Here is a 137,225-nt window from a genome sequence, read left to right on the forward strand (position 1 = left end):
CCAACGAAATGTTGGCTGTGCCTGAAATAACAGAAAAAGCCCTCTATGAAGTCACTGGCTGTCTTGGCAGTAAGACAGCTGCCTTTGGTTTCAGACAGAGCCATCATGAGTTCATAGCTGAGCTCCAAGCTTCCAGCCCACAGAAGCCTCTGCTGCACTCATGGGATCCAGGATCAGAGCTTCTCCACCACGTTACACATCACTGACCTTAAACAGCAGCGCTTTATGAATGGTCGCCATCAGATCCATATTTGCGGGGCGCATGATGCAGGTTTTGTGGAAACTGGGTCACAGGTGTTCATTGCATCCAGGGGAATTTATGAAGCCATTCCTCCAGCACGCTAATTTCTGTCTGTCCCGCGCTCGTGCTTCCAGCTTTAACAGCTAACCTATTTGTCAAAGATATTCATGTTGGGCTTATGCTGGTCCACATTTTTCTTTTTAACCGCATTAAAAATATGAGAATTGTTGTCAGCCCCATTCCAAATCAGGCTTGGTTAACTTTTTGGAGCTGCATGCATGTTCAAGCTGTCTTTTTCTTTAAGCATCTCCTGCACAGAAAAGGTCTTTTGTAATTATTATGGCTAAAACCGTTATTGAAGAAAGTTTTTCAGAAAGTCACACACTTTTTTTTTTAATTACTAGTTACGTTCAGCAAAGATGCATTGAATTAATCAAAAGTGACAGTAAAAATATTTACAATGTTACAACAGATTTCAGTTTTTCAGATTTCCAGCTGTTCTTTTGAACTTTCTATTGACTATAATGATGATAATCTTTATTTTCTATAGCGCCTTTCAATTTTAGGGTTATATCTTAAAGTGCTTTACATAAGTAAAACAAATTAAAAGGATATCCTTAAAAACAGATCACTAGTTTTCACAAAAATATTAAGCATTGCAACTCTTTTCAACATTGACGATGATTCTTGAGCACAAAACAGCAAATTAGAATGATTTCTGGAGTATTGATGCTGTAAAAAATTAAACCGGAATAAATTCCATTCTACATTAAAACAGAAAGTGGTTATTTTAAATTGTAAAAATATTTTACAATATTACTGTTTTTACTTTATTTTTAATCCAACAAATGCAGCTTTGGTGAGCATAAGAAATTTCATTCCAAAACACACACACAAAAAAAGTTTATATTGACCCCCCAAACTTGCTAGTGTATTAGTACATTTATGAATTCTTCGCATATTTCATTCTACAGCTATAAGTTTTTGCACAAAATCTGTTTATGTAAATTGAAAACACTCTTAATACATTAAAAACCAAACAAAAAAAAAAGCAAACCACGCATCCTCTAATCCAGTTTTATTCTTTTTCAGCAAAAGAGGAAAGGGAAAAAAAGGAAAACAAGAAAACAAAAAAAAGAAAGGCTACAAGACTTTATCTTATCCATATCTTCATTTTTTGTATGTTTTTTTTTTTTTTGTTAACCTAAAAAGGGCAAAGTAATGCAGCTCTATGCTTAGAGTGAGAGTTAACCAGAAACACAAAGGAGGTTAAATAAGGATTTTTCTTAAGATACACAATATTCATCTCTTTTCTTCAGTTCTGTCCATGTCGATATCTCAACAGAAAACCAGTCAAAGTAATAATAATAAAAAAACTAATTAAAACAAACAGAAAAGCGCGGGTAAATTGAGACTCTGCCTTCCTCATTCCCACCAGAGCTGAACACATCCCCCTCCCATAATGCAAATGATGAAGGGAAGAAAGAAAGAAAGAAAGAAAGAAAGAAAGAAAGAAACAAAGAAAGAAAGAAAGAAAGAAAGAAAGAAAGAAAGAAAGAAAGAAAGAAAGAAAGAAGAAAACGAATCAAGAGAATATTGAAGGAAGGTTAGCATGAGCAGGCAGGAGAAAGAACAGGAACTAGTGAGAATGAAGGAGAGGAAGCAAGAAAAAAGGGCAAAAAAAGCCACCGAGATCTTCAGCTGCTTTAAAAGAGGCAGAGTGTATAATGCAAGGGCTGATGGGAGTCGTACGAGGTTACAGAGTGTGTTTATTCAGACCTGAAGGAACTAGTTCTCAGATGAGCTGTGGGTGGCCCTTTCCCAACCGAACCCAAACCAAAGGGTACCGTCTGGCTTGTCCTCGGCCCTCGTGCTGAGCGGCGTTTGAAAACACGGCTGTAAGTGCATCTGTGAGTGTGAGTGTACGCCAGTGAACGGCACGGCTCTGACTCGGCTCGAGCTCGAGCCTACGGGCCGTGGCAGGGCCGGCCTTTTTTGGCGTTGTCCAGAGACGGGGTGACTCGTGTGATCCAAGTCACCCTCCCTTCCCTCGGTTGCTGTCTGTCATCAGAACATCCGGAGTAGAGGATCCCAGAGGTCTCGATCGATCGATGTGTTTCCCCTGGAGTCGATCGCAGCCTCTGAGATTCCTGAGTACAGACCGCCAAATTAGTCTGACCTGCGTTTGGGTGTGTGGATGGACAGATAACAGAAATTAAGGCTGTGCGGGTCGCCTGTGTGTGATGAGCACGAGGCTACAAAGAGGGGTCAGAGGTCAAGCAGGGGTGTAGGTCCTCTGAGATGTGTTGGGAGGGAAAAAAGATGCCACTAACAGGTGAGTGAGTCGTGTGGTGTGTGTGTGTTTGCGAGTGAAAGAGAGTATGTGTGTGTGTGTGTGTGTGTGTGCAGGGGGGCGTTCAAGAGCACTCCTCTCCGATGCGCTGGCAGGTTCGGCCCACCTTACGGTCCAGTTTCACCATCTTCAGCACAGCTTCCTCTCGGCCGCGGCCCAGATGGTCAAACATACAGTTGTGTTGCTCCGGCAACCGGTGCAACATGCAGAACACATAACCTGAGAACGAGAGAGAGGGATCAGGATGAGATGAAAGAGTTGTATAATCTGCTCAAGGTTGATTTTAATAGCACGAGCACGTCTTGTTCCTCACACGTGCCGACTCTTTGAGACCTCCGGAACGGCTCTGAAAAGTCACTAATTACGTCAGCGTTAACCCTGCTGAAGTCTGGGCTTTTTTAAATGAATGCCAGAGAGCTGGCACAGAGATTACAATGATCTCAGATCTTTTAGCAGTAAAAGGAAATGGATTTGAGTGGTGCTTTCCTATGCAGTGCTACACTGGCGTGATGGTAGAGTTTTTAGAAAAAAAGTAAAAAGAGCCTACTTCCAAGTCTCTATATCCAAAAGTAAGAGAGTGATCGGGCGGCCTTTCATTGCAGTTCTGTTTAGAGCTTTTTAGCCATTTTTCCCCTCTACAAATCTAATTTTAGTTTTCATTTTAGTGTTAATTTGGTCTGAAAATAATTGTGCATTAAGCTTAGCTGTGTTATAAGCTAAATAATATGGAACACATTTTAAAAATATATACAGAAAAACTTAAATATTTATACATTTTGCAAACAAAAAAAAAGTTAAATAAAGATCTCTGTGTGGCGGTCGGTCGTGTGAAATGAATGCTTGTTATATTGTTACATTATATACTTTTATATTCGACCACTACAAATTATTAAATGCTAATGAGATATTAAAAACTAACACAATACAGAAATTGCAAAGTTAAGGCATAACCTTTTATTTATGAAAACTAAAATATTTATAAATAAATATCAAAAAAATGAAATCTGAAATTAACAGTAAAAGCATTATCTATGTAAGCAAACACCACTAATTACAGTTAGGCCAAATGTAGTCTGAATTCTTATGTAAAAACTGTGATCTGAGCTCATTTCCATGTAAATAAAAATCAGCTCTGCACACAGAGGAGGATCCATTCCATCTTAAGAGCCTCATTAAGAAGAAAGTCTCGTTAAGCAGTTTAATATATTCATTAATACACATGGTGTTTTTAATGAGTCCGAGATGATTAAAAGCTTACAATGTTTCAATTACTGCAGCCACAGAAGAGCTGCATGGCACTGCACACATCAGTGCATCACGTAGCGTTATTCAAGAGCGACATCGCTGAAGCTGCATCCACACGGTAAAAATGGGCATATATATTGTCTTTTGAATTGACTGATGAGAAAGAAAAACATAATGTGGCGTTGTTAACGGCATGCTACCATGACCAAAGCTTAATATGCTACCCGATTCATGAAAGATTCGCTCAAATGAGGCAGTTCATATGAATACATTAGTTGAATCGACTAACAGAGGTCTAAATCAGTCAAACACTTGGAGTACTTCAGCCAAAAATTAAAACTAGCTAAATTTTGACTGATGGCTAAATTAACCCTCATTAATTTGTTTTTTCATTGGAACAGATTTGGAAAATTTTAGCATTACATCACGTACTCACAAATGAAAAACATCAAAATAATCCACACCACTCCAGTTCATCAATTAACATCTTGTGAAGCGTAAACTTTAAAACATTATTTCTGTCCTCTAACCATAATATTGCTTTCTGAATTAGGAGAAAAATATGCACAGTTCAAATTTATTTCTATTTATAAATTAGCCAAAACAGTCCAAAACAGTTCTGAACAAACATGCTTGTGGGTCTTAAACGTGGATTTTTTTCACTGAGAAATTACTATGGATTATGGTCTTGTATTTTGGCTGGAAGCAATGGGTTAAAGTAATCTGATGGACTGGAGTGGTGTGGATTATCGTGGTGTTTTTATCAGCTGTTTGGACTCTCATTCTGACGGCACCCATTCACTGCAGAGGATCCATTGGTGAGCAAGTGATGGAATGATAAATGTTCTAATGATATAAAAACATACTCACCTAAATCTCGGATGGCCTGAGGGTGAGTATATATTTTTGACAAATTTAAATTATTTGGCTAAACAATTCCTTTAAATCTACTCAAGATTACTCACTCACTGGACTGCAGGGTATTTTACATTATTGTACATCCAAACAGATTTTCCTAACCCTTGGAGGAAAATGCTGCAGAGTTTTTGGCATCAAATAACGGCAGGAATCCTATCTGAGATAAATCCCGACGGCATAATGACTCCGATGCGAGCTGTCACGGGAACAGTCAGATCCATAAGTGTATTAGCAGAGCTGTGGGAATTGTCATTAGACTGATGACTTACAATAGCACCTTCAGTTTAACAAACAAGACAAAAAATAACAAGCACAGCCAGGAGGGACTGATGTTAACGGCGCAATTATGTTTACATGCTCCCTTTATTTCATCACCTACAGAAAGTGTCTAAAATTTGGGGGGGTAATGTACTCCTTTAGTTCTGTAGGGATCTAAAAGTTCTCGCTGAAATTGCAAACAGTCAGGTGAGGAATGAACAAGCCCGTATGGAATCGACAGAATCAGAAAGCCCATCATTTACATCATTCTGCACGTCTCGGAACTAGTGATGTGATGCGGCAAAACAAAAAACTTTCGTTGTCATCAACAAAGCTGTCCAGACTTCACGCATGCGAATCGGGAAGCATTACAGCTTTGTCACATCATCTCGCAGATGACGGCCATACTAACCACAGCGACAGGACCCCAGCTCCTGTTGTACGAGCTCCAGTTTGGTTTGGCAGCGATGGCACCGCCGACGGTTCTTCTGCTTGGGAACTCGTGGAGAATCTTCAGAACATGAGGCCTCTCCCACACGAACACGCTTCTCGGGAGACGACTCGCTCTCCGAACCTGAGGCTGGAAACACAAATACGCACTTTTCAATGCTTTTGCAGTTGCAAGTGCATCTCCGTTTGAGGTTTGAAGGATGTAGGTCAATCTAGATGCATGCCAAGTTGGATTGCCACTCAGTAAGCAAGACCTTATACAAGTTTACGAATACGAATTTAAGTAAATATGAGTTTTTCAGGTCTATTTAACAGTAACATTTAAAGGGATAGTTCACACACAAATTTAAATTCTGCCATGATTTACTCATCCTCCTCTTGTTCCAAACCTGTATGAGTTTCTTTCTTCTGTTGAACACAAAAGACGACAATGTGGAAAATATTCAGAGCCAAACCGTTGCTGGTAGCCACTGACTTCCGTGGTATTTTTTTCCATACTATAAAAGTAAATGGCTACCGTCAACTGTTTGGTTACCGTTTCCATTGAACATGTTTTAAATTTTTCAGAAACTGACAGAGGTTTGGAAGATTTTCAAGAGAACTATTACTAAGTAATAAATGATGCACAAATTAATTAAAAGCTACATAATCTTCACTGTATGAATTAAATACATGATTCCGGTTAAAGCTACAGGAGCAATTCAGTCAAGAGCAGTGAGCCATTCTCTCTTTTTCATTTGTTGACTGATTAGCATTATTCAACACAGACAGCAGAAAGTAAATCAGGCTGCTGTCCCTTTAAGATGTAATGCACAGATGTAATATACTGACACACATTCAATTTTGAAATAACCAACCATGTTGCAAATACACTAGACAGCAGCATGGTTTGACCAGAGCTTCAACTCCATTGATTTAGCTCCCTCTGACCTTGGTAAGTCAGTGTAAACCAAAGCTTGCAGTGGTTTCACAACTTTAAAACGTTTTTTTTCTTGAGGGTGGAGAAGTGATAAGGAATGTGTAAAGCATGGATCTTCAAATCTGGCCCTTCCTGTAGAGTTTAGCTCTAACCCTAATCTAACACACCGCATTCTAATCAATGTCTTCAGGATCATAAGAAAATCACAGGTAGGTGAGTCTGATAAGGGTTACAGCTAAACTCTGCACCACAATGGCCCTCCAGGGAAAGATTTAAGGAACCCTGGTGTAACGTAATGATGAATCACATTTCTACACTGACTCAAAAATATATATTTTGACAACTGGATTTGTAAACTAACTGAATTATGTTCTCAAAAAAAAAAATGATAAATGGTACAACATAACATTCCAGATGAAGATAACTGTGCAGTTTGTAACACCTGATTACCTTCAAAAAGCTGCTTGGAGTCTTTATAAGCACATTTGTATGCTGCTGTACATTTACAACTCATTTCCTCAGTGGTGTGATGTGCTAGACTATTAAAAGCTGTCTCAGACACACATACACAAGAGCGGTGGTGAGGTGTACCTGAGTCGCAGGGTCGTTTTGTAGGAGTGGATAGCGTGCCTCGAGCTGTGTCTGTACTGGAGACTTCTGGGAGAGAGAGAGAATGACAGAAGATTTAAATTTATGCATTTGGCAAATGCATTTATCTGAAGCGATGTACACTGCATTTATCAACTCATGCACTCCCTGGAAATCAAACCCATGACCTTGGCATTGCTATTTAGAAGCGTTTTACCCACCGTTTGAGAACCCACTAGTCTACATCTCTAAGGTTTCAGACTTTCTGGTTGTCCTCAACTCATATTTTGGGATTTGACATTCCCAAAAGTTCATAAACACGATATAATAAGCCTGTGGTTCTTTTTCATCTGCAGTATCTCTATGACTGCTGTGTGATATTAAAACAATTAGAGTCCATCCGAGACTAGATGCAATGAGCGCTGAAATATCATCTCCTTTATTAGAAGACAGAATTTGTGTGTCCTCACCGTCCTGTGCAGGAAGAGGTGTGGCTTCTGTCGAGGGCTCATCAGAGCTGGCTGGCTTGGAGGACAGGGTTTGGCTACTGCTGCTGCTCGTCTCGTTACAGAAGACTGCTGATTGGCTATTGCTTGAGCTGGGGGCGGGCTCTGGAGTGCAGTCTTCATCTGGTGGTTTCTTCTGTATGTCTGAAGGAGAGAACAGAGGGCGTGAAAGTCTCTCAGACAAATTGATTCAAGTATAATCATAATCATATAGACCATGTGATAACAGTATCTTACCAGCAAAACATTTGGAGCAAAGGTTCATGGTTTTGCTGGACCTGGAAAAAGAAAAGACAAAGCAAATATTCTTTTTAATATCTGTATGGGGAAAAGTACATCTCTTTATGAAATAATTATCATAACACCAAAATATTAGCAGTTGAATCCAATAGTAAGGATATTTCATGATTCCTGATACACACTTAATGTGCTGGGGAATTCCTTTATTTAGAAAACGTACATATTAATTTATTAAAAATTAAATATTGACTATTTTAGATTTAAATAAAAATAATAACATTTTAAATAAAAAATTACTTGGGTAAATACGCTATAAAAACAACAAATTAAAAGTATCCCATTCTTTTATTCAATGAATTTCCTGCATAACCCCGATCTGTTTGTGATTACTGGATAAATATGTGTAAAAGTGAATTGGATTCAGAAATTTTGATTCTGAAAAGATTCATTTGACTCACACAAAAGAACAATAAGCTAACACAACCAACAACACTATGGCTTTGTGATTAAGTTTTACTCTACACAAGAGCAATCCCTATTTAATGAGATCTTTTAGTGGGGACAGTTGAAACACAAATCTGAATTGTTTGCTGACTGAACAAAGCCTCAGATGCCTCTTCAGTGGCGAGCTCTTCACTGTTCTTTACCTGCAGGCTGAGGGTGGTGACATATCAAACACTTTATGCACACACACACACACACACACAAACAGTTATTGCACTTCCTTCATGCGCCTCAAAAGTCTCTCTCAGAGTGACACAGGTTAGCAATGAAAACACCATCAACAGCACAAGAGCAATCATAATCAGTGCCCAATCAATGAGGCGGAAGGAAGCATGGGGAGAGAGCAGGCATTGTGGGTAGGAATAATGCATATTAAGAAGAGGAGCATGAAGAGCACATCACTACATGAAAACACTGAAGGGGCAGCCATGTGTGAATGAGCAATAAAAATGTGTCATCGACAGTGCTGATTGAGTAACATATGATGATTGTCCTTAAAATAAGCTAAAATGGTTCAATACGTTGATATGTTTAGATTAAATCCAAAATATAACGACTATAAGAATCAGTGAAAGAGTTCATTTTGAGCAGCCATTTGGATCAATTAAATAAAGCAACACTCCATCCTTGCGACTTTCATTACCCTTGCAATGTTTACCAAGGATTTGCTGGCTAATGATCTAAAAAGGCAGCGATTGTATCAGTAATTAAAGCTATATAATGACACCTAGTAGTAACAAAAACGATACTTGCTACTATATTACGTAGCTACTGAGTAAATGATTGCATAAAAAGCAAGTAAAAAAGTCTTTTAAAACAGATACAAATATTTCATGTCAGCTAAATTAATTGTAAAATCTGTAAATGATTGCATAAAAGTAAAAAAAGTTTGATAAAACATAAGTTAATGAATTAAATTGTAAATGATTACATGAAAAACAGAACAATGGCAAGTAGGCTCAAAAATAACAATTTAAAAATTACATAATTACATTAGCAAAACATTCAACTTCTGTCGAATAAAACAAATCACACAAAAAATTGGGCAGCCAAACTTATATTAAATACAAAAAAAAATTCTGGAAATGCGACGGTGTGCGTGTATGTGTGCGCACGGTTTTCCTCGGTCACATGACTCCAAGCCAATCAAGCTGGCCTCTCTCTGGATTAATCTGACATCTCCTGTTAAATGTCATCTGCAATTATGGCTTATGAAAAGAGGCAACAGCCCAATCAAGACTCCAGCACACACACACCTCAGCCCACCTTCTGAAGAGTTACTGTGTGTGCGGCATATTCAACAAATCACATCACACCATTAATCAAGCCATTTTACTAAATAACCACAATAACACTGAATCTAATTTAGAGACGTGATTGATGCCATGCTTCCTACAGAAGGAACCCACCTGCCAATAACTGGCTCGAACTACATACTAAACAAAACAACACTAACATTTTCAATACTAACATTTCTACCAGCAACTGTTTGGTTGCTAACATACTTCAAAATATCATCTTGAAACTCATACAGGTTTGGAAGAACATCAGTGTGAGTAAATAATTTTTATTTTTGAATTAACTACTACTTTAAAATAACAGCTTTATTTATTTGTGTTATTTCATTGTCTTTTCTTGCCACATTCAGCATACGTTTGATAAGGCAAGCATCAGTTTTATTGGTCATTTTGTGTTAGGAAATTATAATCCCAAATATTAAAATGATTAATATGTGTAGTCTCTATGTGTATGAGATCAACATCTACAGCGCCTCAGCAAGCAACAGGAAGGCTGCACGTTTTAAAAAGTAGCTGCTGTTCAAGGCCTGATATTAATGCACTTACCTTGAACATAAAATTAAAGCAACGATGAAATGGTGAAGGCTTTCTTTAGGAATAATGAGAGTATTCTGTGGGAATCACAGGGGACGGCGCATCCAAACACAACAGATGATCTCACTCTCTACACTCATTCCCTGGCCGCACCAGCTCCCAAAAGATAACGCATGCTTGAAAATGAGAAGACCGATGTGCTAACAGGTGTTAAAATGGAAGATGCCAGATGGAAGTTCGGAAATGGGATGAAAAATGAAACACCACTCCTGCCCTTCACACTTCAGCCCCTCTTAACTGCAGCGCCCTCTATCTACACACAGAGAAATGTCTATGGAACAGTACAGATATTACTCCAAATTTAATACCAGACATTTGTGTTGTGAATCATTTGATTATCTGGTTTGCAGCCATATAGTTCTAAAAAAATAACTTAAATATGATCAAATGAGTTACATATTTTATTTACTAGAACATACATAAACTTTTTTTTATCAATTTTCCAGCAAAATAGTTTTAATTTGGCATATAATGTTGCAATGACTTAAAATTACATTAAAGGGATAGTTAACCAAAAAATTAAAATTCTGTCATCACAAACCAAAGAAAATAAAAATGTAACCAAATAGTTAATGGTCCCCATTGACTTTCATTGGTTAAACATTTTTCTAAATATCATCTATGTTCAAAAGAAGAAAGAAACTCAAATAGGGTTTGGAACAACTTGAGGCGGAGTAAATTATTTTTGTCATTTTGTGTGTGAACTACTCTTTTATTAAAATCAACGCAGCTATAACTATTGTATTTGCTTTAGTGCATTTCAGATAACATGCACTAAGGATGGGCTGAGTTTACTCACGTGACTTATCATCAGATAATTCATAGGCGTCAGGTTAATCTTGACATGTTAGTGAGGATGTGTTTTAGAATTCAAGTATTGTGCAAAATTTTTCTTGACACTGGTTATCAAAACAGAGCCGCATTTGCTTGTGTCATTCAACACCAGTTGGGCAAGTCTACACAAGGTTGAGGGAAGAACCAGTCACGTTTTGAGACTGCTTTTACACATGCAACAGGTTAGCTGAAACCTTTCCCTCAAGTATCGGTTTACTAGGTTTTATGTTCTGCCCAATCAAATAACTACTTTACAAAAGCTGCTCGGTTTAATGCATGCAAGGGATAACAAATATTAGGCCTATACTTCAGATTTTGATGAAAAATGTGATTACTGACAATAGTGGCATCAGATGTCATCAGTATTTTAAGTAAACTATAATTTAGTCCACATTAGACCATTCAAACTACAGCTAAAACCAGATATAAACAAGAAAATGTCCACATTGGTGCTCTAAAGAACTAAGAGCAATATATCATGGAGGAAATGTATAAGATAATGATTAATATAACAGAGACTGTGGGTCTTCATTTGACCATACGAGTAAAATTATCCATCTGGAAATTTAGAAAACAGAGACAAACCCCTTCACGGTTTATAAGGTGGATGATTAACTTTAAAATTTCAACATAATATAAAATAATTTTTAACAACAATTTCGACCCAACAGGTTTTATTACCATTTGTACTAGTAATAATGCTGAAATACAGTTTTAAAAGTTGCAGAGTTTTATATTAAACAATCACAAGTATGCCATTTAATTATTGTCATTTATATGCACCAATACACCAAAAACCGTAAAACAACAAACTACCAGCAGATAGTTTTTGCATAGCAAACAAAGCAGGAAGCAATGACAAACAAATGTGCAGCTTTAACTGAATGACAAATGAGTCAAACTTTACAAATCATTATTTACTCACCCTCTTGCCATTCCCAAAATGTATGATTTCTTTTTCATTGAACACAAAAGGAGAACTGCCATGACATATTGACATCTTGGTCTCTTTATCTAAAACTACTGTATGTCTTCAGTGAAGTGGACTTTTTACCTAAAATTGTGTTTTCTTTGGAGCTTGCAGTTATTAAAATAAAAACCACAGTAAAGGGAAAACTGCATCTTTTGTGTTCGGCAAAAATACTGTTTGTGTGTAAATTTCAGACTAACTTGCAACATATAAATCATATGCAACTAATTATTATACACCAAACAATCCACCATGACAAATTGTCCATAGTTAAACTTAAAAAATCTGATATACAAGCAAACAGAACCATGCATTGTCAATTCTTACAAGGCTGATTCAACATACTCCCTTTTTAGGACATTTACTGTATCGTTTCATATATCTCTGCACAAAGCAAACCAGACAGTTTATTAAAGTCTGAGTCTGAATGGGAAAAACAGTCAAGAATTCAGAATAGAGATGGGCTGTGGTTTAAATCTGCCAATATAAAGCCAGATATGATGTGCCATGTTAACATCCGGTTTCAAATGTCATGTGCATCTTCAATGACAGTAACTGTGCCACTTGAATAAAGAGTCCAAAATAAACCACTGCTACAATCTATTTGAGTCATTCAGTCACACAAACATGAAACATTTAAAGAACAGAGATGAAAATGAATACAGTGATCATAATGATGATGAAGAGACCAATCTGTATATTATTCATCCTGTGTCATCATAAAGTGCACACACCTCTGTACACTCACACATACACACCTTGAAGTAAACCTTGACTTCAGTCCAGAAAATGCTTCTGAACAAATGACAATGACAGCACTCGCCTGGGTCATTAATACAGTATTGCTATTACTTATTTGCACTCAAATATCATCTTAACATAAATGCATTTTAGATTTCTGTGAAAAGTAAGATTTCCCGTAAAACCAGTTGCAATGGTAAACACTGCATTCATTTTATTGTCACATGAGCTGGACTGAAATATCACATTGCATTTTACTATTTTTCGGCACTAGTAGCACCTAAGAAAATCACACACACACACAAAATATGACCATCTTCAAACAGGTAGTCCCACCCCAAATTCCCAACATTGGTTCAGTGAAGCTTGCCCTGTTGGACTGGATGAACATCAATGGTCTTCTAATTGGTTTTTGAATGACAAGTTGATAAATGTGTACGATTTACCATTGATTAGTCTATTTCGAAAATATATATGTAGAATTAGTAGGCATCACTATCACATTTCCATCACATTCAGTTCCCTAAATGCCTATTTGTGAAACCCTGACCTAACAAATCAGGGACACCATCCACAGATTCACAATCTAATTTACACAAAACAGAAGGTTGAGCCTGTTTTATAATAGCTTAGTCACTGGTAAAGTGAGAGGGGTTTTATGTGATTAAATTACCTGATACTTGAGCCATAAAACATGTAATTACTGGTGTACCATCAGCATTCAATCCAACCATTACTATGTCATCTTTTTTTTTATGAAAGCAAATGGACAAATGGCTAATGAAAGCCTGCTAAACGATCACTTGTCATGGGTCTGTCTTCGTCTTGCCCAAATCTGATGCATTTGTTTCCAGCACAGACAGCAAGGAGTGTCAAATGACTGCACCTGTGAGACTGTAACACGTGCTCGAAGAAGAGCATGATTAATGTGTCACTCAAGAAAAAGTCATTCTGTCATTGGCTTTTCCTGGCTGTGTTTCAAAACCCAGGGAGGTGTCTACCTAGACAGCATTTCAAGTCACTGGAGGCATGTATAAAATGTTCAATATGCTGTCTAGATAGGCCATCAAATAGGTTTTGACATACAGCACTTAATGCTTATCTCAATGATGCCAAAACCTGATGCTGTCTATGTAGGAAACATGCACATAAAAAAAAAAGAAAAGTAAAATCCCTAATTTTGGATAGGACAAGAGTTCCCAAACTGGGGCAAAAGGACCCCAGGGAGGCTCTAACGTAGTGTTAGGGATCCATGGAAAAGCTAACAGGAAAGAGTTTAAATAAATAGCAAATTTTAAATTAATATATGATTTAATAACTAATGATTTAATTTATACCCCCCGACGACGTCAAATTTGATGCCAAAAAAAATCCTGCAAACGCCTATGATACTTAAAACGTCAAGTTCACTACGTTTTTTCGATATAAAACAAACATTTCACAATCTGTAATGCCAAAACAGCTGTCTAGATAGTTTTTTCAAACACAGCCAGTGGTTGAGATAGAGGGCAGTGAGAAATGAGTCCATCTCACAAGGCTCGTTAAAAACCACTAAATCGCTCAAAATCTGCTTTTGATAAGCCTACAATTTAAAATGTAATGTGTGTTTGTTGGGTGTATGTGTTTTAAGTGTGTGTTCAAGGGGAAACAGCAGCTGTGGATGTAAAAAACAGGAGTGGTTGTTCCCCACCCCCATCCATCGGCCTACAACAATGAACAACAAACAGACCACATTTCATTCACATTTAACGCCTTTTCCGCATCAAATTCGGCGTAAATGTACACTCACGTGTAAAATGAATCGTCTTACCCCCAAAATCCACAAGGGCAGCGGGGAGGAATGCTAGGCGGCTTGCTGCGCTCGCTTCCTGTGTCCCCCATGGTGGCGATGTGAAGGCGGTAGGTCTCTCCAGTAAACACCGGGGATCCGCTCGCGGCCTAGTGCTTGTGCGGGAATTCCTCGACTCGACGTTTGATCAAAAATCCTTTACAACGAAATCCCCGAGCTGAAAACGCAGCGTAATAAGTAAAGGACCAGGACACGAGCGGCCGTTACTATGAATTCGATGTAATTTAGACAAAAATCAAGAAATTAACGGCCGCGTACAGTCCGACGGACCGCACCGGGAGTCGAGGCCGATCAGCTGGCGAGTGGAAGATACCAACTTCCGAGTAGGGTTTTGTTAATCAGGAGTAAAATCAATTTAAATCTAGATATTCCAGTTTTAATCATATTTACACAAGATCATGTTGTTAGAAGGTGAAATACATAATACGATGCTTAACTATTGGTCTACATACATTAACATCACGTGTTAATAACGCTTTAACGAACCACTGTTCCCCCAAAAGAAAGTGGAACGTCCCAAGCTGTATTCCTTGTTTGTAAAAGGGGATTTGTGCTTTAAAGCTGTTTAAGTACAAGACCTGCTACAGACCCCTACATAAGATGAACCGCTCGCGATGGCTTTGACTACAACAGATATTGAAACAAGACACAAAAATTACATTAAAAGTATTAAATAACAATACAAATACATGACACTGACTTGCACATTGACAACACACTGGCTCAAGGCCATACAGTAATGTCTTCTTTCTCTCCTTCTGTACTGGAAGGGGGATTCCAGTGATTGAACTGTATACAAAGAATTGTTAACTGATATTATATTTGGACCTTTTCAAAAGTTGTGTTGAAAATATTCTGGGTAAAACTATTATTGTCTACACACTTGAAGGAAAGTGCATTAATCTGTTGTTGGTTCACCTGAATGTCTCGAATACGTTTTGACTTTGAATGTTGTATATGCTTAATGTACCTTATACTTACAGATTTATTTACTTACAGTTGTAAGTGACATACAGATAAATATATATTATAATAATAATACTCTGTAAAAAATGTACACCTTATACAGATAAACACTATATTATAGCAGAATCTGGAGATAGTTGATAGCGGTTACACAGGAAATAAAAAAAGTACATGTTCATTTCAAATTATATTTTCTTGTGACAACATTTCCCAATAGCAAAAGTAATAAGGGCAGAATTCATAAAACAGCAAATATGTATGTATTTAAAATGATGTAATAATATGCTCTTCATATATATATATATATATATATATATATATATATATATATATATATATATATATATATATATATATATATATATATAAAGAGCATATTATTACATTATTGTGGAAAATAGAGTTTTTTTATCAGTAATTTTAATAGTACAATTAGATATATAAACAGACTTTTTCCCCAATTGTAGTAAGAGCATAATTAATAAAACGGCAAATAACATAAAAAGTATGCACTCATGTGTCTACTAGAAATTGTAATTCATAACTACAATAACAAAATTACAACATATAAAGCCTGTTACTGGATTAGTATACAGTATTACACTGATTTGCTGCAAATATTCAGGGTATGAATCTGAATTTTGTTTACAGAATGTGTAGATCAAATGCAGCCAATGTATCATGACCTACCAAACATTAGAGCAAATGATTCTTTCATTATCATGTGATAGCTGTACATGAGCGGAGGGTGGATGACTCCCTTTCAAAACAACATCTCCTCCCTCATCACTGGCTAAATCCAGCCTGAGGCCTCCAGGTCTCCTGAGATGCTCCACACAACTTCAAAGACAATTTTCCCCTCATTTCTACACAAAAAACTTTAGGAATTAATGAGAAAATGTTTCAAACATGACAGAGCTATAATGTAGCTTGAGCGCATCAAGAGTGTCATGGATTTGCTTTCTTTCACAACGTTGCATTCACAAACAGTCACTCAGGAAAATAACCATTAGACTGATATTCATATTCATGATGGTTTACAAGAGTTCACGTCAACTTTTCAACTTTTTGCAGAGTTAGAAATCCCTCTTTACTCTCTGTGTTGTTTCCTGCCTGAAGAGAGACTACAAAGAAGACGCTCTCAGAGGAGGTTTGATTATTTAATGGGGAAAATCAGAAGGTACGGAGCAGCGGGACATTGTAGATGCATTGATGTGAAAAAAAAGGAGAGACAGAGGCTCAAGGTGCCTGGAAAAGGGAGGAAAAACAACTGTGATGATTTTGCAGTAAATCGGTGAACACGGGTGAACTTTCATGCTTTTCAAAAACACTGCAACAAGACATTTCAGTAAAATATTCTCAGATTTAACTTTCATATCAAGGTAGGTACATTCAAAAGCATCTTTAAAGCACTACATTGAACGATGATGATCCTTTCAGAGTTTTACACAGTGGATCCAAAGCAATTCAACAGAGCTCCTGCAGTTTTAAACACACTTGAAGCAAACTGATATGAAGGGTTTTACTTTAGGACACAGTGGAAAGTTCCTGGTTCACATATACGCTCTTAAAAATGAAAGGTTTCAAAAGGGGGTTTTCACAGCAATGCCATAAATGAACCACTTTTAGTTCCCCAAAGAACCTTTCAGTAAACAGTTCTTAGTGTGAAGCACATTTTAACAGTCTAAAGGCCTTTCCACACTGAGCACGAAAAAGCTACGATGACACATTGGAATTAAAACAACAGATAGCTATGGAATCTTCCACATAGAATGCAAACATTTTTTTTTCAACCAGTCTGACAAATCTTTTTAGTTTCGCAAAGAAAAATCTTTGCCATCCAATAAGATTTGAGCTAGGATCCCATGGCAGGAGCAGCTGCTGTTGCACAAAACGGCAAGATTGGTGGCGCTGTTTTGATAACCAGAGTAAACACGAAAGAATAGTGTGACGATGAGCGAAACCTGCTCCACCCACCGGTCTTGAGTCCCACAGAGGAGATGGAAGGGTATAAACTGGAGCGACGACAGTGAAGGACGAGAGAGGACCAGGCCTGGGCTTTATTTTATGTTTTGGTTTTTATTTGTGCACATCAGTCGTCCGTGCTGTTTTGTGTTTATTTTGATTATTGAAGTTTTGTTTTGATTGTCGGCCGGTTCCCGCCTCCTACGTCCTGATGATTATGGAGATTTTATCATTACAGTGGTGCCGAAGCCCGGGAGAAAGAGGGACGCGCTGCTGAAGATCCCTCGCCGCTGTGGTGAATCCGCGGTGCCATCGAGCAGGCGAGGAGTGTGCCGCCATGGACGCTCGAGGCGGTGGGCTGGAGTGAGTTGCCGGGGATGGGCAGGGGGCCGGAGTCGGAGCCTGCTGCCTCCGTGAAGGAATCCGGAGGAGCAGGGAAGGGGTGACTCCTGCCGGCTGCCCAAAACCGGAGGAGCCGTCGCCATCCACCGGGCAGTGGAGGAGTGTCGTACCATCCGCCGAGGGCCGTCCAGGCACCGCGGAGGAGATCACCCAGCTGGTGGAGGGCCAAGCAGCAGTGCGTCTGGGAACCGGATTTTTTTTCTTCTTCTTCTCCTCTGTCCCCTCTCTCGTCTCTGTCGCTCCTCCTTCCATCTTCTTTTCTCTCGCCTCATCTGTCCAACCCCCAGGTTCCCGTGAGCAGTCCCCCAGGAGGGAGGGAGGGGGGAGAGTAGAGTGCAGTCTCGAGGGTACCCCCCGGCCTGTGAGGGGCGATGGGGGTATGTGACGAGTGGGGCGGGGCCGAGAGGCGTGGGAACAAAGTGAGGCCGATGGAGTGATTGGAGATGAGCGACACCTGCTCCACCCACCAGTCTCGAGTCCCACAGAGGAGATGGAAGGATATAAAACTGGAGCGACGACAGTGAAGGACGAGAGAGGACCAGGCCTGGGCTTTATTTTATGTTTTGGTTTTTATTTGTGAGCATCAGTCGTCCATGAGGGTAGGGATGGGTACAGAAACTTTTTATTTGTATTAAAATGGCCCCGGGGCTAAATTATGAAAGACCGTAGTATCAGTAAGATCTGACGGTATCGGTTCTGCTTTCGGTACTGGAGGGGAAAAAATTATTGTCCTATGTATTTTGCTTAATAATGTTATCGTGCACATTTTATCTCACCAAATATTTCTAATGTGCAATCATATTAAGACGTTTGTCTGTGAAATCAGCGAGATCTCAATGCGCGCCACGGAGGCTGTCTGTCAGACACACACACACACCACAACAAGCGCAGCGCACACACAGACATAACAGTATGAAAACTCCCGTTAATAATAAAGAGTGACGATGGCGAAGAGATTTGCTTAATGTTATCGTGCACATTTTATCTTACCAAACATTTCTAATGTGCGATCATATTAAGACGTTTGTCTGTGAAATCTGCGAGATCTCTCATGGGCGCCGCGGAGGCTGTCTGTTAGTCACACACACACAACAATAACGAGCGTGGCGCACACACACGCATAGGGGCCGTTCACATATTATGCGTGCTCAAGTTCGTCATTTCAAATGTAGGTGCGCGGTATGCGCGCTCATAATTGAAGCAACACGGTCGTGACGTGCATGCGGTGCGACGAGCTCGTTTTTCCATGCGAGTCTGCACCGCATCGAGTTAAAAACATCTCAGCTTTTCAGAATGCCGCAAGCGCACCGCAGATCATGTGACTTCCTCACCTTTTCCGTAACAACGTTGAAAGCTCAGCCAAGATGAAGGAAAAGCCGATAGCTGTATGTGGATTTTTCAATTAATTTAGTAGCAGAGCTACTGCAAGCAGTTTTTAGTGCTGCAAATCCATTTATCCATTGCTGAAATTTCTGGGTCTTCATGGAGAGAGCAGGTCATGGTTGCTTAGCAATGGCAAACGCCTCAGGGGCGTAAGTGACCTTAAGTAACCTTTGTATTATTATTATTTTATTTTTAATTTTTTAAAATCCTGTCAAACGTGCACAAACTACTAGCTACTACTAAATATTGTAGAAACATAATTTTCTGTAAAGTTGCTTTGTAACGATTTGTATTGTAAAAAGCGCTATACAAATAAACTTGAATTGAAAAATTGAAAAAATCAGAAAGCGGCGCGCCTAGCGTTTTCCACGAGTTTTTAGACGCGATATGTGAACGGCCCCTTACAGTACGAAAACTCCTGCTTAATACAAAGAGTGAAGATGGCGGAGACAGCAAAACGTTCCAAAGTGTGGTTATACTTCACTAGAGTTGACGCAGACAATGCTGGTTGTCATAAGTGCAACAAAATTTTTGCATGTAAGGGCGGAAACACAAGCAATCTTATCAAAGCATCTTTCAAAAGTGCATTATGTGCAGACAGAGAAATGCAAAGTTTTCGACTGCCTAAACACAACACAAAGTAACACAGTAACACAAAACAAAGTACCGATAAGAATACCGTTAAAGTACCGGACCATTAAGCAGTATCGGTAAGAGTAGTAATACCGTTAAAACCTTAACGATACCCATCCCTACATGAGGGGCTGATGCACTGTTTTGTGTTTATTTTGATTATTAAAGTTTTGTTTTGATTGTCTGCCGGTTCCCGCCTCCTTCATCCCGATGATTATGGAGATTTTATCATTATAAATAAGTTCCCAGATAAGGGAAGAGAATGGATGCCGAATTCTTGTTGTTGTTATTTGAGAACATATTTATTCTCACATGTTCTTTATACAGAACAAGATTTCTATTAATTGTCCACTGAATTATGTGATCTGTAGAGCATTGTCCGTTTTCTTCCATGTACGCGAGTGGTATGAGCGTATTCACTCTTTTTCTACACATGAAATATGTAAGCAAATAAACATGATAATGAAGATATATTTTCTGTGTGTTTTGTATGCAACTCATGTTCAGATCAGGGTTGCCCGGTTTACACAACAAATCCTGCCCTGTTGCTTCTCAAAACTAATCGCGATTCCAGGAGGTTCCCAGACAAAAAAAAATGCTTCCCGGGGTTAAAATATACGTTTTGTTTTTTGTCATGGTTGTCTTGGTAAAATTCGCATTTGAGGGGCTAAATATCACGTTATTGGTATTGGGGTTGCTTCAAACCGTGGACATGAAAAACAACCGCAGACTTGGCAACACTGGTTCAGGTGGAGCGGCAGTTACTACACAGAGTCGTAGTCTACCGACAACTAACACAAAATCGCTTTCAAAATTGACAAAGAATCGCCACCAATTTTAAAATCAATTTTGTGTAAATTGTCAGTGAATTACGGCTCGGTGAAGTAAATCCCAACCAATGTTGCCAAGTCTGTGGTTGTTTTTCATGTCCGCGGGTGGAAGCGACCCCAATAGAAATAACGTGATATTTAGCCCCTAAAATGCTAACTTTACCAAGGCAACCATCCCATAAAACTTAAATTTTAACCCCCGATTTTTTGCACAGTCCTAGATGTAGTTTTTGATAAAAATGCTTTTTGCTCCAAATTATGCATTTTTATGAAACCTACCTATATTCAAGTGTTGTTAAAATAATGCCTTAAGATAGAATAAAACAGATATTTTTTATTTAAAAGTGGAGGCTCTGATCTTTATTTTGGTGTATGGCATATTCAAATATTCATACAGAAAAATATACTCATATTTTGTTGTAGATCAAATTTGAGTGAAAATCATCAAAATCGCTGATGGTGGCTGCCAACTTTTTTCAAAAATGAATGCGGGGAAAGAGTTAAAATCGTATGGATGCTAAAGGCTCTTTATGGAACCATTAATATCACTAAAAAACCTTTTGTTTAAGTGTCACTTTTTAAGAACAAACTTTCAAACATAAAAGTAACCTTTTAAAACAAACATTCATCAAGTATTGATCTTCAAACCTTGCTATGATTCAGACTTGTCTAGAAGAGAAAGTTTGACTTTTTAATGTTGTCTTGACCAGGCAATTATCTCAGAGTTTTAAAAGGTAGAAATGGACAGATGGACAAACAGATGGACATAGATAGATAGATAGATAGATAGATAGATAGATAGATAGATAGATAGATAGATAGATAGACAGACAGACAGACAGACAGACAGACAGACAGATAGATTCTTAATTTTAAAAACGCTATTATAAAAATAAAAGAAAATCTTCTACGTGCTGTTCTAGAAACTCAACATGTCAATACAGCTGCTTTATTCATGAGGGCCAATTTCAGAAGAGGGATGTTTTAGATACAAACAGCCATGGATTTCATGGGAAATCTTTATGTGTGCATGTCTCTCCATAAACGAGTGCTTCTCTTATCCTTTAATTATTTCCCAAGAAAGAGCGAGAGCTTTATTGACAAGTGTTTCAGTGTTTATAGGGCTGTGGATAGGATAACAGAAAGCATCCCTCTTATAAGAAACATTAATCTGGTTATAACTGGATTGGACTCTTGTTGCAGTAATGTAATGTCTACAGTAATGTGTTATGGGGTTGTGGTGTGGGGTGTTCAACAAAATTCCCCTCTTGCCATGTTAATAATAACCTAACTAGACTAAGTGTGCAAAGTAGTTTTTCATTAAATAAATAACCACTTTTTTTTTTTATTAAAGTATAAAGGCCTGTTCACAACAGGAATAAAAGTTGAACATGATAAGAACAATATCAACAGTTTTTTAGAAGCGTGAACTACAGTTTTGTCGCCTGCTGCTTGAGCCCTTTATAGTCTCTTTTACTGCATTTATTTGATCAAAAATAATGTGGGGAAATAATAATTAAAAAAGAACTGAATACATATTAAAACATTTAAATGGTATAAGAAATGTCTTAATTATAATTTCGCGTGTGACTGCGCTGCACATTAAGTGAACTACATCGGCGCTGCTGCACCAAAACACAGTTGCTCACATTAATTTGATCCTGCTGGATTCTGTCCTAGAAAATGTCAGATTTTTAAAAATCCGGCATACAGCGCATTAGATCGTGACAGTGCATGCGTGCAGACGAGGATGAGCGAGCGGGGCTTTGGCTAGATTTATTTGGAGGTTATTGCTCATGTCTCATTCGGCACAAATCGAAATGTTTCCATATTCGCAATGTATTTGAATGTTAAACTATTATTTATAATGTAAACTAGGCTTGTACTTAACACGCATTCGCATATAGACGGAAAAGATGATCCTCTTCATATGAGCAAAAACGCGCCCACACTTCTGTTTTAAATCCGTTAATCTTAATTAGCCTATTTAAGTCGGATATATTTCGCATAGCCGATTTAAAAAAAAAAAAAAAAAAACATGAAAACAAATTGTTATTTTTATTTTGGGCCTATTACCTAGTAGGCTATAAATTTTCCTTAAAGCATCCCATTTTGTCCCAGGGCTTAGAACCTGTGCCCTAGTCAGGTCCATGCAGAAACTTGTGAACGATGCTCGGCGTCACCGTTTAGTGACAGCAGTTAATGCTCCAGGAATGTGTCGGTCACATCGCCTATTAATCGCTGTTTTGAATCCAGCAATTATTTATTTAGAAATGATAAGATCTGATTATGACAAGTGTGGTATAAAAGCTTTGTTTATTAGAGGAATAATAGGTTAACTGGAAAATGTTAGATCGCGACCATGCTTTTGGACCCCATAGTCTTCATTTACGCGGCTTTGTTCTGGTTTGCCGCTTGGTCACGAATTTCCACAAATTCAGTATATTTAGGCATTGTTTCTTTTCCTAAATCTTCATAGTCTAACCCTCTAATTTCCCAGGTTTATTTTATTATCTTTCGCTTTTAATAACTGTTTTCGCATCTCTTACTGTGGTAAACATGGGAAGGGAAATTAAAGATTTCATGAATTAAGAATTCGTTCGATTTATTAATTTGTTCCCTTATTTCACTTAAATCATGGGTTATTTAGGGAACAAAATTAATGAAACATGGACAATTTGCCACATTAATAATTCGTAGGAATGAATTAACAAGTTGTAGGAATGAATAGACTACCTGTCCTGTCACTGTGTCCCGCAGCCCTGCAAAGCGCACGATATAAAACAGTTATCTGATGAAATGATTAGTAACTACATTTCTATTGCATTTAATGTTGAAGAACATTTATGTTGTTTCTATTTTAATGTACTTTAAAGTTTAAATCACATTAAAAGCTTAATTTGTACATTGTGAATGAATGATGATGCTTTTATATATCGTCACCATCACTCACAGCCACGTGTTGAGTGCGCATGAGCCGCACGCAGCCCAACATTGAATCGGTTAACCGACCATCGATAGCCTTAATCGACTGCATCTCTTATCGACAATTAATCGATCATCGATTAATCGTTGACATCCCTAGTGACAATATACTGTTATTATTGCTATTAGCTATTATTGCTTATATTGCTATAACCGCAATATTTAAAATGAATAGTTCTCTTATGATAACACCACATGTAAATACTCCAGTGCCAGAACCTGGTTGAGCTCCAAGGCTCTCCTTGGAGTAGCTGCAAGCACCGTGTCTTCTTGTGTGACAAGTGTCAGCGTTAAGGCATAATACTGCCACACAAGAAGACACAGCACTTGCAGCAACTCCGAGGACAGCCTTTTTCATCAGATTACCTTAAATTGCCATTATTTTACTTGTCATAGAATGGGTAACTTTATATAAATCTTTTAACAGCGGTTGTCTGTGTTCATATATTGAAGTAAAGGGTGATTATTTTAATAAGTACCACATTTTCTTTTCTTCTCTTATTTTTGAATTTGCAATCAATACGGCCTGTTTTTGTGAAAACCTGTATCTGAAATGTAAATCATGTAATTTTATGGCTCAATACTTTATGTTACCATAGAAATTGTCCAACACCACTCATACAGTGTTCATTTTATTTGTGCAGCTCTAAGAATCGTTCATAAATTGCCTCAAATTTTTCTTTTTTAATTCTGCAGATACCCTGTAAATAGTTAAATAGAATTCCTTCCTTCATATTTGGTGATACTTGTATAGTAAAAACAGTAAGGAAGCACTTTAAAATATTTTTAAAGGAAGCACAACCCAGTAGCAGATTAAAGAAAACACGTTTTCTCCTGTGGCATGCTTGCCATCAAATTTATTACATGCAAATGTGTTAAAAGAAATGAAAATTTGCAGCAGATGTACTCAACCTCAGGCCATCTCAGATGTAAATGGTTTTTTTTCTTCACAGGAACAAATTTGGATAAATTTAGAATTTTCACTTAAGAAAGTAATATTATGGCCAGAAGCAATGGTTTGGAGTCAAATTGCATTAATGATGGATTAGTTTCTTACAAAATTCACAAGATATTTATTGATGGACTGGAATGGTGTGGATTAACTATGGATTACTGTGATGTTTTTATCAGCTGTTTGGACTCTTATTCTGACGACAGCCATTCACTGCAGAGGATCCATTGATGAGCAAGCGATGTAATGATATAGGGTTGTGCCGATAGACGATTGTATCGTGTATCGACGATAGTCAGAGATATCGACATAAGCAGATTTCTCTGTCGATAATAAAGACGATATTAGGATCATTCTTCTATTAATGTATTAGATTATAATAATAATAACTATTATTTTTATTAGGCTGCTTATTATAATTCGGCTATCAAACTGCCCAGCTATTTTACTTCATTACCGCATTTCACACGCGCGCGCAGGAGGATTAGAGCCTGTAGTCGTTGAAGTGGTACACTTTGACTCGGATAACTCATTAAATCCATGAAATGAAAGAGAAATGGAGTTGGTGTCCCACACATTTAATGGCTGCTACACGGCATCGCGCTCTTCTCAAACATGAGAGATTAACTCTTTCTTGGCATAACAAATTAATTAAAGACAAAATAATAACAAGGCGGCAGAGCGAACTTAGCATCCATAGTGGTTCTCATGTAGTCCTTCTCTTAAAGACTGTTCACTTATAACACACACTATGTGGTGATGATGTAGAAGGACTATGTGAGAACCACTATGGATGAATGTTCGCTCTGCCACCTTGTTATTATTTTCATGCACCCCGCACTATAATGTGATGCATGCAAAATACATAGTTTTGCTAGTTACAAAGTCTTCATCCACAAACAGATGTACATCGTCTGCAGACATAAGATATTTCATTGCACTTTAACAAGTAATCTGAAAGGCCTATATATGTGCAATATTTTAAACGAGCCCTCACTAACTGAGTTAAATGCCACAGTTATGTTAGAATGCATCTCTTATTTTTGTGGCGGTGCGTCGCTCTCGTCATAAAGCGCGCGGTCCAGAGCGCTGTATGACAGATGCATCAGTTCAATTAAATTTACTCCAAACATATGAACTTACCTGTTTTAAATACTTTATATTTAATGTGTTCAGTTATGCCCAATATTAGTGTTAAACTGCTGGACTTTAAATGAAATCTACTATTGATTTTCACCGTTTACGGACTTTACAGAACATTTAGACTGATAACTTCCAGCAGGATTTATTGTCACAGGACGCGTGATATGACAGTTGCGTCCAACTATATATGAACTAGCTGTTTTACGTTAGTTTATCAGTATGTTTGAAAGTATATTTTTTCGATTACTGGTGATTCCATAGGCTCTCTCTCGTGCACCTGCGTGGTTTAAAACACCAAATAGTTATGCTATGACACGAACAAAGCTCCACCCACGCAAGATAATACTGTGTATCGTCGATCTCACGGGCTGATGATATGACGATATGAAAAATAACCATATTGCCCAACACTATAATGATACATTTCTCCAAATATGTTCTGATGATGATGAACTCATCTACATCTCGGATAGCCTGAGGGTTAGTAAATATTGAGCCAATTTTCATTTTTGGTTGAACTACTCCTGTAATGTATCAAACGTTGACTGCTTGGCCCCTTAATGAGATATACTGGGTTTTGTTGGCACAGTGAGCTGTTCTGCTCCATTGGTGCAAATAAACAGACTGCAGACTCTGTGGCACAGCGAAGCGACCCAGCTATCGTCACGGCGGGCCGATCTACCATCGCTCGATCCACTGATCAAAGTGCTGCTAAACTGCCAGAAACTACAGAAGGCAAACAAGACTGCTGCAGCAGCCACTGAGACCATTTCTCTCTGCGTGCGAATACCAAAAAAAGGAACAAAACAAATGGAGGTGGACAGAACATGTCCGTGTCTGGTCACGTGAATTTGACTGTGGCTGACGGGTCAAGAAGAGCCAAAGCGTCTCATTAGAGCTTCTACAGGGCATGGGAAGAGGAAGGAGGAGGATCAAAGGGAATACAGAGAAAAACCTTCTGCAAATGCAATGGAAGGAAAGAGAGAGATGTTAAAACTGGAGGAGTGAAGCGATAATAATGAGATAGATTGCAGGTTAGAAGAAGGTTAGGAGGTTTTGTCTGTGTAAGATCAACACTGCGTAAGAACCAGCCTGCTGATGAGTGCAAGACTACCCAGCATTGCTGGTTCTATTACGCCATCTTGTGGAGGAGTAGTTAAGGTTTAAATTTTTTAATTGATTGTACAAGCCTTTGAAAATGAACATGTTTTTTTTTCAAGACTATAGCATAAATGAGGAAGGATAGACCAATTCAGGGATGCAAAACAAACCGATGGTTGCAAAATGATGTTTCCGCCCGGTTTCGAACCGGGGACCTTTCGCGTGTGAGGCGAACGTGATAACCACTACACTACGGAAACCTACATGTATGTAACATGGTAATATTTCAAAATAAATTACATACCAAACCTGGACTAATTGACAATATTTGGCTGTTTTATAATGAAAACTTACATTTCCTAATTTTTGTTCTATTAGTAATAACTATTTTTTGAGACTAATAACTAGTTTTTGAGAGTATTATACATTTAAAGCTTGCAACTTTACTTACAACTCTGGTAATTTTTTAATGAATAAAAGTTTATTTTATTTTTATCTTTTCGCCATGGACGATTTGCTACCATCAGTTCTCACCAGACTTTTCTCTGTTGAAAAATATTCAAAAATACTTATGTGTTTGTCACAGATTTGTCAATTTGTTATGAGTAAAAAAAAATCAAGGTAATAACACTTAATATTTTTTATCCATAGATATGCTGTATAATAGGCTATTTAATGGAAAAATAAGCATTTTTAGTATTATGAAGTTAGAGATCACCTTTGTGGGGGCTAATGCTAATTTAGTACCGCATGCTAGCATACTACTCTTATTATCTTTCTACCACGGTAGTGTGCTAGTATGCTGTTCTGAATTCAACCTAAGTCTTTAAGATACATTTTATACAGATCTTATATGTTCACATTCATAAGCTTGTGTTTAACCAATAATAATTTTAAAAAATAATAACCAAAATGTGTTTCCGCCCGGTTTCGAACCGGGGACCTTTCGCGTGTTAGGCGAACGTGATAACCACTACACTACGGAAACCTACATGTATGTAACATGGTAATATTTCGAAATAAACTATAAGCTTACATACCAAATCTGGACTAAATGACAATATTTGGCTGTTTTATAATGAAAACTTACATTTCTTAATTTTTGTTCTATTAGTAATAACAATTTTTTGTTTTATTATACATTTAAAGCTTGCAACTTTACTCACAACTCTGGTAATTTTTTAATGAATAAGAGTTTATTTCGTTTTGATCTTTTCGCCATGGACGATTTGCTACCATCACTTCTCACAAAACTTTTCTCTGTTGAAAAATATACATCCATGACATTGTAACGGTTTCACTAGAAACCAGTCATATTCATTAAAAGGCTATTTGACTGAAGTATAAAACATATACATGTACACTAAAAAAACATATACATGTAAACTAAAAATATGTTGTTGCATTCAGTGGTTTTTAAACTTGTTTCGACCTCCATGTTACAAGAAAGAAACCACTGTGTAATAATGATGTAACTGGAAACCATGTGGCTATTGCACTTAGGCTAGGTTTCAGTGAATATACGATGGAAAACCTTTTTTTTCCTCTGAGAAATTGATCAAAATTAATTCAGTTAGGTTTCAGTGAAAATACGATGGAAAACCTTTTTTTCTTCTGAAAAATTGATCAAAATTAATTCAGTTTGATAAAAAAAATAGAAACAATCACCTTCCAAAGGACACAGAAAAAAAACTTCATCAAACAAGTTTTTATTCCCCATTGACCGTGAGTTCTTGTTTTAAGCATTAAATTCCAGATTTGTCACATACATGGTTATATGGAGAGAATAAGACCAGCAGTGAAATGTAATATTGTTCAGTTTCTCAGAAAACAAGAATTCATCTCTTGAGTTTAAATCTAAATGTGTTTGTATGTGAATATAAATGTATCTTGATTTAATGGTGTCACAATATTTATATTGGAAAGCAAAAACAAGATTTTTTTTCTGTTTGGTGCATACAATATTTATCAGGATTAAGCCAATCTTAGAATTTATTTAGGACATTTAACTTATGTTGTTTTTTTGTGTGCCTTAGAGAGAAAAATAAATAAATAAAACATAAACTTCCTTTTGTCCATGTTGATCAAAATCAGTATTACTGGCATATTTTTCTGTATGTCAGTTGAAGTTGCTTTCAGTTAAGATAGACTCAACATACATTTTAGTCTGGGACTAACGTTCCTCTTAAACCTTGTCTTTGAAACCAGGAATAAGGGTTTCTGATCCGATTTAAGACTTTGGAAGGGAGAATTAAGACCTTTTAAACTTTTAAAGGAACCCTGTAAATATTTCATTACACATCAAATGGCAATCCAAACTCCAATATATTAGCATACAAAAGTAGGCCTAAGAGATAACGTTACCTCCGATTAATCAAACACTGAATTTAAACGATATCTAAATAATTTTTTAACCTCTCAGATCTGTGTCAACAACTTAACCTGGAGTTTTATCTTATTATTCAAACTCCATTATTTAGCGGAGAACGTGTTAGCAAATAATGGCGCGCGAACTTCACGAAGCGCGCGCTTGAGCCGACTAACGTTAGTTCACTCAGCACAAATTCGATCTCAAATGTAAACATTTTGTTATAGAACGTGGTTTTCAGTATTTCATATGTTAAATGTGTATGAAGATGATCGTATTTAGCACTCGTAACGGTTGTCGCTGTCTTGTTACAGTGTGAACGTAAAATCTTGAATTTCGAAGTTTTCGTGTAACGTTAATTAACGATCGACAATTTAGTCGACACAAACCACGTTTATCCTTAAAGTGAACATTTATGTTTAGTGTGGGTTATATTAACCTTTACCTTGAGTAATTTTGGCTGTTGTTTTTGAGGATGAGGACATGTCACTGCCTGTCCATCTTGACATCGCTCGCTCTTACGTGACGTGTCTTCGTTTGCGAATGAATCTTTTACATATTGAACGAATCTTTTAAGTGAACGAATCGGATTTGAATACGTTACAAACAAATTTGTTACACAAATTGAATGGTAAAACAGTTTCTTTTGTTATTCTTCATGTATGTTTTATTTACCTTTAGACAAAAAAAATAAATAAAAATAATCTTTAAAAAAAAACATTTTTATGTTTTCTATCGTATTTTATAACGTACGTCAGGCTTTTACGTCGTAAACCACCGCAAAATTGTGCAATTTGGTGTCATTGTAGTTATTTACATTGGCAATAGTTAATCAAATTCTGATCGTTTGTAAATTAATTCTATTTTAATAACAGTATAACAGATAATATATATTGATCTGAATCTAAATATGATCTGAATAAATTGTCTAGATCTGTGTCATTGTCTGTGTTTCTCTCCATCACCTGACAATAAATCAGCCCCAATTCTAAATAGCATTATAAAAAAAACTTATGATATTCATTTGTGAGCATCCATTTGCGAGAACAAGTGATTCTTATTTGGTGGGTTCGAACCCAAGTCAAGCAAAGGATAAAAAAACAAAACAATGTAAAAAAGGAAAGAGAAAGCACTCATATCTTTTGTTGTCCAATCAAACTAAATTAGTTTCGATGCAAACTTTCATTTGGCATAAGATGATTTGATGGCAAAAAAAAAAATAAGCATGAAAAAACTATTCAAAAGTAAAAGTAAATGCATCCCATTTCTCTTGTTAACCACAATATTTTATGTGTTAAAATTATTGGCGGCATTAAATCCAAGAGAGACGTTTAGAAACTAAACATTTCAAATAAAACTAAAAACCCATATAAATCACGCTTATGTTGTTATGTGGTATTGTTCAGCTAGAATGATTTCAATTTTCCTATTCCACCTACTAAACAATGGTTAGTTCTAATAAAGAAGACTGTATTGCAAAAACATTAGGTCTGTAATACTTTTATTATTATGGTTGTTATAGTTATTTGAACATCATAAAACAAGTGCATGTGACAGTCATTATTCTATTCACCATCATGTTATACATTCAGCTCAAGTATTGTCTCATAAATATAAAGTTCCTTCTTTAGCAGCACATAACCTTGAGAACATCCTTTTAAGCTGAGCATCTCAAGTGTGTCTTGTCATACTTAATGAAAGTGAGCAGCATGGAGAAATCATCCATAGCTTATGTGTGTGGAGATGTGGAGGGTTTTTGGGACATCAGGCCCTGTGAATCTGAGTTCTGGGAGCTGCATTCTGGTTTGGGCTGATCTGGTCCAGGGCTTCCTTCTTTAACAACCATATCCGCCTGTGCGGGGCACTCAAAGTGAACGCAGTGGAAAACCTAGTGGAGACAGCATGAGAAAAAACTGCATTAGGGCTGCAGAGTTTCATCCAAAAATTTGAGTTTGATAAATATTGCATTCAATGCAACATTATAGGAACAGTTCACAAAAAAAAAAAAACAAGCTGAAAATTCACTCACCCTCAGGTCATCCAAGATGCAGATGAAATTGTTTTTGCATCTGAACAGATTTGGCTAAACGTTATATCACTTGCATACCTCTGCAGTGAATGGGTGCCGACAAATAATACACATCAATCCAGTCCATCCGTTAATGTCTTGTGAAGTGAAAAGCTTCACAAAAAGCTTGTTTTTAAGAAACATCAATAAAAGATTTTGACTTAATATGTTTATATTGCTTTCACATCTGAATCAGGAGAGATATATGCACAGATCAAGCACTGTTTACAAGCGAAAACAGTCAGAAAAAACAAATATGTTGGTGGATTTTGATGTAAGAGGATAACCTGTTCAAAACACTTTAAGGATGTATTTAATTCTTACAAACATGCAGCTTTTCACTTTACAAGACATTAATTAAGGGACAGTCATGTGGGTTATTCGTGGATTATTGTGATGTTTTTATCAGCCATGTAGACTCATTCTGACGGCACCCATTCACTGATCTTTTGGTGGGCAAGTGATGTAAATGCTATATTTCTTCAAATCTGTTCCCATTAAAAAACAAACTTATTTACATTTTGCATGGCATGAGAATCAATTTTCATCAAGTTTTAATTTTTGGATAAACTTCTCCTTTAACCTGAAGCTGGATAGAGTCACAGAACATCATGTGAGAGTGTTCAGAGAGATCACTCACCTCATTGGCGGTGTTGTGAGTTCCTACAATACGAATAAAGGATGCAGGCTGTCTGTCAAACATCAGAGTCTGCCACGACCTGTAAGAATTACATGTGAGAACCAACTCACAATTATATGTAAACACTGGGGAGAGAAAACAGTAATGACAAATAATGAGATAATAAAGACACCCTTTACTGACCTGCATGCCACCTTAGTGCGGTCCACGACTCTCACCCAATGTTGCTGGTTTGTGGACAACTCCACATAATAACTATAGCTCCTCTCATCACAGTCCCATAACAGCAACCTATAAACACACACAGTCAGTATGTTTGTGATTGTACAGTGATTGAAAAGCATATTGAGGGTAAATCCAACTTGAAGGCATGTTTTGGGTTCTGAAACATGGGTATAACAGAAAACCATTCCTTTGTACAATAGTCAGGATGTGTAGAAACTGTTGTACAGGTTTGATTTTGATTTAAAGCTAATTGTAAAGTTTAAATTGTTTGCTTACTTTTCTAGATGTTGTATAAATCATTATTTTAGAAGTAGGACTGTAATTTTAGTCTCTAGCCTTGTGTTAACATATCTTGTGGCTATGTTTTTGGCTACACTTCTGAAATATTGTGGTTTATTAAAACTCGCCCTGTTTTCTTCCATTTTCTTCCACTTTAAGTGCTTTTGTCTCCACTGTTATTAGATTTGAGATGTGTGGCAGAGAAGGTTTTTGAAAACAACTGATTCAAAATTTCAGTTTGTTTCATGCCTTACTGTTCATGTAAGTCATATGGCCTACTTTTATGAGACTTTTAAAGGGATACTCCACCCCAAAATTAAAACTTTGTCATAAATCATTAACGCCATGTTGTTCCAAACCCATAAAAGCTTTGTTTGTCTTGATATTTTGGATGAAAACCGGGAGGCTTGTGACTGTCTCATTGACTGCCAAGTAATTTAAACTGTTAAGGTCAAGAAAAGCATACTCAGAATAGTCCATCTGCCATCAGTGGTTCAATAATAACGTTATGAATCGATTACAATTCTTTTTGAAAGCAAAGAAAACAAAAAATAAAAACTAAAGGAGACAAATTGTTGAATTAAGTCATTATTTTTCTTTTCTTTGCATACAAAATGTATGCAAAAAAAAAAAAAGGGATGACGGTGAGCTCTCGTACCGCATTGAGCCCAGCATGTATGGCTGAGCGAGCTGGATAACTATGGCTCCAGATCCCAGCTGGTGGCAGGTGTATCCCGAGTCCCAGTCATAGTGGCTGGTGTCCCCGTTCAGCAGGGCGTTTCTGCAGCGACTCACACCCTCTGTCACACTCGCACAAGCCTGCACAGTCGCGACGTTCTCTGTGGGAACTGCAGGGAGACATGGGATGAGTTTCAGGAGCCGAGCTAATATGTGTAACTTCCCGAAACTAGGTAAACTACATTACCCAGTATGCCTTTCTCCAACGTGAAAGGTCGCTGTGTGTACATGCACTCCAGAGCCACCAAGTGAAACACTTTGTTGACAGTGTTATGTGTCCCCACAACACGAATAAACCTGCATTGACAAAAAGGAAAACAGAAATGTTAACAAACACAGACATCAGTTACCAATATAACATCTTACAACACAGTAAGTCATTTCGGTTCTCTTCAGAGGATATATGTTTGAATTTGTCTTTTTTGCCTTACTTTAAATTTAATGTAATTGATGGAAGTAGTATGACAAAATAATGATTTTAAAAAAATAATGATTTTCAAAGATGAACAAAGCCCAGTTGGTTTTGTGTAACAGGTTCTACCTGCAGACGCGTGCTGGGAAATAAAGATGCTGCCAGGAGCGGCAAAGGAACTTGGAGTGATCCACCACACGCACCCAGTCCAGCTCATCCATAGACACTTCGATATAGTACGAGTATGACCTACGGATAAGAAAAACCACATATAACAACCTTTTTTCCCATTCATTGATTTATTTATGGCGACCCACCACAATATCAACACTGACCACCACAAATACATTTTCCAAAATGCCTTGACTTAGTTGAATAAACATGAGCTCTGCACCTTTCAAAAGTCAAAACCTAAGCGCTGCTTTGTTTACGGTCGTTACCAGGGAAACTATTATATTTCTGCCAGTCCTAAAGCGCCTCCTGCTGGCAGAGAATGAATTTGGATTTTAAATAAGCCCTTTGCTGTTTAATAATATCCTATATGTCCCTTGAGGAAAGTGCCGCCACACATAGAGTGTAAATCTGTGAGAAACACTGAACAATATAACAAACATGTAACAAAAATTTAGTAAGGATACTGTATATATTTAAAATGAGCCACAAGATGTTATGCTAAGTTTAACATTAGATCTCGTGTCTCGTATCCAAAGCAATCATATCTCATATAGCTACTTTTATGGTTCATATGGTTTTTGGGCAAATGGAGCTCATCAGCATCTATTCTCATTCCCTTTAATTATATGAAAAACAAAAGCACGGAGAATCTATTTTGGGGTTTAGAATGACACAAGGGTGAAAAATGTTGACAAAACTATCATTTTTGTGAAGGAACTAACCCGTTGTCGTTGCATTACCTGCTGTCCTTGTCCCACAGCAGCAGACGTAGGTGGTTGATGATGGAGGGTTGACCCAAGCGGACCTGGATGCCAGAGGCTCGTCCCTCTTCTTCTATGGGGTGTCTTGAGAAGCCGTGGTCCAAATCATAGTTCTGCGTGTCTCCATCCAGCAGAGCAGACTTCATCTCACCCTTCACCACCACAGCACCGTGTTTCATAGTGGCAATGTTCTCCTCTGGGACTACAAGAAACAGAGCACAGCAGTGGAAACATTTTATCACACCAAAACAGATGAAGCAGTTTCAGTTTCTTCTACCTCGGGGTATGACTCAGCTCAAACATGTTCGGCTCTATTAGAGCGCCTGCCACCTCAAGTATCAAAACACACAACTTTAGTTTCTTTCCCATACATTAGAATGTGTCCTGTTTAACTTTATTTTTTTTTCCAAGCAAAAATAAGTAAATAAAATAATATCACACATTTTTAGCACGATTTACAGAAGGCACCCACTAAAATTTCATTCTGTGTAGCAATAGTTCATATAGCAAAAAAAATCAATCTTGTCAAGCACATTTAGAACCAGAATCATTATATGTCATTAAAAGACTCGACACAGTTACAATTCTCACTATTAACTATGATTTTTGCCTCAATAAACTCCTAATTTGTTGCAAATATTGAGACAGCTGTTAAATTTAGGTATGGGGGATCTAAAATACGGTCATATAGAATAGAGCATTAAAATGTACTAATAAACAGCCAATATGCTTCTAATATGCAAGCTTGTTAACAGTGAGAATTGGTCCTTAAAGTACTACTTACAGTTTTGTATAGCCACTTTTTCTTTCATATATTTTAATAAGCACAGGTCAGAATGAGCATATGATCATTTTTTCATTAATGTGTCTTTTACGGAACAATAGAACATTATTTCACCCATATTTCGACATTTTATTTTCACAAATATTATTTGAAACAATAGAGCAGACATTGTACTTGCATTTAATGTGGTTTCTGCGTCTATAAAATCATTTTTGTAATTTTATTTGATGCGGACACCACCCTGGGATGTCTCGTTTTTGCCCCATGTATCTACAGACTGATAAGCAGAGGGAAGTAAACGCACTGAGCATGCCGCGGTAGTTAAGGTCCATGTCTCTGCTCTCCGAGCGGGTCTGTATGGCATCGAGCAGGTCGTCTGGGCTGAGGAGGCCCGAGGGACGAACCACATTCAGCATTTCAGAGAGGGTCATCAGGGGCAGACGCACTGCTGACATCACTTCCTTCGCTTCTGGGCCGTCGCCGTTGTGGTGACACCAGCGACAGAGGGCCTGAAATATCTCCCTTTCACTTGCAGCAAAGGAATCTCTCTTCACAATGGTCAACAGGGCAAACTGCAGAGAGGAAACGAGGAAACAGACATATTATGCATTTATCTTAACTAGACGAAAAAGTTAATCAAGACAAACTTTGAAGTTGGCTTGAGAAAGCCGATCCTGAATGTTTGAAGCAGTTGCAAAAGCTTGAAATTTTTAAGTTAAATAATTAGATGTTGATACCATGTTGTTAACATCTCTTAAATGTGATTAGCATGTTGTTAGCATGTTTCTAGCATTATTACCATGTTGCTACTACATTGATGGCATGTTCTAGCATGTTACTAACATGTTGTAAACATGATTAGCATGCAGCAAGTATATTGTTAACACGTTTTTAATATGATTAGTATGTTGCTGAGGTATTTCTAGCATGGTTAACATGTTCATAACATGTTGTTTACATGATAAGCATGTTGCTGGCATGTTTTCAGCATGATTCGCATGTTGCCAGGATGGTTCTAGCATGATTAGCATATTTCTTACATGGTTAACATGTTTATAGCATGTTTCAACATGATTAACATTTTGCTGGAATTTTTTAAGCATGATAAGCATATGTTGCTTACATGTTTTTAGCATGATTAACATGTTTAACATGAACAATGTGCTGAAAGCATATTTCTAATATGTTTAGCATGTTGTTAGCATGATAAGCATGTTGCTAACATGTAAGTACATTTCTAGTCTGCTTTAACATGTTGTCCTAAACACAGAAATTTCTTATTTTATAAGTTTTGATGCCCTCGATAAAAGTCCGTTTAACAGAAATAGTAAGCAAGACATAGCAACTTGAGTCAACCCAGCTGAAGTTCTGAAACTCTAGAAGGAAATACATGTTAAATGTAATCTCAAAAGAAGAAGAATCTTATATAGTCTAAATCAGTAAGTTGGCTTTCTTAAGCCAACGTAATTATTATGTTTTAAAATTAGCATATTGGTAACGTTATTTTAAGGTGTCCTTTTTACAGTGTAATTATACATTTAAGTATTGGGTAACATTTATTAACTACATCTACTATATGGTTAGAGTTAGGATTAGTGTTTGGCTTAGAGTTACTTGCATGTATATGCATATTGTTATTATAATAGTAAGTGAATAAAACATATGTACCAAGGACACCTTAAAATAAAATGTTACCGAAAAAATTTTCTGTCACTCACCTTTGAAAGCGTGAGAAAGCCATCTGACTTCAACACTTCAGTGGCGTTCCGGTCCATGTAGGCCATGCAGGCCTCGGCCAGCCCATTCAGACAGTACAGACTAGCCACATCAAACACCAGACAGACGTTTCGCTGGCTCAATAAAGTGCGGAGGAACTCGCATATGGAGCCCTCTAGTGGCTGGAGGTCATAGCGATGAGCCAGCCCCAGGAAATCTAACAGAGTCTCTTCTCTGGCTTCACTCAGCGTGGCACGGCCCGTGTACAGGTATCGCAACAACATGGAAAAAGCCTCAGCACGTGTTTCCTCCAACCGAACTTCTGCCTGGTCCCGGGACTCTTTCAGCCCTCCATACAGCAGAGCCCTGAGGAGACCAAACAAAAGACAAAGAGGAAAAAAAGCAAAGATATTAACATTCTACAAAACGGGTATCTCTCTGCAACACTGAATCTGTCATTGAACCAAATTGACTCAAAATGTGTCTCCCAATAATATGTCAAACTAAATGATTAAGAACAGCTGATGTAATTTTTATAATACAAACAAAGATCTTGTCATCTTTTTTCTTTTGTGATTTTGTGTAGAAAACATAAAAACATGTTGTTGTTTTTTAGATAATCATATCCTACTTCAGTCAGTATATGAATTAACAATTAAAAATACTTCTAAGGCATTTATTAATCTAATTTCATTTAAACATCTATTAATAAACTAATAAAGCTGTACAAGTTTTATTTAATGGACTTGAAATCATATGATGAGGCCGGACTGGATTGTAGGTGGGGGGAGTGCATGAACAGCTCTCTCTCCACCTTCAATACCACGACTTAGGTGCCCTTGAGCAAGGCATTGAACCCCCAACTGCTCCCCGGGCGCCACAGCATAAATGGCTGCCCAATGCTCCGGGTGTGTGCTCACAGTGTGTGTGCATTTTGGATGGGTTAAATGCAGAGCACAAATTCTGAGTATGGGTCACCATACTTGGCTGAATGTCACTTCACTCACTTTTCACTCACTTTTTTTTAACAGTTATATTAATATTAATTAACAGATATGAATAAAACTGCATTTTTAGTTATAATTAGTTAATAATTTAATGGAATTGCATCATAAAGTGTTACAAAAATCTATTAGTTTAGCTTCAGATGACCCAATGCAATTTATTAACAAATGACTGCATGACTTTTGTCACATTATTTCTCTGAATGTTTAAAATCATACAAAAAAAATTTGATCAAAAAAAAAGAAAGACATGCATCCTATTTCTTAGAATGACCTAGCTTCATTACGGTACAAAAAAAATGGATTGTGTTCCTATCATAAGTGATTTAATTCAAGAAAACGCCCCAATAGACATGTAACATCTCTCAAATAATAACCTGAAATACTGGCAGCGTGCCGCTAGAATGACTCTGTGTGCAGGAAAGCGCTTCTCCTCCACCACGAAGGTGACATCGCTGTACTCTTCTCCGGGAACTAAAGCCCCAAGCTGCTCTGACAGGAGATGAAGGTGATCGATCTCAGACGCGGAGCTCATCGGTCGCAGAGGATGACTGTCACTCATGATCACTGCTGGAGAACACCTTCACACCTCAATCAGAAAGAACAAAAAAACTTTCAATTATTCAGTGAACACTGTACAAAGAAAAGGAGTATTCCTGCTGGACAGGACATTTATGTTTGTCTATCATATGTTTTAGTATATTAGTTCTTCCCCCTTGTCTGTCACTTTCCATACTGCTAGTGTTCATCTTTTGTAAAATCTAAACATAAGCCTAAATGTTAATTGGTTCGTCTTGTTTTAAAACCTTCAATCATGGTAAATACAATTTAAAATGCAATTAAATCATCAAAATTTAAAATCAAATGTATATACATTCTGTTGCGACACACGGTTATCAATAAGAAAAATACATAAATGAATTGAGCATAACATAGAAAACGTTACGTAATATAACACAGGAACATTCAGAAACAAAATTGTATTATATGTCCTGACACTAACACGTTTATACACTAAATAAATACTCATAAATTAACATTGATACGTTAGAATTAAAAATTAAAAATAAATAAAAAGGTGATGGTACCGTTGTGAAAACTGACTCATAACGAGAATATGTCTGACTCTTCAGCTGTAAGCTAAAAACACTCACCGACACCGATACAGATTCAATCCGTCTCCGGCTAAAGCAGACCGAGAAGGTAACACTCTTGATTCCAGTGAATAGATGTCAAATATGTATCTCACATTAAATAAAATAGGTTATAAACACATTTGTTAGGAGCTATTAATCCTTCTGTTCCGCCCGCAGAAACCCCTACCGGATGTTTTTAAGATGTCCTCCCTGCGTTGCGTGTTAATGTTGCAGCGCCTCTAGTGGATGGAAGATGAATAGTATCTACTGCCTCCGGCGCGATTGAGTGCTGAGGAAGATTATTTTATCCGACCTGGATTTAAGGAGCTTTTGGAGGTTTAGTACAAGTATACTGTGATATTTATGTGGTATTTAGGCCTTCATCAAGTTTAAACGAAAACAAAAATAAGTTTCAGTTAATGTAAAATTGTTTATTTATCTATTAATTGCATGATGAATTAGTACCTGAAGTACAATTGGACTACTCTTACACTCACAAAGATACTATAAGAGGTCTTTTACAGATTCTCAAATAAGTAAAAGTTAAAATATGCATTAAGCAAAAATACAATATTATTGTATTAACTCATACCAATATTAAGAAGCTAAATTTCAGCTCACTCTTTCTTTTTTGCTTTAAAATGCAGAAGGCTAAAAAATGTGAATTATCTTCTGTGCTTTATGACTTCTAGCAATTAACAATTAACAGTTATATTTATATGAATTAACTTCAAAAGAGTAATACTGCAAAACATATGTATTGGTTAGTTTTAGTTATCATTAGTTAATAATTTAATGGAATTGCAATGTGAAGTGTTACCAAAATCTAATAGTTTAGCTTAAGATAACCCAATGCAATTTATTAACAAATGATTAACAAACATTATTAAAATATGCATTGAGCAAAAATACAATATTAAGCTAACTCAAACCAATATTAACAAGGTAAATTTCAGCTCACTTTCTTTTTGCATTAAAATGCAGAAGGCTCAAAAATTTGAATTCTCTTCTGTGCTTTACGACTTCTAGCAGACAGACACTAAAATGCTGTAGATTTATAATAACTAAATGCATTCTTACAGCTTCTCAAAAGAGTTGAATGCGGATGTTACCAGCTTGCTTATCCTGACACAAATCACGACAGCAACTGGTTGGATTGCTGCCCAGCAAGATTCTTCATTTTGGCCAACCCTATTTTGTAGCCACGCTAAAGCTTTTGTTAACAGCCAACTCTGCATAAAGACACATTTTAATCCTGGTCAGCTGTTTGCTTAATCGTCCTTAAAAGGGTTAGTTAACCCAAAAATGAAAAATTAGCCCATAAATCCTTGGTGTGTATGACTTTCTTCTTTCAGATGAATCCAGTCAGAGTTAAACTGAAAATTGTCTTCAATATAACGCATCAAGGGAGGACTTTGTTCACTCACCTGAGCCATGTGAGACACTAATGGATGGGCGCTTTTATTTCACTTCTTTTGGACTGATGCAGTGCAACACCCACTGAGTGCCATGAAACAGCTTAAAAGATCAAAGACCATTTTTAATATAACTCCGACTGGATTCGTCTGAAAGCAGAAAGTCACATACACCTAGGATGACTTCAGGGTGAGTAATTTCTGGGCTAATTGTCATATTAGGGTGAACTAACCCTTTAAACCTGGTGAAGTGTAAACCACGTGTTCAGACACGTTCAAACATGCAAAGTATGTTTGCAGCTGCATTTTACTTTTAATTTAACTCATACAAATCTAAGTGTCTTTTTAACAGGGTACATACCAATATTGCATCCTGAAACAAATTTACTACAGGCTTCTTTAAACAGTTAGAGGAAAGAGACACAAAAATACTTGCATTGCTTTATTTTAACGAATAAAGGAAGGGTTTTAATGTTAGAATGACTGCAAAAATTCAAAAAATATTTATTTTTGTATTATTATTGTAAACTTTTAGGGTTAGACTCTATGGAGGACTGCATTATTTCAAAAAGTAAATATGTCAAATTATATGGTTATATTTTATTTTCAGATGACCAGATGTCTAACACACGTGTCAGAGATTTTCAGTCTTCAAAATGCACAGCTTTCCATGCTGTCCACAGAGCAATCCCCCTTTCTGATCACCCAACTGTCCTTGATTTTCACAACTAGCGTCTTCTGATTAGGTCAAAGCATAACAACAGTCTTTAAGAAGTGATGGACACCATGTTGTTAGGGCTGAGAATCTCAATCCAGTAACCATCAGGATCCTGAATAAAGGCCAGGCCCTTCATTTTACCTGCAAGTAATAAATAGATATAAAATAAAATCACCAGTAAGCATTCCTTTTTTTTTTTTTTTTTTTAAAGGTCTTTGTATTGCATGTATACAGAAAATGTGCATACCGTGCACAGTACATATGCTACAGTATATAATGCATAAATAGTAAGAGTAGTATGATAGTATGCTATTGAGAACACAGTCACATATAAACATCCAAAATTTGCAAATTCTGTGGCACTAAAATAGCAGGTGGAGAAATATTATGTATCTAAAATAATCACATAGGATGATATAAAAGAAATTACCATCATCAGGCTTTTTTACAAAGGTCACTCCATTCTCTTCAAACAGCTTGCAGGCAGCATAGACATCCGGTACAGCAATTCCAATATGGCCTATGATATATAATATATATATATAACATATGATATATATCTTTTTTATATATTTTAGGTTAATAATGTTATTCAGAGATATTACATTACACTTTTATCTAGAACTATATTTTCACTTATGTGCAATGATTTTGCTAGCAATATAAAATAATGCATGAAGAATTTATAATATAAAATAATGCAACATCGTGAATCTCCCAATTTATTTGACCATTGCATTTCCTTCTGACTAGTGTTTCACAATCCTTTCTTTGTTTTGCGAGCCACAAGTAAGGGAGTGTTAAGACAGCTTTATTTACATCTCTGATTTAACCTTCAGTAGCCAAAAAGGCACAGGAAATAAATGTGAATTTGAATAGTGTGTGCATAACGGATAAATGTTCACTTAAGTTTTTAGTGCAATAAAACCTTTAGTTAAAATATATGTAAGCATATACTGCGGTTTAGTACTGTAAACAAATACAGTGAATGATATACTGAAATGCTGAAATATAGATCAAGTATTCAGGACATTTAGTGTTTCTTATTGTTTATATTTAAATGTTTGAATTCAATTGGTGTTTAGACAAAATTATGGTTTCTATGATTTCATAAAGTCATCCTTTAAGCTACTTTAGTGCACAAAGATCAAAGGACATAAATATAAAGATATATCTTAATGACATATGGTGTGTGTGTGTGCATATATAGTCCAGCCCGACTATGACAGACAGAAATAGTGTCATGCATATATTTACCAAAGCCTCTTGGGTCTGAGTTGCCGTTGTGGTAAGACTGGCTGTCATCTGTCTCTGAGCCCCAGTTACTGGTAAAAAAAGATAAAACACTAATGAGAAATACAGAATGGCACATAAAAATGTCTTTTTCTTTTAACTTATGTACTTTAGATGTTCAAGATCTACTACATTGCCATAATTCAGAACCTGGCATATATAATGGTAAGCTTGTATGGGTGAACATGTAAGAAACGGCTGATACAGATATCTAAAGACAAGAAAGGTTTTAATATGTACTGTCACGGGAGGAACACAAGACAGACACAATGGGCGTGGCGTCAGGCCTCGGAGAGGCTTTTATTAACACAAAATCAAATAAAAACAGGGGATAAAAGGTGGCCAAAGGGGGAAAGTGTCCAAAATAACAGGGAAACTGATGTCCTCGTCGTGCTGCAGGGTTCGTGTGGGTCGGGCAGTGTTCATGGAGGAAGGGTCCAGGTAAGGGGTGGAGTCCGGCGGCCACACGCGCTCCCCTCTTCGGTCCGGGGTGCGAAGAGCGGCGGCTTCCTCTAGCGGCCACATCACTCTCGTAGGCAGCGGCGCTGGTGGGGGATGGACGGCCCGGCATCCTGGCCCGTCGGCCGTGTAAACGGGTGCGGTTCCCATCCGGATCGCGGGTCCGGCAGCTCACATCTCTTGTGGCGCGGGAATCCCTCAACGCACCCTTCCTGGACCCACGAGGACACCACTGTGCATGCACGGGGAAGAGACCGGTCTCCCGTGGAGAGGCGCATTGGGCTTTTAAACAGCGGCGGTGATGAGGCTCCATTTCCTTCAGGTGTGCCCCATCACACGCCGCCAGCCCTGACTCGTCCAGCGCCCCTCCTCTCACACACCCACTCCAGTCGGGAGCCTGGTGAAGGGCGGCAATTTAGGACGGGGTGCTGGTGACAATCAGGGAGGGGGCAGCTGACTCGTCACAGTTCCTTACAGCACACACACACACACACACACACACTCACAAACTTACTGTGTGAGCTCTATAGTGGCTCGACGGGAGAACGTCCAGGCTGTCCTCTCCTTCACATCTGCAGGGATCTCTTTCTTATCCTCATAACCCAGAAAATACAGGGTGAATCGCATGGAGGGGAAATCAAACTTCTGTAACAGCCTACAAAGAAATCCAATTCTTAATTGCAAAGATCAGCCAACTACTGTACGTGACTGATGAACCCATTCTGTGTATTTTAATAAATTAATTTAAAAATGTCTATTTATTATTTTGGAAAAAGTGAAGTAAAATGCATTAAACATTTCTACAACCATAGCACATTTTTATATCACAAAATTATTAGCCTAAAACTAAAGTAAATCATATCAAGACTGAATTCCCATTTTGAGTAGAGAAAAAGTTTTCTCACGTCATTCCCAAAATGCGTGTGTAGAAATCCAGGGATTTAACCGGATCCTTAACCCGCAGCATCGTCTGCTGCATCATGAAGTCCTACAGCAGTGGCACAAATAACTTTTGTTAAGAATAAAAGTGATAAGGTGATGAAAAATGATAAACTGCCATCCAAAGGCCTGAGACCATAATTGAGACATTTTGTAAAGATTTGCATTAAACATTTGAGTTACATTATTAAACATTATTACTTGAATCACAGTTATGCAATTTTGAAATTATTCAGAGATGTCATTCTGTAATCTCTAGCAGCTCTGTTCTGAAATATGGATGTGCTGTTACAAATTATGATTATTAACAGCTCTCTGAAACAGATGTTATTTTACAGCATCTCGTTGGTTAAAATTGCACAAAAATAAGTTAAGATTATTTATGAAATGGCTTTTCCAAGAATGCACAAAAAGCGTTAATATTTTCTAATATCACCATTTCTCCATGTTTAAAAGTTGTTAGTGTTTATATATTTAATATTTATATGCAGGCACTGCTCTGTCTGTGACACTAAAAGAGCCACAGGTCAACATTTCATCTGTGTAAAATGTCAAAGTTCACTCTAGTAAATTGCATCAGAAAACAGAATCAAGTCTGTATTGATTTTCTTATCCTTGTGACTCAGCAATACAGCACTTACACATTATACAATCTCTACAAACTCAGCTGAGAAACTAACAGACCCAGAGATGCAGATAAATGACTGTAAAGTAACATCGATATCAAAGAGATGCTATGAATCGCAAAGTTTGCCTGCAGTACTTAAAGTTATACAGGAGAAAAGGGAAATGAGCGACGAGCTTCGCGTTTGATTGACAGGTCTCGCCCTAGTTCTGGATTTAAGTAGAGCGTCTTACTTTAGTGATGGGGTTCCCCGCTTTACACGCGGCGGCAGCTGCTTCATTCGTCAGCCCTTGGTCGGACATTTTTAGGTGCGTTCCGGCTTGTTGGTCACTCGGCGGCTGACACTTTGGCGGAAAGACACCACAAAAGGGGGCGTGGTCAATGCGCATAGAGTCAGTGGTCTGACGCAACTGTGGGAGGGGCGATAAAAGAACTGAAATGTTGTAATTTCACTTTCATTCCTGCAGAGGGCGATAAAGTGTTTCTCAGTGATTGGGTGTCCACAAACGTGTTAAAGGAACAGTACACTTTCAGAATTAAAATTCTGCCATCATTTACACACTCCCCACTTCTTTCTTCTGTTGAACCTAAAAGAAGATATTTTGAAAAAAATGTTGGGATCCGAACAGCTGATGAGCACCACTGAGTTCCATAGTAGGAAAAAAATACTATGGAAGAATGGTGCTTATCAACTGTTTAGATCCCAAAAATGTTCAAAATATCTTCTTTTGTCTAGCCTAAACCATATTAACTCGCCCACATGTCCTTGAATGACCTATAATAGTTCCTTGGGGCTGTTCTGTTTTGAGGCTCAGAGTGTGGATATATGAAAAGACCCACAGGAGGCCATTGAAAAAATAAAACAACTTTTTTTGGTTTCAGTACAAAGCAGTTAATGCAAACCTCTGTTATCAGTCTCTAAACAGCAATGTTGGAATTTATTTTAATCCTTAGACTTTGCTACTTGTTGGGGATTTCTATCTCAGTCATAAATTCCTCCAGTATCAATCTTTCTGTTGATCAAGTCAAGTCACCTTTATTTATATAGCCCTTTTAACAATATAGATTGTAACAAAGCAACTGAACAGCATTAAATAAGAACATAGTGTGTCAGTAAAGCAAAAAGGCAGTTCATCATTGAATTCAGCGATGTTATCATCCAGCTCAGCTCAGTTTAAATAGTATCTGTGAAATCAAGTTGACGAAATCACTGGAAATGAAGTGTCCCCAACTAAGCAAGCCAGAGGCGACAGCGGCAAGGAACCAAAACTCCATCGGTGACAGAATGGAGAAAAAACCCTTGGGAGAAACCAGGCTCAGTTGGGGGGCCAGTTCTCCTCTGACCAGACGAAACCAGCAGTTCAATTCCAGGCTGCAGCAAAGTCAGATTATGCAGAAGAATCATCTGTTTCCTGTGGTCTTGTCCTTTCTAGGTGCCAATACACCATGTGGTCAGTTTGAAGGTTTGGGGACATATCCTAATGACAATGACTAATTAATAATAATCAGAAGAGGATCTATGACTTCTGGAAGCACCTCTTTTAGGAGCTCAGATGGAATAGGGTCTAACATACATTGGTTTAGATGATTTAAAAAGTTTATTCAATTCTTCCTCTCATGGTAGAGAATGAGTGGAACTGTTGCTCAGGAGATCTATAATGCTCCGTCTGATGCGATACTGTAGCTGACGGCTGAATGGTTACAATATTATCTCTAATAGTATTGATCTTGGACGTAAAGTAGTTCATAAAGTCTCTACTGCTGTGCTGTTGGGAAATGTCAACACCTGTTGATGCTTTATTTTTAATTAAATTAGCCACTGTATTGAATAAAGACCTGGGGTTATGTTTGATTGTTTTTTCTAAAAGAGATGAAAATTAATCAGATCTTGCAGTTTTTAATGCGTTTCTATAGGATAGTGTACTTTCCCACCAAGCAATACGAAATACCTCTAGTTTTGTTTTCCTCCTGCTGCGCTCCATTTTCCAGGCTGCTCTCTTTAGGGTGCGAGTGTGCTCAGTATACCACGGTGTCAGACTGTTTTCCTTGATCTTCCTTAAGTGTAAACGAACAACCGTATCTAAAATGCTAGAAAAGAGAAGAGTCCATAGTTTCTGTTACATCATCAAGTTGTTCTTAGTTTTTGGATATGTTAAGGAATTGAGATAAATCAGGAAGATTAGTTACAAAGCAGTCTGTTGTGGTAAAAGTAATGGTTCTACCATACTTGTATAAAAGAGTTGAATTTACAGTTCTAGCTATATGAAGTTTACATGAGACTAGATAATGATCTGTGAAATCATCACTTGGCTGCATAATTTCAACACTGTCAACATCAGTTCCATGTGACAGTATTAAATCTAAGGTATGATTTGAAAATGACATGAAAATCAGTACGTGACATGTGTTGTCTAACCCCAAGTTAAATATGTCTATGAATGCTGATCCCAATGTATCTCTTTCATTATCAATATGCATACATAAAATCAGCAAATTCTTTAATAAAGTCTGTATGGTGCCCTGGTGGTATACAGTAGTCAGTACAAACATCACAGGGGATTTAGCATTAACATTTGTTTCTCTGGATAATGTTATATGAAGCACCATTACTTCAAACAAGTTATTCCTGAAGCCCACCCTCTGAGAAAAAATATTTGTATAAATTGAAGCATCACATCCCCCCTCCTTACCTTTTGGATGTGGTTCATGTTTATAACAGTAATCTTGGGGGTAGACTCATTTAAAATAATGTAATCATCAGGTTTTAGCCAGGTTTCTGTCAAACAAAGCACATCTAGATTATGATCAGTGATCATATTATTTACAAAAAGTGCTTTCGTAGAAAGAGACCTGATATTCAATAAGCCAAGCTTTATCATTTGTTTATCCATATTACATCTGTTTATTATTTGTTAAACATCAATTAAATTGTTAACTCTAAGATTATGTGCCATATTTCTAGAGAGAAGAGCGGCGCCACAAAAACAATTGTCTATGAAACCTGTTATTCTGTGGGCACCACTTACACATCCTGCAATTGAGTGATGACATTATACTCTGTATCTCATCACCACGGTAAGCAGTGAGGAGACCAGAGCATATCACAGTGTCTGACATCATTCTTGCAAGTTCATACACCTCTTTAAAGTTATTATTAGTGATCTCCGACTGGTGATCTTCCAGTCTCTGTAACTCATGCTTAATAAGATGGATTTCCTTGCTTTGTCACTATGCTGCTGACTTTATCCAGCATTCCTCCTCCTCTTCACTGTCTTCAGCTGCCTAATATCCACTTGAGGCCGCAAAACCCTCTCTTTGTACCCTGTTTGTGGTTGATTACAAAGCATGAAACTCATGAAAACAAACCTCCACAGCTGTTGTTTTTTCATCCTGTGTTAAAGTTAAAAATGGATGTGTTGCATTCAAGAATTGTACACTCATGCATTTTATAGACGTTTTATTTTTTAAGGAAAAATGTAGTAACCAAATGTAGAGCCTCTCGCCTCTTTGTTTAAACAGATGACTCTGGAGCCACGTGGAGCCGGGAAACTTCTTCCCACACTCACCGCAAACATAGTTATTCGGGTTCTTTCGTTTCTCGTCAGTGTGTACGGTACGGTGCATTTTCAGCCAGGCTGCACAACGGAAACCCCTCCCAAACAGACTGCAGATTAACGGTGTCTCGCCCGTGTGTATTCGCACGTGACACGCCAGATGTGTGTTGCGACTGAACTCCTTGCCGCACAAGTTGCATCTGAATTTTTTTACAGGAGACTGATAAATTCTCCTGGTCAGTATTAGGCTCCCTTATTTTGATCACAGGCTTCATAAGGATGCAATCAGGACACCAGGTTGACTTGAGAAGAAGAAGAAAAAACAGAATTATTAAATTGTAACTCAAAGATGCAAGAATATAAATAAAATAAAATGAGAAGAAAGGAACATAAGTTTACAATAGCCTAACTGGAGACACAAAATGTTTTGTAGTAAAACCATGGTTAATTTTCGTAAGGGGTAGACATTGTTTACAAGCTGTTTTACAACCGCATTCTGTCAGCTGAAACACTGGCTAAGCTATTGCAAAATACATATTTTAGTAAGTTTTGTTTCTTTCAAAATATATTCTCATGTTAATTCCTGTTTATTTCGCGCTATAACTAAGAAAGCGGAAGAGATGGTGTTTACTGAGGCGGATACAGCGATCTCTCACAGCATATTAATTGTTGGCCTATAATAAACTGGCAACATTTAAATTTTAACTTCTATAGGCTACCAATATTGTTTGTTAACTTATTTGTACTTTAACGAACTCGTTTTGAAAATTCTGGTGAAAGCACTCACTGGCAATGTTGCTGTTCACAGGAATATTCTCTTCGAGACTGTGGCCAGTGTTGCCAAATCATTTTCCGGGAAGTTGCTAAAGGAAGGTCGATTTTTTTTATTGCAGTTTTTAGAACACAGAACATAAGGACAGGAAGGTCAATTTTTTGCTCTAATGGTGCGTTCAAGTCATCTCGTATAGATCGTATTTACGAGTTGAATGCACATGTCTGGGGAGCTCGCAGGGGCGGATCTACAGGGGTCATGGGTGGCATAGGGAGCTCTAAAAGAAAGCTTTGCCACCCCTGCTGCCACCCCAGTTGGCAGCAACGAATTAAAGGTTATGGCCAATTTGAAAATTTACTGGCGCGAATCTTTCGTGATTCATGATCCCGCTCCGAACTCCCGAACTGATTCAAATGAAATACAGACTGTTACAACTTATAAGTATCTTGGAATTGTTATTGATGATTGCCTGTCATTTAAGCCTCATGTTCACTGTCTAGTGAGAAAGTTGAAGCTAAAATTGGATTTTACTTTCGAAGTAAGCTGTGTTTTTCTTTTAATGTTAAAAAACGGTTAGTGGCATCCACTTTTTTATCTGTGCTGGACTATGGTGATATATTATATATGCATTCATCTGCTCAATGCCTTCAAATGATTGACGCAGCCTATCATGCATCACTGAGATTTATTACTAATTGTAAAGCTCGCACCCACCACTGTGAGCTGTACTCTCGTGTAGGGTGGTCTGCTCTGGCCACACGGAGGCTTTGTCATTGGTACATATTTATATATAAGGCTATTCTTGGTGTGCTTCCATCCTATTTATGTTCACTTCTTATGAAAAAAAGTGCTGGTCATTACTCTCTGCGTTCTCAGGCTGTTGTCTTGTTTTCTGTCCCACATATCAGTACTGAGCTGGGTAAAAAGGCCTTTGTTTATTCTGCTCCCTTTACATGGAATTTGCTGCAGAACAAATTAAAACTTAGTAAATTGATTCCTTTGAGTGTTTTTAAGTTAAGAATGAGATGTTTTGAGTTGGACTCCCTCACATGTCAATGTTTTTAATTGAGATTTCATTGTAAGTGCATAATTGGCTTTCAAACTGTTTCTATTAATTAATATTTTATTTTCATGGTTTTTTTGAGTGTGTGTCTTTGTACGTATGTAATGATGTGATGTAATTCAGCTGCCTATCTTGGCCAGGTCTCCCTTGCAAAAGAGATTTTTAATCTCAATGGGCTTCTCCTGGTTAAATAAAGGATAACAAATGATTTGCGAACCCGCTTTGAACTCCCGAACTGATTCAAATGATTCCCGAACCCGCTCCGAACTCCCGAAATGATTGATTTGCGATCCCCAAACTGACTCAAATGATTCGCTAACCCACTCGGAACTGACTCAAATGATTCGATGTCCCGCTCCGAACTCCCAAACTGAATCAAATGATTCGCGATCCCCATAACTCACTCAAATGATTCGCGATCTCGCTACGAACTCCCGAACTGATTCCAATGATTCGCGATCCACAAACTGAATCAAATGATTCGCGATCCCGCTATGAACTCCCAAACTGACTAAAATAATTCGCGATCCCCATAACTGACTCAAATGATTCGCGATCCCGCTACGAACTCCCGAACTGATTCAAATGATTCGCGATCCACAAACTGACTCAAATTATTCGCGAACCCGCTCCGAACTCCCGAACTGACTCAAATGATTCGCGATCCCGCTCCGAACTCCCGAACTGACTCAAATGATTCGCGAACCCACTCCGAACTCTGACATTTTTCAGATATAAATGTAATTTGAAAAATAAATTAATAATTTTCGATTTTCAAATATTGCACCTGCAAACATAGTTACCCACTTTTAAAAAGCGTGAGGATACGTAACAACTTCATTTTGTGTCAGAACTTTCACACTTTCACTTCATAAATTCACCCAGTTTGTGTTTGAAAAGCAACAGGGATTGAATCGCGTAAATGGAACTTGCTTTATAAAGCAGAACGTCACGGAATTCGGCCATTTTTTAATGAATAAATCAAAAGTAGATAATTTAATCAAATCTCGATATGGACTAGTGTCTGCAATATTAAAGGTGTTCAGTACCGTCGCCCTACACGCAGAGTAGGGCACAAACTCCCAGAGGGGGTGTTCTGTCAATTAGGACAGGTGTTCAGTTGCTCAAAAAAAAAAAAAAAAAACGTTCTCCATTATCCCATCCGCGCTCGCATCCGCTCATACCTCGTGTTTGCGGTTGAATGTTCATGATTGATGGATGAACATCTATGCCCGGGTAGAGTACATCAGCAATCCAGCGAAGATAAAAGAAAACAAAAAAAAAACAGACATAAAGTTGGCTTGACATTGGACGTTGGACGAAGTCTCAATTTAGGGACCGTCTCTAAAGTTACATGCATAGCATCAGTAGCATTTGAAGAGAATGATTTATAGTCATAAAAACAACTGTAATTGTTCATGTAGGTGTCAGCTATAATGTACAATTGTATTAAATGTTTGATATTTATTAAAATCATCTCTAAAACATATGTACATTATGCTATTCTTTCACATGGGCTCAAACGCAAATTTGAAGCTCAATAGCATTTGAGGAGAAAGACTTGCAGTCATAAAACAATTGTAATGTGTTCATTTAGTTGTCAGCTACAATGCATGCCTTATACATTTTTAATATATATTAAAATAAAGTATAAATCATTTAGATAAAAACAAGGCCCTTTTATCACTTTCAGGCAAATTCCTGTTAATTTTTTTTTTTTCAGGTTCCCTTACGAAAATTACCCATGGTTTTAACAGTAACACCACAATTCATTGTTCTTGTAGCCATGGTAACTGCAAATTAACCATGGTTTTGTTACTTCAAATAATAATTTACAAAGTATTAATATACCGTAATATTTTTTTTGTTGTTGTTGCTATAAAAACAGACCTAAGCCATCATTAGCCTTTAAATTACTTAAAATTCATTATATAAAAAAATAATGAGGCAATAATGATTGGTTAATAATAACACTGTTAAAATACATAATGTAGGCAAATACAAAATAAACAATTTATGTACATGTTATTACAAATGCCATGTGATTGCTGCTGTTACATTTACAGGACAATCAAATCCTTGTTTAGGCTACTGACCAAACATTTAATTCAAATATTCACTCAATCTTTCATTTTTGGCCACCTTTTTCCTATAGATGACACAGGCTTTATAATTTATTCAACAAAAAACGTGCATATCACAAGCAGTACAAAAATAAACCATGGTTTTATCATAATAAAATTGCTTAATTTACTTTAAATGATTTCTCAATGCTTGAGACAATAAAATAAATTAGAGTTATAATAAAGTTATTGCCACAGGTAAATTTCGAGAGCTACAATTGTGATTGTGAAACACCTTATAGTAGGTGTTTTTTTCATCATCATATTTGAAGAAGGGGGAAACAACAATACAATCCTGCTTATGGGCACACATTTAGCCAGCAGCGGCCCTGAAGGTGTTGTTATACACGTCTCTGGGAATGTGTGCTCTACCACACACACACACACACACACACACACACACACTGAAGCACGCGTGGTGTTTTCAGCTCTTCACTATATTGATGCATGATGTAGGCTACACATGTGCACGCCAGTGCGCTATGAGAGGATTTCACTATTTAATTTGATAAAACTATCATCATTCATTCGTATCGTATACACAGTCTGACAGAAATGGCAATGTCTTTACGACAACCTGTCAAAATAAAATTTCGGTATAACTTGAAGAAATTCAAACTGAAATATAGTACTATTGCACAGTAGAGTATGCTATACTTCACGTAGGCCTATTAGCTAATAATAATAGTTAAATAAAAAACACAGAGGGCCCTATTTTAACGATCTGAAACGCAAGTGTCAAAGCGCGAAGCGCAAGTAAGTTTGTGGGCGGGTCTCGGCGCTGTTGCTATTTTCCCGGCGGGATAAATGGCTCTTGCGCCCGGCGCAAATCTAAAATGGGTTGGTCTGAAGTAGCTTCATTATTCATAGGTGTGGTTTGGGCGTAACGTGAAATAAACCAATCAGAGCGTCATCCAACATTCCCTTTAAAAGCAGGTGCGCAAGTTCCATAATGGATTGCTATTATTATGGCGTATTTACCAGGCGCACGCCAGGAGCGGTTCACAGCAGAGGAGACTGATGTTCTTGTAAGAGCAGTGAAAGACAGAGAAGTTGTGTTGTATGGGGATGGGAGAAACCCACCCAAAATAGCGTCGGTTAAACAGGCGTGGGAGGAAATAAACACAATTGTTTCATCAATTTTTCTTGACGGACAAACCAATTTGTCTGATGTCCTTATATACATATATGACCTCAAACATGTCTGATCCTTAATTACTACAATTAGCCTGAATAATTTGTAAGCTAGATTTATGCCTATTTTTTCACATCTTCGTGGCACACCACAATGATTTCCGTCATCTCAAGTGTTCATTTTTTTAGTGTAACAATTTATGATTTGCAAAAATAACTGTTGCATCTGTGTAGATTACATGAGCAAAGTGTATGCGCGTTGTGCACGCTATACATTATGGTCAAGCATGCGTCCTTAAAATAGCATAATGAACAACGCGCAACGCGCCACTAACTTTAGACTAGGTTTTTTCTGGTCAGTGGCGCAATTGTTTAATGGAACAGCAAAATAGCACCAGGGATTGTTTGCGCCGGAACACGCCTCCTTTTTTGCACTGAACCGCCCAGGGAGCGCAAGTTCATTCACTAGTTTAGCGACGTGCTTCTGTGGAGGGAAAAGCGCGCTTTGCGCGGGTGCAAAATAGGAATGACACATGCGTCGGTATACAAAGTCAATTGCGCTGGGTGCAAGATAGGGCCCAGAAACTCTGTCTACAAATCACCAAAATAAAAGTTTGGTCTAACTCAAAGAAATTATGGGTAACACTTTAGAATAAGGTTCCATTAGTTAATGTTAGTTAATGTATTAATTAACATGAACAAACAATGAATAATACATTTACTGTATTTATTCATCTTCGTTAATGTTAGTTAATGAAAATACAGTTATTCATTGTTAGTTCATGGTAATTCACAGTGCATTAACTACTGTTAACAAGCACAACTTTTGATTTAAATAATGCATTAGTAAATGTTTAAATTAACATGAACTAAGACTTATAAATGCTGTAGAAGGATTGTTCTTGCTTATTTCATGTTAACGAAAGTAGTTAACTAACATTAACTAATGGAACCTTATTCTAAAGTGTTACCGAACAATGTAAGAAATTGCTTAGTAAAATATACTTAAAAAAATATATACTAAAACATTATTTTAAAGGAATATCACACAAGTTTTCATAGATGTTTTAATTTAAGCTTGCCAAAACAATAACATAATCTTTTTCAAAAACAATTTCTAAAAGTACATTTGTATTTGTGCCTATATAATGCTTATTTATTTATTTATTATTATTATTATCAGCTAATAAAACCTATGCTTCAGGGACCATATTCATATAACATCTAAGGCTAAATGTAGCTCTTGACTGGTTGAGTTAGATGGTGATTAACACTTAACAGTAGAAAATCAGTTGAGTCTCCCAATCTGTAAATGTCCTGTTAAAGTCTTGTGTTTCTTATAATAAATTGACATATTGATAACACTGAACCTTTTATAATGCTCTTAATTACATGTCGATGCATGCATTAGTGAGTGTAATTGTCAGGCTTTTCTATTTACAGCACAGTAGGTTAATCGACAACACATAATATGATGGCATTATAATATAACAATGCAACTTGTAACAATAAAGTTGGCAGCAGCTTCTTAAATTAATTTAAAACATTAAAAAACGAGGTATACCTAATGCACATTTGTTTGTTCTTCATTTTCTATTACAAGAGTTTAAGAAAATAGCTGTATTTTTGTGTTTTTAATTAAGAGAAAGTACTTCGCCATCTTGCTCCGACCAAAGTGACTTGAACGCACATGCCATGGTAAGCACGACTTCCCTCCATAGACAGTAAAAGAAATGGACACAGCGACCCCATTGGAACTCAATTGAGACAAGTGAAGCCCATTTTTAGCGTTTTTTAGCACTTCCGTTTCTGACGCGCAGACTCAAACTAAGCTTAATGACGTCAGCAACCTGTCTGACAGATGTAAATCTTCTAGTAGCTGTGCGAGCAAACTGCCATCGTTAATCTTGCAGAGACGGCGAGCTTGAGCGGGGAGTTCTTTGGAGTGAGTGAGCAGGAATAAGTATTCTGATTAATTATTTTGTATAGTATTTTAAAATGTAACGCCAGTACACCATATTAAGTTAATTGCCTGCGAGCTTCTCCTCCTGTCTGTACGGTAATACGACGAGTGGTTATGACGCAATCGTTAGCCTATTTTTACAAAAACTGTTTCTACGGGGCCATAATGTAACATAGAAGGTAATGGAGCCCTTTATACATTGTCGTGTATCTTTAGAAATAAATCAGTCTTTATACATCTCAGATGTAAAGTTATTCGCTCTCAAAGTGACGCCAAAATGAATGGAAGTCAATGAAAATGCTAACGCAAGTGAAGTTCTGCTACAAGATGGTGGCACCCGGCCGACTTCAACTTCCGGTCGACTTCCTTGCCGCCTGCACCATAAGTTGCTTAATGACGTTTTGATGTCACTGCGCGATGACGTAATCACGACGCAAAATTATCACTGCATCAAATCTCAGCAAAAATTATGTTATGTTAAATTTGATTTGTTCGTAAAATAATATTAATGCATAATATAATAATATAAATAACTATCTTTAAATACAATATTGAATTATTGAACAAACATTTTCGAACAAATACAGTTATTTTAATTTTTTAAATAGCTAGTAACCTAGTAAAACTACACATTCTGAACATTTATAGTTTTAAGCAGCGTAGTAGTTTGTTGGTATGCTACATTGTCTCTAAAAATAGTCTAATATATGAAGGATTTTTCTGCATTGATTTTTCAGTTTTTTTTTTACCTGCCTTTTAAATTACACATTGTATTTTGTGTTTTAGGGTTACAGCGGATAATGGATAACGGATAAAGTCCTGGAAAATGACTACCTTTTTAATTTTTCTAGCTCAACTAACTGATCACCAATCACAGGTACAAGCTACTGACAAGGTGTATGATAATAAGCGTGTTTCAAGTTTCAAGTTTAATTCATTTCTAAAGCACATTTAAAAACAACAGTAGCTGACCAAAGTGATGTACATATAAAATGTTTCAATTTAAAGCAGCCCAGATAGCACACATATGTCTGCGAGATATCTGTTAAAGATCTCTTAATCTGGAAAGCATCTACTGACAGACAGACGTCTTTCAGATGACAGTTTTACATACATTCTAAATCATAAACATCTTAAAGAAATCTAATAGATGTCTATTTGACATCTAAAAAGAAACATCCTACAGAAATATTGCAGATGTGCAAAATCTCTAAAAAAATAAGTCTTGCAGATGTAAATCCAGACGCTAAACAGCCATCTCTGAGATATCTATGTGCTATCAGGGAGTGCTTTGCAAATCGATCAGCATTAGACATCATAGCACAGCGAGAGTGAAGTCATGCATAGCCAACTGCTATCTATCAGCTCTCACGGTACTTTGATGTCATCATACACCGATCGATCTGCGCAGAGCCACATCAAGTCGAACACATCTAATTATTATTGAACAATTGCGAATAGCAGTTAACTTATTTTATGTTGTGTACTGCCAGGCATCTTTGGTTTCCTCTTTTTGTCCAATTTAGATGGAAAATGTGTGTCTTTTTTTATCATTTCAGTAATTCAAAAGGTGCTAAAAGTTGCCAAATATATTTTTAAATAGCTAAATTGGTTGCTAGGTGCTTTTGGAAGGAAAAAGTTGCTTTGGTAATCTGAAAAGTTGCTAATCTGGAAACAGAATTGCTAAATTGGAAACAATGTACCAGAAACGACATTCTCCAACTACAGACACTTGATGTACTTCACTTCACTTCAAGATAGACAACCAGTGCTGCCCACTTTGTTATGGAAAAGTAGCATGAAGTGTTGCTCATCAAACCTTTGCAAAGATCTGAAAAAAAAAAAAAGCAGGTTATGTGACATATCCAGGTATGTTTGAGGATAAGCAAGTCAGTTATTTCTATGTTTTCATGTAGTGTGTCAGTACGAAATATCAGTTTACATTTCCAAACATGATTTTTTTTTTTCATTAAATGCAATAATCCAGTTAGATTTTTGTTTGCACAAGGAGTCTTAAAACCATCTGATCTCACCATCATCCAGTCTGTCTGGAACAACATTGATGCAAAAAAAAAACTTCAATCCAGATCAGACGTTGTGGTGGTATTTTAGCATGCAAACTTATTCAAAGAATATAGAAAATGAGAATACAACTCATAACTTGCAAACAGATTAAGTATTAAAATCAACTTAAAATATAGAAAATGCAAACCCAAAATTAATATAGTTTTAAAAGCAATCCATATATGGTGGACTTCGCCCATCTAAGATTAATACAAATGATTATAATATTCAAAAGTAATCAAACTGTTAAAATGTAATTAAAAATAATAACACAAAGTATAAGAATACTTGTATATCAAAAGTCAAAGCAATACAATTCAAAGTATTAGAATTCAAAGTATTTAAATAAAATCTAATTCAATCTAAGTTGAATAAACCTGTGAGAAGTTCAAAGTATTCAAGTGAGCCCAAGACAAAAGATAAAGTAAAGTTGAGAAACCGAAGTTCAGTCAGGTAGAGACTGAGAAAGGAGGCTATCTGCACCTCTTTATGTAGTCCTTTCAAAACGAAGAGTCTTGTGATCGAAGCAGAAGTCATGTCTCAAATAAAATGTCTCCTATCTATCCAAAAATACCAGATCAGCCTTGAAGTCCAGTTTCACTTCCACATTTGGAAGGTCAGACTGTCCTATGGTTGCCAATATTTAGAATGTATGGCCTTAAAAGGGGTAGGCTCAGTTGGATACAGAGTTACAAGTACATCAATAGAATGTTTTCTCTTCGATAAAAAAAACAGACCTAGCAGAATCAGGAAAAGCTCAAGATACAGACATTGTGTCACTAAATGAGGGGTACTGCATTATCTATCAGCAGATGTCTTCTAAGACCTCTGGAACAAATTGTTTTCTTTGTGCTGTAGAGCACGTAGCAAGTTTACACATGGCAGAAATCAGAATCTCGATGCACCAAACATGAAGAAACAGAGACAGACTCAATCCAGAAGAACTGTGGCAATGTCTCCAAAGATCTTTGTAAAGACTCCAGCAAGATGGATGGCACAGACTTTGAGTACTTTGCCTTCTTTGGTGAGTTCGAGCCCTCTCTTTAAGTGCTGTACAAATCTTTGTCTCCAGACCTGAAGGCGGAGTCCCGTTCTTTAAATAATGACTGCACTACACATGACATCCAAGTTTTCTAGTTGGGGGGAAAACAGAATCTTGTTGTTGACAGTGACATTTTCCATGCAGTTTTGAACAAAACAGAGTCTGTGTTTTGTTCCAGGTCCTGAGGACAACTCCCAGTCTATTCATTCAAAGCAGTCCTGCAGCTGAGAGAGAGATTCCTCAGGCCTTCCATCTACTGGAATGTACACAGCAGTCAATATTAGTATTAAATATTATAATTAATTAATATTAAAGTTCACGTTATAGCTGATGGTGAGTTAACTGTGCTTTCTGGAATACACCTCAGGTAGTGATGGAAATTCAGATTCATAGAACACTGGTTATATGCAAACACAACCAAATAAGAATGTTCTGGGAAAATTGGGGTAACGTGCTCTGAACCCACAGGAAGCAGTCTACTTACCTAAAAGAAAACTTTCCCGTCTAACCATCAGAGAACGTTAGAATGTCCCTTCTGGGAACCAGAAACAAACCACGTTCCACAAACCAGTTTCCACCTTCCTGAAACTAAAAACTGATATCTGGGCTTGACTTGTAAAATTTAAACAAATGAGAAAAACAGTGAGGAAAAGGTGAATGTAAAGGTTCTTTATTTTGGCACTGAACAGGCATGATAAGATTCAGAAGGAAGATCATCAATAAAAGGGACATGGCTCAAACTAATAAAAAAAAACTGAAATTCATGTGACATTCATGTGTGTGCATTACATCAGCTTTTAGCTAAGTGCCGTTTACGATGTACATTCATGCAGTATTTATTACTGAAATTCTTTCTACAGTCTGGACAAGAGAAAGGCTTCACTCTTGTGTGAGTCCGTATGTGTTTCTGCATTGTGTAAAGGCGTGAGAATCCACATCCACACACAGGGCAGCAGAAGCGTTTGTTGGCAGAATGAGAATCGGAATGATGGCGTCTAAGATAAGCCTTACTGAAGAACTTCTTGTCGCAGTGCATACAGGCGAATGGCCTCTCGCCTCTGTGTTTGTTCACATGACTCTGGAGTTCAGTGAAGCTAGTGAACTTCTTCCCACACTCGTCACAACTGTAGCCCTTTGAACGCTTTTGTTTGTTACCCGTGTGGACACTGTTGTGGAGGCGAAGCCAGTCTTTACGACGGAAGCCCTTTCCACAGAGTTCACAGACATATGGTGCCTCCCCTGTGTGTATTCGCATATGCCGCACCAGGTTTAAGTTACGGAGATACTCCTTGCCACACAGCTTACAGATGTATTTTTTAACAGGAGTCTCACTGATTATTTTTTAACAGAAGTCTTGCAGTTTAAGGGCTGTGAGATGAAAGGTTCGGCTTCTTTTTCATCTGGGACCTGAATACTTTTTACAATATATTTCAGCCGCTGACAAAAGAGCACACCTGATTCCTCCGTTTTGCTCAGCACCAAAGTTTCAACACCCTCCTTATTCGATCCAGACCTTGGATCTCCAAGAAAAGACTTTTTGATCGCAGGCTTCATGTTGCTACAGACAGGATCACAGTCCATCAACTAGAGAAACAGATTGAATAGAGATGTTAATATTGAGATTTATTCCTCCACAGTATAATGCTTAAAACCCAAATTTCCCATACATTAATAATACAATAAGCCTATAATTTAAACGGACACTTACACCACACTTGGCCTGATGCACAAGAAAGATGAACTGAGAAACATATAATGCATTACTGCCATAACAAGCAAACAACAGGAAAGAGTCAACAGATGGAAGTCAGTGAACCAATGATAGAACCTGTTTCAGGATGCAATAATAGAAATTGATGACCCATGTAGGAGAATGTACAGTTAAAACCCAAGAACCAGATATAATGAATGAAGACCAGGAGTCAGAGATGCATTCATTTAAAGAAAAAATTACTGGAGAACATGGTTTGCAGTTTCAGTTCTCATGACTGAGTTCGTAGGCCGCTCTGCGTACAATTCAAAATCAACAACAATTATTCCCTGACAGAGGATACTAACTGCGTCAGTGCATAAGTCAACAAAATTCTGATTGGTTCCAAAACCTAGATAAACTAAAGACCAGATATGCATGTAAACAATTCGAATGTATCTTCTGACAACTATTTTGGTGACAAGTGATCAAGGTCAGGTGCAATACGTCTCTCCAAAGATATCTGATACGCTGGACACTGGCAGTTGAATGTTTGTCCAGAGACTGTCTGAGCTTCTCCCTGTACAGATACTAACACGCATACAGAGAGATAGAGGATATTTCTACAAAGCATCCAGTCTTTCACCCACTACACCAGCAATGTCACCCTGCTCAAGAAGGCACATGTATAGGCCCATTTAAAGTTTGCCAAAGAACATATAATGACTCAGAGAAGGCTTGGGAAAAAATTCTGTGGACAGATGAGATCAAAATTGAGCTCTTTGGCATTAACTCAACTCGCCGTGTATGGAAAGAAAGAGAAATGCTGACGCCAAGAACACCATCCCTACAGTCAACCACGGAGGTGAAAACATACTTTGGGACTGTTTTAATGCTAAGGATGTATGACGACTTCACCACATTGAGGGGAAAATGAAAGGGGTCCTTGTACTGTAAAATCTTGGATGAGTACCTCAGCCAGAACACTGAAGATGAGTCATGAATGGGTCTTCCAGCATGAGAATGACCTGAAACATATCGCCAACGCATTCAAGGAGTGGCTCTAGAAGAAGCAGATTAAGGTCATGAAGGGGTCACGCCAGTCTCCAGACCTCAATCCTATAGAAAATATATTGAGAGGCTGAAACTTCCAGTTGCTGAATGACAGCCAAAAAAATAAGGACTTAGAAGGATTGATGTAGTGTCCGTACTTTTTAAGTGGGCAAACTTACAAAATCATTAGGGTTTCAAATATATATGGGTTTAATATATATATATATATATGCTACTATTTTATATTTTAGTCACTTATGGTCATCAAGCCTGCATTTATTTGATCAAAATTTACTTAAAAGTAAATTTTATGCAATGCTGGTTTAATATCAATTTTGGAAACCTGTAATACTTTTTCATGATGAATAAAAAGTTGAAAAAAAAACTGCATTTATTTAAATATAATTTTTGTCACAATATAAAGTACTGATAAAAAGGTCAGTACTTCAGTACTTGAGGTCAGTATTTTATTTTTTAAGAAGTTACTTTTTAATTAAGCAAGGATTTGTTTAATTAATAGAAACAGTAGTAGTAAATTTTGATATTGTTAGAAAAATATATCTATTTTGAATAAATGCTGTTCTTTTTAAATTTTAATTTATCAATGAACCCCCTTAAATGTATCACAGGTTACAACAAAATAATAATAAAAGCAGCACAAATGTTTCCAATACTGATAAATAAATCAGCATATTAGAATGATTTCTAAAAGATCATGTGACACTGAAGAGTTCAGTAACGATGATGCTAAAAATTCAGCTTTACATCAAAGAAATAAATTATATTTTAAAGTATATTAAAATGGAAAAACATTATTTTAAATTGCAATAATATTTTCACAATATTACAGATTATTAGGCTTGATGAGCATGAGACACTTTAATGCTGCATAATTATCTTACAAAGTTGAAAGAAGCACGTGACAAAGGAGACATTGCCTACCTCAGATACGATAAACTCATCATCCATTCTCGCACTAGCACCCCTGAGTAATCTCTGTGCAACTCTGAAGGTATGACAGCACATAAAATTCATGTACTCATTACCAAGAAAAGGTTTAAGATTAGCACATATCAATATAAACAGACTCAGGAATAAAATCAATGAAGTTGCTGAACTGTTAAATGAATATAAAATACACATTCTTGCTATCTCAGAGACTCACTTGGACTCTTCCTTTGATGACACAGAACTGTTTATTGAAGGTTACAACATATACAGAAATGACAGAAATGGTTTTGGTGGTGGAGTAGCTTTTTATATTCAGAATCATTTGCCAGTAAAAATAAGAGCTGATTTAATGAGTTTTAACATCGAAATATTATGGTTGCAAATGCATCTACCTCACCGAAAGTCTATACTTCTGTGTTGCTGTTACCGGTCACCAAGTGCCAATTGTGAATATCTTGATACTATCTGTAAAATGTTGGATATATATACTAATGTAAGTCAGGACATATATTTCATGGGTGACTTAAACATTGACTGGTTTTCTAAAGATTGCTACTTGAAAAAAAAAACTGTTAACTACTGCAAATGCTTGTGGACTTACTCAACTTATAACTAAGCCTACAAGAACATGTTTTAGGAGTGATGGCTCCAGAACATCTACCTGTATAGATCATATTTTCACAAACCGACCTGAACTGTGTAAAAAGGTATTGTCTATTCCCATTGGTAGCAGTGATCATAATCTGATCATTTCTGTGTTAACAACCAAGCTGAGTGGATCTGGAACTGCAGTCTTATTTAAAAGATCTTATAAATTGTTTATAAATGACAAGTTTATTGAAGATGTTCAAGCTATATGCTGGTCTGATGTGTTGACAGCTAGTAATCCCAGAAATTGCTCTCTTTAATTTAACAGTCTATTTTTTCATTGATTGAGAAACATGCGCCTTTAAAGAAGTTTTACTGTCAGGAAATTAACGTCACACCTTGGTTAGATGATGAACTGAAAAGATTATATGAAAATAGAGGTCAAATGAAAAGAACAAGCAGTTACTACAGGAAATAAATGTGATTGGGACCTATATCGTAAAATGAGAATTCTGTTACTAAACTTAATAAAAAGAGAAGAAAATCTATTTGTGATAATCAGGGTTAAAATATAGGTAATGATAGTAGGAAGTTATGGAGTGTTTTAAAATCTATTGGACTGGTAAGAAAAATAAAATAATTCCATCTTTTTTTGGAAACAGGTGATAATTTATAACTAAGCCAATAGATATTGCAAATTATCTTAATGATTATTTATAAGAAAATTAGATAAACTAAGAGAAAATATGCCTAATCTAAGTAATGATATATCTCATCTATTAATAAGAAATGAACTGATGAAAAATAAAAACTTAAGGTTTAAATTAGAAAGTGTAAATATAGATCAAGTAAAGATCTTTTAAAAGCCTGTAAAAACAAACCATCGGTGTCGACGTCTTGACAGCAGGCTTCTAAACTAGCTGCTGACTTTATCGCCCCTGTTCTAACCCACATCATTAACCTCAGTTTATCTGCTGTACCTGCCCACATGCATGGAAGCAGGCTAAAATAGTTCCTCTGCCCAAAGATAAGAAATTGCCTTTCTCTGGTCCCAACAGTCGCCCGATAAGTATATACCTGTATTATCTAAAATAATGGAATCTATAGTATATGATCAAATTAACAACTATTTTTATACAAATGATTTATTAACAGATTTTCAGCATGCATACAGAAAAATCACTCCACTGCCACTGCACTGACTCACATGTCTGATGATTGGCTTAGAGAGACTGAAAAGAGAAATATTATTGGGGCTGTATTTTTAGATTTTTCTGCTGCCTTTGACATCATAGATCACGAACTGTTATTAACAAAATTATCTTGTTATGGTTTTGAGCAGTCAGCAATCACATGGATGTACAGTTATTTGTCAAACAGAACACAGACAGTGTTTTTTAATGGCAGTCTCTCAGGTATCAGAAATATCACATGTGGTGTACCCCAAGGCAGTTGTCTGGGTCCATTATTATTTAATATTTTTACTAATGATTTACCGTACACTTTACATAAGGCTAACATTGTCATGTACGCTGATGATTCAACTATATATACATCAGCAAGTACACAAATGGAACTAGAAACTGTTTTAAATATAGAATTACAATATTAGTAGATTGGATCAAATTAAATAAACTGGCATTAAACACAGTAAAAACTAACTGCATGATTTTAGGTTCAAATTTATACATTAATCAAAATCCTGTAATTAATATTAAAATTAATAATGCCATTATTAAACAGGTGCATGAGACCAAACTGCCACGAACTGTTATTAACAAAATTATCTTGTTATGGTTTTGAGCAGTCAGCAATCACATGGATGTACAGTTATTTGTCAAACAGAACACAGACAGTGTTTTTTAATGGCAGTCTCTCAGGTATCAGAAATATCACATGTGGTGTACCCCAAGGCAGTTGTCTGGGTCCATTATTATTTAATATTTTTACTAATGATTTACCGTACACTTTACATAAGGCTAACATTGTCATGTACGCTGATGATTCAACTATATATACATCAGCAAGTACACAAATGGAACTAGAAACTGTTTTAAATATAGAATTACAATATTTAGTAGATTGGATCAAATTAAATAAACTGGCATTAAACACAGTAAAAACTAACTGCATGATTTTAGGTTCAAATTATAACATTAATCAAAATCCTGTAATTAATATTAAAATTAATAATGCCATTATTAAACAGGTGCATGAGACCAAACTGCTGGGTGTAACAGTTGACTCTAGATTATCATGAAAGAACATATTATAATATTATTGCAAAAATGGAAGAGGTATATCTATTATGAGAAGACATGCATATTATTTAACTTCAAATATTATGATTATGCGATGAAAGCACTAATATTGACGTACCTGGACTATTGCCCTGCAGTTTGGTCAAATGCCACTGGTGAGTATATGAATAATTACAACTTATACAGAATAGAGCTGCTCGTAGTAGCACTTAGGTGCAGCTATAGGAGAAATATTATATTAATGCACAAGATCTTAACTGGTTGTTGGTCAAGATAGACTGTTGTATTCACTGTTAATTTTCATAAGAAACATTTCCATTTCAAAATCGCTTCTGTTTTGTTTAAGTATCTTTCTTTTAGTGTAGACAATCATCAGTATAGTACCAGACTGCAACTAAAGGCAACTTCACCTTACCCATAGCAAGAACAAATGCCATAAAAAACACTGTTATATTCAGAGGTATGAAGGAATCAAATAAACTACCAACGCATATTATACTTACTAACATATCAATAAATTTAAATTATATGTAAAGCAGCATCTATCAAAATAATACATCTGACTGTTTAGATTTATTTATTTTCATGTGTGAGCATGTGTAGGTATTATATATAGGCGTATGTGTATGAATGTGTTTTTATATGTGTGTATATTCATGCCCGTTTGAGGGTACATATGTACTTTGATATGTGTATATATATGTATGTGTATGTGTATTTATCTTTTTCATTTATTTGTTGCATTTTTAATGATTTATTTTTCCTTTTGTTTATGTATATATTTTTCAGGACCCCAGGAAGAATAGCTGCAGCATGGCTGTAGCTAATGGGGATCCTTCAATAAAAACTCAAAACGTCATAATTTCGCCCGCCTACATTTCACATAACAGGACTGTAGGTGGCACTTGGATTTCATTAACTATGATAGTTTCATGAAATATGCATGCATACATAAAAACAAGTGAATTGAATACTGAATCATAAGCTGCCGTCAACCTGTGGTGTGTAATGAGCGCTTCGAAACAGTGAATAATTTTGATAAGAATCAAATGAATCAGAGTTCTGAATGCTTCGTTTCTCCCATCTAGCCCAACGTCTAGGCCCGATATACATCATTCGTTTGTCAACACACTTTCACCTCCTTATAGATTTGAACTTTAAACCTATTAAAAAACTACTGGTTAACAATTTCAAAGCCTATTGAGAAAGGACTTAACTTACTTGCAAAGAATTAACATTCACTGTTCCAAATTAATTGAATCTTCGAGTGCTTTAAAAGCTTTCTCGTGCATGCTTCTTCATCTACTGTTAGATAGCATGACCAAAAATAGACAGTGCTGCCCCCTCCTTTTGTGGAATTACATTTGCTTCAATAAAACTGAACGAAACTTTTTCAGAAACTATCAAAAAATATGCCATTACAAAAGAAAAAAAAAAATGAAAATGGAAAAAATTAACACGGTTGGACAGGTGCTCGCTGACCGGGAAGTACAGACGTCACTCAGTCAGCGGCGCCAGAGAGTGGCGCGCATATTGGAAAGCTCTTTTCTTTTAGAAAAACAGAGAAGACAGGTTTACAGTTGGAGAATTTGCATTTGTGAATGTGAAATTTGTTTAGGAAAAAAAATTAATTCATAACAAAACTGATATTTTCGTTTGTTGGGTCATAATACCCAAATATAATGTTTTCATATGTACTGAGAAGTCTGGCAAAATCGTACACTTGACAAACACACCAATGTCATCCCAAAGTTTCTGAGTGTAGTGACATGACCAAAATAGTGTACAGTTTCTTCAGAACTCGAACAAAAAGAGCGTGTAAGATCAATATCAGATTTAAATATTTGTATAAACTTCTGTACATGATAGAACCTGTGTATGAGCTTAAAATAAATTTATTTCACTTTAATAAAAAAATTAATTTTGCGGTAGAGACCAGATTTAATCACCACGAGAGCTTTCATATTGCGCGGCGTGCGCCACTGAGTGGCGTCTGTACTTCCCAGTCCGAGAGCACCTGTCCATCAAAAGCTCACTATCCAATCAGAGTAGATCACTGTTAACCCCGCCCCCACGAGAAGTTTGTGTCAAAACTCCAAACGAAAAACTGCGAAGCAAAAGCGAAGTCTGTGGGCAATGCATTCAAAATCCACGATTAGCGAAAACGAACCTTTGAAAAACATTAACAAAAATGAAGCATATTTGAAGAGCCTGCTATATTTGTGCGACGGAGTTAATTTTTTTTTTCGTTTTCATTGTGTTTTTTTTTCTTTTGTAATGGCATATGTTTGATAGTTTCTAAAAAAGTTAGGTTCAGTTTTATAAAGTTACGTTCATTATTATTGAACTAAATGTAATTCCATACACGAAGAGCCTAATTTAGATGCCCGAAGTCCCCGCCTCTGAAGTCACATATGCTGATCTCTTATGCACAAGGGACACAAATGCGGAAACACGACATATAAATACCTAGACGCCTCATTGGCCGTTTTGAGCCGTTGCCGCGATACGTCAATGCGTCCGCCATGTTAGTGAGGGCAAGACTCCCTTAAAACCTTATACAGTCTATATGCTTAAAACAAATGAAAGTAAACGGGGGAGCTGCGGTTTTTACTGAATAAAAACAAGATAACGTTCACATTTGTCAATCGATTTCAGAGGTTTGTGATCTACGTGCAGTTAAAAAAACGTTGCCTCCAGTTATTTAGTTAGGTTTGGAAAATTATTAATTGAAAGCTCACGTTTGTCTCACTTGTTGATTTCGTAGATTTTTTCGGTTTACATAATGTAGTATAACTGTGACATATTCATGTAATGTAATTTCAATGTACATTACATGGTATGTATTTGTTTTATTGCTTTCTCTGTGTTCAATCCCAACATTTTTCTTTCTTTTTTTCTCTCTTTCTTGTGTCTCGGTTCAGAACTCAGCTCATTCCCTTTGAAATACTGGGATAAAATCTAAATAATACATCTTTCAACACTAATGATTTACTATCGTTGAGGAAATTTAATAAAACAAGTAAATACAAATCAAAAAGTGACACACTTGTAGTCTGCTTTTCATTTTGATAGCACCTTAGCCTACAGAAGAATACAACAAATAATTACACATGTAGCTGATGAGGCTATGGATCCAGTGAAAATGAAAATATGCACTGACAGTGCACAGTAGAAATATAGTAAAAGTGATATGTTATATTAAAAAGTATATGTAGTACAACTTAAAGTAAAGTCAATAATATGAAAAGTGAGTACAACGGTACAATAACATGGTACAAGAACATTCCAGTATGTGATATAATAGATTTATAATAGCATAAAATTATATGTATAATATGAATAATACCATAATAAATAACTGAACAACAATAGGTTAATAATAGCAAGAAGAATATGTAATAAAGGGTGGAATAATACAGAATAGACAAAAATGAAGAATAAATTAATAGTAAATTAAAGAGTAAAATAAAACAATTTGAAATGTAATTTTAAAATACTATTTGTGTAATAATTATTAATCAAATTAAGACACAACTAATGACACAACACAAAAAAATTGTGGACATGAGTTCCAAATTCTGTTTACTGAGCTCCTTGAGTATAATATATACATGTATACACACATGCATATACACACACACACACACACATATATATATATATATATATATATATATATATATATATATATATATATATTTATATATATGTCTATCTACATCTTCTGAATCAATCTAAGCTCAAGAAACACATTTTATTTAAGTTTTCAGTTCTGTCTTTCTCTGGGAATAGAGTGGTTTAGTTGTGAAGACAAAACCTGACTAATAAAGATTAATTCCCCCGCCGCTTCCCTCAAGATTTTCTATTTTATTCAATTAATGAGTCAAATAAGGTAAAAAAACTTGACGATGCTTGACATTTTGTTCTATAATGCACATTACACACACTCATGCAGAAAACACACACATTTTGAAACAGTGGTTTATTTTTCCATGTAAGTTAACCAGAGTTGGGCAGTAACGTGTTATTAGTAACGTTTTACTGTAACGCAGTTCCATTTGACAGTAACTAATACTGTAATGCATTACTTTTTAAATAAATGAACTCTGTTACCATTACCATATGGTGCATCGTAAGTTACTTTTTTTAAAATTAATTAATTTTGACTGAAGTGCAGCCTAACCTGTTTGCAGCAGCGACGCATTGTAGGATTGGTGGATGCCAACCACTGTAAACATGTTTCCGTTTATTCAAGTATGTGCGGCAGTCATGGCGAGTCAAGGCGAGAGCAACACGAGTTTCTCAAAGTGGAAATATGCTCATTATTTCACTTTAGTTGAGCATAAAGACAAAAACCTTTTATAATTTATGTAATGTAAGCTGTGTCTTTCTGGTTCGAATATCCTGCCCACGAAATTTCCAATCCGTGTGCTCAGATTTTGTAAACTGTACCCTCGGTTTTTGAATCTGTACCCACAAATTCATAATCTGACGCACACTTTTGCAATCCATTCCCATGATTTGTAAACTGTAGCCTACTCACAGATTCATGCTGCAAGCTCCTACGTGTTAACTTACAGTTTTAATGAATATTATTATGTGGAATGGGTCTACAACAAAGTGTCTTAAGTGATTCTCTGTATGTTTTTCTCATACAGGTGAAACTGTTGAAAACATGCAGCCTGTGGAGTCGCCGGCTTTCAGTCAGCTCCTTAGCATGATAACATAGATTTCATTTTTAAACAGCACATATATATATAAGAGAAGAGGTGGGAGTTCAAAGGAGGAATCTTTATATTACCAAACTGCATAGATATAAATCATGATCTGCAAGATTAACCATAATCTGATGTGATCCGAACACCTCAGAGAAAACCGGTGTTGAGCTGCTGCAAGAGCATTTGAAGCACAGCAGCTGTGGTCAAAGAGTTCTCGTGTGTTCAGAGCGGGATCGCGAATCATTTTAGTCAGTTCGGAGTTCCGAGCGGCATCGCGATTCATTTGAGTCAGTTCGTCAGTTCGGAGCGGGATCGCGAATCACTAGAGTCATTTTGGGGATCGGAGCTGATTCGCGAATAATTTGAGTCAGTTTTGGGATTTCGAATCATTTGAATCAGTTCGGGAGTTCGGAGTGGGTTTGCGAATCATTTGAGTAAACTTGGGAGTTCGGAGCGTGAATCATTTGAGTCAGTTCGGAGCGGGCTCGCGAATCATTTGAGTCAGTTTGGAAGTTTGGAGCAGGTTCGCGAATCATTTGAGTCTGTTTGGAGTTCGTGAATCATTTGAGTCAGTTTGCGGATCGCGAATCATTTGAATCAGTTCGAGAGTTCGGAGAGGTTTCGTGAATCATTTGAGTCAGTTCGGGAGTTCGGAGCGGGATCGCAAATCATTTGAATCAGTTCGGGAGTTCGTAGAGGGTTTGCAAACTCTATGGCTCTATATAGAACCCTAATGAACCCTTTTTTCTAAGAGTGTTGTCCAGTGTTGGGCAGTAATGCTTGCTGTAACGCAGTTACTTTTGACATTAACTAATCCTGTAAAGCATTACTTTTTAAATAAATTAAATCTGTTACCGTTACCATATGGTGCATTGTATGTTACTTTTTTAAAAATTAATTAATTTTGACTGAAGTGCAGCCTAACCTTCCCATGGATTTGTAAATTGTAGCCTACTCACAGATTCATGCAGCAAGCTCCTACATGTTAACTTAAAGTTTTAATGAATATTATTATTTGGAATGGGTCTACAGCAAAGTATCTTAAGTGAATATATCTAGGTTTTTCTCATACAGGTGAAACATTGTTGAAAACATGCAGCCTGTCTCTACTGTGGAGTCGCTGGCTTTGAGTGAGCTCCTTAGCATGATAACATAGATTTCATTTTTAAACAGCATGTTTCTCGAAATTGATTCTGAATAATTCATATTGCTTTCATTTATTTATTTAAAAATGTTTTGTGTTATGTTGTCCATTGTTGATAGTTTTCATACTTAAGCTGTAAAAGGAACATTTTTAAGGGCTCAACACAACAGCTTTTATGATGCAGAAGCCACTTTAGTTTTTCATTTTGAATATATTAATCAGGTGTTTTGTTATTTATTTCAGAAATCCTTGTGATATACAATATTAAGTTTGTGCTGGTCTGCCTCAATCAAAATAGTGTTTAAAAATTACTTTCTGTTTTACTTTGTGTTTGTATAGACAATAATGCATAAAAGCTCATTAATGGGAACATTAAAGAAAGTTCTTTAAAAAAGTAACTAAAAAGTTACTTTTAACAATAATGCATTACTTTTTGGTGTAAGTAATCAACAAAGTAATTGAGTTACTTTTTGAATGAAGTAACCAGTAACTGTAACTAGTTACTATTTCTTAGTAACTAGCACAACACTGATGTGAACACATATGAATGCTTGAGCGTGAGTATGTGAGGTTTACCTTGCACAACAAAATCTCCAAATATAGTTATGTTTATCACAGACCAGAATATGAGATGGTCCCCTCAAAAAAACTTTATATTAATCAAAATTAATAATCATTATAACAACATCACAATGAGTTTATCATGATATTGCAGCTTGACTCACTATGAGTTCCTGTGTTTTTCATTTCTATTTACAACATGTAGTTTTTGTGTAAAGACACACGCAGAACTTTATCAGCATTAAAATGCAGTCTATAGTATTAGAATATGAGCTGGGTCATTCTCTCGATTCATTCAGGATGCTCTGAGTTTAGTACAAACACAACACTAGGGAGGTCTTGTCTCTTGGAAATGCAGAGAACAGCTTTCCTCATCTTTCCTTAAGGCTGTCCTTGTCCTGTTTGCAAATGGCTAAAAGGGAAGAAAAAAGAATACATAAAATCAATTCACAGTTTTATGAAAAGCAATGAAATCCTTATAATCAAGTGATGATAAATTTAATCGGTAACACTTTTGAATAATGGTCCATTAGTTAATATTAGTTAAATACTTTAGTTAACATGATCCAAGCAAGAACTACTACAGCATTTATTAATCTTAGTTGATGTTCATTTCAACATTTACTAATGCATTATTTAAATCAAAGGTTGTGCTTGTTAAGCATATAATCTCAAAATTCATCCTTTGAAACCCATTTTAAATTCAAACATTGCATTACCATGAAAATGATATATCAAAATCATGTTACAAAATGTTTTGAGTCACGAATTATAAAATATAGGTTTGGATCATGCACTTTCAAGTCTATGTTCAAAAATGTAATTGACCGTTAACAGGTTAACCGTTAACACATAGTTTTGTTCAATGTTCTTACAACATTTCAGCCGAATATTAATTATAAATGTTAATTAGATGTGTCCATTACCTGTCTAGCGAATTCCGTGAGGATGCCATTTGGGAAAGAGCCTGAACTGGCAGCTACTTTGGCGAGGTCTGTGTTTTTTTTTTTTTTTTTTTTTTTGGTAAAATAACACCATTTGGCGATACTACAGATAGTTCTGTCAATTTTATCTGATTGATATCATTAACAGCTTTGGGACATTTTTGTATTGCTCATCTGTGTCAGTATGGGAGCAATGCTGAGTGAAGCTTTTTAGAAAATAAATAAAGAACTACAAAATATGGAATCTCAACCCCGACTTGATGTAGTATTTTTTGATGTTAATAATGTATCTTGTTTTCATCAACTGAAAAAGATGCCATTGTGGTCTTAAACTACATTAATAAAGGGATATTCTGCATTTACAATAATGCATTTAGCAGAAACATTTATCCAATATTCTGAGTGTTTCTCTTAAACAGATTGAGTTAATAGTGTGGAAAGCTGCTAATGTATTCCTGACACTGATGAGACCTTCACCTCTCAGATACCAAACACAGACATTGCTTTTCATAAATAACAGAGTAGAATACTATTTCTAAGAGAACTATGATTGTGTGTTCATTATACACTAGAAGAGGAGGACATTGGAATAAAACTGCTTCTGCAATAAAACAAAACACCTGGACGCTTCTTAAAAATAAGTATAAATTTATGAAAAATAACAAATGTAAAATAAGCAAACTGATTTTTTTTTTGTGAATAATGTCAGAGGTTGGACTGGCTTGAAAGACCACAGAGGTTGGACTGGCTTGAAAGACCACAAAATACTCCCATATGACTCCACAGGGGAAGTTTCCTGCCAAGAGTAGGTTATTTTGGTCTGCAGCCCTTTCTAGTTATTTCATTAGAGTCCGTGAGTTCAGCTAACGGGCATTTCAAACTTTGCTATTAATCTTCATTACTGAAGTGAGTCAGATTAACTTTATTATTCGAACAGACAACTTAATAAATGTCTGTAGGCAAATCCTATGCAATTCATCCCAATAACGAAATGAGACATTAAATAAGTTTTTAATTTTATCTAGGTTGACACCATTTCAGATAACTCCAAATAATTGGATTTTTTCCAGTGTTTAAAGATCTGGAATATCAAAGAGGAGTGGAACATTTTTCACTGGGATTAATATTAAACACAGTATAAACCCCCTTTTCTGAGTATAAACAGGACAAAACTAAAATCAGAGATCAAAAAATGAATATAATTATACAAAGTTATATGATGCTGCATTGACAGCTCAATGAAATCAATGTTATTAACATTGCACATGACTGTAACATTAAACAACATACATAGAAAAAGGAACATGCATCTGAAAAATACAAACACGCTTTTAGTTAAAGAAGGAAAGGGACTTTTATTATGAAATGTCTGCAGGAGGCAGCAGACTCTTATTTGGTTCACCGTTTCCACTTTCACACTACCATGTTTTCACGGAAATAACACCTACAGAGCATTAAAATCAATCAAAATAGAACAATGAATGACCGCCAACTTGATCTCACAGAGGCGCAAAAGGCCATCAAATCAAAGTATCCTCCCATCAACAAGAAATACGAGTGTAAGTGGAATCGAATTCACTGTCTATTTCGCATGTCTTGTATATCCAGTAACGACCACAAACGAAACCTACCAAAACTAAGATGTAAATGTGCTGAAAAGTATGTAATGTACACTTTTCTTACATTAGAGTTATATATATGTAAAAAAGCACGAACGTTACAGAAACACACTATTAACGGTTCAACGTAACGTACGAATTCTAATATGGTAAAGGTTCATGAAAATGAATTGAGTCACGTGATACGACGCTGCAAAATGTTTACGTCATCACGTAACATTATTATTATTATTTCTAAACCGTTTCATTACATGCGTCTCATTTTGAGATGAGTAACGGCAAATTGTGGAGTAGTAATGAAATAAAACACTGCTTTTCGGAACTTCGAATCAGTCGATTCACTTTGATTAATCATTTTACGAAATACACCTGCTGCTCAAAACTCCCACACACGCATAATAACATTACTTAGACGCATAATATAATTTTCTTACAGAGTTGGAAGTAAAAAAAAGTGTAATAATGTGTTTGCTCATTGTTTGCAGTTGCACGTTTATATTTATGTAGGTTTTAGATTCGAGTGTGAACAGCATCATGTCGTAATTTAAAGCAATATTTGGTTTTCTGTTTCAGATCTTGATCATACTGCAGATGTCCAGTAAGTATGTGCTTGTGACTAGGGCACTGTTACATAAATCAAATGTAAAAGTTCCTGGAAATGTTGAAAGCTAGTGGTAAACCCTGAAAACTGTAATTTTTCAAATGACAGATGAGTCATTTATATCCTATTTATATAGTATTTTTCAAAATTGCCTCCACATTTGGTGTAAGGTTTGGTGAGGAATTATAATTAATTCAGTGGAAGAAGAGGGCAAGACTTAAAGGGTTAGTTTACCCAAAAATGAAAATGATGTAATTAATGACTTACCCTCATGTTGTTCCAAACCCGTAAGACCTCTGTTCATCTTCAGGACACAGTTTAAGATATTTTACATTTAGTCCGAGAGCTTTCTGTCCCTCCATTGAAATTTTATGTATGGTATACTGTCCTTGTCCAGAAAGGTAATAAAAAAAATCTTCAAAGTAGTCCATGTGACATCAGAGGGTCAATTAGAATTTGTTGAAGCAGCGAAAATACATTTTGGTCCAAAAATAACAAAAATCACGACTTACGACAGTATTCCATACATACATTAATGACATTTTCATTTTTGGATGAACTAAGCCACAGCTCACTGTGAATGTGTATGTACATTTTAACTTTAAAGCCTTGCCTCTGTTTTTCACTGTAGGATTCATTCATGGGGAGATTCTCTGGAAGAGGCTTTTGAACAGTGTGCAATGGGCATGTTTGGCTACATGTCGGACACAGAAACTGTTGAACCCACTGACACTCTAGAAGTAGAATCAGAAGGTGGGACAGTATATTCAACCTTTTCTTTTCAGACCACCTGCAATTACAAGCGTCTACTTTACTTCACTCCACATACACAGCTAAATTCAGTAGTTAACTGTCAATACTTTACACACACAGTTCAATAGTTTATAGGAGTGATGGTCATATTCTACAACCAAACTAAACAACTAGTGATGAGTAATAGATTTAAAAGCGTATTAGAGATGTGTCTCTCTTTTATATGTTAGCTGCAAGAAAATAGCAGGAATAATACGCCTTCCCTCATTCATGTTGCCAAATCTTTCTAGAAAAAAAAGGAAAAACATAGAAAAGGACGTAATAAATCAAAACTTTATATTGGAAATGGGTTAAAAATATGGAATTATACCAGAATACCTGCCCACATTAATAATGAGCTTTACGAGAAATAACCAAATCCCAAGCACGCTTACAATGACAACACAAGAGTGCACTTTAACGATGATAAAAATGTCCAATTATATACAATTGTAAAATAAACATGTGCCACAGAGGAGAGAGCACAGTGCTGATTAAAGGATATGTTAACATTAACTTGACTGAAAAGTCCTTGCCTTTCTTGTTTAATCAGGCTTAAATTGTTTCTATCATGCCTTTTCATATTTTAATGTTATTTTGGTCATAGCCACCCATCTGTTTCTATCGTTCGGCACACGTTCAGTGCTTATACATTTATTTTGTTTATTTATGATGACGTGTTTGGGATCACGCGGTGCGTGGCGATATTCAGCCATACATTAAAGTTTTTACAGGAAGTTTTGTACCGGCTACAGATAGAGCAATACCGTAATATCTTTGAGGACAGACCTAATTTTAAAGGTTGCTAGTTGACTATACAGTCCAGAAATAATACAGTCACAGAAATTAAGTAGATTCCATCATCAGTTGATGTCTCGAACTAGTGTGACTCGCTTTCTTCCAGAAAAGGAGAAAGAAAAGGAAACTTTTTGTTTTACATGCAGTTACAAGCTTCATGATGCAATTGCATCATATAAGTTGCATGAATTTATTGATGCAAGACTGCACTGCATGTGTTGACTTAAAGAAAGGAAAGGCTATTTGTGCTAAATAGTGTTAGACTCTGTTTACAAAAATTAAATCATCATAAATAGCATCAAGTGCAATTAGAAGTAATTTTCTGTTTCTGCTACATTTTCCGAGCAACAGTGTGCATTTGCTAATAAAATTATACCACTGTTTACAATATTAAATAGACTAAAGGGTAAAATGATGGGTGTGGCAGACATTAAAATTGACACTAAAAACAATTACATGACTTCATACGACCAAAATATATTACAAGTAGCGCCTGACCAATATGGATTTTTAGGGGCCGATACCAATATTAGAGAGTTAAAAAAAAGGCAGATAGCGATTATATCGATTGATATTCTTTTTGTATATTATAGTACAGTACCAGTCAGATAATTGGTCTGAAAAGTAGGTTAGTAACAATTATTAATATGGCTAATTAGGGTACAGTACATCCTAAAATCCCCATAAACCTTAATAGAAATTAAACGCTTAATTATTTAAGTTTTAGTAAAACATAGACTAGTTTAGCCTTTTAGCTTTAAAACAACTGTAATACTTAAAAAGCTTGCACATGGATCCACACGTCTTTTGATTTTTGTCCAATCAGCTCAGACATGAGCTAGTCCCACAACTATGTCTACAGTGACACATACTTATTACAAAGGAAATATGAGCCATATGAAATGCCTAAAGTATTCTAAAAGCCAACAAAGGCAACAAAATAAGGCCACATTTTGTATTTTATTCGTACATGTTAGCCAGCTAGCTAGCGAGTTAGTCTAAATAGCATACGAATCCCATTCATTTCTATTCTGTGCATACATACAGTGGAAAACATACGTACTTAAATATAATAATTATTTGAATGCTAGATTAGAGTCCTAGTCATGGTCTTTTTCAAAAGACATTTAGCCAGTTTTTGGTAAATTAAAAGCAAGCAGTAGTCTTACTGACGTTAAACAACATTAACGAAACTTTAATTTATTTAAAAGAAAATAAAGTAAAATTAAATAAGCAGTTACCTCAAGCAAACCAGTTATGATGTTCTAAAAAGGCTATTTCAAAATACTACTTAAACATCACGGGCTAATACACAGTCGTTGTGATTTTTACCTCTATATTGATATTTTTCTGCTGCTCTTCTTTGCTTCGCTTCCTGCCTTATGCCTCTGATTATTTCTTTTTTCACTTATTTTTTTAAAAAAGATACTTTAAGATCCCACAAATGGCAACAACTATTTTGACTGAGTGCGCTATGCATAATAAATGCGTTATGATGATGTTTTATAACTACGTCATGACACAGAAAGTGTTTAAATTAGTCCAACATGACATTGTCAAATCTTATGGTTTTTCATTGATCTAAATATTATTCCAATATTATTTTAATAAGTTTGATCGATCAGTTCTGAAATTGTTAACTGTCAGAAGTTATTTTGCTTAATATATGAGTGTAGGAGCACAGAATGTTCTCACTTCCGAGAAATAATAAATAAATCCCATCGGACACAATAGTGACTATAAAAAAGGTTTTCATTTATAAATCTCTAAAAACCTTACGGACTGATGTTTTAGTGCACTTCCTGCAAATATGGAAGACCTTGAGAAGATGAAAACTGCATCAAAGCTCCAGAACTAAAGGCTAGTAAAGTGTCTTAAATATGACAAAGATTTTTGGTACACATCATCTTTATGGTGTTTAGTATTAATACATGCATTCACATATATTTAGTTTTGTTGTGTGTGGTCATATAATGAGTAAACATGTTGAGGGTCACAATAGACACACAATATAAATCGAATTCCTAGTGAAAATGACAATAAAATGTTGCAATGACAAAATATTGCTCTAAATTAAAATGTTACAAAAATGTACAATAATGATTTTGTAATACTCTTTTCAACCAGACAAAAATGTAGGGTTGCCCAAATAAGTATTTAATGAAATTAAAAAACCCGAAATCATCATTGTGTTGTATAAAGGAGGGCTGTGGATTCAGAAAGCTTGAGAACCACTTCTTGCCACAAGTAACTAAACGTCTTTTTTTTTTCATTATATCACAAAACATTATGCAGGTGCAATGGTGTATTAGATTACAGTAAGGGCTTTAAAAAAAAACAACTGGTGACTTTATCTGTTTATCTTGTTTCAGGAGATGATATGGAGTCACTCCTCTTTCATTTCCTGGGTGACTGGCTATTCAAGTTCAGCGCTGATTTATTCTTCATTCCCAGGGTAATATTAAGATTTGAGATTAGATTTCCTGTGACCTCAGTCTTTTTAAGTTTTTCAGTAAACTTGTCTTTTGTTTTGCAGGAAGTCAAGGTTTTGAACATAGACCGAATGCGCTGGAAAATCCGCTCAATAGGGTGAGTTCTGGAAATCCACCAGAATTACAAAGGCCTCTTTCCTAAAAGATTGTCTTTATACTTCCACAAAAGATTTCACAGATCCTCAGCCAAAAACACAGAACATTTTGTTTTCTGTCCGAACCTGAATGAATTCATTGGATGTTTAGCAGGTGTTTGCCGCTGTTTGCACTCCAATGAGATCTCGGATTTGAATTCTAGCCAAAGTCAAATCATCGTTACTGGAAATCATGTTGATGTGTCAAATTTCTTATCTAAGGATGAGTCTCTCACATAAAAAAATTGTTGCAATATTTTTTTGTAAACCACATGTGACTCAGACGAGTGACATCTGGTTTTACTCATGTTTTAAATATGATTCCTATGAAACAAAGAAACAAATACTTACAAGAATAGATATGTGTGAATGCAAATAAAGTTACATAGTTATAAACCTATTTATATTTTTATATATTGGTGGGTGATAATATAGCTGATATTTATCAACAGTAAAACAATCAAGCAGTTTAGGTTTGTTATTCTTTGGCTCTAGATTGGTGTGTTTACAGCATCTACCAACAGCTTCCAGCCATCATTTAGTGTAGTATGTAGTCTATATCGGTGTTAAACCCTATTGGTTCAGAAACTGTGAAACCAGTTTTGCTTTACCAGTTATGCTTTACATCTTCATGCATTAGAAAATGCAGCAAAAATATATACCCTGACTGAGAAATAGCTCAAATAAATGACTGTCATCATGTTTAAGATCAACTTTCAGTTCTGTTCATAAGACTTTCATTTTTACTGTTCCGGATATTTGTCAAAAATGGAAATAACATCATTTAAATCCCTGATTGTTTTCCTCTGCTCAGGAACCGGTCCCACATTCCTGACAAAAGTCTGGCATTTCCAGATTATCCATTTTGTAATGATCAAACTGTCTGCAATTAGGGTTTTTTTTTAAAGTCTGGCCTCCGAGAACTAAAAATATAAATTACGTTTGCTTGATGTAACTGTTAAAGGAACACTCCACTTTTTTTGACAGTAGGCTTATTTCCAACTCCCCTTACAGTTAAACAGTTGAGTTTTACCGTTTTCTAATCCATTCAGCCGATCTTTAGGGTCTGGCGGTAGCACTTTTAGCTTAGCTTAGCATAGATCATTGAATTTGATTAGACTGTAAACATCTCGCTCAAAAAAAGAGTTACCCAGCTGGGGACTATTGTGGGACTATATGCATAATATCATCACAATGTAACTACAGAACAGTCAAGTTTTAAATAGCGAGATGCTAACGGTCTATTCAATGATGTATGCTAAGCTAAGATAAAAGTTAAACCGCCAAACACTGAAATTGGCTGAATGGATTTGAAAACGGTAAAACCCAACTGTTTAACTCTTGGGGAGTTGGAAAATAAGCCTATTTTCAAAAAAAGTGGTTAGGTCTTTTAAAGGGATAGCGTTATGTCAGTCCAGATCTGTAAGAATTTCTTTCTTGTGGTTAATACAAGAAGATATTTTGAAGAATGTGTATAACCAAAAGGTTTCTGGTCCCCATTGACTTCCATGGTATTTTTATTATTCTTTTTTCATAAACAATTTTCTGTTTTTTATCATCTTTTGGTTTCATGAAGAACCTTTAATATCTATTGACCTTTTCCATTGCACTAAAGCTTCAGTGTATGGTACTTTAAAAACTTCTCATTGAAAGGTTAGATGGAGACCCAACATGTTTTCATATATATATATATATATATATATATATATATATATATATATATATATATAGCATCACTGTGAAAAACCCCCTTTTGGAATGTGAGATTTTAAGAGCTGTGGAGGTCATTGGGGACCAACTGTTTGGTTACCCACATTCTTCAAAAGCATCTTCTAAACCTGCACTTAGAACAGAATCATTTCGGACGGGGCCTTGATTCCCTTTGGTTTTCAAATGGTTTTGTATGTACGATTGCTTCATGTTGTGTGACTGTTGCGCATGTTTCTTTCAGATTACAGTCTTATTTATTTAATTTTTTTTGAAGGTGGGGTGAAGAATTCAACATAAATAAGCATCCGCAGGTACGTTCCCATCTGTCAGTGGTGGAAACCACCAGAGCTGTACTCTGTTTTTAAACACATCTGTGGCTTATTTGTTTTACACACAGCTCATTTCACTTTTCTAGATCATATCTAGTTGAACAGTAGCACATTCCTTTGCCAGACATTAACAAATTTTGGCATAACAAATATCAGCTTCCTAGGTCAAATTTTAGGGGAGTTAGGATTAGGAAATTCTTTGTGTGTGGATAAACAAGTCCACGATGGACAAAGGGGAGCTACCGTGAAACCACAATTGCTGCAGATAGAGTTGTTATGCAAACTTGCGGTTTGAACCATTGGTCCTGTAGTGTGATAAAAATGCATTAAAAAAATAATGGTGAATAATACCACTGTTTAAGCCAACACTTAGTAGTGACTTTTAACAGTTGTAACTGGTATGTCTGGCTTAAAGGAATATTTGACCCCAAAAAATGTCCTGAAAATTGACACCTTGGCCATCCAAGATGTAAATGCTTTTGTGGAAACGGAAGTTGTCAAATGTAGTATTACATGACTTACTCACCCAATGGATCCTCTGCAGTGAATGGGTGCCGTCAGACTCAGAATGGGAGTCCAAACAGCTGATAAAAACATCACAATCACATTTGTCCATTTCAATTTAGTATACATTCACACTTTGACCAAAAACATGCAGCATTTAAGCATCAATCCAGTTCAGTTATATCACTAGTAATGTTATTAGGATTTCACAATCATAGCAACCTCTGCTAATAGAATGAGAAAAAGCACTGAAACCCAGATTGTTCAAGTATTTGCATTGAAAATAGAAAACAGATGAAGAGCACCTATTCACTCTCTTCAAAGTAAACCTAGAGTTAATTTGATTACAATACGATTTAACAATTCATTGATCATTTGGTTTTTATTTCTGCAGCATTGAATTAGAGTACAGAAATTAACAATATAATTGGTAAAAGATGGTTCAAAGATATAAACATGAATGAAAGAAATCTTTTTATAGTGGATATTCATGGCCCAGTCTGAAAAATAATTGTTTTGCATGATTTGAGTTAAATTTATGATGCGATTGATGTCAGATTCAGTTCCTTAAAATCTTGAAGATTTCTGCTTTTCCTCATTCAAACAGTTCAAATGTTCATAACTAGCTTGTGTATTTTATATGTGACATAAATACTATTATACAGTGCTTCACTTTATGATCATACTGTGAATATTACCTTGTGTGATAGTCATTTAAAATCCTTTAACATTGGGAACTTGGGAACACATCCCTCCGTAATTCCTTTCCCATGCATCACAATCTGAGTAATCCTTTAATAATGATATGCGTCTAGACTGATGTTGCACAGTGTATTATTATTATTTTATTTTTTTTATTCCGTTTCCAGGATGTTTTCTCAATCTTGTTTGTTGCTGGTCTGACTTATCTATCCAAATGTATATAAGTATAGTTACTGGAATATTAAACTCTTCAGTGCAATCGTTTTCACATATAATAAAGCTCATATGAATCATTCTAACTATTCCACTGCAGATTACTGTTTATTGTTCCAGTGCTCTATTTATTAATCTGAGCAGATCCCTTTATCCAGAGCAAGTAAGCATGTGATCGGAATCAAACGAGCACTATCTAAGCAAACACATAGTCCTCCCCCAGATTCATAACATTGGAACGCTGTTATGTCTGGCCCGGCCTGCTTAAACCCAGAAATAGTTAGCAAAACATTCATTTCTGCAAAGATGTAGGTGTGTTTTTATATTCTCCTGAACAGATTTGGAGAAATTTAGCATTACATCGCATGCTCACCAATGGGGCTGGACAAAAATATTAGATTATTCGAAAATTTGTTCGGTGGGTTTGCATTCAATTTAAAATTGACATTGCATGCCCTTGGGTCAACAGCAGAACACCAGCTATGCCTGAAATCGTTTGGATGTCACTTCACTTCTGGCTAAAATACCAGTCTGTAACCAATAATGGTATCTCTAGTAAAAGAAGGTCCATCCTGTTGTTGTCTCGCACCAGAATGCACCAACATATTTGTTTAGAGGTGCTGTTAAACAGTGCTTGCTCTGTGCATATTTCTCTCCTGATTCAGACAAACTTGACTTTTTCACTAGGGAGAGCAATATTATGGATAAAGCTGGAAGCAATGGTATAACGCTACAAATGTGTTAACTGTTGATTTATTACAGACTCCCCAGCACTTTGCTTCACACGATTTTAATTGATTCCACTTGGTGCATAAATTACACACAGTTTAATTTAAACAGGCATCAGACTGCAAAGATTTTAATGGTTTTATTTTTGTTTTACAGGGAACAGAAGTGAAAGCAATCACTTACTCTGCTATGCAAGTACATGACACGGAGAAACCAGAGATCTTTGTCATCATCGATATTTAAAAAACTAAATACACGTTACATATAATTTAATGCCTTGTGTGAATTGTGATGATTTTAAAAGATTGTACCTTCTTGTTGGAATGGACATCTGAGAGGTGTCTTTTCTGTAAACTATGAAATGTTTTGTGGATTACATGGATGAAATACTTTTTTTGGTCTGATTTTCATTATTAATAATGACATTAAAGTACCCCTGTTATGGGTTTTGTGAAATTGACATTTCATGCAGTGTGTAACAACTCTAAGTGAATGAAAACATCAGGCAAAGTTTTAAATTGGAAAGTGCACCGTGCATAAATGTCTCCCAAAAGAAAGAGTCAACTCTGAATCATTTAAACGAGTCATTTTAAAAACAAATCCCAAGCCGTTGATGTCAACATCACCACATATAAGTGTCACGCAAAGGAAAGGTTTGGAAAAATGAATCATTGAGTGGATCATTTGGGAATCTATGAGCATGTATGCCATGCATATTATAAAAGAATGAAAGTGTTTTTTGACCTTGCGTGCATGTCAACCTGTTGATGACCCCCAAAACCAAAATATGAACCTTTCATTACCCATAATAGGGGCACTTTAATAATATTTTATTTTGTAATTATAGACAAATATAATAACGAAACACTCATGATCTGAAAAAATACCTTGTTTAATTTGGTTTTGGTCCAAAGATTATTATTGTTAAAGATAACTGAAGATGTTTTTATAAAAATAAATAGCTCATTTTATCTTGTTAGCATTAATGCTACAGTTTAAGGAAACCTCTCCAGCAAGGCTATGCATAATAATAATAATTAAAAAAATTAGCAGGTGGGTCCACACCATGAGTTGTTTGTCTTAAATGTTTTAAAATACACTTCCAGTTAATGTGTCAAACAGAAGAAAAAAGATTAATAGTTCTGCCTTAAATTCATGCTAGTGTTAGCATAGTCAAGTTACAGTTGATGTCACTTTTTCCATAAAAGGCAAATTCAAAAGTAGCCATGAATTTTTTGTAAAACATTCTAATTATAGTATTCTCATTCTGCTCTAAAAAGCCTGAAAATGACTCGGGATAGTTGCTCGTGAAGAAACTAGGACAAAAAAGTGAAAAGAATGATTAAAAATCAACTAAAATCACACCCTTCAACTTGAATGACTTCTTGTGCGTCTCTCCAAAATCTGGATGGATTACATAAAGTCAAGAAGAGCAGCAGTATTAATTTAATATAAAAATGAATGCCCCAAAAATGATGCTGGGGGTACTTTGAGTAGCTGGTGCTCAGCACAGGCACGCAATTTCCAGTAATTCATCTGGGATTCCTGTCACGACAGTATAACCACAGCAGCAGAACCGTCGAGCACAGGAGGAGAACACACAATACAGACAGAACCACGACTGATTGACTGGAGCTGGTGTTCCCATCTAAAAGAAAAGACAGACGAGAGGAACACATTACTGACTCCATGTACATTAACATTGTTTGTCCTGGCATTCTGAACAGGATATTCGATAATATTCAACATTTTCAACATCAAATGATTTTTGTTTGTTTGTTTGGAAAGCTGTGAACTGATGAATCCAATTTGAATGACAAATTAGTTTTTTTTTTTTGTTTTTTTTTTAGGATTCTTTGACTAATAGTAAGTTGAAAAGAACAACTTCATATTTCGGTTTTTACTGTCACTTTTTATTGATTTATGTATCCTTGCTAAACAATGATCATATCCAAGCTCATGTTGTATTATGACCATAGGTATATGCTAAAATGTCTCAAATACATTAATGAGCAGTTTTTTTTTTTTTTTTGCATGATAAAACACTTTCAATGGAAGAAAGAAAATTATCTATAACGTTAAAGCATTTTTTGCAAACTTTATGCAATTTACATGAAGGGTGCAAAATCAGCAAAAAGAAATGAACGAAAGTCAATCTGTGAATCCGCTGCAATGAGCTCCTGATTTTTTTTTTTTTTTTAAGGATTAAGACTAACAAACAGGCTTTTGTGTGGCAACCGCTTGCATTGTCATGTTCCAAACAATGACTTTTATTCTTCAATTGGATGCCAGTTTGGGAATTGTCCAAGAGGAAAAGAATGTAAAGTGAACTAGATGAACCTGTCAGCAATCAGACAATGAAGAATTGATTCTACACCCAAGAACTCCTATAACAAAGACTGGATTCACTGCACTGGTCTTTAAGGTTACAAATGCATGCCTGACACCGATCATGTGATTCTTTGTACAGTGTGATTTCTCACTTCAAGAAGCATCTCAGAATGTGCTAGACAATGCGAGCATCGGGGTTGCTTCATGTCAGCTCAAGTGCTTATGTTAATGGTTCACTTTAACTTTTCACGTCAAAAAAATAAATAAAAATCAAATGAGACCATAGCGACAGACTAAATTTAGCACAAACTGAAAAACAAGTAGCAAAAAAATCCACACATAAACTGCAGCAGCTTTCACAAGCCACAGAGCCCAAAACACAGCTTTGTACTGGTTTATTCCTGCATCAACACAGCTGAGGCCAATAATGACTCCTTCTGTGGGACTGGTGCAGACAGAAAAACTGATGAGCTGATGAGCTCCTGCCCCTCAGATATTAACTGCTAATAATCTAGACCCGAGTGCTTCATGTCATTAAACCAAACACCTGAATTCAGATTAATTTCCAATTTAAAGTATGTTCACATTTGAAAATACAAATTTCATGTTAGTCACTTAAATTATTTGTAATAAAATTCAGTGCTATTTACATTTACATATAGTCATTTAACAGACGCTTTGATTCAAAGCGAATTACAAATGAGGAGAATGGAAATCAATAAAAAAAGAGCAATGATATGCAGGTACTATAACAAGTCTCGGTTAGTTCAACATAGCACACGTAGCAAGGTTTTTTTTATTATATAATAAATAAAAAGAAGACAGAATAGAAAAATAATAGAACAAGCTAGTGTTAAAGGCCTTTTTTGCTTTTGTTAACTGTAGAAATAAAAAGAAAATAGAATACAAAATGATTAGAAAAGCTAGTGTTTTTTTTTTTTTTTTGGTTTTTAAGAAAACAAGCAGTAAATGAATAAAGTGCAAGTTTTAAAGAATAAAATTAGAATAAAGAGTGATAGAGTTAAAGGTAAAAAAAAGAGTTGTGTTTTTAGCCAGTGCTTGAAGCTGAGTTGTAATAATGGAAAGGTCATTCCACCAGGAGGGAAATTTTAATTTAAAAGTCTGTGAAAGCGACATTCAGTGTGACGTGTATTCTTTTCGGCTCATTAATTAAAAATTACTCTTGCTGCCACGTTCTGGATCAATTGGTTTAATAGAACTGGCTGGAAGACCTGCCAAGAGAGCACTGCAATAGTCCAGGCTGGACAGAACAAGAGCTTGAACAAGGAGTTGTGCAGCATGTTCTGAAGGGTCTGATATTAATGTTGAATAAAGCTAATCTGCAAGACGGGACAGTTTTAGCAATGTGGTCTGAGAAAATCAGCTAATCATCAATCACAACTCCAAGGTTTCTGGCTGTTTTTGAAGGAGTTTTGGTTGATGAGCCTAACTGGATGGTGAAATCATGATGAAATGATTGGTTTGATGGAGCCAAAAGCAGTTCTGTCTTGGCAAGGTTGAGTTGAAGTTGGTGGTAATTCAGCAAGAAATGTCTGTTAGACAAGCTGAGATGCGAGCAGCTATCGTCAGATCATCAGGATGGAAGGAGAGGAAGAGTTGAGTGTCATCAGCATAGCAGTGATGTAAAAAAGCCATATTCAGGGTTCCCACTCTTTCATGAACACCAGATTCAAGGATATATTTATATAAAGAAATGTCAGAGTAATAATGATGTTTTGAAGGTTTGTAGATTTTATAAAATTAAACCGTTTTAGACAGTCATGTTTAAAGGACTTGAAATCCATTACATTCAATACTGAATACTGGTTATATTCAAATGCAGTTTCTGAAATATTGGAAAAAAAAATGCATTACACTTGTTTTAATTTAAGAATGAATTTGTCTCAGCTTTTCTTTTTTAATAAAAAGCTGTTAAATGTTTTAATAACATAGTAAAACCTGTTAACATTAAACATTTGCACATTCACTAAATAGAGATGTGCGGGGGCATAGCCATCTTTTCAGAAGTGAGGAGGACAGAAATTACACACACACACACACACACACACACACACACAAACACACACATATATATAACAAAATAATATAAAACATTACAATATAACATTTCTGTAATCAATATAGCCTACCAGTCTATAATTTCTTAATATAATGTTTTTAAAGACGTCTCTTCTGCTCACCAAGCTTGCATTTATTTGATCCAAAGTACAGCAAAAGCAATTGTGAAATATTTGTACTATTTAAAATAACTGTTTTCTATTTGAATTTATTGTAAAAAGTAATTTATTCCTGTGATCAAAGCTGAATTTTCAGCATCATTACTCCAGTCTTCAGTGTCACATCCTTCAGAAATCAGTCTAATATGATGATTTGCTGATGATCAATATTTAAAACAGATGAGTAAGTTTTTCAGCATTCTTAGATGAATAGAAGGATAAAAAAATCTGTATTTATGTGAAACAAAAAGCCATTCAAAAAGCCATTCAAATACCATTCAAAAGTCTATTTTTTTGTCAGTTTTTTGGAAAATAAATTATAGAAATGAATACTTTTATTTAGAAAGGATTCTTTAAATTGAACAAAAGTGATGATAAAGACAATTTTACAAAAGATTTCTATTTCAAATAAATATTGTTCTTCTGAATTTTCTATTCATCAAAGAAACCTGAAAAAAATCTACTCCGCTGTTTTCAGCATTATCATAAGTGTTTTTTAGCAGCAAATCAGAATATCAGAATTATATCACAAACTGATTTGTTTTGAACTCTCTCAAAACAGACACGGAATAGAAGACAATGCTGAATGTCGTAGTTTTTGCTATTTTTGGACCAAAATGTATTTTCGATGCTTCAAAAAATTCTAACTGACCCTCTGATGTCACATGGACTACTTTGATGATGTTTTTCTTACCTTTCTGGACATGGACAGTATACCGTACACACAGCTTCAATGGAGGGACTGAGAGCTCTCAGACTAAATCTAAAATATCTTAAACTGTCTTCCGAAGATAAAAGGAGGTCTCACAGGTTTGTAACAACATGAGGGTGAGTCATTAATGACATAATTTTCATTTTTGGGAGAACTAACCCTTTAAGCTAATTCATTTTAATAAAGTTTTTTTATATATATAATGTTTAAGTTAATACTTGTTCAAAACAATCACTTTAGCAGAATTTGTACTATTTTCTGCACATTTAAAATTTCAGTCTATGCGTATAGGCGTTGTGGCATATCAGCGAAAAGAACTTAAATTGCACATTGAAGTTTGGAATCTGCTCTTACCAGTCTTAGGGCTTCAACAACTGAGAGCAAGGCAGTCTCGGTTGAATTTAATTATTTAATTAAAGCTTTGGTATTAAAATACCTTCTTCTACAACCCGGATCATGAGCTGAAAGCTTAATTAACTCTTTCCAAAATAATGCCATGTTTGCCACTAGTTGACATTCCATGCTTTATGTTTTTTTGGCAAACTGCTTGATGAGATCGCTAAGATTTTTATTTATATTTTTTTCTGCATGATGCTTGCAAGGTTGATAAGATAATTACTTTTTGTATACAGCTTGATGAGAATGATAAAATCTTTTTTTTTCAAGTTCAATAACAGCTTTGAGATTTTTACATATTGCTTGATTAGATTGATACAATCTTTAAACTTTTTGTTTACTGATAAAAAAGATTAATAAGATCTTTAAGTTTTTTGCATTTTAAAAAAATGCTAAAAAAGTGGGCGTGGTGTGCAGCGGACCGGGGGAGGGTGAAGAGCGAAGACAGACAGCACACACAGCTTTGCGTTCAGACAGTTTAATTTCGCTACCATCGAGTTAAAAACACAAATAAACGCACAGCCATTTGATGCACCCTGCATCGAAAACATATTACATTTACATTCAGTCATTTAGCAGATGCTTTTATTCAAAGCGACTCACAAATGAGACATATATATTATTCTGTGGCGTTTATATAAGCCTTTTGACAGGTTGTGTCACAGAGCTATAAAAACGGTTACACCAAGTGAATGAATCGCGTTTGTGCCGAACTCTTATTTCAAAGAAAAACACTCTTCTGCGATCCATGAATGTTTCTCTGTTAATGTGTGCGATGTCATTTCACAGTCTGATGTGTCTTTCATAGCAAATCAACACATGTTGACAGAAAGCAGTGCTTACCGTAGCTGAGGTTAACATGCCTCTGTAGCTCCTGATGTGTAGCAGGGTTTTTCAGAGTAAATGTGACACTGAACACTGGATTCTGGGTTATGTAGCTGCTTTTTAAATAGTACAGTCCACCGTCTGATGCAGATGAAACTTCCAGGTCGTCAGTGAGATTCTGACCTTCTGACCCCAGCCACATGACCTCTGGCCTCGGGTAGCCCTCTGTCTCATATTGGACAGTTACATTGGTAGATTGGAGATGGATGCTTAACCTTGGCTCAGAATAGAAAGCTGAAGACACGAAACACACACAAAGATTTACCAGATCTTCTCTCACATCAAATTATTAAGTCAAAATCAAGTGACAAAATATGAATCCATATGACTTGCTTTATGCTTTTGTACTGAGTACAAGAGTACAAGACTTATTTTAACTGAAATTAAAAGTTAAAAAGCAACATTTCCCTTTTTATTTAATCTAATGATGTACTAAAATAACTAAAACTGAAATAAAAAGTAATATCGATACAGACATAAAAAAATACATTTCAAAAGCTAAAAGAAAAAAGAAGAAAATAATTGTGTGTGTGTATATATATATATATATATATATATATATATATATATACAGTCATGCCCAAAAATATGGACACTCTTGGTAAATATGATCAAAGAAGGCTGTGAAAATTAATCTGCATTGTTAATCCTTTTGATCTTTTATTTAAAAAAAATCACAAAAATCCAATCTTTCATTGGATAATAAGAATTTAAAATGGGGGCAAATATCATTATGAAATAAATGTTTTTCTCTAATACACATGTGGCCATTTTCTCTGGCCACAATTAAGAACACCCTTAGAAATTCTTATGCAAAAAATAATTGAGCTTCACAAATTAGTTAAGTGGCCAAAAGAAAAGAGATAGAGCAGTGAAAATTCCCATTTCCACCATCAGGACAATAATTAAGAGTATCCAATCCACAGAAAATGTTAGGAAACTGCCTGGAAGAGGACGTGTGTCCATGTCGTCCTAATGCATGGTGAGGAGGAGAGTTTGAGAGGCTAAAGACTCTCAAAAGACCACAGCTGGAGAATTGCAGGAAATAGTTGAGTCTCGGGTTAAGAAAACCTTAAAAAAAAAATTAACCTACATCAACACACATTGTTTGGGAGGGTTTCAAGAAAATTCTCCTAGCTCATCCAAAAACAAACTCCAGCATATTTAGCTATCAGACATGACTGGAACTTCAAATGGGACTGGCTTTTATGGTCAGATGAAACTAAAAAAATGAGCTATTTAGCAGCAAACACTCAAGATAGGTTTGGTGAACACAGATAAAAAGTACCCCATGTGTACAATGAAATATACTGCTGTATTGTGGGCCTATATTTCTGCTGGAGGTCCTGGACATCTTGTTTAGACACATGGCATCATGGATTCTGTCAAATACCAACAGATGAAAAAATCTAAAAATGACTGACTCCGTTAGAAATCTTATAATTGGCCATGTTTGGATTTTCCAAACGTAAAATAATCCAAACACAAACCTCAAAAACAACACAAAAATGGGTCACTGGGCACAAAACCAAGCTTCTGCTCTGGCCATTCCAGTTCCCTGACCTGTAAAATGAGTTTGGTGAACTGAAGAGCAGCACCACCAACATGGAGCTGTGAATCTAAAGGGTCTGAAGTGATTCTGGATGAGGGAATGGTCTCTGATCTCTTGTGAGGTGTTCTCTAACCTCATCAGGCATTATAGGAGAACATTTAGAGCTGTTAAACTGGCAAATGGAGGTTTAAAAAAGAATTCATAAAAGGGTGCCATTAATTGTGGCCATTGTGTATTAGAGAAAAAACATTTATTTCATAATGATATTTCCCCCCCATTTTAAATTCTTATTATCCAATGAAAGGTTTGATTTTTGTGAATTTTTAAAATAAAAGATCAAAAGGATTAACAATGCAGAATAATTTTCACAGCCTTCTTTGATCATATTTACCAAGTGTCCATATTTTTGGGCATGACTTTATATGTATATATATATATATATATATATATATATATATATATATATATATATATATATATATATATATATATATATATACATATGTGTGTATACATATATATATATATATATATATATAAAGCTACTAATAATATATATATATATATATATATATATATATATATATATATATATATATATATATATATATATATATATATATGAGTACAGTATACTAAATATAAATACAGTATACTAAAATAACACCGGCGTACCCGTGTAAACCAACTGCACCACTCCTCTGTCAGTTCCCTTGTTGTTACTCACTAAGCATATGTATTTCCCTGCATCCTTCAGTCCAATATTGACTATACTCAGGGATGCATTTCCTTCAGCAAGTCCCTCTCGATTTAACTTCGTCCGGTCTAAATATTCTGAGCTTTGTCGCTCAAGCTGGTCTCTCTCATAGTAGAAGCTGTGGACCACACGTGAGTCTTCCTGCCGTTGCCATGTGATCACCAAATCAGAGATGTTAGGGTCTGGTTCAAATTCACAGGAAAGAAGAGCTGTGGCTCCACGGTCCACGAGTATAGGACTGGAGGGTACTGTGACGCTAAAGGAGTCTGGAGAAAAGAAAGATTAGAGTAAGAGGATGTTTGGTTGTAGAAGAAATCTGTATTATTTAACAACTCTGGAATGTATATAAACTCAACAAAAAAAGAAACATTGCTTTTTCAGGAAACTGTACAAAAAATGAATTTTGAAAATCCAAATAAGCTTTACATGTTTTTCATGCGTGTTCAGTGAAGCATAAACAATTCTTGCACATGCGTCATGCAGTGTGGGTTTTGTTTTAGTGCGTTTTTTTTTTTAATGAAAGAATGAATGGCATTTGCTTTTCATTTACCCCGTCTGCCATTTCTGTTCAGACCAATGTGAAAATTGGACCAAATTTTGGTTGGAAATCTTAACTGGTAGGTGGAAAACAAGCTAATGTGCTTTCAAAAAAAAATCTCAACACTTGGGATAATAAGGTAGACCATCCCTTACCAATAAGTAATATACTTAAAGTTTATTTAATTAAGTATACTTAAGTAAAGTTCAAGTATATTTTTAAGTATACTTTATGTAGCAAGTATACAAATATCTGTGTTCTAGTAGTATACTTGTAAGTGTACTGTTTCAGTACTCCTTGGGACTTGATGTTGTCAGCGCTGCCCTGACAATTTTATCTGTTAGCCTATGTAGTATAGCAACTTAAAAAGGCTACACATGTCATTTCTCAATAGCGATGTAATAACAGCGGCAGAAGAGTGTTTAGGGATGCACAGAGGTACGTTAGCCTAAATTAACACAAGCTCTCTCTCTCTCTCTCTCTCTCTCTGTGTGTGTTTGTGTGTGCCTCTGTTGCTCTCGCTCTCTTTCTAATAACTTAATAACTGCATTAGTTGTCAATTACTCCTTACGTATACTTTAAGTATAACAGTAGCAAACATTAAATACACAACTAGTTTACCTCTATGTTTGTAGTTTGTACTGCAATTATACTAAAGAGAATTTATATGTATACTGATAGTTTACGAATTAAATACTTTGTACACTTTGAAGTATAGTCTCAGTAAACTTATACTGCAAGTATACTCATAAGTTTTCTTTAATTGAACTTTACATCATACATTAAGAATACTACTATGTCCCTATTTAGGTTTAAATTTGTATATATTTTGCGATTTGAATATCTGAACATACAAAATCTATTCTAGCTTCATGCATTCTTTTTTTAAACACTTTAATGTCGGTAAGTTTCGTAAAAAAGAAATAACATTTTGAACAAACAGCTGAAAAAATATTAATTGAATTCAGAATGATAATCAAAACATAGATGAGTTGATCAACACTCCAAAGCTTGGAATGTCATTTTAAGTACATAAAAAGTCAACTAAAAGCATACTTTTCCTATTTTAGTTTAAAAGAAGTATACTAATAGCACACTTGAATAAAATTCTTTTTCGTAAGGGATGTAGAATGGTTTATGAAGCAGATAAATACATTTAATTTAGCATTTTTGCTCATCATTTATTTTTATTTTTTTTATTATTTTTGTAATGATTTAAAGGATGAAATGTGAAGTGTTTTTTTATTTTTAAAACTTCTCTTTTGTCAAAACTTTATTTTAACATGTAATAGCCAACATGTTAGTAGACAGTCACCCAAGCAATATTTTTGATCTGTTTAAAATCTTTTTATTAACATTTTGTTTATGCATACAAAAAGTGCATAGGTCTGCAAAATGAAATAGTTTGAGTACTTTTAAAGCAGTCCCAGCATATTTTAAAATGATATATGATGATCATTTTGGTCACTACCATTATGTGAAATTTTCATACTGATATTGACTCCCGCTCTGTTCAGGGACTCATAATTCCATTTCTGTTCGTCAAATGTATGTAAAATTCTTTCTGTTTATGTCTCAGTTGTTAAAATGTTGTTAAAATTAAATAAATGATTATATATATGAAAAGGCTTCGCAAACTGTCTGTTGTGAGTACATGTGCATCAGCACGTTTGGTAAAAGAGCCATTGTCAGCATGTCAGCAGAAGGATATGGTTACTGGGTTTGTTCAAGTGTGATGATAAATTGTCTGTGGTCCATGGCTGTTACCACATGATTACACAAAACACAAGGTCAGCCTGGAAGGATAACTAAAAAGATAAAATGGGTGAATTCCATAAAGCCAAGCCACATGCAGTTATAAGCAGGGTTTCTGCAGGGTTTAATCAGTCAAATATAAGACTTTTTAAGACCTTTTTATGACTATTAGGATTTTAATTTATAGAGACGCCTTTCCCTGCGTGAGCCCTGAACACCTGAACACCGTGGTACTGAATTGGGTTCTTTCACATCCTTTTGTTCACTCAAAACTGCGAACTCGTTCACCGAACACAGCGCGCGAGTAACCAGCTACTCTGTTCAGCTTTTCCGCGTCTTGTGTTTGGATGCTTTAATATTTAAATCGACAAGAGGTAAGGCTTAAAAACACGTGAAAATGTTAAGCTTTCGTGACGACGTGCAGCAGTGGCCTGTTTTTAATCTAGCTGAGTCGGTTGAGATCGCCGGGGCCCCCCCTCAGCCGTCGGCCCCTATAATCGTCACCACCTTTCACCCCACTAGTGACGGCCCTGCCCACAGGACCTCCGCTTTCAGTGTGGAGGTTGATCCGAAACCACTGTGTGTGGCACTGGATGCGACAGAGACAGAATCCCGCGCTGTACCTGGACCAGGTAACGTTAGTGACGGAGCCGAACAAAACTGACGGATCGCCTGCACCCGCTGCAGGCCCTTACAGCAACGATATGCTTTTCTAACTTTGCATGCAACTTCAAGGCTTTCGTGCCTAAACTAGACAGCTCCAACGTCTTATACAAAGTGGAATAGGCTTGATAACGATTGTTAGCGACGGGCTTGAGCCAGCTACTAAATTCACCGTCGACGAGCCATAGATCGTTAAAGGTACATTTTCCCATTGTGATAACCAGGATGATTTCAATAAAGCTAAGCAGTGACTCAGTATGATACAGTAGGGGTGGGCGGATTGATCTTAATATCGATAGTATCCATGCCAACACTGGTATTGGTATCGGATCGATACAATTGTAATTGAATCGATATTTTAATTTAAATATCTCTCATCTACGTTCATTATACTTTGCTCGTGTCTTCTACCTCTGCTGCTGCTTTGCTACTCCTCCCTCTCCTGCTGCTCTGCTGTGATTCGTTGTTGGGTCGTCACGTGACTCACTGACACAACGCGTCGAGGATCAGCGAACAGAGTTAGCGTCACTGATAGCACATTGGAAGTCCAGAAGGGGGCTCAGGGAATGTAATTGCACAGGTATATTTGTGCTTTGTTTGTTCTTCAGTAATAATTGTGTGCACTTTAGTTCATTTGCTTTTAAAACCAGAGAAAAGGGAGAGATTTTTTTTTCTTTATTCATTTATTTTTATTTTTTAAAAGGCTGTAAAGAATTCATTCTACAGTGCCTAATAACTAATCATTTTGTGTACTTTAATACATTAATAAAAAATATTGCCTAAATAATTTATCATTCATTCACCTCAGAAAAAAATGACATAGACCTACTGCTCTCCCCTACACAAAAGTTTTTGTTTGTTTTTTTTTAAGTAAAAAGTATTGTATTGGTATCTGTATCGGCAATACTGACCCTATATGTATTTGGTATCGGATCAAATTTAGCAGTTATCGCCCACCACTATGATACAGTATGTTCAGAGTTTGCGTGGGTTTCTGTGAAAGTCCTTCTGACAAGTCTGTATGCTGTCGCATGGACCTTGTAGCTCTGGAACGCTGTGATACCAGTGTGATACCACCCAGATTCCTCATACAGAACTACAACAGGCGAAACAAATGAATGCCATTGCTGCTGTGAGCGCATTTTGATGGAAGAACAAATTAATGGACTAGCATATCAATTTAAGATGTGGCTAAATATTTCTTATGACCGTGTATGGAAAATCCGGAGGTTTTATGACTTTTTATGGCCTTAAATTCTTATTGTTAAATTTATTACTTGTTATGGCCCCGCAGAAACCATGTAGGAGTAAACTACAATAACCATAAAATACATTCTGATAACTGGCCTGCATTCAGCCCCCAATGTTCCCAGGACCTCTGAATGGTCTTGCATGACATTTGTATTTGTTACTGAAGAATGAATTTTCATATTTAATACAATAAATATATATAATTATTATTATTATTATTATTTTTTTTTCAAAATGTAAATCTTTTTCATGGCCATGGGAATCCTGGCACTTCGATAAGAGAGAAGGACACTGTTTATCTAGAGGCAGTTTACTATAAAGACATTTTAGTCATTCAGTAAACTACAAAAATACAGTACTAACAAAATCTCCTGTCAGCAAAAAGCAGGAGTGAAAGCATGCAATCATCAAGGCATACAACTGAAAAATATTTGAAAAGAAAGAAAAAAAAAAGAACTGGTACAAAGGAAACAATGGCGTGTATTTTCTATCTTGATTCCTAAATAACTCTGCTATAAAGCACCCTTATGAGTCTCCTTATATAGTACACATTAAACATGTTCAGGTTAAAGTTATACACAATTGAAAATGGTGAGAATGATCTTAACAAATAGTTTTACTAGAGTGTCAGGATTTTAGAGTCATAGATTTTTATTTGACTGTTTTTAACTGTTTTTATTTAAAAATGCAACTATTCTAAGCGACAATTTAGAATAAGTTGTTAATATAATATATCTATATAATAAACATTTTTAATATTTACAATTATTATGTAGCCACGAGCTGAGGACATGGAAAACACTACAGTAACTTGCAGTACTACATTTAAACATTATAACATGTTTAAACATAGCAGACAACTTAAAATAATCCTCTTTGTCAAATCTACGTTTTATGTGCAATTTGACAAAAAAACAAAAACAAAAAAAAACTTTTTCTCAGGAACAGATAGAGTAAAGCTAAATTGCGTTGGAAAGAAGCATGGAGTTACTCCCGAGTTGGAATACATAAATATATTAGGACTATATCAGTTATTAGCCAATATTAAAGTGCCCCTTTAATGGATTTTTGAAAAATCCTTCCATGCAGTGTAATCTTAACTATTATACCAGAGCAGTATTATTAAAACCTTTTGCAGTCGTTTTATTGACGACTGCTTTTCCATTCTGGAGTTGTGAGTTCAATGCAGGATTCATAAACCGGGTGTCATCGAATGCCCACATAGCAAACGGACTTGGCCCACATGTGGCTTCAAGGTGGCACTGCTGGCCTCCTTTCGGCAATGGCATGTACCCTTTCAGCCAGAGCTGGGCCATGTGTGGCAATGATGGCACAGCGGGGATCCAGCAATTATTTGTTGGTGGGAGGAGTGTGGCCCAGATCAGTCCAGTGATATGTGGCCCAAATCAGGCTAAGATCTGGCAGCATATTATGTGACCCATGATAAACAAGATAAATACAATATTGCATGATAATGGTTAAATTATTCACAGGCATTTTAATCTACAGTGTAGTATTGTTAAAATGTAGTCTTTAAAATGGCAAGTCAAAACAGAATGAAACATATCATTTAAAAATTAAGCAAATCAGTCAAGTGCATTAAACTGCACTTAATTATAATTTTATATTATTATTCTTGGTAAAAAAAAATTATCTTAGAATCTTTAAATGAAAAGAAAGATAAAGAGAGAGAGAGTATTTAACTGTTATCATGTAATATTTATTTGGTTTACTATGGGACACACACTGATCTATAATAGAGAGTGGGGGCACATCATTTTTATTAGTATACTGTCATGCACAAGCATGAAATAAAATGATCACAAAAGTATTTTATTTTATTTTATTCATGATCATTTTATTTAATGCTTGTGTAATCATTGTCCATTAAAAACAAAAACTAAAAACTAAAAAATGTTCAGTCAAAAATAACTGCAGAGCAGCTTTGACCAGCTTGAGGAACTTTATCCCTTACATAACGACTTTGCAGTACCAGCCAGAGCTGTAACATTAGCAATATTCTTTAGTATCTTTCAATTAGATAAGGCTTATTTGTCTTTCTGGGATACTCTTTTTTTTCTGTGTGTGAGAGAATAAAACTTGAGCTTCCATGGGTTGGAAACAGCATTACTATTTAAGCTCAGTATGAACAGATTTCTCTCTTATGTAACCAACAAGAAAAAAAAAAGTATCATGGCTCTGTGTTCTCTGGGCAGCGATCAAACTATAGTTGAGACTAGAGTTGCCACCTTCTGCGAGGCAAAACAAGGAACGCCCATTCATGGCTTGTATTTAAAGGGCAGATGTGTGCTCCCAGATGTTATAAACCACATGTTTTCCACATGAAAGGGATTTAAAGGCGTGTTCTGGAGACCTCGTACCCGTGGAGACAAATACACCAAAATGCAATCACGCACGAGTGAGCTTCTCTAATCTTCTAATAAAACTGATTTCATTATAATTGCTAAAAGTATTATAAACAGGGCAAAATATGCATTTGTTGATTCAACTATGTTATTAGCCTTTGTAAAATACATGACAAATCAGATCATTTTACCCCTTAAATACATGACGTTTCCGTATTTTAAGGGATGGGTGGCCACACAAAGGACCCCATTCAAAGAATATCCGTGGGTGGATATTCTGTAACCTTCACTTTTATTTTGACTGTGTCCTAACTTTTTTTACCGTCAAAAAGCTATTTAGACAATAACCCTAACCCTATTTAGAAAACACATTTACATTTGTTAGTGAAACTTTGGAAATCTTTTATTTGTCAATTTGTCTATTAAATAAAAGTTAAAGAGAATGAACAAATCACAGACTCCTGGTTTCATTGCATTTTACAAAACGTCCCAACTCTGGAATTGGGGTTGTAAGTGCCAGACCGAATCACAGTGAGGTAACAGTTGTGCTTAACTGTGAAAAACTATGTTGGAGTTGGCTTGGCTCCAGTCTCCATCATTTAGGGTTTCATACATACAGTCTTTCCTGAAAATCTTTCCCATGTAGGCCAACTTACATTTGCTGAAAACCAGCAGTTTTACTTTAGGAGCATAAGCTGTTTTTACCAGCTGCTATGGAGTTACTAAAGTTGTTTCTTACTGTCCTCCATAAATCCAAACTCGAATCCAAACCACACAAAACACACTAGCAACATCCTTCTAATGCACTCAAAACTACGGAAGTTTTTTTCCTTGTATTCTCGTTATAACAACTTATTTTTCTCGTTATCTCGACATAACGAAAGTCATTTTCTTGTTATAACGACTTAATTTTCTTGTTATCTCGACATAACGAAAGTCACTTTCTCGTTATAACGACTTAATTTTCTCTAAGAAGTTACAAAACTGTGCCAGCAGGTGGCACTATAGACCTGAATATAACTGATGGGGTGTTGTACACTATGCTCTTTACTGTACGCGGACCTTCCTCGTGATCGCTATAATTTGTGCAGTCTTGTTCATTACTGACGTTTAATTAATTCATAAATGTTAAATGCTTGAATCAATATGATTATTTTGTGTATTAAGTTCTTGAGTTTCACCAACGCATTCTGTGTCATAAAATAACTGCTTATCAAAACCAAGGTTGACGTCACTGTATTCTGTTTAAACCTATATCTTTATTTGTTCTTCTTTTAGACACATGATTGTTAGTTCATAAGCAGAGATGTTCTGTTTATCTACAGTAGGATGGGATTTAATGATGTGCTTCTTTTCCTTATTATTAATCTTTATTGTTAACCATATTGATGAGAAATATGATGTATATGTAAAGTGCATATAGGCTAATTTAATTCAGTTTTTTTCTATATGTTGTAATCATTTTTTTCTGCACACACACACACACACACACACTACATGTACACATGAATGCTCTTTTCAAACAGAAGCTTGTAACGCACATGATATCTGTCACAGCATACAATGACTAATAAAACTTACAAATTATATATAATTTTATATCAAATAAAGGGAAAATCAAAAGTGAGTTTAATCCAAGCAGCTCTAAAAGATTTTGGAATAGTTCTGCATCCTTGTGAAGTGTTTGCGGTGTTGCCATTTAAACATGTTACTTACAAAAACAAAAGGTTTAGTGTACTGTCTTTGGAAAAATCAACAGTGATTGATCAGCCTTTATTTATGTACAATATTGTAGACATTATTACCTAGGCGAAGCAAAATTTGCTGAAATATAGGCTACAGTAAGAGTGCCTGAATGGTTGTCCATCAGATGCCTGTCAAAGTTGAGTTTGTTACTACAGCAACAGTAAAACTCATGTCATTATAACGAGAAAACAAACTTTCGTTAAGTCGAGATAACAAGAAAATTAAGTCGTTATAACGAGAAAACAAGAAGGAAATAAATTATAATGGGTGGCTGCTTAGAACTTAAGTACAAAACACCTCAGCAACTAAATATTTTATAATACAATATAATATCATTATTTTTTTTACACACACACACACACATACACAAATGTTATGATTTGTATGTCAGCTCTGGAATAGGCATTTTCATGAAGTCAACTGGGACTGATATTTAATATCTTAATTTTTAAATTTCTGCACAATTTACTTGTTTACACATGCATACGCCATACACATGCTTTTTATGTTGTTTTCTCATTAGCACAAAAAAACTGTACTTTTTTTTTTTTAAGGGGGGGGGTGAAATGCTCGTTTTCACTCAATATCCTGTTAATCTTGAGTACCTATAGAGTAGTACTGCATCCTTCATAACTCCAAAAAGTCTTTAGTTTTATTATATTCATAAGAGAAAGATAGTCTGTACCGATTTTTCCCGGAAAAACACGAGCGTCTGTAGGCGTGACGTGTGGGCGGAGCTAAAGAATCACGAGCGCCAGTAGGCTTTTGCTTAGATAGCGTTTGGAAGCTGTGACATTACGTGAGGACAAAACCAACCAAAACAAACCATTGCTAACAGTCAGATTCAGCGCATATTTATGATCCAGATTCAGATCCAGAGGCTGAAATTTAACAAGAGCAGCAGCAACAACGACGTCTCTGTGGTATGTACTGAAACTGTATATATTTGCTTAGCGGTTTTGGAAAATGACTAAGTTCCACTTTGTCGTCTTTTTTTTATTTTATTTTTTTAAGCTGTACATGTGGAAAGTGCAGTTTGATGACAACATCGCATGTTGTTTACTTGATGTGCTTACGCGCTGATAGCTAAGTTAATAACACAGAGATATTTGAAGCAGTTTTACTCACCGCCTGCGGTTCCAACACACGATCGTGACCCTTTTTTCGTTGGGATTGCATTATCCTTAAGAAATAAACGATGTGCAAATCCGTCGTCAAACTGGGCCTTGTTAGTAAAACAAGCATCTTCGAAATGCAGGGAACAAACACAAACACAACTCCGTTGATGCTCTGTAAAAATAAACTCCATCCACTGGTCCCTTAATGCTGTTTCTCTTTAGATAATCTGTGCAGGGTTGTCTTGCCCTGGCAACCAAAAACACACTCCTTTTGTGACATTTCGCGACGCTCTCGCTCTGATTAGTGAAGTCTGTTGTGCTCTCAGTGCTCTGCTATACGGGAGCGCGCGCTCTTCCGGCAGAAGTGCCTCAGGACCCATATAAGGAAATTCCGCTCCATCTAACGTCACACAGAGCCATACTCGAAAAAAACTTTCCGAAACTTGTGACAAACCGGAAGGAGTATTTTTGGAACAGAAATACTCCTTCAAATGTACAACTTAATTTTTTTAAACTTTGTCCATGTTTAGCATGGGAATCCAACTCTTTAACAGTGTAAAAAACTCAGTATGCATGAAATAGCATTTCACCCCCGCTTTAAAATCCTTGTTTACCTGTCTGCCTCTTCAAAGCCTCCCTTATGTACAGTTGCTACACCATCACAGCATGACAGTCTCATTACAAGCGCTATAACCAGAGATCTAATTACAGCTCCTAAAGATAATGAAAGGCTGCTGTGTGTTCCACATACACACACAAAAATCAGTTTTGAACCATAAGGGTAAATGATAACAGGATATTTTGGGTGGACTATTGGGTGGAGCAAATCACCGACCCACAGTGGCTTCTGCATTTCTATGAGGTTATATTTTACTGGGTTACTGCAGTCAAACGCATATATCAAGTATAGATATAGACATTTCAGCAGCAGCACAACATTGACAAACGGTACTGTGCATGCATGTTTTTGTGGCCCAAAATCTTAACTTCTGGTAGACTCCCGCACAGAATCAATGTATTGGCATTGCAGCATGAGATATTATTTAAACCTATTACTATTAACATTTTATATAACATTTATTTATTTTCTTTCACAAGTCGGACGTTTTCTCGCAAATGCATATATATATATATATATATATATATATATATATATATATATATTAGTTCAGACTTTATAACTTAATTTAACTTAACTCTTGTCAATTCTTCGGTTCAATTGACTGCTGTGAGTGCAGGCAGCATATGGACAGCATTCGTAGCCTGTGTCAAGCCAGTGTCATAACAACACCAGCCCTCATGGCCAAAAAATGCACAGATGTATCCCAATGCTCCAGATTAGGCATTCTCGGCCTGCATTACACAAATATAAATAACATCCCAAATTTTCAGAATGGTGACGTACGGGGAATTCCAAACTGCCTGTTTTGTGCCCTTAAAGGGTTAGTTCACACAAAAAATGTCATTAATGACATTCCAAACCCGTAAGACAAGGAAACAGGAACCTAGGAATTGCTTGGAAAGGTAGCTATAGGCTAAAAAATACTCAGACATGAATGAGAGGAAGTCCAGTTCTTATAAAGCATTCCTGATGATTGTGCTGTGTAATTGGTGGCAGCTGTGTGTGATAGTTAACAGGTGAATGCAATTGGTGCAATGGAGCATGGGAAATGTAGTCCAGTGTGTACTGTGTAGTGTGAGAGGTGTTGTGTGGTGTTGTGGATGATGACCGGATCATGAGAGATGCACACTCTAATGGATAATATTGCTCACAACACATAGTGTGGTGGACGAGGATTTGTTTAAAACTACAAACACGCAGAAAAAGTGTTAAAAAAAACCTACAAACAAGGTGGATATACACGACTGACGGACAGGTCTAACCTGTCTAACCTGATGAAAAATATTAATTTCATGTAAACCACATTATATTTGATCAGCAACACTGTGAAATTTTATAATGATAAATTTAGTCTTTAACTTTTAAATGCATCATGTAAACACATGAGCATAGTTCTCAGCACAACAGACCCACAACTGGCCTCTTTTAAATTCTCTCCAATACGGTAGGAAATTAAATTAAACGAAATTTGGATGATGAAAAACTGTGGTAAGATGATTGCCATGGTAGTTTAAGCAGTTACAGGATGCATGTAAATAAGCAACAGAGCCAGGACCGTAGCTGTGGTTTGCAGGGCCCTGGTGAAGGTTTTTCCCGGTGGTCCCTGTTTGAAATTGCGTTAATAGCACAAATAAACCAATGAAGCAATGTTTACGTTTTTTCAAGGTTGTAGGTGTCCGGGTACAGAAACTGAATAATCAAATGTATATAGCATTGCATAGTCTTCACTATATAAATTAAACATTATTTAAGATAAATTCTTGTTAAAGGTCCCATGACGTGGATTATTTCCTTTTCTTTAAATGCTTTTTAATGTTTCCTTAGGTGTATTTATATTGTTAGTATGAGTTTTACATTTAAAATTTAGAAATAAAAAGCATTTTTATATCCTGACATTAGCCCTCTGGCTTAAATGCTCTGATTGAAGGGGCGTGTCTGCTGTAAGACTCAGAGTAAACCACAACTGTTGTGATTGGCTGACATCTTTGCATTCGAAATGTATATTACATGTGAAACCCCTCTCAAATATATATATATATTTTACTATTAGAGCTGTCGAGATTGACGAATCGTGGAAGTGTTGATTATATAATTATTTTTTCGATCTTTTCCCCATCACATGAAAGGCTGCAGTGATGAGCATGAGTCTGTTTATCGCGTGGATGCAGTGATCTCGTCATTATTGCAACACGTTTTCTCTCACAAAATGCTTTCACCACAGCTAACAGCAAACACATGAACACAATAAGGGCTCCGTTGTGCAGCATAACAGCGTCCTTCATTGTAATGGCAGTTTGGGCAAGTGTGCAGATATACTCGCGATGTGTGACAGCTCCGGAAAAAAGCGAGCGTTCTTTGATCGCTCTCTGTAGTTAAATCATTTTAAATCATTTAAATAACAGATTTGTTTCATGCTACTAAGAGAAACAACGTGAAGTTGATCGTTTAGTCACTGGCTTGATTCACTGATGCATAAACAGTATTAAACGATTTAGAAAGAAAGTCTGTGTGAACTTGAATGATTAGCTACACATCAGAAATCACTGATCACAGATCAGGCATTAATGAGCACTGTTACTCACTGTTTGTGCCAGTGCCGTCGAATCCATATCATAAAATTCTGTTTGAAACGCCTGTGCTGACATTGCGACTGAATTATATGTAAATATTTGGGCGGGCAAAGCAGAGAAAGGGGAGGTAACAATTCTCGTTACAACGTCACAGCGAAGAGATTCAAGATCAGCCCATTTGAGCTTCCATTTTCTCAAAGGCAGAGAAAGAAAGAAAAATCTCAATTTACACCGATTCAAATTTCTGAATTTACCATACAATTGTCAGTAGCTACAGAGTTTACCACAGATAGGATGCTGGTGCATCTTTATCAAACACTCTCCACATGCATTGGACGACTCACTTTCCTCAGCGAACGACTCACTTTCCTTTCGAAGCCGTCGACTCACTTTCCTTTCGAAGCCGACGACTCACTTTCCTCAGCGAACGACTCACTTTCCTCTCGAAGCGAACGACTCACTTTCCTCAGTGAACGACTCACTTTCCTTTCGAAGCGAACGACTCACTTTCCTCTCGAAGCCGACGACTCACTTTCCTCTCGAAGCCGACGACTCACTTTCCTCTCGAAGCCGACGACTCACTTTCCTCTCGAAGCCGACGACTCACTTTCCTCAGCGAACGACTCACTTTCCTCTCGAAGCGAACGACTCACTTTCCTCAGTGAACGACTCACTTTCCTTTCGAAGCCGACGACTCACTTTCCTCTCGAAGCGAACGACTCGCTCTCCTCAGCCGGTGACTCACTTTCGTCACACAGCTGACCACCAATCCAACCCTCACCATTTATTGGATTGGATAAGTCATTGGATGTGACACAAAAATGTCTAAAAGCTAAGCAATAAAAAAATAAAAAAGACACAGGTCAGGTCAAGGTGTCCTATTTTCAGGCACTGCTTAAAGGAACACTCCACCGTTTTTTGAAATAGGGCTTATTCACATTATTTCCTACATTTAGATAGGTGGGCAAATGCATTTTTGTGTCAGTGCATGCATTGTTTTAGTTTGACTGGGTCAGCGTTAGCTTAGCTTAGCACAATGAATTGAATCCTTTGTTGCCAGCTAGCATGGCCTGAGTAAAAGTGATCAAAAAAATAAAAAAACCCCACCTAATTACTTCTTGTGGCCTGCGTATTCACAACGAGTACAAATAGCGATCCAGATTAACACTAGGCAATTTCCTAGGCAGATATTGACTTGGGACTATATTGTGGGGAAGCACAGAAGAAAGCACTGCTACTTCGGCGCAGAGATATCACGCAACACATGAAAACATCAACTCTGTGTGAATACAGGTATAATATGGGTCGATCTATACATGCGTCATGATTAAAATAATCACTTACTCTGTGGACAGCTGTCCATTTGGTCCATTCGGCGTGGGGCGTTTTTTCCAGTTCACTTTGTCACACCGGAAAAAAAATCGAGTACTGCAGAATGGATCAGCGCCGTGAAATCCTCTGTAGATGTGACACAACTTCGGGCACGCTCATCTTGATCTGACGTGTTGAGCCTGGTCATCAATGGCAAAAACATGTCCCACTCTCTACAGCAAAGACACTCTATTTCCGTCGGCATAGATTGGCATATTCCCCCACATTCACACCACCAGTTCATGTTGGCTCTCATCCTCACGTCCTCAGGCTGTTGAGCGATCGCAACTAATACACGCGCATATAAATTTCACTCGCGGCTGGCTTGACGGTGTTTTTCTGAAGTGCGGCTGGCTTGACCGCAGTCTCCTACTGTCGTTCTATTTCCAAAGCACGCAGCTCGTCTTCTGTAAACTCTGGTTCAAATAGGTATGGTTCTGGTTCTTGACTGTCTGAGAAGTCACCCTCTTCGTCTCTCTCAAAACCAGCCATGTTCATCGCCATTCGTGTACTGTAAGGAAAATAGCCAGGCAGGCAGCTACTATTCACGCCGGTATGTTGACGGAAGTCGTGGGATTTCATGTGTTGCGTGATTCTCTGCCCCGAAGTAGCAGTGCTTCGCCTAAGCAGCAGTGCTTTCTTCTGTGCTTCCCCATAATATAGTCCCAAGTCAATATCTGCCTAGGAAATTGCCTAGTGTTAATCTGGATCGCTATTCGTACTCGTTGTGAATACGCAGTCCACAAGAAGTAATTAGGTGGGTTTTTTTTATTTTTTTGATCACTTTTACTCAGGCCATGCTAGCTGGCAACAAAGGATTCTATTCATTGTGCTAAGCTAAGCTAACGCCGACCCAGTCAAACTAAAACAATGCATGCACTGACACAAAAATGCATTTGCCCACCTATCTAAATGTAGGAAATAATGTGAATAAGCCCTATTTCAAAAAACGGTGGAGTGTTCCTTTAATATCACTGCGTCTGCTGCATCCGCTCAAGGGGAGTTGATAAATGAGCCTATTTTCCAAAAAAAAAAAAAAAAAGGAGTGTTCCTAAGTGTCAAATCCTTCATAAATCATTCTAACATGCTGATTTGCTGCTTAAGAATAAATAATACACAGTTAAAGCTTGAAGCAACAGTAGCTTGACCTTCTTTTCTTTGTTACCAGCCATGACGCTAGAAGGTAAGAATGCAATACATCAAAGAATGCCAGGATACAGGCAGATGCTGCTATTCATCCAAATGTTTGACTAAAAGGCCAAGACTGAGACTCTAAAAAGCAACTAAAGTTTAGCCTTTGTGTGAGGTGGACAGGCAGATTGACAAGGAGACATACGTCACCAAAGCAGTTCCTCCTCAACTCTTCACAATGAATTTTATCAGTCTACTGCACAAAAAACTATTTGATACAATTCGGGCTACATTTGAGCCAATATTGAAACAGGTTGGGATAATTAATCCTAAAACGTGTTTAACTAAAGAAAAGGAATTCTGTATCCTTTTTTTTTTTTTTTTCAAACCATGATTTATGGACAGAGCTGAAATACACAATAAATTGTAGACTAATTTGATAATTATATGGAAAAAGAAGTCAGAAGTCAAAGCATTTTGTTCTTGCTTACACAATCTCATGTGAAAGTTTTTCTTTTCTTTCACACAACTGACACTTGCATTTCATGTATAAGTGAATATTTATTTTATCTTAACAGAAGTTATTTTATGGCAGCGTCTGTGCAGCCCACAACACTGGTACACTGGTAGTGCATTCTGAATAACAAAACCATTCATTAAAGATATGCACAAACCATAAATGGCCCTGGAGCACAAAACCAGTCTTTAAGGGTTAGTTCACCCAAGAATGAAAATTCTTCTACTCACCCTCGAAGCATCCTGTGGTCCAGGATCACAGATGTGTTTCAATAAACCAATGCAGATTTTTTTTCTTCAAGTCTCACAGTAGCTATAATTAAATTGTTCTGTCTATGGTGACTAATGTCACTCAAACATTTCAGTGCTCTCCCCGTAAGTCTATGTCTTTTGTGTCCTGTTATCGTAACAGTATGTCTGAGCCTCGTCTCAAGCATTTAGGTGTATAGTGTATGTGTAGAGTTAAATTAAACATTTTCCTTGCTCTTCCAAGCCTTTTAATGGGATTAAGTGAGTATTTGTTGTCAACTCTTCAGAAGACGTGAAATAAAGTGCGTGCATTTGTTCTCTCTCCACGCTCTTCAACTAACCATGCAGCTCTGACGAACTACAATTTTGTTCTTCTAAATTGCAAAAGTTTTAACAGGACCCTCTTCAGTGCCTATGTGTATGAGGCAAGGTTCAAAAAGAAATGATTGATTCAGTCAGAACTTGACTGGTCTGCAGAAAGCCAAGTCATAATCCCATAGTATTTTCTTATGATTTGAATTCTTTTTGAACCTTGCCTTATAAACAGAGACACTGTTTATACACAGGGTCCTGTCCAAATGTTTGCAATAAAACAAGAAGCACAGAATTCCCTAAAATACATTTATAATATATGCTCTAACATTAAGATTTGTACTCATGGAAAGTATTCAAACCTGTTCCTAGAAGGGGGCGTCCCAGTACTTTTGTTAATATAATGTATAAATTAAATTTAGGAAAACGATATGTATCATTTAAAGAAACGACAACTATTTTCGTAAAACAATATTTAAAAAACGCAGCTCTTTTTTAAAAGTTTTTAAAGGTGTCGGTCTACTCTTTGGCAACACAGAGATGAATGAAAATTACAAGCGAATCAGAGCTCAAATTAAAGGTCATTTTTCATCGTCTGAGTGCTTCTTAAGAAAACATAGTAAATTTCTCCTCGTTATACTCAGTTGCCTTAAGAGAACTATACTTTTATTCACAGTTTGCACAGCCTGGTAGCTAAACATCGTTCGCTTTTACTGTTGGGATTTAATTTAACATTGCTGATAAGGCAAATGCAATTTCCACAATGTGCTTCAGCGTGAAAAAAGTGCGATTCTAAGAAATGGTAAGAAGAAAAGTTACAAAACGTTAAACAAATCTTGGCTCTCACCTGCACGCCTCAGCAAGATCCAGAGCAGAAGAAAACACCTCAACATATTCACGAGACAAGAGAAAAGTACTCCTGATGGTGTTTGTTCCTGGGAATCGTGTGAAACTCCCTGGCTTCATCTATAGACCTCTGCGTCACTACTACGATAGAACTGCACCACAGAACACGGGGGATCTTTTCTTCTATCACGAACTAGCTAAAAACTAACAGTTATAACAATAAAAACCAAATAACTTGATCAAGTTACCGGTCATTACGGTGTAATAAAACAATACACAAACATGAAATACTGACCCGGTCGATTTTTTTTGTTAGCCCATTGCTAAGAAAAACAGTCCATCCAGCCTAGAAAACATTGAATTGGACTACAACAACAGCGAAAAACAAAGAATCATAATACAATAACAATGAAGCTACTTACTTTCACCGCTTCGTTCCTACTAGCAAGTTTGCTAACTTTGCACTCTGGTCTTCTAATGAACAACTTATGTTGAACTCCCAAGTGGTATGCAACTAAATTCCTATTTTAATAGGTAGATAAGCTGGTCGAAAGCTGTAAGCAAAAGCCAATGTTGCTCAAATAAAACTTCTTGTTAGCCTTTTAAAACTAGAAACTATATATAGTACACCAAAAACACCCAGGGTTGGGAACTTTAAAGTTTTAAAATGTATTTCAATACAGATGACAAAAAAAAAAAAAAAAAAAAGTTAACGCATTTTATTAGATTACACAAGTTTTTGTAACTTAGTTTTAATAGTTTAGAATATAAGGAATGTAACGCAAAACCTCCTCTAGAGAAATTACATATACCAGACTTAGGGTGCATGGGACAAACAAACACTGAAGAGCTTAAAACTTTAATTTCAAGCTTAGTATGCTCTTGACGAACTTGATTTTTGACTGACTGATTGCAGCAATAAGTTGCCAATAGTTTTAAAGAATGATTAAGGCCAAGTAGACAAAAGTTAACCACAACATTGGGCAAAACAATTTCTAATTGCTCATATCCCACCCAAATTATCACAAACATTTTTTCTATTTTTTTTATTTTTTTATAAGTCCCTAAATTTAGATTACAACAGCCAAATAAACTCTTCACTTAAAGCATTCTTGTGCACACCTCTGCAATACCAATTAATTTGGAAACATTTAGTAACACAAACTTCAAAACAGTATAAAATCTTTTATTGGGATCCAAAAAAAGTGGATGTATAAAAAGTAAAGATAATTTAAAAAAAACATAAAAAATAAATAAAAACATTCCTGTGTCACAAGTTATTGTATAAAAAGGCGCTCTCCTTTTCCTCTTCGGTACAAAAGGGCACCAAAAGCCTGCAACACAGAGAGAGAACTAAAGTTTTTAGAGATTATATAACAAGCATGCATGACCAAAATAATCCCAAAAATGCTAATGGAGGAAACTATGGAGCTACACAAACACCAGAATGCACTTTTCTAACCACCAAATAAATTAAACGCATATTAATATAAAAATACTGCCAAATGCATATCCATTGTCAGGGTTCCAATACTCTGGTCCAATAACCTCGGACTGTTCCATGATTCTCTCAGTAATGTGGATACATAAGAAATGACAATTCTCAATAGAAAAATGGATCTCTGCCCAGTGTCATGTGGTAGCTGTACTATAGAGAGTGTTGCCAAGGTAAAATGTGTATTTTACCAAGAGAACTACTTCATATAATGATCGTACAACAGGATTCAGATCACTGTTCAGTATCATGGTTATCAAATATGTGAAACATGCGGAATGGGGGGAGGGGTCCGGTGCAAATCCAGTTTAATCCTCATTGTTGTGTTAATCATTTTGATCAAGGGGATCTTTTTGCCACAATGCTAGTTAAATTTCACGTCACTGGACTAAACATGCTTACTTGCAAAAACAAAACTTCCCATGCCAAAAAATTTTTTATTATCTTTTTTTGGGATATTTTTCCCCACCTGGTAACACTTGTGGTGATTGGCCTACAAAATACAAAAAAAAAAAAAAAAAAAAAAATCCTCCTAAATTCCTCATCCCATATCATTATCAAACAATGGATTCATTCCTGACTGATCTTAGCCCTTATTCATCCAAGCTGCACCTCACCTTTTAAATGAACTGCCAAAATTAGCCACAAATAATGCATTTTTTCAAAAACTGAAGTGCATAGGCTCAGATTAATGAACCTTATGACCAGTCAGCTCCAAAAAGAAATGCAAAACCTGTGCTAACTGAAGCCAAGATTAGGTGAGAATATAGCAGAGATCAAGCCATTTGACTAAACTATGAAGCTCAAATTCACAGATCCAGTTAACTGAAGATGTTATATAGATTTTCTTATTCATGTACAATTTACCAAGGATACTTTTCAAATTTGCTTGTTTAAAATATTGCATGCTTGCAAGTCATTAATTATGTATATACACACACACACACAATTCACCTGTAGCAGCTGCCTGGTAAAGCCAGCCTGGAAAGAACCTCTCAGCAGCGGTCACTGAGCAACACAAAAGACGCATTAGTACACAAGACCTCACAAATCAACAACTCTCTTTCACACAAGGCCAACTCTACACACAACTCATTACATAATTGTTAGATTTGAGGATTTTTTTTTCCATTTTGTACCGCTACAAGAACTACAAATTACAAGTGTAATTGACCAAAAACTACAATCTAATTTGGTTAAAAAAAAATTTTTTTTTAAGGATGCATTAGCCAGGTTTAGGAATATTTACTTTTTAATTCGCAATGATTGTGTGAAATTGAATAATTGAACATTTGTGCTGAGAAAGAAATTTAGGGTTGATATTACCTTCTTTTGAAGCTTGCATTACACTTTACGCCTTTTCCAATTTTGATGTTTAAGTCAGCGAATGCAACATTTGAATCATCTTGGTCAAACTTTCTTCCTGAGCTACAAAAGCCTTTGTGCTTAATTTGGTTGAACAATACATATTCCGTTTCTTTTGCACGAAAATTACCAGAGCACCAAACATCTAGATTGTTTTGTGCATGTATACTTTACCTTTTAAAAAGGGGAATCTATCTGCGCTTTTAGAGGTGACTCTGCAGGTCTTACCTCAAGATCCTTTCAATAGAAGACATATGTAGAGTCTCTGCGACATCAGAGGGGATTTAGTGACCCTGATGCAAGGTTGCAACAGGGTTATTGCTTTTAAAACAGGTATAAACACATTAAAGAAATTCCAAGATCTTCTTCGTATTGTGTATAAATCATTGTTAATGTTGAATAGTTTGACTACTATTTGTTAAAGGGGTCATATTAAACCAACTTGTTTTTTTTGCACCAAAAACAGGCACATTTTAGTTCAAATTAAATTGAATTTTTTTTTTTTTTTTTTTTTACTTAATTTTGAGTTCTAGACGTTAAAGCATGTTCTCATAGTATGACCACTAACACATTTAAAAGCGGAACGAACAGCTGATTTTAAAGATATGGCCCCTTTAAAATTATGAAACAAAATATTGAGATTAGCTTGTTGGGGGGAACCAAAGTAATATTTTGGAAATAAGTCTTTAATAATATTGAGGTCAATTGTTCCTGTACAAGACATAATAATATGCACATTTTTCACGATCTACTTGATAAATAATTGCTATTTATCAACGGTTTATACACAATATATTTTGAACAGCACTGAATCTTAATGTTGTGATGTTATATAATCCATGCAGAATTTTTACATTTTGCAACATTTGGACAGTTTTGTGAGATGAATTATCACTTTAATAAGTCAAATACAAAAGTTTTGAAGGCTGTAAAAAAAAAAAACTATGCTTTATTGACAAACTGACAGGGAGACATTTTGGACATATTTAGTTCCCTAGTTAGGAAATGCACACAATTTTGCTAATATTTCAGAAACTGCAAATCGATAAACACCAAAGAACAAGTTTCTAATATTGGAGTATTGTACGAACAAAGATTTGAGAGTTGTACTTTTTGCCAGACTACAAGTAAATTACAACCTTTGCGATATTTGTTTTTCTCATTTAACAAAACGAATCAGTAGATGTGAAGTTTACGAAACTTTAACAATAAAAACCCTTAAACCAAATGGAATTTGTTCTTTGAAAAAAGTAACATGTTGGTTTTTACAGGAACTAATATTTTTGTGCATTCCTTGAGAGCTTTTGTTATGCTTTACAAAAGCACGTTTGGAATAAGTCTAAGTGACATAAACAATCAGTTTTCTTTTTTTTTTTAAGCAAACATTTTACAAGTGGCCATCAGCTAATTTTCTAGCATTCAGGTATCAGCTTTTTCAGAAGAAACACTTAAGCATTAAAATGAAATGAACAAAAACAGCAAAGCTTAAAAAGAAAAAGAAAAAAAATGCAGAAGAGAACAAGCACAGCATATAAATCGCAAATCTAAAATAATGCGTCATGTCGAACTTATGGTCATCATCCTACTTCGAGTGGATTCAGAATATTAAAAAGGAGTCTTAACCAAAAAAGGAATACAAAAATAACAACTAGAATTACTTTAGGTGGTTACAAGAGGTTACGAGGGGAGGAAGTTGCCAGGCAAACGTAGTGAAGGACAACTCTCAGAATCTGCCGTATGGATGCTCCCGAAACGATTTGCCCTGTCGGGAAGTCTGAGCCTTTCCACCGGCACCAGCGCTGCCCCAAGCTCCGCCCTCCCAGTCATCTTCAGCTAGGAAACACACAACACACACCCTTAACATGCAGTTTAGTGCATCTTACACAGTGTAGTTTAAGCATGATAAAGGTTTTACATTAGAATCTGTAGAATAATCTGGCTGTATTGGCTGAAAGATGTGCCAAGAAATATGCAAATTTCACTCAATGCATGCAGAAAGGAGTAATGTCTTACTGTAAGACTCGTAAGTTTCTTGTGCCTCTCCGTGACCGTAATCATAATACTCTGTGTCTCTGTGGAGAAGAGAAAAAATATTTTAAAGAGCAGCTTTGTAAAGAAAAAAAAAAAATCTAGAAATTGAACGAAGGCAAGACTTAGGATGAGAAGAAAATTACATGGCTTTTGAGAAACTGTGCTCAAATGTTGTTGCAACTTGGAAGTGCAGGAAGAAATTCATAAGTTAACTGGAATCACTACAAATTTAGAGGAATAAAGCAAGAAACAGCACTCACTGCTGTGGAGCAGGCTGACTGTAGTAGCTCTCGTACCCTTCATAGGAAGGCTCTGCATATGGTTCTTCATATGCCTGAGAAAACAGAACACATCGAGATGTTTCACAAGCTTTAAAAAAAAAAAAAAAAAACCCTCTAAAGAAGTTTGATTTTCTCAATGGCAATAAGAAACATCCGTTTGTACAAAGTGGTAGAGACTAGGGTTGTGTAATAAAAAAAACCTATTGCGATTTTTGATAAATTGCGATTTCGATTTTAATTATGATTTTACAGTCTTAAATGCATTCAATATGATTTGGAAACTTTCCAGAAGAAAACAAATTTGAGTTTTATCAAAATGTTGTAGCATATTGCTAGAACAGACATTGTCAAAATTAACCAAGTAAAGCTGTGACAAAATGTCTAGACATAGCAAAAAATAAATCCCGTGTACAGGGATTTTCTTTCTTTCTTGCCATGCATTGGTCGTTGATCTCACTGTAGCGGTGCCTCATGTGTTGAAACAGATTTGTTAGACATTATACAGGTTCACACATACTGCGTCTGAAGTGTGTATACAGTATGTGCATGTGGTGCAGAAGCAGCAGCGAGAGTGCGTTATTGTAACACCAAAGCACATTAAAATAATGCCCGAGCACGAATCTCTTTGCTCGCACAAAGATTTCCTTTGTTCGGTCACAAAACCAGACACGTGTGCTCGGATACACGCTGCTCTCGCCCGGAGAGAATACATGCACTTAAAATGTCTCATCTCGCTGAAACGGTGTCCTGTGCGCACTCTATGCTCATGTGCTGGATATAAATTATTTTAGCACTTTTCTATTTCTAACCTTCTTTGTTCACATCTTTCACCACGTGCAGTCTGAACGCTCGTATCCGTTAACATGGGTTCGGAAAAAACTACGCACCACAGACTGAGTGTGTGAACCTGGAGTTACGTAGGCACATGCCCAGTCTGTTCTGGATTCTGATTGGATCAGATAGAATACAGCGCGAGGTCGGGCCTCAGAAAATCGTGCTATAAGGCAATTCAGAAAATAGTGCATGCTCAAATCGTGATTTTTTTTTAATGATTTCTATTAATTGCACAGCCCTAGTAGAGACTAATGCTAAATGCAGAGCAAAAAAAGCCATACAGAGCTACCAGCGTGGTCTGATTCTTAAACATATGGTTCTTTCAAATGGGCCCCATTGTTCTTTTACAAAGTCTTGCTTGTTTTTTTGCACCCAAAACAGGCAGACATTTAGTTCAAATTAAAGTGAAAGCTTTTTTTTTTTACTTCGGGTCCTAGACGTTAAAGCATGTTCTCATAGTATGACTATTAACACTCAAAAGCTGAATAAACAGCTGATTTTAGAAGATATGAACCCTTTAACCCCTTACTAGTAACCCCCCTTTTTTGGCATGGAGACCGAAATTACATACCCAAAATAAAAAGGTTTCTGCTCATGATTCTTTCTGACTAGATACATAATCAACCTTTGTTCACAAAGCTGACACTTTAAAGTTTACTGTTCAGGAATCAGAATCACTCAGGACTGTTATGATAATAGAGATATATAAGCTCAAACATAAAAACAAAAATAAAAATATTAAAAACATATGTTTTAAATGTATTTAAAAAAATGTTGATGTAGGAAATGAGTTTGAAAACACAGTGTAGCTAAGGCCACAAGTCTTCCAAGACTTCATAAAAAATTTCATAATCGAATCTGTAAAACTGTGAATTTTATGAAATATTTTCTAAGGCCATGTCATGTGTGTTTTTAGAGAAGGCTAATCAGATTGATTTATGGCCCTTGTCATCTCTGTAAGATCTCACATGTAAACACTGATGTGTGTTTTATATGTGTGTTTGGCTGTGAAAACTGCCCGTTTCATGATTGTATTGTTCTCACCAAACGGTTCTTTCACACCTCCGCCAGGTATGACACATTATCCGCATTATTCTTTTATCATTATTCTTTTGTTTTTATTCCACCTTTATTAGCCTTGATTGTGGTTTTTCAGGCTTTACAAAGCAACAAAGCAGCGATCTCACTTCAGTCTCTCTTTGCATTTAGCCCTTATTTATCAAAAGTCTTACTATAAAAATACAACAAAACATTTTCTTACGACCGTGAATTATTGAGACAAAAATGCATTATGAAGAAGAAAAGCACCTGCTATTAGTAGCATTGGTGCTAACGTTAGCATCAAGCTACATCTGACAATTTATGAAATTATTAGTACACTTTTACTCAAAACTCACTTTAAACCCCGATCGAGTGTTTATAATAACTTCCTTTAGCGATCAGGGGTGGAATTTGGTCGTTTACTGTTGTAAAAATATGTTATTTGTAGCCTTTTTCATCGCTGCACAAGTTAGCATTTCCGATGTACATTTTCGATTTTTTTTATAAAAACGCCCCAGATCTCAAGAAATTCTCATACCAAGCTTTACTATCGTAATCGCGGGTTTATTATTCGGATATTTTGTGTGTACAGAGGTGTTTCAGTGTTGTTTTGGCCAGATAACTACCAGGAAGTGTGCAGGAAGCATGTGACACGATGGGGCGGTGTCCAGATATGAAACTCTAAGATGGACGTTTGAAAGACCCAATCAGAGTCTGAGCCACACAGCACGAGCTGTGACTACTGCACGCACACACAGATCGCTGGGAGAGGCTGTTTATCATCTGATCGCGTAAATCCGTGGAAAATGAATAGAAATGACGATTCTGTCTGAAGAAATATGAAGTAAACATCAGTAAATATATCCATATATCTCCGCAGATATGCATCTTTTGTCTATACATCCTTATTGACGCTGTTCAGTGAGTCTATGTGAACACAAATAAACCGCTCTTGACGTGACTGAATATGAGTGAGTTGTGAATTTCTATTCAAAATGTGGCATAATACGGATTTATTATTTTGCACTCCTGACATAAATCACTAAATATCTGTCACTGCAACAATGTTTTATCAAAATATTGGTCAAATATCGAAGCTTGAGTCTTTAAACTTTCCATTGATGCACAGTTTGTCCAGATGAAGACAGTGATGTTTAATGTGCTGTGAAAGTGAAACAATAATAAACTGGGGCCGTCAGCGATGTTTGCACGCAAAGGGGTTAAAGTAAAAAACAAAAACAAAAAAAAAACTGAGATTGTTGGGAAAACCAATGTAACATTTTGAAAATATTTGTCTTTAATTATACTGAGGTCAATTGTTCCTGTACAAGACAAGCTATGCACATTTTTCATGATCTACATAATAATTGCAGACTATATCAATGGTTTATACACAAAAGATTTTGAACAGCATTGAGTAAAGCACATTTTCTGTCTTAATATTGTGATGTTATAAGATCCATGCAAATGCGATTTTAATTAACTGCACAGCCCTAGTAGATTTATGCTAAATTTCAAAGCAAAAAAAATAAAAATAGGAGGCATACAGAGCCCTCAGCATGGTCTGATTCACTAACACGTTTCTTTCAAATGGGCCCTTTTATGCTCTGACAAAGTCTTGCTTGTTCTTTTTTTTTTGGTGTACTAGAACAGGCTTTCACGGTAGGTTGTGTGAGTCCCCGCTCTGGCAATGACAGCTCCAAGTTCCTGTATCAAATGAATGCCTGCCTTCTGAAAGACAAAGTGTGCTGAGAGTGACAGCACTCCGGGCCTGGTCCGGAAAGGTTATTTCTCTCACCATAGTCGCCTGCTGTGAGTTTGTATAAATACTGCAACAAAATCTAATCGATTTGAGTGATTTAAACCTGGATGATTGTAACTACTCTAAGCTCGTCTGCCTTGGGAAAGCTAGCATCTCTCTGACATACAGCTGTGATAACACTCACTGCCTTCTCTAGAGCAGCTCAACCCGGTCTCATCCCATTCGGCAAATCTGTGATATCACAAATCCCAGAAAATCCATTGTACTCCAAACAAATCGCTTGTTGTAGTTTGAGAAGTTTTGTTAAATAAAATCTCCGTCTGAAGTGGACTTTGAGCTTTGTAACTTTTCAGATCTTTAAGCTCAAACAGCAACATTAGACTAACTAAAGTTGAAAGTGAAGAAGCATAATACCCTTTTAAATGACTTTAATTCAAGTTTAACAAAACACTGTCTGATTCCAACAGACGGGCTGCTTAATTCAGTTTAAATGAGTTTTGTAATCAAATAAAAGGAAATAGTCACAAACCAGTAATGAAGCAAAATGTAAATTTAATTAAGAGTTTTGTAGCACATGACCATAGAGAAGTTTGGAGTGGTTTCAATATCTTTCCTTTTTGTAATTTAAAGTCTCAAGTTCACTAAAGCTAAAAGCTTGATTAAAAATACAGTTAGGTACATTGTGAGATACTAATTCGAAGTTACCATTTCAAAATGCAGTTTATACCTCTAATGTGAGGCTGAATGTGATGTGCGTTTTATGAAAATTATGTTTTTCAAGGTTGTTTGATGAACAAAAGGTTAAAAGAACACAATTTGAAAGAAAAAAAAAACCTTCTGATCAAACTCAAGTTAACAGTGGTGTCGTGGATATTGACTTACATATTCGCCATAGGTTTCAGGTTTGGCTGGATGCTGTTGGTGGGAGAGAGCGGTGGCTGGTGTCATCCTCTGAGCAGAGGCTGGTGGTCTTGAGCGGGTGGCTCCTGTGCCTCCTCTGGCTGGTGTTTGGGACGGAGGACCACCTCTTCCTGCGGGGGCTCCCCTCGCTGCAGCTCCACGTCCTGGGCCTCCTCTAGGTGCTCCTCCACGGGGTGCTCCACGAGGCGGCATGCCACGACCCCTTTGACCAAAATATGATTTACTACATATGTACTTACTATGTGAGAGAATCTTATGAGATGCCCGGTATGTAACAGAGGATATTTAATTGATACAGTTCTCTCACCTAGGTCCCATTGGGGGTGGTGGGCCTCCACGACCTCGGCCATGAGGGAGACCTCTGCCAGGGCCATGCATATCCTGAGAGCCGTTCAGAAACCCTGGATCCATGAATGCATCCGGGTGCATCTCATCGAGCCCTTCCACCTGACACGCAAGAAAAAAAGGATAAAGCAGGCCAATCAGTTAACAATTATTAAATGGGTTACTTGTTATTTCAAATGGATTTAAACAGCAGATTACAGCACAAGTGAAAGTCCATTAAAATAATTAAATGTAAAGAAATGTGGGTGTTGCAACAAAGTTAAATTAGGTTTTTTGTAATAACCATTCATAACACTGTACTTAGCATTTCTAATTCAAATGAAACAAGTGATAAATATGAAAAATAGTAATGAGTTTGTTTGCATGCAAACTTACAGGCATTAGGAACTTCTTGACCTCATCCATGGCATGAGCCATACGCAGGTAACAATCAGGAATTGGTGCAAAAACCTCGATGTGCACATGCAGCTCCATGGCCAGGTGTGCATACTTCTGATCTCCACCCTTCCTCAACTCCTCTTCCTGCAGGTTTCACAATTTAATCTTTATTAACCAGGCCATTTAACAGTAAATGCATTAATGCTGCAGTCCGGTTCATTACCTTGTTCTTATCTCTCATGGATCCTTTGCCCAGCACGGAGATCTTCGCGCCGGTGTCCTCCTGCAGGCGTTTGATGGTGCTACCCTGCGGCCCCAGAATCTTTCCCACAAAATTGAACTATGGGGAGAACATTGAGAAATTGCGTGTTAACCAACAACAGATCCTTGCAATGTACAGATAAAACCCAAACGGAGTGTAAAGACTTACTCGAGGGTATTGCTTGACAGGAATGAGCACTCTCTCTTTCACCCTAACGTTCTTGGCGGTGAACAGATCCAGATACGTCTCGGACTCTTTTTTGGGCTCACCTTTCTGGACCCTTTCAATCTCTGCAAAAGAAAACAAGATCAGCTCAGAGCAAAAATTTAAATGTTGCTTCAAAGCAATTTGAAAACCCGCAACAATTCCAAACATACAAAAAAAAACTACAATTGGTCAACTTTTACTTTGTCATAAGCACTGATTTAATGTCTAAAATTATGGTTTTAAAATGCAGACCACTTTCTGGGTGAAACCATAAAATTTTTTATGCAATGCATCACAGCCAAACTTGACTTTAACAAGAAACTCTCCTCTGCTTCAACAAACAAAGAACACAAAAAGGTTGTGGGAAAACCAAGATATTCAATGAAAAAAAAAATTACTTGCGCTTTCTGGAATCAATGGAATGCCCTAACTATTATAAATTACAAAATACATTTTGCATTTTTAAAAAAAGATACTAAGTAGCTATATTTTATTGATTTTAGGCACATAATTGGTTAAATTATAACCCATGTGTCTCTTGTACTGTCTGCAATCCTAGGATTCTCTTCCCTCCCAGCTTGAAGCAATGCATCCTGGGATTATCCTTCTCCACAAAGGAAACGCAAACGATGCTGGCCAAAGTGATCCACATACACGCAACTATCGTGGAAGGAAAAATCCTCACGTGCAATTTATTATGTATAATGGGTCTGAATGTATCTGAAGACGCCATGTTATTCTCCATCAAAGTCGCATGCACATTTCACACATTTGCATGTGTGCAAGCTCAGAACCTCAAGGCGAAACACAAAAAAACTTTTTTAAAGTCATCGGTGTAAAGATACTTTTCACATATTCGAAATTAGACATTGCAAACCATCACAAAATGACAGCGGAGCATAAAACAAGTCACGAACAAGGGAAACGCAACAAGGCCCAAATTAACTGCACGCGGCCTGCACCGTGCATTTGACCGATGCACGCGTTGAATATGAACAAACAAGCGGTCAAAGACCTGACTTCAATATCTAATAAGAGTTATAGAAGCTACAGACACGAGTTCTGCGTGAATGGTTGAATAATAAAGGAAGAAGCACTGACCTGCAGACAGCAGCTTCATGGCGTGCGTGAACGAGGAGTCCAGGCTGTCTTTCTCCGCCAATAACTCCGGCAGATATTTACTGTCTCCGGCGCTGTTCTTACGCTTAGCGTTGCTGTTATTAGCATCCATGTCGCTCACGGCTCAAGGGACTTCGGCGGAGAACTCAAACAGCAGGTGAAGGGGTGTGGAGATGGAAACGCGTGCACAGGCTTTTCTACTCGTCCTAACAAAGGAAACGGCGGCTAATGGCGCACTGGTGGAAATGACCTCACACAGGCTCACGCATGGCGAAACGGAAGTTGGTTTCTGTATTAAAAGAACTGGGGGGAGGGGAGCCGACTGTGATTGGTCTGTTCTGATCATCGCTGAGAAAAGTAACACATGTCAGGCGACATCGCTGTAGCTTAGGCCCACCGTGAAGGGGGAAAAAATCACAAACTATTATGAGATAAATGTAAGAAACGATATAATATATACCGACTGGCTGATCAAGCACGTTATAAAGGTTACATTTGCAAAGCTGTAATTACTGTATACAGCATATTCACATTTATTGATGAATCTGAATAAATAAGCTTTCCATTGATGTGTGGTTTGTTAGGATAGGACAGAGATACATCTATTTGAGAATCTGGAATCTGAGAGAGAGAGAGGGAGAGAATCGCCTTTTAAATAAAATAAAAATATTTTTGACCCATACAATGTTTTGTTAGCTATTGCTACAAAACAATATAGGCTACCCGTGCAACTTATGACTGGTGGTATGTGGTCCCAGGCCACAAATATTAAGTAAAACTAGAAAATGTGAAAATAAATAGTTAAATAGAGTTTTATTCATCATGTGTTCCCATATTGTTTTTGTATTGTGTTTTTGTAAAATCTGTTTTGTTTAAATACTGATCTGTTTGCTATTTGTAGTGGATAATATTTGCTATGTTTTATAATGTGATCTTTGGGAGAATGGTAATAAAACAGTTGCCTATGTGGAACCACAACCATTAAAAAAATGTCATGCCTTTTTTTTTATTGACTCGCAATACAGATCAAATGATTTCATATCTAAGTGATTGTAATAATCACCCTTGTTCTTAAAATAACCTACATTTATAATCAGTTTAATTTTATGAAGACAATCCACAAAAGAGTAAGTGAAAAAAAAAATTGTTTGATACACTTTTTAGCATTTAAGGCAACAAAGGGTAGAAGTGGTGGGACAATTTTTTTTCCACATATAACTGAAAACTGGAGACAAAAATAATATTGATTAGAGCATGTCGACATGTTTCACAAAGGTAAGAGTGAGAATTGGAGCAGGAAATGGACAAAGAAGCATAAATGGGGCCGTTTACAACACATCTGGCACAGGAAAATAGATGAATGGGTGCTTGGGAACAAGAGTAGATTTCCAGGAGTCTGCTTTGTGTTGGTCTCCTAAATGCAGTAGTCAAAGGAAATGCTTCATAAAAGCAGAGTTTTGCAGTTAACATCATGAACATCATGATGCCTCCCATTTAAGACCAGATCAAAATTTCACAAAAAAAAAAAAGACTTCAGCAGCTAGACCTTTAATGTCAAGAATGAAAGTTTTCCACACATGGAGGTAGATGTAGTAGAACTAAAAGAATCCATCATTTCCTACCTAACAATTGTTATGGAAATAGTGTTTTTTTTTTTAAGTGAATTTAAGATCTGGAGAAACCAGGCTCGAGGTATTTCATCCATTCTGTCACTGATTGGGGTTTGGTTCCTTGCCACTGCTGACTTTGGCTTGTTTAGTTGGATGTCTGAACTGCACTGACACATGGAAGAGATTTAAACTGGATGACAACATATGGAGTCAATGAAATTACTTTAGCTTGAATGAAGAGTCTTTGTCTTCTTGCATTGACAAACTATTTTCATGTTGACACTGTATAGCTGCTCTGACACAATCGGTATTGTATAAAAGCACATTTTTACATTTTTTTTTTCTCTTGTGGGAAAAAATACAAATTTGGCCTGCAGTTCCCAGAAGCCTATGTAGATCACAGATCCATTGCCACCAATGGTCTCTACAAATCAACTTCTCATGATACTTTAGAGCAGTGGTTCTCAAACTGGTCCTGGAATACACCCAGCCCTACACATTTTGTAGGTCTCCCTCAATTAAAAAAAAAAAAAAAAAAATCACACCTGATTCAGGTCTCTCAGTGGAGACTGCAAGACCTGAAGTGGATGTGTCAGATATAGGGAGACCTACAAAACTTGCAATGCAGGGGTACTTCTTGGAGAGGTTTGAGAAGCTCTGCTTTAAAGAAACGACCCTGTTCGGTTTCACCAAAACTGGAGGTTGACTTGCCCTATATGCCACAGTATCACATAAAACATGGAAAGTGGAGTTGTTCATAATCTACTAAATGCCTCCTGTCCTCCGAATGATTGGATTTTGTGGTCTGATACTTTGAAATGTTTCTTGTTACACACCTCCCCAGTCTAGGGATGGGAAAGGGTTAAAGACACACCCACCCTTTAGGAGGGGTGAAGGCCAACAAACAGAACATACTAACACCCAAAAGCAATCCACACAACTTTCCTGAAATAGCAGAAAGTGTAATGAAACTAAATGGCAACCACCTCACTACAGCTTACCACACAAACAAAAAACACACAAAAATAAGTATTGGTCTTAACACAATGAAAATAAATCATATTTGGGTTAAATGAATCATCCCAGAAGAGGATGAAAGCGCTAACCATACTTTTACCACCAAGTCAACTGCACCCACAGCAGAAGAGACTCTTACTCCGAACCTCCACAAACCAGACATCTCAGATCTGCCTTTTATTGCCAAACATTCTAGTGGGCCACCTCTAGAGGGCCAATCATCAGCTGAATCATTAAAGGGGGGTGAAATGCTATTTCATGCATACTGAGTTTTTTACACTGTTAAAGAGTTGGATTCCCATGCTAAACATGGACAAAGTTTCAAAAATTAAGTTGTACGTTTGAAGGTGTATTTCTGTTCCAAAAATACTCCTTCCGGTTTGTCACAAGTTTCGGAAAGTTGTGTGACGTTAGATGGAGCAGAATTTCCTTATATGGGTCCTGAGGCACTTCTGCCGGAAGAGCGCGCGCTCCCGTATAGCAGAGCACTGAGAGCACAACAGACTTCACTGATCAGAGCAAGAGCGTCGCGAAATGTCACAAAAGGAGTGTGTTTTTGGTTGCCAGGGCAAGACGACCCTGCACAGATTACCAAAAAAAAAACAGCATTAAGGGACCAGTGGATGGAGTTTATTTTTACAGAGCATCAACGGAGTTGTGCAAGTGTTTGTGTTTGTTCCCTGCATTTCGAAGATGCTTGTTTTACAAACAAGTTCCAGTTTGACGCCAGATTTGCACATTGTTTATTTCTTAAGGATGATGCAGTCCCAACGAAAAAGGGTCAAAGTAAGCGGTGAGTAAAACTGCTTCAAATATCTCTGTGTTGTTAACTTAGCTATCGGCGCTTAAGCACATCAAGTAAACAACATGCGATGTTGTCATCAAACTGGACTTTCCACATGTTCAGCTTAAAAAATAAAAATAAAAATAAAAAGACGACAAAGTGGAACTTAGTCATTTTCCAAAACCGCTAAGCAAATATATACAGTTTCAGTACATACCACATAGAGACGTCGTTGCTGATGCTGCTCTTGTTAAATTTCAGCCTCTGGATCTGATTCTGGATCATAAATATACGCTGAATCTGACTGTTAGCCATGGTTTGTTTTGGTTGGTTTTGTCCTCACGGTGTCACAGCTTCCAGCTCTCAACGCAAAAGCTTAATGGCGCTCGTGATTCTTTAGCTCCGCCCACACGTCACGCCTCCAGCCGGTCGTGTTTTTCCGGGAAAAATCGGTACAGACTATCTTTCTCTTATGAATATAATAAAACTAAAGACTTTTTGGAGTTATGAAGGATGCAGTACTACTCTATAGGTACTCAAGATTAACAGGATATTAAGTGAAAACGAGTATTTCACCCCCCCTTTAACTTACTGAACTCCATCTGTTAGTCCTTAAAGGGTTAGTTCAGCCAAAAGGAAAATTATGTCATTAATAGCTCACCCTTATGTCGTTCCAAACCTGTGAGACCTCTGTTTATCTTCAGAACACAGTTTAAGATTTTTTTGATTTAGTCCGAGAGCCTTCTGTCCCTCCATTGAAAGTGTGTGTACGGTATACTGTCCATGTCCAGAAAGGTAAGAAAAACATCTTCAAAGTAGTCCATGTGAAATCAGAGGGTCCGTTAGAATTTGTTGAAGCATCGAAAATAAATTTTGGTCCAAAAATAACTCTTCCGGATCTGTTGTGAGCGTGTTCAGTGCAGTGTAGTAATATCCGGTTTGCGAACAATTCATTCGATGTAACCGGATCTTCTTGAACCAGTTCACCGAATCGAACTGAATCGTTTGAAACGGTTTGCATCTCCAGTAAGCATTGATCTTATCTTCATGCATGTTCTGAAAGAAAGGGCCTGATCTTCTTGATGTTGAATAAAACAAATCTGCAGGACTAGACAGTTTTGTGGGAAGTTGTGGCCTAATGGTTAGACAGTCGGACTGGCAATTGAAAGGTTGTGAGTTCGAGTCTCAGGCAGGCAGGAATTGTAGGTGGGGGGAGTGCATGTACAGTGCTCTCTCCACCCTTAATACCATGACTTAGGTGCTCTTGAGCAAGGCATTGAACCCCCAACTGCTCCCCGGGCGCCGCAGCATAAATGGCTGCCCACTGCTCCGGGTCTATGTTCACAGTGTGTGTGTGTGTGTTCACTGCTCTGTGTGAGTGTACTTCGGATGGGTTAAATGCAGAGCACGATTTATGAGTATGGGTCACCATACTTGGCTGAATGTCACTTAACTCACTCACTTCACTTTTAGCAATGTGGTCTGAGAAAGTTTGCTGATCATCAATCACAACTCCAAGGTTTGGCTGTTTTTGGAGGAGTTATGGTTGATGTGCCTGTTTGTGATGAGACTGTGGGTTTGCTGAAACCACAAGCAGTTCTGTGTTGGCAAGGTTGATAACCAAGTCAAGGGTGCAATTAAAGTCTCCACCAATAATTAAAAACTCTTCTTGTGAAAGAGAAACGAGAATTTTTAAGCATATCAAAAAGCTTAATTCTGCTCCTGCCAATATTTGGTTCAACATCAAACTAAGTCAGGCTGTTGTTCCAACATGCTTCAAATCTACCACCATTATTCCAGTCTCGAAGATGCCACCTCCATCCTGCTTCAATGACTACTATCCTGTTGCACTTACTCCCATCCTCATGAAGTGCTTTGAACGGCTAGTCATGCACCTCATCAAGTTTTTTGCACTACAATCTTTATCTGCACTGCTTGCTTACTTCACTCGTTTGCACTCTATCTGCCATGTGCCTTGCGCTGCTTTATTTAACTTTATTTATTTAATAATTTTTTTTAATGATATGCCCTTATTTGTTTAGTTGTATTTTATATTTTATCTGTCTCTATCTGTATTTTACAAACAGATTAGAAAGGTGGTTAGATTTTTTTATATTAAGAATAGAATTAGAATAGTGAGTGCTAAAGTTAGAGGGTCAAACAAAGATGAAATAGATGTGTTTTAAGCCGATTCTTGAAGATGGCTACTGCTCGGAATGAGTTGGGCAGGTCATTCCTCCAGGAGGGAACATTTAATTAAATTTAGTGTTCCAGATTTAAAGTCCCTAAAAGTGAATTTGTGCTTTTTTGGGATGTCACAATCAAGCAACGTTCACTTGCAGAATGCAAGCTTCTTTAGTGTGCATAAGTCTGAAGTAATGAATTTAGGTAAAGGTGTGCAGAGCCAGTGGTAGTTTTGTAGGCAAACATCAATGCCTTGAATTTTATGCGAGCAGCTATTGGTAGCTAGTGCAAATTGATTAATAGAGGTCTGACGTGTATTCTTTTCAGTTCTTTTTGGATAATAAATGTTAACACAAACATTTATCCAAACCCCTATTCACCTCATTATTTTTGTCACTGTGTGTTTCTTGCAGAAACATCACATTAATCTCTTTATTTCTATACTTTCTTTTAATCATAACCATTTATTTCTTTCCCTAATCTCATTTAAGTTAAGAGACCCCACTATTAGGACATCCATAATAAGATAGGATAGGAAAGTAGAAAAAACAGTAGTCATCGAAGAAAGCAAAAGGAAAGACTGATACCCTTTGTGTACTTATTTTAGTTTACATTTCCCTGCTTGGTGTTTCACCCTAGTTTCACTTGTAGCCAAATTGCTGTTAAGTTGTTTTTTTAACTGAATAATTTTCTGTTGAGATAATACTTATGTAGGTTGCATTCTTGGCTTGCTTTCATAACACATAACACTAATTTGTCTAAATCTGGAAACAACTTTTTTTTCTCCTTTGTCTCATCCAAGAAAGCTTTAATCTGCTCATCTGAAAACAAATCACTTCCACAATTAGCCAGATGAATCATCATCTCTTCCATTTTCTACATTTGTTTCTGATAAATCATCAAATTGTTCACTTTGCCCATCATGCGTTTCATTTTCCTGTACTGTATCACCACAAACATCTCCCTTGCTAACAACATCACTAAAACTTGGAAGCTCAGCATCATTCACAATATTTTCAGAAACATTTTGCCTTACCTCAGTGATAGCATCTGCCTTTTCAGGTTGTTGCGGTGTACTTTTACTATTGAACGGGCCTTCGGATGGGCGGGCATGTGAAACATTTATTTCCAATATCTCCACATTCAAAGCACCACAGTCACTGTACTTGCGTACACCATGTATGAGCCCTCGCCATGAGATACCCAAACGACACATTGAAAATTTTAGTGTGAGAGCTAAAAAACATGTAAACTTGTCTTCTGAAAGATAGCACGTTTAAGTTCAGCATTTTTACAGCCCTTTTTGCATTTGAACATTTTAAAACTCTTTACAAAACACTTGAACCATACCTTAACCAGCCCAAACAATAACAAAGGGAAGACTACAGGATTTAAAGGGGGGGTGAAATGCTATTTCATGCATACTGAGTTTTTTACACTGTTAAAGAGTTGGATTCCCATGCTAAACATGGACAAAGTTTCAAAAATTAAGTTGTACGTTTGAAGGAGTATTTTTGTTCCCAAAATACTCCTTCCGGTTTGTCACAAGTTTCGGAAAGTTTTTTTCGAGTATGGCTCTGTGTGACGTTAGATGGAGCAGAATTTCCTTATATGGGTCCTGAGGGCACGTCTGCCGAAAGAGCGCGCGCTCCCGTAGAGCACAGCACTGAGAGCACAACAGACTTCACTGATCAGAGCGAGAGCGTCGCGAAATGTCACAAAAGGAGTGTGTTTTTGGTTGCCAGGGCAAGACAACCCTGCACAGATTACCAAAAAAAAAAAAAAAAAACAGCATTAAGGGACCAGTGGATGGAGTTTATTTTTACAGAGCATCAACGGAGTTGTGCAAGTGTTTTTGTTTGTCCCCTGCATTTGAAGATGCTTGTTTTACAAACAAGGCCCAGTTTGACGGCGGATTTGCATATCGTTAATTTCTTAAGGATGATGCAATCCCAACGATCGTGTGTTGGAACCGCAGGCGGTGAGTAAAACTGCTTCAAATATATCTGCCTCCTTGTTAGTGCGTCCGCCTCCCATGCCGGAGACCCGGGTTCGAGCCCCGCTCGGAGTGAGTTGTTGCTGCTGCTGCTCTCGTTCAGTTTCAGCCTCGGGATCTGATTCTGGATCATAAATAAATGGCTGAATCTGACTGTAAGCCATGGTTTGTTTTGGATGATGGTTTTTCCCTCACGGTAATGTCACAGCTTCCACATGCTCTCAACGCAAAAGCCTACTGGCGCTTGTGATTCTTTAGCTCCGCCCACACGTTACGCCTCCAGCCTGTCGTGTTTTTCCGGGAAAAATCGGTACTTTCTCTTATGAATATAATAAAACTAAAGACTTTTTGGAGTTATGAAGGATGCAGTACTACTCTATACTCAAGATTAACAGGATATTGAGTGAAAACGAGCATTTCACCCCCCCTTTAAAGAAAAACAATAAAATAATTACCAAAACCCATTTGACACATTTATGACAACATCAGAAATAACAGCACATTAAAAATAGCAAATTGAAGGCATGTGGACAAGACAAATAATAGCGGCTCTTACATAATTCAAGCTCTTGCAAAATTAGGCTATTTAATCTGATCTTATCCTCTGGTGACTTCCCTGGGACTGATCACACCTATACGTACATAAAAAAAGGAGATCAATGGCAGTAATTACTGTGGCGTTTGTTTGGGCAGAAATATTGCAAAGTTTTTTGCAATATAATAAATAGCCACATCCTTACAAGAAACAACATCCTAAATAGATCACAAATTGGCTTTTTACCAAAAAAAAGTACATCTGACCACATATATTCTCTCCACACTCTAATTCACATAAATCTAATATTTCCAAACAAAAAAAATTTCCATGTTTTATTGATGAAAAGTCAAATGCATTCTGGGAAGCAGAGCTGTTCAATTATGGAGCAGAAGTCCTAGAACACAGCACCACAGCTACCTGGGCATCAAGATCTCAGATCTCTTGATTTCCTCACTGGAAGACCTCAAGCGGTGAAACTAGGCAAGTACACCTCCAGCTCCATCACCCTAAACGTAGGAGACCCACAGGGCTGTGTCCTGAGTCCCCTGCTCTACTCTCTCTACACACATGACTTCTTGTATTCGCACAGCTCCACATCTATAATCAAATTTGCTGATGATACTGTGGTTCTGGGCTTCATTCACAACAATAATGAGACCACATACTTGGATGTGGTAGAGAAATTAACATCATGCTGCCAGGACAACTGTCTCTCTCTGAATGGGAGCAAAACTAAAGAGCTGATTGTGGACTTCAGGAAGAGACAGCAGCAGCCCTATACTCCTCTTATGATCAGCAGGACCCCTGTGGAGAGGGTGAGCAGCTTCAAGTACCTTGGTGTAAACATCTCCGAGGACCTGACTTGGACTACTCACATTCAAACACAGGTTAATAAATACAGGCAAAGACCGTACCATCTGCGACAGCTGAGTTAATTCAGGATGTCACCAGCAATCCTGAAAACTTTCTATTCAGAGGCCATAGAAAGTGTATTGACTCAGTGTATCATATCTCAGTGTGGTATGGGAACAGCTCCAGTCAAGACTGCAAAGCCCTGCAGAGAGTTGTGCGCTTAGCTGAGCGCATCTCCGGGTCTGCTCTCCCCTCTCTGCAGGACATCTACCTCAAACACTGCAAAAGCAGAGCTGTTAAAATCATCAAGGACTCCATCCACCCCAGTAACCATCTTTTCACTTTGCTGCCATCTGGTAAGCCTGATGGCAAAAAACTGAGAGACTCAGGAGTTTCTTGCCCAGGCCATCAGGCTCCTAAACTCAAAACCAGCCTGTTAACATCTTCATATCTCCACTTAATATTAACTTTATCAGTAAGATATTCATCATTCACTGCCTGACATTGACATACTGACAGTGTCAACCCGTTTGCACATTTGCCTCTTGTACATCCCTGTGTATCTTAATATTTAAGACTACAGTATAATGCACATATGCACATTGTACATCCCTGTGTATCTTAATATTTATGACTACAGTTCACTTTCATGCACATTATTTTGCATTCTATATTTAATTCTACAATATAAATGTTTTTATATTTTATTCTTATATTTTTATTGTTTAATTTTATTTCATTATTTTATAGCTATATTCATGTATATTTTAATCTGTGTTGTTTTCTTTAATAATTGCACTGTCCATGGAGCGGACCTGACTCACATTTATGCTATATATAATTGTGTATTTGACGAATAAAAATCTTGAATCTTGAACCACAACCCCAACATTCATAAAGACAGTGACAAAAAAAGTATAATTATGATGAAAAATAAATAAATAAAAATCAAACAGTGTTATTCGTCCCCAAATTAGCAAATTATCTATCAAACAATAAAAAAAGACAAATCCTTTGAAAATATCTGCTCTTTGACCATGACTTAGAAACATATAAAGGAAGACATAAAAAAAATCCTGGAAACCGAGAGAACAGCGACTATGCAAAAACTGTACTGTATTGCACTTTCTTCTTGTCTGCCCCAAATACCACAATTTTCACAAATTTCCACAATTTGAATCATTGAATTGTTTTTTTTTTTCTCTAGATTGATGGTCTTAACATATTCTGTATTTTACACATCTAAAATGGCAATACTGCAACACAAATATCATGGCAATAAAGCAACTTGAACTTGAAATAGAGAGAGAGCATGCACAAGAGACACTCCCACGTATATATGTCCTGGGACATAACCCATATTCACTCACTGTAGGGATTGAAAGGACTGATAAAGAAACTGGTGGAGGAAAGGAGGGAGCTTTCCCCTTCCACATGCCAAGTTATGTATGTCCTGGGACGTTTACATACACTCAATCTTTCAAAAGATTAATGGATACCTTTCACGCCTAAGGAAATGAAGGAAATGACACAAACTGATGTCATTTCTCAAAAGATTAGCAAAGACAAAATGAAACTGGATATTTAATTTCCAAAAAATGATGCTTTAGTGTCTTTAAAATACATGTATCATTCTGCTTTTAAATTCTATGAAAGCTTGTTTTCATTATGAGCATGCTTTTGTATCCACAATTATTTGGATTTAGTTTAGTCTGTTGATTAAAATACACTAGACACAGTTGCACAACAAAACACTAGGGAACCATGGCACTTGAACTTATTTGAATCAAGACCATCCATACTTAAACACAGAGACCACGTCTCAAGTGTATATCATAATTATTTCACCACACTGAATGAGTTCATTTATTTATTTTTGTTCTCAGGAAACTCCAATTCAAACATATTCAAGAAATCTGTGCATAGAGCAGGAATCCATAAGAGGCACTGAATAATTTCAAGTATCTGTGAACGATGCATGGATTTAATTGTAATCAAACAATTAGTGTTTACTTTGATTTATTCGTAGATCTCTAAAGACAAATAACATTAAAATACAACAGACTGTTGTTGTTTCCCCCATCAACTGTTCAGTCAATGGGCAAATAAATGAGTTATGTTTGGCTTCTATAGTACCTTCTTATAAACGATGCATGGCAACTTGGAAAATGCATGGCATGACAATTAGGAAAAATTATACCCTACAATAAATCAAATTGACTTAATTAACCGAATTAATGAGAGCTGAAAATACTAAGGAAGTTGTTTTTGCACCACAAAAATATCAGAATTGCAAGTTTATCTCACAATTCTGACTTTAGATCTAGCAATTATGGGTTGGTACCTCACAATTCAGATAAAATTGCAAGATAAAAAGTTGCAGTTACCTTTATGGGTTTCCATAGTTCTTAATGGTTGTTTACCAGTGGAAATGAAAGTGGTCCATGCAGCACTTGCAATTATATTCTGGTTCCTCTTTATCTTGAGTCCATCTTTCAAATGTAAGGTCTAAAAGATTGTTTTCAACTGTTTTCTCAATCCTCTGCCAGGCAAACTATTTTAAAGTGCGCCTATTATGGGTGATGAAAGGTTCTTATTTTGGTTTTGGGAGTCCCCAACAACAGGTTAACATGCATGCAAGGTCAAAAAACAGTTTCACTATCTTATAATATGCATTTACTTTTTACCTTATTTGCTCAACAACTCCCAAAAATTCACTCAACTGTTCATTTTTCCAAACCCCTCTGTGATGCTAATCTGTAATGATTGGATTGATTGGTATCCTTTTCATGAAATCATGCCTGTAATGCCCGATAAAGCAGTGTTTGTGAGTGCTGTGCTGTTTTGTGTACAGTGTTATCTGGGAAACTGCTATTTTACTGCTCCAAAAGCAGCACCTAGTTGCAAAGAATGAATTTACATTTTCATTAAAAACCAATGCGAATATACCAACAAGTGGGTGGGCAATAAGCTAATGTTCCCTGTTGATGGCTTGGGATTCAGACTCGACTCTTTCTTTTGAAAGAAAAAGGCTGCATCCAAAAACTGAAAATTTTGAAGGTATCATAGATGTTTCCTTTATTGCATTTGATATCCCACAATCCTGTGCGTTCCATTGTGTGACAGTTAAGCTAAAAAAATAGAGATGACATCTGAAAGTTGCAATCGGTGGTCAGTTTGTGTGTAAATGTATGTTTTTGATCAACGTTTTCCACTTTCGATGTCATTTCTAGTGCAAAATTAATGTTGCAGTAATTAAATATTGATATAGTTAGCACAAAAGCTCTCTAAATTTAGCTGTAGATCATCAAGCCGTTAGGCTGCTTCAGAAGTCTGTCTGAAATCAGTTTTCATTCATTTTTTACATTTTAAAAGATGTTTTCATTCACACTACACACTGTTACACACTACATGAAAGGACATTTTAAAAAATCCATAAAAGGGGCACTTTTAAGATGACCAGTGAATTTCATTCCAAAAGCTTTGGTGTGCATCACATCTAGTACGGTTTAATACTCTGTTATCATTTCTGGGAATGTTGCATTGGCAAGTTTTGGATGCTTAAACAGATCTTATTTTTGTTCGATACCGCAGTGACACCGGAAATTACACGCTTCACCTTTAAAAAGTCTTGACTATCCATATGTTATTTAAAAATGAAATTGGAGTGTAGAATAACTCAAATACTCAAATGAACCGCTTCTCTTCTCTTTATTAGGCATTTAAAGAAAACTTAAATTCAGAGAAAAATACATTTTTCTGAGTTAAGAGGCATTCAGCTATTTCACTCCCTCTGATGTGTTGACTTAAGATCATTATAAATTACGAGAATCAAGACAGCCTTATCCACCCTTATAATGAGGTATTGTGGAACAAAATATTATTTCTAGGGGTGAGAAGGAAAGTTTCTCTGAAGATTTGGCCTTTAAGTAGGTGACGAATTGTGCATCCGTCAGTATCAATTTCAGTGACAGCTTCGCCATTTGGAAAGTTTTAATAAGCTGCTTTCACAGCCGGAATAAATAGAATTTCACAAGATAAAAGCCTCTGTGACTTTTGAGAAAAGTGAAGGCACTGGATCCGGCCTTCTAGTGCAAAAGCAACTCAAGAGTGATAGATGATTGAAACAAACGTAACATGATGACAACATGATCATGTTTAAAAAGGATGAATCAACCCACAGAGAAGAATCAGGTGGCGTGACACTGATGGTCTCCAATCAGAGTTCAGAACACATTTGGTTTTCAGTGAAGGAAGCGGATGCTCATCTTCTGTTCGACATCCACTTTTTCCAATACCTGAAGAGAGAAAAATAAATAAATCACCCCAAAAACTTTGGAATCATTCAAACTTTTTAATATTTTTAGGGGAACAATTTAGCATTCCATCACTTGTTCACCAATGGATGCTTTGCAGTGAATGGGTGCCGTGAGAATGTGAGTCCACACGGCTCATAAACACATCACAATAATCCACACTCCAGTCCATCAATTAATGTAAAACAAATTATCGAATCCATCAAGACATTTTTAACTTGTTGCTTCCAGTTGAAAATGAATTTTCAAGCCATAATATTGCTTTCTAATCTGTCCAACTCAAAGACCAAATATTTTGGTGGATTTTGATATGAGAGGAAAATTGGGCGATTAACTTTTTCACTGGAGGAATAAATGATGCTTATTTTGGCATGCAACGACGGTTTTAAGTTAGAGCGCCTTTACAATGGGTTTGTTTCTCACAAACATGTGGCTTTCTATTCACAAGATGTTAATTGATAGAATAGAGTTGTGTGGATTACTTGTGGATAATTGTGATGTTTTGATCAGCTGTATGCACTCATCCTGACGGCACCCATTCACTGCAGAGGATTTACTGGTGAGGAAGTGATCTAATGCAAAATTTCTGCAGTTCTGTTTCATCTTGAATGGCCTGAAGAGGAGTACACTTTCAGCTATTTATTTTTGAATCTTTGGGTGGTCTATTCTCGTCCTATACCTACTGCTTTTCCTGGCATTACCTTGGTGAACTCGCTGAATGAGATACTCATGTCTCCATTAGTGTCAGCTTCCTGGATGGTCCTGTCTGCAATGCTTCCAAGTTGCTCATCAGAAATATTCACGCCAACCATCATTCTCAAAACCTGGAAAACACGCAAGTTTGAGTCTCTGTTTTACTTCTATTCTTCACATTATTATCTGGGGCCATCAAGTGGCTCAAGGGCAGACTGCAATTCCCCATGCATGCATGCACTTTTCCAAATTACTTATTTCCAAAGACTCCTGAGGTTCAAAAACACCATCTACTGAAACAAACCTGCAAAAAAGGTTCATTCTGGATTTTATAATGAGTGTTGACCCACACAGTAATAGTAAAGTAATACAAGTATACTAGATGCAAGTCTTTACATTTTATGAGACACACTGCATATGCTTCCTAGAAGTTAATTTTTCATTAAGTTGTTTATTTTTTTCAGGAAAAAATGGCATGTGAAATTCCAATGCTCCCAGAGTGGAATAAACCCAGCAAAAACAAAAGAAATCCAACTATGAATGAGTAAAATAAATATATGGTGTACCTTTAAGGGGGTAAATACAAAGGGATTTGTTAAAATAAATGAATTTTCCCAAACGGGAATGAATAGAAGGATAAGCATTCCCATGGGCTTCTAGACTGATTACACATTGCAATGATAATTCAGAAATATTTTGTAGCTACATCACACAACAGTATAAAACGGTTTTATACGTTTTGCATTTGTAAAATGTTAAAAAATATATTTACAAGCCTTTCATAGGTTTGTATTATTAAAAAAATCTAGTAATATGTACAAGCAAAGAAAATGTTTAAAATATAACAGTAGAATACCATGGGTTAATTCTGTTTCCATGTTTGACAGGAAAGTAAAAATGACATGTCCCTGAAGTCCCCTAAGCCTGATCCTCTGAAATACATCAGTAATAGGGTTTTCCTTGTCTAACAGAGCGTCTGCTGTGGAGATGAATAGCTGGTTTCACATGGCAAGGGCAGGTGAGTCAGTGGCTCTTTGTTCAGATCGTACAGAGCGTTCTTTTGTCAGAGACGGGACATTAAGCACAATTCTCTTACCTGTAGCAGTTCATCTCTAGAGATCTTGTCGTCTCTGTCAAGGTCGTATAACCGAAAAGCAACTGCAAAAAACAAAATATTATTAAAAGCTTAAAGTCGCATCACTTTGTGCAAGATGAACACACTGCAGGGACTGGTAACAGAGAACTGGTTTCCTGGGCAGAGATTAAGAGCAGCTAAAGCATGTTTACAGGATCCTTAAAAAAAGAGCAAGTTTAAGACCAGGATCTGTTCAAGCGATTTGTTTCCATTTGGGAAATGACTTTTTGCCTGCTTTTAAATGCTTAGAGACTGCTCCATTCTTGAAAGCTTTCAATGCATCTGTTATTTGGCCATTAAGTTTTTAAATGGGATTAAATGAGTTTCGTACTCATTCATTGTCTTGAGACTTTTCAAACTTAATAGCTTAAAGTGGTAATTAAAAACATAACATTTAAAAATGTTCATGGAGGTCCTTGTTTAAAATGGTTTTCGATTAGAATACGTTTTAAAATGCTATTTTATTTCTGTGAAGCAACGCTGAATTGTCAGCATCATTCCTCCAGTCTTCAGTGTCACATGATCCTTCAGAAATCATTCTGATATGCTACTTCGCTGCTCAAGAAACATTTCTTCTTATTATTAATATTGACAATGGTGCTGCTCAATATTATTGTGGACACAAACAAAACCTTGACATTAATATGCGAGGTGTTTGAGCTGGACTCACAGAGGAGTTTGTTGGCCCTGCTGTTGAGCGGCTCGCCAGAAGTCGGGTCTTTGTTTTTCTCGTTATCCTCCACAGGACGGAAGTGAGCCAGAGTCCTCATGAAGCCCCTGAAGTTCACCTGATCCTCACTGAAATACATGAGAGAGACACACAGAGACTTTAAAACTGACCACTAGTGGCCGACTGATGTGGTTTTAATGCGTGCAGAGCCAGATGCTGTCCCAGACAGACTCGCTGATGTCTAAACTCGAAACTGCTGTCCCACTTTAGACTCAATGTTTTTCACTGACGTGCCCACAAGGTGGTTTCTTGAGCCCACAGGAACATTCAAACAAACCACGAGATACCAGCCACACAATAGAGACAGTAATGATAGGGTTTACAGAAGTTACTGAATGTGATTTCATACAGTATCACTATTACAGCCAAAAATTCACACAAACAATGTTATGGAAACTACATTTTCTGAGAAACGGAGACAAAAGTTATGAAACCGCTCAAGAATTTGCCCTCAAACCCCAACACCTCCCCAACCACCAAAATAATTTAGAAGACGGAAATTGAAACCTATTATTTAAACCATAATTCATTG

General features: G+C 36.5%; 7 protein-coding genes, 2 non-coding genes and 1 pseudogene across 15 annotated transcripts in view; 1 reads left to right on the top strand and 9 right to left on the bottom strand.

Moving 5' to 3' along the window:
• Positions 1–1,304: 1,304 nt before the first annotated feature.
• Positions 1,305–29,770, bottom strand: LOC113056649 (AN1-type zinc finger protein 3-like). Of its 4 annotated transcripts, none has more exons than XM_026223442.1 (6): positions 29,682–29,770; positions 7,716–7,756; positions 7,443–7,622; positions 6,976–7,041; positions 5,428–5,595; positions 1,305–2,813 (listed from the first exon to the last, which is right to left on the bottom strand). In XM_026223442.1, exons 2-6 carry the CDS (start codon positions 7,741–7,743, stop codon positions 2,659–2,661), a joined length of 597 nt encoding a protein of 198 aa, XP_026079227.1. In that variant the 5' UTR covers positions 7,744–7,756; positions 29,682–29,770; the 3' UTR covers positions 1,305–2,658. The 4 variants fall into 4 exon arrangements, with proteins under 4 accessions (XP_026079227.1, XP_026079225.1, XP_026079224.1 ...); XM_026223440.1 differs by lacking the exon at positions 29,682–29,770 and adding an exon at positions 14,470–14,824 and having other exon boundaries at positions 6,976–7,038; XM_026223439.1 differs by lacking the exon at positions 29,682–29,770 and adding an exon at positions 14,470–14,823.
• Positions 27,056–27,128, bottom strand: trnav-cac (transfer RNA valine (anticodon CAC)). The gene has a single exon. It is a non-coding gene; the product is annotated as a tRNA-Val (tRNA).
• On the bottom strand, positions 27,784–27,856 carry trnav-aac (transfer RNA valine (anticodon AAC)). The gene has a single exon. It is a non-coding gene; the product is annotated as a tRNA-Val (tRNA).
• Positions 29,771–30,723: 953 nt separating the features above from the next.
• Positions 30,724–39,399, bottom strand: LOC113056650 (BTB/POZ domain-containing protein 9-like). Of its 2 annotated transcripts, none has more exons than XM_026223444.1 (11): positions 39,192–39,399; positions 38,415–38,618; positions 37,036–37,399; positions 35,622–35,889; positions 34,513–34,735; positions 33,728–33,847; positions 33,374–33,483; positions 33,107–33,296; positions 32,128–32,235; positions 31,945–32,023; positions 30,724–31,124 (listed from the first exon to the last, which is right to left on the bottom strand). In XM_026223444.1, the coding sequence occupies exons 2-11, from the start codon at positions 38,597–38,599 to the stop codon at positions 30,966–30,968; spliced, it is 1,806 nt and encodes a 601-aa protein (XP_026079229.1). In that variant the 5' UTR covers positions 38,600–38,618; positions 39,192–39,399; the 3' UTR covers positions 30,724–30,965. The 2 variants fall into 2 exon arrangements, with proteins under 2 accessions (XP_026079229.1, XP_026079228.1); XM_026223443.1 differs by having other exon boundaries at positions 38,415–38,626.
• A 1,618-nt stretch (positions 39,400–41,017) lies between these two features.
• On the bottom strand, positions 41,018–45,012 carry LOC113056651 (lactoylglutathione lyase). Its single transcript, XM_026223445.1, has 6 exons — positions 44,856–45,012; positions 43,964–44,046; positions 43,573–43,713; positions 42,564–42,631; positions 41,737–41,826; positions 41,018–41,447 (listed from the first exon to the last, which is right to left on the bottom strand). Exons 1-6 carry the CDS (start codon positions 45,009–45,011, stop codon positions 41,356–41,358), a joined length of 630 nt encoding a protein of 209 aa, XP_026079230.1. The 5' UTR covers position 45,012; the 3' UTR covers positions 41,018–41,355.
• A 13,973-nt stretch (positions 45,013–58,985) lies between these two features.
• On the bottom strand, positions 58,986–66,252 carry LOC113056652 (gastrula zinc finger protein XlCGF62.1-like; annotated as a pseudogene).
• A 7,371-nt stretch (positions 66,253–73,623) lies between these two features.
• LOC113056655 (protein archease-like) lies at positions 73,624–83,333 on the top strand. The gene is made up of 7 exons (XM_026223448.1): positions 73,624–73,809; positions 74,443–74,467; positions 75,102–75,223; positions 78,433–78,515; positions 78,597–78,649; positions 80,671–80,707; positions 83,030–83,333. The coding sequence occupies exons 1-7, from the start codon at positions 73,728–73,730 to the stop codon at positions 83,114–83,116; spliced, it is 489 nt and encodes a 162-aa protein (XP_026079233.1). The 5' UTR covers positions 73,624–73,727; the 3' UTR covers positions 83,117–83,333.
• A 454-nt stretch (positions 83,334–83,787) lies between these two features.
• LOC113056654 (CD276 antigen) lies at positions 83,788–109,125 on the bottom strand. Of its 2 annotated transcripts, none has more exons than XM_026223446.1 (4): positions 108,799–109,125; positions 91,662–92,009; positions 89,393–89,668; positions 83,788–84,521 (listed from the first exon to the last, which is right to left on the bottom strand). In XM_026223446.1, exons 1-4 carry the CDS (start codon positions 108,842–108,844, stop codon positions 84,406–84,408), a joined length of 786 nt encoding a protein of 261 aa, XP_026079231.1. In that variant the 5' UTR covers positions 108,845–109,125; the 3' UTR covers positions 83,788–84,405. The 2 variants fall into 2 exon arrangements, with proteins under 2 accessions (XP_026079231.1, XP_026079232.1); XM_026223447.1 differs by lacking the exon at positions 108,799–109,125 and adding an exon at positions 105,717–105,759.
• Positions 109,126–110,113: 988 nt separating this feature from the next.
• Positions 110,114–121,099, bottom strand: LOC113056656 (KH domain-containing, RNA-binding, signal transduction-associated protein 1-like). Of its 2 annotated transcripts, XR_003277734.1 has the most exons (11): positions 120,821–121,099; positions 119,681–119,802; positions 119,474–119,590; positions 119,248–119,394; positions 118,835–118,974; positions 118,489–118,729; positions 113,949–114,022; positions 113,671–113,729; positions 113,316–113,490; positions 111,247–111,300; positions 110,114–110,131 (listed from the first exon to the last, which is right to left on the bottom strand). XR_003277734.1 is itself a non-coding variant. In XM_026223450.1 (9 exons), the coding sequence occupies exons 1-9, from the start codon at positions 120,948–120,950 to the stop codon at positions 113,381–113,383; spliced, it is 1,140 nt and encodes a 379-aa protein (XP_026079235.1). In that variant the 5' UTR covers positions 120,951–121,099; the 3' UTR covers positions 112,326–113,380. The 2 variants fall into 2 exon arrangements, 1 of the variants encoding a protein (XP_026079235.1); XM_026223450.1 differs by lacking the exons at positions 110,114–110,131; positions 111,247–111,300 and having other exon boundaries at positions 112,326–113,490.
• A 12,414-nt stretch (positions 121,100–133,513) lies between these two features.
• Positions 133,514–137,225, bottom strand: part of LOC113056657 (calcineurin B homologous protein 1-like) — a 9,480-nt gene continuing 5,768 nt past the window's right edge. The window contains exons 4-7 of the mRNA XM_026223451.1: positions 136,634–136,761; positions 135,925–135,986; positions 134,837–134,959; positions 133,514–134,117 (exon numbers count right to left, since the gene is read on the bottom strand). Coding sequence (XP_026079236.1) covers positions 134,064–134,117; positions 134,837–134,959; positions 135,925–135,986; positions 136,634–136,761 — 367 coding nt within the window. The 3' untranslated portion in view covers positions 133,514–134,063. The remainder of the gene's footprint in view (positions 134,118–134,836; positions 134,960–135,924; positions 135,987–136,633; positions 136,762–137,225) is intronic.

This window comes from Carassius auratus, chromosome 38 (genome assembly GCF_003368295.1).
Source record: "Carassius auratus strain Wakin chromosome 38, ASM336829v1, whole genome shotgun sequence".
NCBI lineage: Eukaryota > Metazoa > Chordata > Actinopteri > Cypriniformes > Cyprinidae > Carassius > Carassius auratus.

What these genes read in the sequence shown, in the direction of transcription:
- LOC113056649 (XM_026223439.1), bottom strand. Translation starts at nt 14,540, where the DNA reads ATGGGGGACACAGGAAGCGAGCGCAGCAAGCCGCCTAGCATTCCTCCC. An exon ending in TGCCCTTGTGGATTTTGGGG is followed by an intron (nt 7,757 to 14,469) that starts GTAAGACGATTC and finishes TTCTTTTTCCAG; the next exon opens with GTCCAGCAAAACCATGAACC. An exon ending in AAAACGACCCTGCGACTCAG is followed by an intron (nt 5,596 to 6,975) that starts GTACACCTCACC and finishes TTGTGTTTCCAG; the next exon opens with CCTCAGGTTCGGAGAGCGAG.
- LOC113056650 (XM_026223444.1), bottom strand. Translation starts at nt 38,599, where the DNA reads ATGAGTGACAGTCATCCTCTGCGACCGATGAGCTCCGCGTCTGAGATC. An exon ending in CTGTGGGACAAGGACAGCAG is followed by an intron (nt 33,848 to 34,512) that starts GTAATGCAACGA and finishes TCTTATCCGTAG; the next exon opens with GTCATACTCGTACTATATCG. An exon ending in GTTGGAGAAAGGCATACTGG is followed by an intron (nt 33,297 to 33,373) that starts GTAATGTAGTTT and finishes GTCTCCCTGCAG; the next exon opens with TTCCCACAGAGAACGTCGCG.
- LOC113056651 (XM_026223445.1), bottom strand. Translation starts at nt 45,011, where the DNA reads ATGCGCATTGACCACGCCCCCTTTTGTGGTGTCTTTCCGCCAAAGTGT. An exon ending in ACACGCATTTTGGGAATGAC is followed by an intron (nt 43,714 to 43,963) that starts GTGAGAAAACTT and finishes ATTTCTTTGTAG; the next exon opens with GCTGTTACAGAAGTTTGATT. An exon ending in TGTAAAAAAGCCTGATGATG is followed by an intron (nt 41,448 to 41,736) that starts GTAATTTCTTTT and finishes TATTACTTGCAG; the next exon opens with GTAAAATGAAGGGCCTGGCC.
- LOC113056655 (XM_026223448.1), top strand. Translation starts at nt 73,728, where the DNA reads ATGAATGACCGCCAACTTGATCTCACAGAGGCGCAAAAGGCCATCAAA. An exon ending in CATCAACAAGAAATACGAGT is followed by an intron (nt 73,810 to 74,442) that starts GTAAGTGGAATC and finishes TTTCTGTTTCAG; the next exon opens with ATCTTGATCATACTGCAGAT. An exon ending in GATCATACTGCAGATGTCCA is followed by an intron (nt 74,468 to 75,101) that starts GTAAGTATGTGC and finishes TTTTCACTGTAG; the next exon opens with GATTCATTCATGGGGAGATT.
- LOC113056654 (XM_026223446.1), bottom strand. Translation starts at nt 108,844, where the DNA reads ATGTTGAGGTGTTTTCTTCTGCTCTGGATCTTGCTGAGGCGTGCAG. An exon ending in GGTGCAGTTGGTTTACACGG is followed by an intron (nt 89,669 to 91,661) that starts GTACGCCGGTGT and finishes TCGTGTCTTCAG; the next exon opens with CTTTCTATTCTGAGCCAAGG. An exon ending in GCATGTTAACCTCAGCTACG is followed by an intron (nt 84,522 to 89,392) that starts GTAAGCACTGCT and finishes CTTTTCTTTTAG; the next exon opens with ATGGGAACACCAGCTCCAGT.
- LOC113056656 (XM_026223450.1), bottom strand. Translation starts at nt 120,950, where the DNA reads ATGGATGCTAATAACAGCAACGCTAAGCGTAAGAACAGCGCCGGAGAC. An exon ending in CATGAAGCTGCTGTCTGCAG is followed by an intron (nt 119,803 to 120,820) that starts GTCAGTGCTTCT and finishes TTTCTTTTGCAG; the next exon opens with AGATTGAAAGGGTCCAGAAA. An exon ending in CTGAAACCTATGGCGAATAT is followed by an intron (nt 114,023 to 118,488) that starts GTAAGTCAATAT and finishes CTGTTTTCTCAG; the next exon opens with GCATATGAAGAACCATATGC.